The 138,231-nt window shown below is 44.7% G+C and overlaps 2 protein-coding genes across 4 annotated transcripts; one reads left to right on the top strand and one right to left on the bottom strand.

The window, feature by feature from the left end:
* Positions 1 to 26,780: 26,780 nt before the first annotated feature.
* LOC144263834 (UDP-glucuronosyltransferase 2A2-like) lies at positions 26,781 to 64,850 on the top strand. Of its 2 annotated transcripts, none has more exons than XM_077814841.1 (6): positions 26,781 to 27,516; positions 55,427 to 55,575; positions 61,052 to 61,183; positions 61,871 to 61,958; positions 63,311 to 63,530; positions 64,571 to 64,850. In XM_077814841.1, exons 1-6 carry the CDS (start codon positions 26,781 to 26,783, stop codon positions 64,848 to 64,850), a joined length of 1,605 nt encoding a protein of 534 aa, XP_077670967.1. The 2 variants fall into 2 exon arrangements, with proteins under 2 accessions (XP_077670967.1, XP_077670968.1); XM_077814842.1 differs by lacking the exon at positions 26,781 to 27,516 and adding an exon at positions 42,900 to 43,626.
* A 5,009-nt stretch (positions 64,851 to 69,859) lies between these two features.
* On the bottom strand, positions 69,860 to 103,547 carry YTHDC1 (YTH N6-methyladenosine RNA binding protein C1). Of its 2 annotated transcripts, XM_077814839.1 has the most exons (17): positions 103,303 to 103,547; positions 95,464 to 95,565; positions 94,502 to 94,830; positions 94,010 to 94,367; positions 92,165 to 92,254; positions 91,648 to 91,701; positions 90,956 to 91,050; positions 81,359 to 81,467; positions 81,146 to 81,263; positions 79,943 to 80,027; positions 78,244 to 78,410; positions 75,497 to 75,579; positions 73,692 to 73,728; positions 73,560 to 73,599; positions 73,412 to 73,474; positions 71,446 to 71,580; positions 69,860 to 70,842 (listed from the first exon to the last, which is right to left on the bottom strand). In XM_077814839.1, the coding sequence occupies exons 1-17, from the start codon at positions 103,328 to 103,330 to the stop codon at positions 70,624 to 70,626; spliced, it is 2,112 nt and encodes a 703-aa protein (XP_077670965.1). In that variant the 5' UTR covers positions 103,331 to 103,547; the 3' UTR covers positions 69,860 to 70,623. The 2 variants fall into 2 exon arrangements, with proteins under 2 accessions (XP_077670965.1, XP_077670966.1); XM_077814840.1 differs by lacking the exon at positions 91,648 to 91,701.
* Positions 103,548 to 138,231: the final 34,684 nt, after the last annotated feature.

Here is a 138,231-nt window from a genome sequence, read left to right as displayed (position 1 = left end):
CAAGTCAGAGCTGAGATACCTAAAACTTATTTCACTAAGTACCACTTCATTATTATACTATAGTGTTACATCACATATGAGAAATGTTGGGGTCCTTCTATTGTGCTTCCAAATCACCTAATTGTCACAAGGATTCTTGCATGACATTTTTGAGGAATAACTGGTACACTATACAACTTAATTTTGTATATCTTTCATTCAAATTGTATCCCAAATTGCTTTGCTGAGTTAAAGAATACAATAACAACAGAGAGAAAGAAAAACTAAGCAGAGAGAAAAGTTATGTTTCCACCACCTGTTTGAAATGAGATGGATAATTGAAGAGGCAGAGAGATACAATCAGGCTGTTTCAGATGGCAATAACGGCAAAGGAGACGCCTCCTTCACCGCCAGCACCCAGTTGCACAGAGGGAAGGAGAGAAGGGCAAATTAAAAGTAGGGGCATACTTGTATAAGTAGGGGCATAGCGAGCAGATCGAGGGACGTGATCGTTCCCCTCTATTCGACATTGGTGAGGCCTCATCTGGAGTACTGTGTCCAGTTTTGGGCCCCACACTACAAGAAGGATGTGAAAAAAATTGGAAAACATCCAACGGAGGGCAACAAAAATGATTAGGGGTCTAGAACACATGACTTATGAGGAGAGGCTGAGGGAGCTGGGATTGTTTAGCCTGCAGAAGAGAAGAATGAGGGGGGATTTGATAGCTGCTTTCAACTACCTGAAAGGGGGTTCCAAAGAGGATGGCTCTAGACTGTTCTCAATGGTAGCAGATGACAGAACGAGGAGTAATGGTCTCAAGTTGCAGTGGGGGAGGTTTAGATTGGATATTAGGAAAAACTTTTTCACTAAGAGGGTGGTGAAACACTGGAATGCGTTACCTAGGGAGGTGGTAGAATCTCCTTCCTTAGAGGTTTTTAAGGTCAGGCTTGACAAAGCCCTGGCTGGGATGATTTAACTGGGAATTGGTCCTGCTTCGAGCAAGGGGTTGGACTAGATGACCTTCTGGGGTCCCTTCCAACCCTGATATTCTATGATTCTATGATTCTATGAAAACAAGAGCTGTGAAAAATGAAAGGAGAGGTGATAGACAAAATCTGTGAGATTGGCATCCCAGGGGCGTGAGTGAAAGTGGTCAGTTTAGAACTGGATCTTGCAATGCATGGGGAGGCAGTAGAGTTGTTTGATGATGGAACTAATTTGGTCATGTCTTCCCACCCCCAAAAATGCTTACTTAACCGAAACAGGAGTCTCCAATGACTTCAAGATTTTTCTTTTCTGAATGGCCTTGTCTAGAAGAGTTTTCACTGTTGCTAATATTACTGCATTAGCCATGTGAGGAAGTGTAAGTGTAGTCTGACTCTGCCAGCCATTTTCAGCACTATGTCAACTGGGCTTGCTTAAATAAGCTGATGCTGAAAATGGCTGCTAGAGCCAGAAAGCTCTCTACACTAGGGCTCCTAACATTGCAATGGTGGCAATCTTTTGTAAACATTCCCTACTATAGACCTAGCCTATGCATGTAATCAGCACCAGTTGCTCAGTTTGTGTTTAATTTTTCAGAGTTCAGCCAGAGTCAGGGTTCATCTTAATAAGGTATCAATTTTTACTGGTGAGTGTAATCAATCATTGAAACAATTTACCAAGGGTCATGGTGAACTCTCCATCACTGGCCATTTTTAAATCAAGATTGGATGTTTGTCTAAAATATATGCTCTAGGAATTATTTTGGGGACATTCTATGGCCTGTATTATACAGGAGATCAAACTAGATGTCCCTTCTGACCTTGGGAATCTATAAATCAATCGCTTTCCAAGTTTAGGGTACATTGGAATCCCTGCGATGAATAAACTGGAAGGCAAAAGCCCTATTGTCCTTCTGTCTTTTGCTGTTCTGCTTACAGGGAGCTGGAAACAATGTTTTTGCTGTGCTGGCCCTCCGCAAACAAAATCTTCAATAAGGTAAGCCACATTTCTGTTTCTAAGGAATTGACTAAGGCCTGTCTACACTTAAAAGTTTTGTTGGCTTACCTATGTTGGTAGGTAGTGTGGAAAAATTGCCCACTACTTGATATAGCAGCTGCACCAGCAAAAACCCTCATGTAGATGCAGGTTTCAGAGTAACAGCCATGTTAGTCTGTATTCGCAAAAAGAAAAGGAGTACTTGTGGCACCTTAGAGATGAACCAATTTATTTGAGCATAAGCTTTCGTGAGCTACAGCTCACTTCATTGGATGCATACTAACCAAAACATCCTTTTGCTGGTATAGCTTATTTTGTTTGGGGAACTGGTATAAGCAGTAAGAAGTCTTTTGCCAGTATAAACTGTATCTCCCCAAGAGTGTTTATCTAATATAGCTATATAGGCACCCCATCTAGTGTAGACAAGGCCTTAGTTGTAAGTTTGGCATGAGACATCTACAAATATGTGTGGCCCTGGGGAAGGTAGGGGAGAGATGAGGCTCTTTAATAGGGAGATGTTGGCAACTCCAGAACAGTTCTGCTTTCCACATCTTTGTTCTGCCCTTTGATGGAGGGCTGAGTGGTGTTGGACAGTTTAACAATACACTGCATATATAATCTTATAAAGCACTTTGGGAAACCTTAGAATGAAAGGTGCTAAACAAAGGTGCTGCAGGTGTTAACGTTTGTAAAAGCAAACCAGTTTGAGCTTGTCGGAAGGTACTAAATGTGTGACTGGTTATGGGCACAGTTATGCATAACAGCACGTAGGGGTCACTTCATCCTTCACTGAACTGCAGCCACCTCTGTGGTAGAACACGGCAGCTGTTTAATTGCTCACGAGAATACTACACAATGCTTTAAGAAAGGAAGTGAGGAAGATGCTGTGATTATGGCACGTTGTTTATTAACTTTTCCTCATAGCTCTGCTGTAGTCCCTTACCTTTTGCATTTGTTATTGCTCCCTTTTAATCCTTACATAAGAAAATGTACTATCAGCAATTTACTTTTGTCTTTAACAAAAAGTTGGTAACCGAAATACAATACAGTAATACTGGATATTCATCTTTATCAAATGGTTTTCCAGTTCTCCCATGTCATGTACAATGCCATCAATTATATGCAAAAGTTCAAACTGACTCAGTTCAACCATAATGATTCTTCCCAATCCATAAAATCCAGAGCCTTTCCCTTCAGCCCCGCTCTCCCATTCACCCATCTTCTTGGAAATAGCATGGGAAATAATAGTTCCTTGCAACACACTGTGAAGGTCAGCAAATGCTGGCTGAGCTGGACCAGCGGGTCCCGAACTCTTTGCCATCTGACCCTGATCAAAGCAGATAAAGCTTGGGCCCGACCTTCCTGCATGCTAGAGACAGTGTTCACAGTCATCAGCTACTAATGCAGTACTAGGATACTAAGGTATGTATGGTTATTCCAGCCCTGGCTGTGGCATGTTTCAGAGACGAGTTGTGTTTAGAGAGCTGGTAGAATATTTTGGACCAACACTCCAATACCTTCCCTGGGAGCAGCTGCGGTACACATTTGTACTCAGTGCAGCTTCGGCATGGGACACTGACACAGGAAGTATGAATGACGCTTCCTGCTTCCTTATCTCCTCGAAGGCCGACGGGAAGGTTGGAAATCATGCCGGAGTGCTGATAAGCGTGGTGCACCAATCAGCACCCAACAACTGACTGGAATGTCTGGCAAACATATTCCCGGGATGATGCTGGGAGCTGGAGGAAATGGGGAAGGAGATAATGAAAGGTTTCTGCTTCCCGGCTTGCTTACCCCGAGTGGACCTTAGAAACATGGAAAGTTCTAAGGTTTGAGTGCACAGAGCTTATCCAGATGGGACAGAGTGACCCAAACTTATCCAGATGGGACTGACCTGCCAATCTCCCCCTTGGGACAGGGGCTTCATGGAAGGGCAGAATGGAGGTAGAAGGGCTCAAGGGGAACCCGCAGTCTGCTCCTTCTTTGAGCCGCCATCCCGCCACGTTGTTCCCCCTTAAATCCTATTCCCTCCCCCCAGCCAGGCCCCCAAGCACTCTGCCCCTCATTGTGTCCTTCTTACCTGGCAGCTGGCAAGGTCCTACGGCATCCAGCTGTGCCCTCTCCATGGCTCCACCCGGCAGGGTGCCCACGGGGAACAGAGGCCATCTTGCTGCCCTCGGTGCTAGCACCCTGGCTGTCGCCGGTGGCCAAGAGGGCTGGGTGCAGGGCCAGGCCTGTACAGGCTCCCCTGGGCTGGGTGCGTGGGAGCGAGGGTGCGGTCCGAGCTGAGAGGAGTCACCAGGGGTCTCTCAGGGCATCCAGCCAGCCCTAGGCATGGCCTTGTGGGGAGCGTGAGTGAGACCAGTGCGGGGCGGCCTGCCCCCAGCAGACACAGCCAGGGGCCGTCAGCTCAAGCTGAGGTAAAATCATAAGGCGAGAGCCCAGCGCCAGCCTGAGCTCTCTGCCCTACGCCCAGCTCAAGGAGGGTGGAGGGGCTCGAGGCCAGCTTTGTTCTCCCTGTTCCCTGACCCCCCAGCGGTTCTCCAACCTCACTGCACTGCGACCCCCTTCTGACAACAACATTTCTACGTGACCCCGGGGTGGGGGTGGGGGGGAGACAGAGCCGGGGCCTCTCGCCACCCCAGGTGGGGGAAGAGGGGGCCGGAGCCCGGGCCTCTTGCCATCCCAGGTGGAAGTGGAGCTCGGATTTCAGCTTCAGCCCTGGGTCGCTGGCCCTGGCAACCCCCCAAAAATGGCGTCACAACCCACTTTGGGGTCCTGACCCACAGTTTGAGAACCGCTGCCAGCCCACACGCCATTTCCCATACCCCTCAAGGGTCCTGACAAGCAGAGAACAGCTGGAGCGCATTATGCTCTGGCTCCAGCCCCTTCGTGCCCCCTGCCCCGACATGAACCTGCACCCGGGGCTGGGGCACTGTCTTAGTACTCCTCCAGCAGCTCCCCACCAGTGGGAGATGGCATGGCTAGACGAAGAGGGGTGTGGGACCAGTGGTGAGCTGGAGCCGGTTCTCACCAGTTCGCTAGAACTGGTTGTTAAATTTAGAAGCCCTTTTAGAACCGGTTGTTCCGCGAGGGCTTCGAAATTTAACCGGCCAAAAGTGGCACCTTAGGTGCCGACTCCATGGGTGCTCCGGGGCTGGAGCACCCACGGGGAAAATTTGATGGGTGCAGAGCACCCACCGGCAGCTCCCCGCCCCACCCCACCCGCGACCCCAGCTTACCTCTGCTCCACCTCTGCCTCCTCCCCTGAACGCGCCGCCCCGCTCTGCTTCTCCGCCCCGCTCCCAGGCTTCCCGTGAATCAGCTGTTCGTGTGGGAAGCCGGGAAGGGCTGAGAAGCAGGCGGTGGCTTCGCACTCAGGCCCAGGGAGGCGGAGGTGAGCTGGGGCGGGGGGGCGCGAGGAGGGCCGCCCGCGCCGCAGCAGGTAACCCGGGGGGGGGGGGGCGCACAGGGGAACCGCTCCCCCCTCCCAGCTCACCTCCGCCACCCTCGGCCTCAGTGTGAAGCCGCCGCCTGCTTCTCAGCCCTCCCAGGCTTCCCGCCAAACAGCTGATTCGCGGGAAGCCGGGGGGTGGTGGGGTGGAGAAGCAGAGCGGGGCGGTGCTTTCAGCGGCAGAGGCAGAGCGGAGGTGAGGTGAGCTGGGGCCCGGCGCGGGGTGGGGAGCTGCCGGTGGGTGCTCTGCACCCAAAAAATTTTCCCCGTGGGTGCTCCAGCCCCGGAGCACCCATGGAGTCAGTGCCTAAGGTGCCACTTTTGATATGATCAGTGGGAGAGAGCGGCCGCTCCCCCGCTCCCCCCCAGCTATGCTACTACGCCCCTAGGAGCCAGAGGGACCTGCCGGATGCTTCCTGGGAGCTGCCCCAGGTAGGCACTGCTGGGACTCCCCACCTCGCCCCCCGGCAGGTCCCTCTGGCTCTTGGAGGTGGGGTGGGCATCCACTACAGTGGCCCACGAGACCCTCCTGCCCAGTTCTGGGGGCAGTCAGGAGGGGGATGGATGGGGCAGGGGTCCTGGGGGGGAGTGTCGAGGTTGTTAAGAATTTGGCAGCTCATCACTGTGTGGGACCGAAGGCTGCCAAGTGTGAAGTAGAACAGCCTTGAGGTTGCTCTACTTTATGCTGGGGACAGACTGACAGCCAGCTGGCCCCATGATTGAAGCTTTCACTGCAAAGAGACCTTAAAACCACCTTTGCCCTCACCTCTGGCCCTCCATCCAGAAAGCATGTTCAGCACTGGATTATTAAAGATGGAAATTCAGAAAGGACAGTTTTGTGTTTTGCTGTTTGTAGGTATAGGGATGTAGCAAATTCTCCAGTCCCTAGCCTAGAGAGTGTGCAATCTAGGGGTGAAATCTTGGCCCCATTGAAGTTAATGGCAAAACTCTCATTGACATCACTGGAACCTGGATTTCACATATGACAGGATGTGCTAGGTGGACAAAACAAATGTGGTTTTTAGAGCGGGTGTTGGGTTGAAGTTTGGAAGATGAAGTAACAATAAAATGAAGAGAATTTAGCAGGAAAGCTTAAGTCTCAGCTTGCCGGTTGCTTGCGAAAACGCCAGACAGGAGGGATTTATAGGTGTTATGGCAGAGGTAGGTTTTAAGGAGGGACTGAAAGAATATAGGGTGGCAACTTCATGAATTTGTATGAGGAGGTTTTCCTACACATAAGGGGTGGCAAGGGAGAAAGCACAACTTCTACAAGTATCATCCCTTCCTGTGCCAAACTGTGAGGGAAAGACATTTTGCTTTGTCACCCCAAAATTGTTAGAATCATGTCCTTACTATTTTACGGATTTTCTGTGTTGTGTATTATGATAGCTACATATTATTTTATTGTATTAATTAAATGCACCATTGCTGAGAGATTAACAGGCTCTGAATCTCTCTGTCCCATCCTGTGTTGCAGTATAAATGTAAACAACGTTGAGCCAGAGGTCTCTGCTGAGGAGGCAGAAGAAATAAAACAGGTAAATATTTGCATGAGCTGAAGGACCTGTGGTGAGTGGTAGCTTTAATTACATATGCTCTTTTAAGTAAATAATACACCACACAGCACGTGTTATTATATAGAGTCACATGGGTTGAATGCACTTTGAGCAGCATCTCTCCTACAGCCCATCTGCTAAATTCACTATGATAAACATAGACATAATCTGGAGTGCCTTTGGGTTATAATATCATAGAAATCATAGACATATAGGCCTGGAGGGGACCTCGAGAGGTCATTGAGTCCAGCCCTTTATGCTGAGGCAGAACCAAGTAATCCTAGCACATCCCTGAGAGGTGTTTGTCCAGCCTGTTCTTAAAAACCTTCAGTGTTGGGATTCCACAACCTCCCTTGGAAGACTATTCCAGAGCGTAACTATCCTTGTAGTTAGAAAGTTTTTTCTAATATCCAACCTAAATCTCCCTTGCTTCAGATTAAGCTCATTACTTTTAGTCCTACCTTCAGTGAACATGGAGAACAATTGATCACCATCCTCTTACATAGCAGCTCTTAGCTTATTTGAAGATTATCAGGTCTCCCCTCAGTCGTCTTCTCTCAAGACTAAACATGCCCAATTTTTTTAACCTTTCCTCATAGGTCAGCTTTTCTAAAGCTCATTTTTGTTGCTCTGCTCTGGACTCTTTCCAGTTTGTCTGCATCTTTCCTAAAGTGTGGCACCCAGAACTGGAAAAGTACTCCAGCTGAGGCCTCACCAGTGCCAAGGGACAATTACTTTCTGGGTCTTTCATATAACACTCCTGTTAGTACATCCCAGAAAGATATTAGCCTTTTCAATATGTCCTACCCTATTTGTGTTTGTGTGTGCGTGGATTTTAATGGGATTTGGGCATCTAACTGATAAAGAAAAGAACCAGAAAAAACCCTATAATCATGTACAGCTAGGCTTCTGTCTTTTTTCTATGCTTATCTGTCCTTTCCCTATGTTTATGGGTAGAAAGAATTTGAACTATGTGTAACCTGTACTCCCTGTTTGGGGAAAGAATTCCTTATACAGATGGGCCTCCATGTTCATACCTCAGGACTCAGACCAACAGGGGTTGACCGGTTTGAACTGGAAGAGATATCACAAAGTATGTTGAACCAAGCTATAAAAGCTCTACCTTGTTCTTTGTTCTGGACTTTGCCATATTCCTCTGTGTACGAATTGGTGAGCCCTTCAGCTGTCGTACTTGCTAGCATTAAAGTACCTCATTTTATCTAAGAGTCCTGACTCTGTGTTTGTCTGGCTAATACAGAAGTCCAGGGAAGGCTACCCTCCCAACCCTAGATGGGAGGGAAACCCTTTTTCCCTAACATACCTCTCTTAGGCTCTTTTGAAAATCACAATATATATCATGTAAGGCTAGAGCCTGATACCCTTACTGCACGCTGAATGCTAGTTTATTCTGTAAGTCGTCCCCTTTATTCATACAGGTGCTACTTGTGGAGAAAGGTCCTATTCATTGGGAGTAACTGTATCAGAATTTAGCACTTAATAGTTTGCAGTTTATTATTATACTACAGGGAATGAGTCCTTTTAAAATTTAAAGAAACACTGTCAAGGGGTATGTAAAAATAATTTTATTCTTCCATTGATTTCAAGAATAAAATGTCTTTCTGTTTTTGTCTTTTTCCACTGTGAACATAATGAAATCCTACAGCTCCTCCAACCCTTCTGTTTCTAATAGGATTTAGAATTTTTGTCCTTTGATTTGTTTCATGTGTTTCCCTCACCATCCAATAATCTTTGATGATAGGTTTCACCCCAAGGAGCTGTTACTATCTCTTTGTTCTGTGTTGTGCAATGCCAATCACAATGGGGTCTTGATCCATGACTGGGATTTCTCAGGACTACTGCAATACAAATAATAACATTACTCTTCATTGCTCTGGAAATAGGGTTTGTTGGTCAGCTGAACAGCTGCAACACAGCCAGCAAGGGGAATACAAAATATTGTTTTTGTATAGGTAATACATATATATGGGCTATATACTTTTAAATCTCAGAGACAGAATGGTAGATTTCCCTAATAATAATAAACCCAGAGAAGATCTATTAAATGTGAAGGGTATGTTCAAAACCAGATTCTAAAAAGTTTTAAATAATTGGTCTTAAGCTATTTGTAAATAAACTTTTAAGGCTAGATTTTTCAAAAGGAACTCAGATCCCATTTAGGCACCTAAACAAAATGGTCAAATTTTCACAGGGGCTCACCCCCCAGCAGCTGCCATTGGGAAGGATTTTGAAAAGCTCTCAGCATTTGCTGTCACTGATGTCAGTGGTAAAACTGTCATGTAATGGAGATCTCCCATGTTCTTAATAGGTACTGATGAACAATTTTGGAAACCGTGTCACCTTATTTAGGTACTTAAATGGGAGCTGTTGGGTACTGAGCTTGTTTGAAAAAACTGTCCCTTAACATTTTTATTTGTTGATAAAACCAAGTTAAGTATTGCAGGTTTTCCTGAACCCCCAACTGACAGAAATTAAATGTTGCAGCCCTGACTTTTTCATTCTTTCTTTGAGGGATGCTCTTGGATAACATATCAAATTGTAAAACTGGCAAGCCATGCATTTTTTCTCCCCATTTAAAAACTGCACAGTACTCATGCAAGTACTGTAATAATCACGTGGCCATGACTTGCCATCACTCATTTCCCAGTGCCCTTCTAGGACATCTCTTGCTGAAATGCAAGCATGCAGGCTGAGTGGTTGCAAATGGGACACATGCACAAAGCCTACTGCCTGCTTCTGTTTCCTTTACTGCCATCACAGTTCTTCATTGTCCACAAGATGAGCAGCTTGGATGCTGATGTCTGTCTTTTGCACAGATAATGACCACAGCCTCCACCTCATTGCTCAGTCAACAGACAGGGGCACTACTTTGTGCCATGCTGCTGCCCACTAAAAGCAGCAGCAGTAAGTAAGCTACCGGTCTGAGAACAATGTCCTGTAGATCTCTTTGGCTGTTCTTTATTTTGTTGGCTTGTGTGGGTTGCTATGCCAAGGGGTGGAGGACTTTCTAGCTATGGAGCTGTGACGGGTTCGGTCACTGAGTCCCCCTTGGGACTGTCACCTGACGTGCTGGAATTACCTCTGAGCCTGCTTTCCCTGCCAGCTTGGAACTCCGGAACCCTGCCTTGTTGAGCCAGACATGCTAGCCTGCTGCAGCACAGACCCAGGTCTGGTCCACGCCCCCAGACTTTAACCAAAAACTGCTCAGCAAGTCACCTATCTCCAGCACCCAGACACCCAGTTCCCAATGGGATCCAAACCCCCAAATAAATCCATTTTACTCTGTATAAAGCTTATACAGGGTAAACTCATAAATTGTCTGCCCTCTAAAACACTGATAGAGAGATATGCACAGCTGTTTGCTCCCCCAGGTATTAATCACTTACTCTGGGTTTACTAATAATCACTTACTCTGGGTTTACTAATAACAGTGATTTTATTAAGTATCAAAAGTAGGATTTAAGTGGTTTCAAGTAATAACAGACAGAACAAAGTAAGTCACCAAGCAAAATAAAGCAAAAACACACAAGTCTAAGCATAATACATTAAGAAACTGTTTACAGGTAAAATCTCACCCTCTGAGATGTTCCAATAAGCTGCTTTAATAGACTACACTCCTTCCTAGTCTGGGCCCAATCCTTTCCCCTGGTACAGTCCTTGTTAGTTCCAGTTCAGGTGGTAACTAGGGGATTTCTCATGACTGGCAGCCCCCTTTGTTCTGTTCCACCCCCTTTTATAGCTTTGGCCCAAGGCAGGAATCTTTTGTCTCTCTGGGTCCCCGCCCCTCCTCCTAAATGGAAAAGTACCAGATGTAAGATGGATTTCAGCATGATGTGACATGGTCACATGTCCTGTGAGACCCCCAGCCTCCATTTTTCCTGGGCTGGCTAACACAAACACAGGAAGGCTTGCAAGTAAACAGAACCAATTACAACCAATTGTCCTAGTCAGTGGGAGCTATCAAGATTCTAAACCACCATCAATGGCCCACACTTTGCATAATTACAGTAGGACCCTAGAGTTATACTTTATATTATTTTAGCTTCAGATACAAGAATGATACAGGTTTCAGAGTAGCAGCCGTGTTAGTCTGTATCCTCAAAAAGAAAAGGAGTACTTGTGGCACCTTAGAGACTAACAAATTTATTTGAGCATCATATGTACATGATACATACATACAAATAGGAGGAATATATTCAGTAGGTTATAACCTTTGTTATGATACCTTACAAGAGACCTTTTGCATAAAGCATATTCCAATTACATCATATTTACACTCATAAGCATATAAAACTCTATAAAACATATGGAGGGCAACATCACAGGAGCTTCACTTTTGCTTTGAGAAGTAGATGGCCATGTTTATGGGGGGGTTGTTTTTTGTTGTTTACAGCAAATTGCAGAAGATCTATTCTGCGCTGACGTCCAGGTGCAAACTTCCTATGTCGAAATACCACCAGGAGATAAGTGGCGTTGGTCGCGATTACAAACAGAAGCCCAGGTGCAAACCTCAAATCTTGAACTACCAGGCGAAGAGACTTTCCTCCCGTTTGAAAGTGAGGCCAAGGTACAAACCTCAGATCTTGAAATATCAGAGGAGGAGACTTCATTCCCATCACAAATGGAGGCCCAGGTGCAAACATCATATATTGAAGTACTAGATACGGAGACTTTATTCCCCATAGAAAGTGAGCCCCTGGAGCAGACCCCAGATCTTGACTTTCAAGACATGCAGGTGAAGAATTTATTCCCATTATTTGTTGAAGTTGAAGTGCAAACCTCATATGTAGACATACCAGCAGGGAATAAGTGGCGTTCGACACGACTACAAGCCGAGGCCCAAGTGCAAACCTCAAGTCATGAATTATTAAAGACACTTTCTTCCCTCTCACAAAAGGAAGCCCAGGTGCAAACCTCCAAAATTTCAATAACAGGAACAGAGGAAGTGCCTCTTTCCCCATCACAAATCGAGGCCCAGGTGCAAACCTCCAAACTTTCAGTAACAGAAACAGAGGAAGTGCCTCTTTCCCCATCACAAATTGAGGCCCAGGTGCAAGCCTCCAAACTTTCAATAACAGGAATAGAGGAAGTGCCTCTTTTCCCATCACAAACCGAGGTCCAGGTGCAAACTTCAAAACTTGCATTAACAGAAGTGGAAGAGGAGACGGCCCCATTCCTGGTAGAAGAAAAGCCTGTCCCCACAACCCAAAGTGAAGCTGCTGTGCAAACCTCATATATGGACATACCAGCAGGGAATAAGTGGCGTTCGTCACGGCTACAAACTGAGGCCCAGGTGCAAACCTCAAGCATTGAGTTACTGAAGAAGCTTTCTTCCCCCTCACTAACTGAGGCCCAGGTGCAAACATCAAAACTTGCAGTAACAGAAGCAGAGGACGTGCCTCTTTCCCCCTCACTAACCGAGGCCCAGGTGCAAACCTCCAAACTTGCAGTAACAGAAGCAGAGGAGGAGGAGGAGGCCCCATTCCCAATAGAAGAAAAGTCTCTCACCAAACCTGTAGCTGATGCTGCTGTGCAAACCTCATATGTAGACATACCAGTAGGGAATAAATGGCGTTCGTCACGGTTACAAGCTGAGGCCCAGGTGCAAACCTCAAGCATTGAGTTATTGAAGAAGTTTTCTTCCCTCTTACTAACCGAGGCCCAGGTGCAAACGTCAAGTATTGAGTTATTGAAGAAGCTTTCTTCCCCATCATTAACCGAGGCCCAGGTGCAAACCTCCAAACTTGCAGTAACAGAAGCAGAGGAAGTGCCTCTTTCCCCATCACAAATTGAGGCCCAGGTGCAAACTTCAAAACTTGCATTAACAGAAGCGGAAGAGGAGACGGCCCCATTCCTGGTAGAAGAAAAGCCTGTCCCCACAACCCAAAGTGAAGTTGCTGTGCAAACCTCATATGTAGATATACCAGTAGGGAATAAATGGCGTTCGTCACGGTTACAAGCTGAGGTCCAGGTGCAAACCTCAAGCATTGAGTTACTGAAGAAGTTTTCTTCCCTCTTACTGACCGAGGCCCAGGTGCAAACGTCAAGTATTGAGTTATTGAAGAAGCTTTCTTCCCCATCATTAACCGAGGCCCAGGTGCAAACCTCCAAACTTGCAGTAACAGAAGCAGAGGACGTGCCTCTTTCCCCCTCACTGACTGAGGCCCAGGTGCAAACCTCCAAACTTGCAGTAACAGAAGCAGAGGAGGAGGAGGAGGCCCCATTCCCAATAGAAGAAAAGTCTCTCACCAAACCTGTAGCTGATGCTGCTGTGCAAACCTCATATGAAGACATACCCGTAGGGAATAAATGGCGTTCGTCACGGTTACAAGCTGAGGCCCAGGTGCAAACCTCAAGCATTGAGTTACTGAAGAAGTTTTCTTCCCTCTTACTAACCGAGGCCCAGGTGCAAATGTCAAGTATTGAGTTATTGAAGAAGCTTTCTTCCCCATCATTAACCGAGGCCCAGGTGCAAACTTCCAAACTTGCAGTAACAGAAGCAGAGGACGTGCCTCTTTCCCCCTCACTGACTGAGGCCCAGGTGCAAACCTCCAAACTTGCAGTAACAGAAGCAGAGGAGGAGGAGGAGGCCCCATTCCCAATAGAAGAAAAGTCTCTCACCAAACCTGTAGCTGATGCTGCTGTGCAAACCTCATATGTAGACATACCAGTAGGGAATAAATGGCGTTCGTTACGGTTACAAGCTGAGGCCCAGGTGCAAACCTCAAGCATTGAGTTACTGAAGAAGTTTTCTTCCCTCTTACTGACCAAGGCCCAGGTGCAAACGTCAAGTATTGAGTTATTGAAGAAGCTTTCTTCCCCATCATTAACCGAGGCCCAGGTGCAAACCTCCAAACTTGCAGTAACAGAAGCAGAGACGGCCTTTCCTTCCCCATCACAAACTGAGGTTCACATCCAGTCTTCATATTTTGAAGTACCAGAGTTGGAGGATGAGATGCCCGCTACCCCAATCAAAGAGAAGCCCCTCCCATTAACACTGACGGAGGCCCAGGTGCAAACTTCATATGTAGACATACCAGCAGGGAACAAGTGGCATTCGTCACGACTACAAGTTGAGGCCCAGGTGCAAACCTCCAGGCTTGAATTGCCAGAGGCAAAAGAGAAGGCTCCTTCCCTGTCCCAAACACAGGCTGAGATGCAAACCACGAGGGTTGAAATAACAGAAGAGAAAGCAGTGCCTCCGACTCCCCCAGATGTTAAAATATTAGCAGAGGAGACGTTGAAGGAGAAGGTAGAGCTGAAGCTTCCACACCCTGAATATGCCGAGGCCCAGGTGCAGACCTCGCGTGTTGAAATACCTGTGGGGAAGAAGTGGCGTTCGTCCCGTTTATGTACCGAGGTCCAGGTACAAACTTCATATCAAGAACTCCCAGTTGTGAAGAGCAAGACTTTGCCCCCACAAGGAACTGGGATGGCAAAGAAGGTCACTGAGCGTGCAGCATCAAAGAAGTAAGTAGAAAAAGCTAGTTCTGCCATACTTTCCCTGCTACAGGGCTGAGCAGTCGACCTTTTCTTCTAGATCAGCATTGTAGAAAGCTAATACAGTGTCCGGTTTTGTGAAGATTTGAAAGGACTGGGTTGAAAGTTAGCTGTGAAGTCATTTACCATTTACCGACCTATTCAGAAAAACCTGTAGCTCTTGTACCACCAGTACATTCTTTGTATCCGTTGACTCAGAGGATTTGAGGCCAGAAGGGGCCATTCGATCATCTAATCTGACCTTCTGTATAGCACAGGCCATTACATTTCACCCAGTTACTCCTGTACTGAGCCCAGTAACTTGTGTTTGGCTAAAGTATCTTTTCCAGAAAATAGGGCTGTCAAGTGATTAAAAAAATTAATGGCTATTAATTGTGTGATTAAAAAAATTAATCGCGATTAATCGCATTGTTAAACAGTAATGGAATACCATTTATTTAAATATTTTTGGATGCTTTCTACATTTTCAAATATATTGATTTCAGTTACAACACAAAAAGAAAAGGAGTACTTGTGGCACCTTAGAGACTGACCAATTTATTTGAGCATGAGCTTTCGTGAGCTACAGCTCACTTCATCGGATGCATACCGTGGAAACTGCAGCAGACTTTATATATACACAGAGAATATGAAACAATACCTCCTCCCACCCCACTGTCCTGCTGGTAATAGCTTATCTAAAGTGATCATCAGGTTAGGCCATTTCCAGCACAAATCCAGGTTTTCTCACCCTCCACGGTATGCATCCGATGAAGTGAGCTGTAGCTCACGAAAGCTCATGCTCAAATAAATTGGTTAGTCTCTAAGGTGCCACAAGTACTCCTTTTCTTTTTGCGAATACAGACTAACACGGCTGTTACTCTGAATCAAGTTACAACACAGAATACAAAGTGTACAGTGCTCACTTTATATTTATTTTTGATTACAAATATTTGCACTGTAAAAGACAAAAGAAGTCGTATTTTTCAATTCATGTCATGCAAGTACTGTAGTGCAATCTCTTTATCATGAAAGTTGAACTTACAAATATAGAATTACGTACAAAAAATAACTGCATTGTTTTATTTTTAAGTGTAAAACTTTAGAGCCTACAGGTCCACTCAGTCCTACTTCAGCCAATTGCTCAGACAAACAAACTTGGTTACAATTTGCAGGAGATCATGCTGCCCGCTTCTTGTTTACAATGTCACCTGAAAGCGAGAACAGGCATTTGCATGGCACTGTTGTAGCTGGCGTCGCAATATGTTTACATGCCAGATGCGCTAAAGATTCATATGTCCTTCATCTTCAACCACCCTTCCATAGGACATACGTCCATGCTGATGATGGTTTCTGCTCAATAACGATCCAAAGCAAACTGGACCAATGCATGTTCATTTTCATCATCTGAGTCAGATGCCACCACCAGAAGGTTGATTTTCTTTTTTGATGGTTCGGGTTCTATAGTTTCCACATCAGAGTGTTGCTCTTTTAAGACTTCTGAAAGCATGCTCCACACCTCGTCCCTCTCAGATTTTGGAAGGCACTTCAGATTCTTAAACCTTGGGTCGAGTGCTATAGCTATTTTTAGAAGTCTCACATTGGTTTTGTCAAATCTGCAGTGAAAGTATTTTTAAAACAAATGTGCTGGGTCATCATCCAAGACTGCTATAACATGAAATGTATGGCAGATTGTGGGTAAAACATAGCCGAAGACATACAGTTCTCCCCCAAGGAGTTCAGTCACAAATTTAATTAACACATTATTTTTTAATGAGCACCATCAGTATAGAAGCATGTCCCCTGGAATAGTGGCTGAAAAATGGAGGGGCATACGAATGTTTAGCATATGTGGCACATAAATACCTTGCAACGTTGACTACAAAAGTGCCATGTGAACGCCTGTTCTCACTTTCAGGTGACGTTGTAAATAAGAAGCAGGCAGCAGCATCTCCTGTAAATGTAAACAAACTTGTTTCTCTTAGCAATTGGCTGAACAAGAAGTAGGACAGAGTGGACTTGTAGACTCTAAAGTTTTACGTTGTTTTGTTTTTGAGAGCAGTTATGTAACAAAAAAAATCTACATTAAGTTGCACTTTCATGATAAAGAAATTGCACTACAGCAGTGGTTCTCAAACACTTTTTTCCCGCAGACCACTTGAAAATTGCTGAGGGTCTTGGCGGACCACTTAATGATCTTTCCAAATGTTGTTTGTACCATTAGCTAACTATTGTGAAGCACGTTGGATAAAAGCGCTATATTAAAAAAAAGTAATAATAATTAATGTTTTTTTGTTCTACAAATAAAAGCACACAACTCATATTTTAATATCAGTAGTGTTACCTTTCTAATGGATGTGCCCTCTCTCCCCCACCGCAGCAGCCCCCAAGCTGGGGCTGGGAAGGAGGGGGTCTCTCCCCTGCCACAACAGCCACAGAGCTGAGGCTGGGAAGGAGGGGGGTCTCTCCCCAGCAGCCACAGCCTTGGAGTTGGGGAAAGTCACCTCCTTCTCTGGCCGCCGCAGCCCTGCATGTCCCAAATTCCCTGCACCCCCTCTTCTCAACCCATTGCCCCCTCCCACCTACCCCCTATTCCTCCCAAGGCCACCAACTCACCTTACATGTGCATCTTCTCCAGGGTCCAGGCACCTAATTAGTGGAGCCACGCCTGTTTGGCTCCACTAATTAGGTGAGTGGCTCTTCATTCTCTCCTGTGCAGCCACCCAGGTGCGCACCTTAGAGGAAACTGTCCACGGACCACCTGAATGGAGCTCGCGGACCACGGGTGGTCCATGGACCACAGTTGGAGAACCTCTGCACTACAGTCTTTTGTCATTTTACAGAGCAAATATTTGTAATAAAATAATATAAAGTGAGCACTGTACACTTTGTACTCTGTGTTGTAATAAAAATCAATATATTTGAAAATGTAGAAAAAATCCGAAAATATTTAATACATTTCAATTGGTATTCTATTGTTTAACAGTGCGATTAATTGCAATAATATTTTTTAATCATGATTCATTTTTTTGAGTTAATCGCTTGAGTTAACTGCAATTAATTGACAACCCTACCAGAAAGGCATCCCGTGTTGATCTGAAGACATCAAGAGATGGCGAATCCACCACTTCCCTTGATAGTTTGTTCTAATGATTAATCACCTTCCTTATTAAAAAATGTCCCAAATGTGCCTTTTTTCTAATTTGAATTTGTTTGGCTTCAGCTTCCAGCCATTGGTTCTTGTACTGTCTTTCTCTGCTGATTAAAAAGACCTTTAGTACCTGTTATTTTCTCCTTGTGAAGGTACTTAGATGCATCTGAAGAAGTGGGGGTTTTTTATCCACGAAAGCTTATGCCCAAATAAATCTGTTAGTCTTTAAGGTGCCACCGGACTCCTGGTTGTTTTTACTTAGATACTGTAATCAACTCTATCTTCCTTTTGATAAGCTAAGCAGCTCTTTTAAGTCTCTTACTGCAAGGCATTTTCACCAGCCCTCAAATCATTTTTCTGGCTCTTTTCTGCACCCTCTTCAATTTTTTGACATCCTTTTTAAAATATGGACATCAGTGTGGATGCAGTATTCTGGTATCGGTCTCACCAATGCTGTATTCAGAGGTAAAATCACTTCCCCAATTCCTATTTACTACTCCCCTGTTTACATACTCAAGGGTCTGGATGTCTGGAGACTGGTAATGAGGTAGCTTTTTGGGATTTCTCAGTTGTCTGAAAGAGTTCTTTATAACGTTCAGTGCATAGCTCTTTTGTATGTTCAGAAAGACTGAATTTTTAACTGAAGAGTAGGTTGAGTTCCCTTAAATGCAGCCAAAATGTTGATTAATTGTATTTGGATTATTATTCATGTGCTCATCCTCTTTAGGCAATGGGTATATTTTAATTTTTTACGATAAAAATAAAATAAATACACATATCTGATTGGTTCACATTACGTGCTTTCAAGATGAAAAGCACTATATATATCTACTAAAGCATTCTTATTCTTATTATGATTTATTTATATTTGGAGAGTAATTTCTTTTATCCTTTGGAATGACTCCAGTTGCTCCAAATAACCAGCATTTCCTGCCAGAGAATGGACCTACCAATGCCTTATCTCGCCCTCATCCCTAAACAAATTATTCGGTTTGAACCCTGATTGGCCGTTTGAGATGTTTGTCAGCTAGAGAGGGGTCAGAGCCAGAAGCATTTATATATTATGCCCCGAAACTGTGGGGATGTGGATGTAAGGGTCCCATATCCAAATCACCCCAGATTTGGATTTTGTTTTCCTAGAGCAAAATCCTGAGGAGCAAGGTTTTGCAGAAGCAAAAATAATAATAGAAAAAACATTAGAATTTGCCCAATGCTATTGTCAACATTTGCAGATGTGTTGATCTGTACCAAGTGAGGTTTTCAAAGCAACCTAGGGGATTTGGATGCTCAAAACCCATTAATTTTGGCAAGAACTGGTTGTCCTGATGTTTTAAGCAGCTCTGAAAAATCTCAGTTACCATATTTTATAGTAATCCCGGCCAAAAAACAAGGTGGCACCACTTAAGGATTGAAAATGAGTATATATCACGAGGCACAGATAGTTAAACCCCTTTCCTTTATTGTTTGTCTTTTTGTTGCAGACTAACAAAAACCTCGACACGAGCAACACCGATATCTGTGCACTTACATGTAAAGATGACTCCACGACGCCGGAATGGGAATAAAAAGAACTAGTAAAAACTTGAATTTAAACAAATAAAACCTTGTAAAATAACAAACTTAACCTGTGAGATTTTTCTGGAGATGGTATCTCACAGTTTGAAGGCACAGGGCCATGTCCCCATCTAGTGTATATTGGCATAGCTTCACTGAAGTAATTGGAGTTATGGAGATATACACCAGCTGCAGATCGGACCTGTAATTTCTTACTTCCTCATTTCATAATCTTCGTTATAGTTAGTTGTTTGGCATGGTAAACTCCAGTTTTGGTCCTGTCCCCATCCTTGCTAATTTGCATTTTGGTAGATTGCACACTGTGTAATTCACACACAAAACTGTGTTGCTACACAACATTCTAGTAAAATTTGGGATTTAGTGCTCAAGTGAGGTCTCATGCTGTAAACCAGGCAAAACTCCGTCAGTACAAATCACAGCTTTCCTTGTCTACACTACGAGTTTGGACCAGTTCAGCTACATCATTGGCTGGGCATCAATTGTTGCAGTTGGGACAAATTTCCAATGGATACTACTTCTGCCATAATGAAAGCGTAAGCATGTGCTTTACTGAACAGTTACACATGTGCCACTAGAGATATTTCAATTTTATGTCAAGTCTGTATGATTGCACTGTAACTAGCATCTCTAGTTAGGAATGAAGTGGAATTTAAATTATAGACCTCTACTTTTAGCAGTCTGATAATTTTCCCAAATAAAATGAGCTTTTGGGCTTAGATTCCTAATGGTAGCCTTCAGTTCAGAAGTTGCTTTTTTCAGAATAATTAACGGAAAACTGCAGAGTTGTTTGGAGTGATCCCAGCATGAAGAAACATTGTTTTCCTGTTCAGAATCTTCTTGGCTTTGGTTGGCTCCAAAATGTTTTGGAAATAACATAGAAATGTCATATACACTGTGATAGACCCAGGCCAGTTGGGTACAGCAGAGTAGCAGAAGGCAGATATAGTGGTCACTGGATGAACAGTTTTCTGTTCCCTGACTGACCAGAGCAGGGGCTGCTCCAGGCTAATGAGAACACCTGACTCCAATTAAGCTGCAAAGAGTCAGGTGAGGCCATTAAGCTAATGTGACCACCTGACTCCTATTAAGGCCCTCTGATACTATAAAAGGGCTCACTCCAGTCAGGCAGAGGAGAGCCAGGGGGGCAGAAGAGAGGAAGTATGGCTGAAGGGCTGGTTAATGAAGACACCCTCAAGCCATTGGTAAGGGTGAAGAAGAGAGAAGCGGGAGAGCTGTGGGGAAGTGGCCCAGGAAAATGTAGCAACTCTAGCAGTGAAAGGTCGGCTGCTACTATTAGGGTCCCTGGGCCGGAACCCGGGGTAGAGGGCGGGCCTGGGTTCCCCCCAACCTGCCACTACAGAAACACCTCCTGGGAGGGGAAGACAGGCCCCTGTCGGGACAGGAGGCTAAACTGTTTGGTAAAAAGCCTGTAGGGACAACAGAGACTGTGGGAGTTCTCTCACCAACCTCCTTGCTTGGTTATGATGAAAAGGGCTCAGTAGACTGTATCCCTGGCCCCAGAGAGAGAAGGGCTACGTGGAGGGTCACAGTGAGCATCTGAGGCTAGCATAAACTGCCTAGAAGCATGGGGCCCCATGGGGACAATGATGGAGCTCTGCCACACCTAGAGCACGATTCATCAGAGTACTTAATTTGTACATGTACTTAAATGTTAGCATGTGCTTAAGTCCCATAGGTCACCCGTGGGAACCATAACTCTGAATTTCATAACTGTTATGTGACTAAATCTCAACCTTGAAGAACCAGTGGCCACCAAAGCAGGTTAGAGATGTGTCAATTACTATGGTATTTGGGATTTGTAATACTAGAACTATGAAACAGGTCTGAAACATGATACCTGCAATTTTCAAACCTACTTTTCTCATTTGTTTGCCACATAAACCTTTAAAAAATTTTTTTGTCAGTTAATCCTCTCAAAAAGCTTTTCTTCTGCTTTTTGCATTATGGATAATTTGATTATCAGCTTTGAAAAGTAAAACTGGAACTTGAAACCTTTTTGCCTCCATTAGAAGTGGCTCTAATTTCCCATGGAGCTGTTTATTAAGAGGGAGATTTTCAAAAGCACCTATAAGATTTAGAGGTACTGCTTTCATTGACTTTCACAAGGACTTTTGCTTCTAAGGGTTTGTCTACACCACAAATAAAAGTATAATTGCAACACGAGCCAGCCACTAGCTTTAATCTACCTCCCTTCAGGTAAAAACAACAGTGAAGATATGGCAGCAAGGACCCCGGCGCAGGTCAGCAACTCAAGTATATACCCAGAGTCCCTGGAGGGCTTGTACCACCACATTTTCACTGCTACTGTTACCTGCACTAAAGAGATTAAAGCTAGCACTGGTATGCCTACCTGTGTTACAATCACACCTTAATTTGTGGTGTATACGTACCCTTAATCTCTTGTCTACATAGGAAAGTTTTACCAGTTCTGTCAATAGAGTTATACAGATATAATCCCCTGTGTAGACACTTCTTATGGTATAGGAATGCCTTATCTTGATTTAACATAAATCCCTTCCAATGCAACATAAATTAAACCAAAAAAAGACATTGTTATATCAGAATAAGTGTCTACCTGGGGTTATAGTGGTATGACAATGTTGATTTAAATTCACACCATAGGTTATACTTTCCCATATAGACAAGGCCATAGCTACTGTTGAAAATCTTGCCCCACGTTCACCTTTCTGGCCTGATTTTAGTGGTAGAATGTGCCCAACATTCTGAAGGTTTTTTATAAAAGGTTGAAATTGAAATGTGATACATTAAGGTCAAAATTTTCTAAAATGGGGGGCTCCTAAGTCTGTATGAAGTACATAAGTAAGTGTCCTGATTTTCAAAAGTGCTGCAGACGTAGCAGCTCCCACTGAAGTCAATGGGACCTGCGAGCCACTGAGCATTTCTAAAAATCATAAATACGAACAATAAGCCATAGTTTCTCTCTGGACTTCAGTGGGGAACTACTGAGTGCTCAGCACCTTTGAAAATTAGGCTTTTATTTAAGGGCCAAATTTTCAGAAAAACACAGCTCCTGTTTAGGCACTTAAATGAAATGGCCAGATTTGTAAAAAGATTCAGCCCTCAGAAGTTCCCATGGTTTTCAGTGGAGCTACTGGGTGCTGAGCATTTTTGAGAATCTGGCCCTGATTTAGGTGCCTAAACTGAATTGAGCTCTTCTGAAAATCTGGCCCCAGAAGTAGATACTTAGCACTTGAAAATCTGGCCCTATTTGGCTAGTGGAGATTGCCAGTTACGATGTTCCCACCCATACTAGAGCTGTGGAGATAATCTTTATTATTTAGTAACTGGAGCATAACAAAGTCCTAAATGATTCCACAAAATATTTCCTGGTGCAGACTGGCTCCTTATCATATTACTTTCTTCCTGTTTAAGAGCTCTATTTGGGGTAAACGTATTTAAGCTCCTTTTACTTTTGCCTGATGCACAGGTGCTGCCAGAGCTTCTAAGGGAAAGATCAGGTGAGTAGCAATGGGACAGTGTGTGCAGTTGGTAATACAGTAGGTTGACATAAACTGTACTTAATTATGAAGAAAAAGAAGTAATTAGTTAAAAAATATATCAGGATGTTCCGTTAGGTAAGAGATTTTTGCATGATTTTTTTCTGCAATTTTCTGTGTGGAAGTTCCATATTTTGTTTGATTGGTGATATAATTTTATATCGACTTCTTACAGGATCATCTCGTTGATATATTGATAGGCAAACCAAAGCGCGGACCTTGCAACTGCATCTGTGCTTGCAGGCTCCAAAGCAGGAATCTGCTTAAGAGGAACCAGTTGCTGGATTAGGACCGAAGAAATCTGCCTTCTGGTATATGTGTATGTATCATCTCTTAGGGCTTGTTTACATGGGGAAATTGACCAGAATAGCTCCCAGTTTGGGCAGTCTATTCCAAACTAAAAGTCACTTTATTCTGGAATTATTAGTGGACTTTGTGAGTGCACTGATTATTCTAGAATATAGTGATTTTTATTCTGGAATAGAGTGTCCACAGTGGAGGCTATTCCAGAATAGCCACTGCATAATGGTAAAATTAGTTAGTGGAAAACCAGGCGCTGGCAGAATAGTTAATGTTACAAGGTTTGTGGTGAACTGCGTTGGGTATACAAGTGAACCCCACTTGTCTACTTAATTAGTAGCAATTGAAAAACTACCTGTCGTTTATAAGAACTAGGTATGAATTCTGATGATGATGGTAAATGATTTTGATTTGGGATACACTGTACTGTTCCAGGACACTACCTTAATTTGCTTTAGACTCATGGATTTGGGAAACTTTGTTAATTTAAAAAGTCTGAATATGAAAAAGGCCAACATTTTCCAAATTGGGGATGTAAAGTTAGACTCCTACATCCACATATAGGCATCTAAATAACTGGCCTGATTTTCAGATGGTTCAAGCACCCACCACTTCTATTAGAGTCTGAGAAAGCTTCATAAGATAATTATTTAGATACATAAGTAGGAACTATGGGGTTGAACTTGCGGTGCCTGTGTTTTAAATGCTATGTGTGAATTACTAGTTATGCTGCATGGTATTGGGAGTAACCAATATTCATGGGTGTTTACTGGGGCTCAGAAGGGTATGGCAGTCAGAAAACATTGTTAAATCAGCCTCTGTACTAGATGACTGGAGGAGAGCTAATGTAATGCCTATTTTTTAAAAAGACTGCAGAGGTGATGTTGGCAATTCCAGGCCAGTAAGTCTAACTTCAGTACTGGGCAATCCGGTCAAAATAGTAGTAAGGAACAGAATTATTAGACACACAGATGAACACAATATGTTGGGGAAGAGTCAAGATGGCTTTTGTAAAGGGAAATCATGCCTCACCAATCTATGTCTTTGGGGATGTCAACACACATGTGGACAAGGGTGATCCAGTTGATGTAGTATACTTGGACTTTCAGAAAGCCTTTGACAAGATCCCACACAAAAGGCTTTTAAACAAAATAAGGAGTCGTGATAAGAGGGAAGGTCCTCTCATGGATCAGTAACTCGTTAATAGATAGGAAACAAAGGGTAGGAATAAATGTTCAGATTTCCGAATGGAGAAGGATAAATAGCAGGTCCCCTAAGGATCTGTACTGGGTCATGTGCTGTTCAACATATTCATAAATGATCTGAAAACAGGAGCAAACAATGAAGTGGCAAAATTTACAGACGTTACAAAATTCAGTGTTGATAAGTGCAAAGTAATGCACATTGGAAAACATAATCTCAACTATACATACAAAATGATGAGGTCTAAATTAGCTGTTGTCACTCAAAAAAGATCTTGGAGTCATCTTGAATAGTTCTCTAAAAACATCTGCTTAGTGTGCAGTGGCCATCAAATGTGCAGCGGCAGTCAAAAAAGCTATTGTTATATAAGGAACCATGAGGAAAGGGATAGATAATAAGACAGAAAATATCATAGTGCCACTATATAAACCCACGGTACGCCACTATCTTGAACACTGGAACTGGAAAAGGTATAGAGAAGCAGAGCTGATTCATGGGAAGCCTGGGGGGGTGGAGAAGCAGAACGGGGCGGTGCTTTCAGCGGCAGAGGCAGAGTGGATGTGAGGTGAGCTGGGGCTGGGCACAGGGTGTGGAGCTGCTGGTGGGTGCTCTGCCAAATTTTCCTCATGGGTGCTCCAGCCCTGGAGCACCCAGGGAGCTGGCACCTAAGGTGCCACTTTTGATGTGATCAGTGGGGGGAGTGGCTGCTTCCCCCGCTCCTCCCCTAGCTACACTCCCCCGCCCCTAGGAGCCAGAGGGACCTGCCGGATGCTTCCTGGGAGCTGCCCTAGGTAAGCACCGCTGGGACTCCCCACCTTGCCCCCCGGCAGGTGCCTCTGGCTCTTAGGGGTGGGGTGGGCACTCACTATGGTGGCCCATGAGACCCTCCTGCCTGGTTCTGGGGGCAGTCAGGGGAGGGGGGTGGATGGGGCAGGGGTCCTGGGGGGTGTCAAGGAACGCAGGGGAGTTGGATGGGGCAGGAGTCCCGGGGGGCGGGGGTGGGCAACAACCCCCTCGTGGGGTGAGGAGGGAACCCGTTGTTAAGATTTTGGCAGCTCATCACTGGCTATACCTCTGAGTGCCAGAAGGTGGGACTGGATAACCAGAGGTGGATCACTTGATAATTGCCCCGTTCTGTTCATTCCCTCCAAAGCACCTGGCATTGGCCACTGTCAGAGACAGGATACTGGGCTAGATGGACCATAGGTTTGACCAGTGTGGCCATTCTTATGTCCTTACGTAAACAGTGATGTGTGTTGGTAGATAGCCAAGCTATCAGTGAGTAAGGTTAAGATGGATCTTAGTGTGTTTCTGCTCTTCAGGCAGCTAATAGGGATGAAGGGTGGGGGCCCAGGTTACTGTGGGAGCTGCTGCTGGCTCTCCTTAGGGAGGAGGAAGCCCTCCAGCCGCCACCACTGGTCTTTCAGTGAGCAGGCAAGGCTCACTCCTCCCTAACCCACCATAGCTGGTGCTGCCACTCATGAGACTTTGAGGGGAGGGGGCTACCCTGGCCCAGTATTCCTCTTCTATGGGTCACTCATCCTCAGGGCAGAGGGCCAGGAAAGTGGTGCTCTCCCCACCAGCCTTGGAGCACATGGCAATGGGAGGCACCAGCCCCTCCTCATTGCAAAGAGCCCTTTGGGGGATTCACCAACTCTGACCCCTGCTACAGAGGCCTCTCTCCACACAAGGCTCTGTGCTGTGGTGGCAGGTTGCCTCACCATTGCCAATAAGCATTTCTTGAACAGACCTTATCACACCGTTTGTAACAGCGCCACCTTCTGGCTACCACTAGTGTCACCACATCTTTTTTTTAAAAGCAGGGGGGCGGGGAGGGAGAAAAGAAAATATTTAGACCAAAAGAAAAACCTGTGTTAAGCTAAAGGTAAAGTTGCTATGGTAAGTAACACAAACGTTAGAACAAATAAATACCAATCATGTTACAGGTAAAAAAGCAAACCTTCACAGTCCTGACATCATGATATGCTTTCCAGTGGCCCTGCATGGGAAAATTAACAGGAGGCCAATCATCATACTTCCCTAACAAATTGACAAGTGCAGAGCGTCATGAGACATTCCGTACTTACCCTCATTTCCATGATTAATATTTTTGTCTGGAAACGCCTCAGTACTGCCACTGATAAAGCCAAAGTGTTAAATTCACCCTTATGCAGAGGGATCAACACAAGGCTCATGCACTCCTTAAGTTTCATTTGAAGCCCCATTTTTGAAGACTTAACTAATGGCTAGGATTTCTACTGGCCCTCTTTCTCCTCAGCCGAAACTAACGATTAAAAAACAAGTGGAAAGAGAAGAGTTAAACAAGAAAGAAATACCATAACCCTTTGTCTTTTTAATCCAGACACCTAAACTGTTCTTGTGTTTCAGGTGTATCCGTCACCATACAGGTTTGGAAAACCCACTCTTCTGGAGCATGTCTGTTCGTCATTAGGGGTACTGGTCAAGTGGCTATTCCACATCACTGAGAGACTGAGAAAGTGATTGAGAGGGAAAATTTTATTCCTATCCAGTCACCAAACCCACCATGGCTTTCGCCACCAGTGTGTCAAAGAAGCACATCCAATTTATAGCCTTTCAGGTCACTCTGATAGGAACGGTCTTCTGTGGGAATGTGCTTATTTGGCCTGCGGAAGCCAGTCACTGGCTAAATGTTAAGACCATTATACAGGAACTGATACGCCGAGAGCACAATGTCACCATCCTAGTATCAAATGCTTCCCTCTTTATCACACCACATGCTGAGACGTCTGAGAGGTTTGAGGTGTACCCTGTGCCCTTCGGAAAGAACTACATTGACTCCTTGATCAAGGAGATTGTGAGCTTGTGGCTGTATAACAGACCAACCACACTGACCTTCTGGCAGTTCTACAAGGAGCTCGGAAAGCTGATCAGCAAAGCGAATAAGATGAATAGACAGCTGTGTGATGGTGTGCTAGCCAGCCAGGACTTAATGGCACGGCTGCAGAGGGACAAGTACGATGTGCTTCTGTCCGATCCGGTGACTGTCGGTGGTGACCTAGTTGCTCTCAAACTCGGAATTCCATTTGTGTACTCTCTGCGGTTCACACCAGCCTCAACAGTGGAGAGGCATTGTGGGAAGATGCCCTCTCCGCCTTCGTATGCACCCGCAGCCTTGTCTGAGCTCACAGACCAGTTGTCATTCAGTGAAAGAATAAAAAACATAGTGTCTTACCACCTACAAGACTATGTGTTTCAGAGCTACTGGGGAGAATGGGATTCGTATTACAGTGAAATTCTAGGTAAGCATTTCACTCTTTCATTCGTATTCTCACTGTTATTTAAAGTCTTAAATGATATTACATCCAAAAATCTATGTCAGAAGAATGTTCATGTGGCAAAGACAAGCACTTAAAAGTTAGGAGGTGCCAGAATTAAAGTTGCCCCATACAACATCCGTCCAGCCCCTCTGTGCATCTGCATGGTCATAACTGAGCCTTGCCCCCCACCACACTGTGGCAGAGCTAGGAATAAAATTCAGCTCTCTTAGGTTCCAGTCCAGTGCCTTAACCATGGGAGAACAGCCTTTATTATTATTTATTATTATTTATTATTTTATTATTTTATTTTATTAATTGTTATTTGTATTACTGTAGTGCCTGGGAGGGAGCCCAACTCATGGACCAGGACCCCATAGGGTGACCAGATGTCCTGATTTTATAGGGACAGTCCTGATATTTGGGGCTTTGTCTTATATAGGCTTCTATTACTCCCTACCCACTGTCCCGGTTTCTCACACTTGCTCTCTGGTCACCCTGGGACCCTATTGTGCTAGGCACTTTAAGGACCTTACAATCTAACCTTTCCAACTGTCTGTCTCATTTACTGTCCCGCTGATGCACTCAATGAGGTAGAGGTCCTATAGAACAAATTGCATGTGATTATGTAATTAAAGTGTGTTATAATGTATACTTACAAGAGGATAGATGAGAAACCAGGGTTCTATTCCCAGCAGTGCCAGAAGTGAACTTGTGTCTCCTGTGGACTACAGTTATCCCATCTCTAAAAGAGGGCTAATGATGCTTGTTTCTCTTCCAGCACATGGACACAATGACTAGCTCAGTAATAAGGGGTGTGAGGTAACTACTAGTGCCAGGTGTTGGAAGAGGTGACACCAGAAGAACTAGTCCCTAGCCCAGTGCTGCTCCGAGACCAAAGGATGTTTGATGGGAGTATATAAGTGTAATCCACTGGTTCAGTGCTGTTATGTGTCCCCTTCAAGTGGCTGGTCCACATAAGATAATAAAACCTACAAGTGCTGCTAGCTAATTGAGGTAGTTACTGTTTTAGCTCATGTGGTAAAGGTCTGTACTGTGGAATTGGAGGTCCTGGGTTCAAATCCAGCTGAGAAGCAAGCAAGCACATCATTTTCCCCATTCCCTCTGTGCTTTTTGTTAGGTTCAGAGGAGACCTAGTGATGAACTCAGTCAGGAACCTTCACACAATGCTTGTGAGCCATATATCCATAGATTTTTAAGGCCAGACAGATCCCTTAGTCTGACCTTTGTCTATGGATCACCAGCAGTCCCTATGGCCTTTCCATAGCTCCTAAAAAAAAAAAAGCCTAATACCTTTCTGTATTTTATGTACCAAATTTTCTTTGTGGCCGCAGGCACAAGATGTCAGCCACAAAAGCACAGGGGTAGACATTTCACCCCTCACGAAGGGTGAGCAGAAAATGTTACAATCTTTTTTTTATTTTGAAAAGAGTCAATTTTTAAGTGTGCTGTTTCTTTGGAATCCCTAGTTCAACTGACTTGAGATTCTCCCTATGAAGCCAACCCTGGCCCACGGCACAACCTGCCAACATTCAGAATGAACTGACATTGCTGGGGCATTTTTAGAATCTTAGTTACAGCCTAAATTATAGAGAGACTACTGCCACGATGTTCTAAACAACCACCATGGATACTCTCCTTCACGAACCGCTTCCGTATTGGGTAGCACTAACATGACCCAGAACCCAAGCCGTATTTTCCCCTAATGGCAAGATATGTTAACTTTGGAGGCTCTTCTGTGATATAAGGCTCAATACAGGGGTAACTGGGTGAAATTCTCTGGCTTGTGTTACATAGGAGATCAGATTAGATGCTCTAATGATCCCTTCTGGCCTTAAAATCTATGAATATAGTGAAGATGACTTTCAAGTTTTCTCTGTGTCAGTGCTACAGATCAGTTGTGGATAAACGGCTGAAGATAAAATATACTCTGCCATTCTTTTCCAGCATGGGCAAGTTGGCTGGGTGAGTGAGAGGAAAATTCAGAGGTTCTCAGTGGGTATACTGAAATCAGGCATGGCTTTGTAACCAAAGCCCATACGTACATCACAGGTTAGTTAAAACCAAGCCTCTCTTTTCAAAACAAATTATGCTTACATACACTGCATCCGGTAATAAGCAATGAGGGCACTGCAATTTCTGTCATTTCACATAGAGCCCTTGTTCTGAATTGTTGTCAGTGGAGCTAATCTGTGTTGTAACACTGATAGTTTACTTAAATACTAATTACATATGATCAGTGGATGACCTTTTAATAGGTTTGAACTGCACCTTCAACTCCCACTGACTCCAGTACCTGACTGAGCCTCAGTGCACCTTGCAAGATTGAGCCCTTAATGCTTCAAGAAAATGAACCTCTATTGTCATATTGCAATCTTGGCAGATCACTTGACTCACCGTGGTTTCCCATAGCTATTCCATTACAATATCTGTCTGCTTGTGTAGGGGAAGAACGGACAGAGAATGAAAAAGGAAAGAATGATCCAAACAGTACACATAAGCTGCAATGAAAGACATTAGGACAACAACAATGCGACTTGGCAAGCAATGAGAAATATTGCCATGCAGAAGATTAGAAGCTATTTTTCTCTCACAGTGAAAGGGACTTTAAGTGATTTCTTAAGTGCAGAGAAAATAGGTTACCAGGAAAAAAGCTATAAAATCCAGTCTACGGTACGTTACTGTCACCTAGGGGCATAAAGAAGAGCATACAGCTCTTATACCAAACATCTCATTGCATAGTCTAGTTCCATTTCAGGTACTTATTTGTATTGTGTTACTGTAGTATCTGAGCATCTCACCATCTTTAATGTATTTATCCTCCCGACACCCCTGTGAGGTAAGGAAGTGCTATTATCTCCACTGTACAGTGTCTGGGTCACCTCAGATCCCAGGGGGTCAGGGAAAGGAGCTCAACTCCCCTTCCCCCAAAGGAGCAGGGGCCCTCAGATCCTGGCTCACGTATGGGGGGCAGGGAGAGGAGCTCAGACCCAGTGTCAGAGGGGCAGAGTCCCCCAGGTCCCAGCTTGCACGGCGGCTGAAGGAGAGGGGGCCCCCAGAAAAGATAGAGCAGCTTCTAAATTAGCTGTACTACTCAGGGGAATGTTTCCTAAAAAGAGGGAACCCATTTATCAGAGGCAGATAGTAGCAACAGGCCTGTCGCTCATTCTCCAATTTCTGCCAAGGACACTGAACTTGGAGTGCAGTTCAGGTTCAATGGCCACAGCATGCCTCCTTCAGCCACCCAATTGCTGAGAGAACAGGCTACCTGCAAACCCTTTCTTTTCAACAGAGCCCTGGTCTTGCAGCACATATGTATTTCATTCTCTTCAGCAGGTGGAAGTGGGTGGGCATTGTTTGCTGCCAGGGTTATTTGGCCAGCCAATAACACAGAGGAGTCCAGAAGGACCCCAAGCTGCAGACCAATTTAACCATCTGAAAGACATCCTTGATCACTGGGGATGCTGTAGAGGAGGCAAGTTCTTCAAACCATTTCCCTATTTGGGTGTGTGGTCAAACAGTGTTGCTTTAGAGCTGTTTCATTCTAAGCAGGTTAGGTGCCTAACACCCTTTGAAGCTAAGGGGAGTTAGGCATTTGTCTAAATACCACTAGGCACCTAAGCAGTTTACGCACCTATCTGCCTCATTAGGCACCTAAATACCTTTGTAAATCTGGCCCTTATCTCTGATTAAAAGTCAGTGGGTGCCTAACTCCCTGTTGTGCCGTTAGTTTTAAAATCACATGGAACAGCAAGTTCAGTGTTCACTGCTTGTACCGTCTGATAGGGGGATCTGCGAAGTTATTCCATGCTGAATAGAATTTCCATCCAGGTTTTCCAGAAAGAGATGGGTGTTTCATAAATCATGGGATGTTTCTTACTGACAACATGAATTTTGTATGACTCACCCTTTTAAGGCGGATCCCTGTCTGAACATAGCCTTTGTCTGCTGATTCACAGCTGCTGCAGCGATGCTACATTTGCAGTGCATCTGCAAGATATTTCTTTGCCTCTCCCTGCTGACAGAGAATGTGCTTTCTGGGAAGGTGCTGGTGTGGCCTGCAGATTACAGCCACTGGATGAATCTGAAACTGGTGACTGAAGAATTGGCAAGCATGGGCCATAACATTACAGTGCTGGTCCATTCAGCATCCCTTTCTGTCAACACTACTTCAGCTTCCGCTCTTCATTTCGAACTCATTGAGGTTGGATTTACATCTGACGGGCTGCGATCACTGTGGGAAAAATTCCTGCGTTTCTGGGTCTATGAGAAAGCTCAGGTTTCCTTCTGGGAAATGCATAGCACAATGAGGAGCCTCTCGCGTAGCGTTTCTCACATCCAGAGGCAGATATGTGATGGGGCAGTAAAAAGCAGGAAGCTGCTGGAAAAGCTGCGGTTGTCCCGGTATGATGTCCTTCTCTCAGACCCAGTGCTTCCCTGTGGGGAGCTGCTGGCGGAACTGCTGAGGGTGCCATTTATCTTCACCCTGAGGTTTTCCCCAGGCTTTGCATTTGAGAGACTATGTGGTCACATATTGACTCCTCCTTCTTATGTGCCAGCTGCCACTTCTGAACTACAAGAAAAGATGTCCTTCTTGGAGAGGACTGAAAACCTATTGCTCTACTTCATTCATGACCTTCTGCAGCTCCTGGTTTGGAAGGAATGGGACTCCTATTATAGCAGTGTATTGGGTGAGTTTCCGTAAGTACTCACCCCTATTTTTGATGGGTAACATAAGGTGACAAAAAATGATTGAATGCAGGGCCAGATCCTCAGCTGGTGTAAATGGACTTCAGTGGAGTGACACTGGTTTATATGAGCTGAGTATGTGGCCTTGTCAATGTAGAGGTTTCACTGGAGGGTAAACATCTGTATATCAGAAGTAGGGAAACCTAATCAATGGTCTCTTTTCTCTGAGACAGAGGAAGATATTTGATGAGTCAGTGGGGCTGCCTCTCCTCTGACACTGTTGTAACTCAGGAGTGACTCTGCTGAAGTCAACAGAGAGACATTGGCCTAAAACAGGGATAAATGAGTTCCAGGACCCTCTGATTACAGCAGCTTCATTGAATCCATTCCGACCTCTCTCCTCCTTCCCCTTCTCAGCCAGTGACACTGTCCATTCTGATGACGGAAGTGTGTGGCTGGAATCTCCTCTGAAGCACTTGTTGTGAAGACCTTGCAGGAATGAAGACTCCTTTTGTTATATATGTACAGTGGTGGCACACATGGCTGCTACCAGTATGTTTCACCAAACCACAACTGGCCTGGAATGCCATTGAAAGAGAATAACAAGAGGATCCATGAGTAGTTCACTTCTAATTATTTTCTTTGTCATGGTGCAGCATTTCTTTAGAGCAGGAGGAAGCCATCATGCACATGGGTTGAACATTTGCTTCCTCAGTCAGACATTTCTTGTTTCTCATGTCAAATGCAGCACGGTCCGCCTCAATTATCCAAACTAGGGTCATGTCCATCTTTGGTTAAACCAAGTTTGCACTTAGACAAGCCCTTACACCAGAAACTCTTCAGCTATCTGAAATCTCACTTATCTCAGTTTATTCTTGCCTTCATTACATTCAGATAATGGAGGTTGTACCTAATTTTGAGACTGCGAGATACATCTGAGAGTATATAATGCCTATGAAGGAGCTGGAGCTGATGACTGCTATTGTTCTGTTGCTCTTCTGCATGGCTTCTTCGAATTGCCTCATGAAACTGCATTTATTTTCTTTTGGTGACTACTTACAATTTTAGGTCTGATTGACAGCCTGTTGGAAAGACTCCCATTGACTTAAGGCATAAGAGGGAAACTCTTGCATGAAGAGGATTAAAGGCTGTATACTCCCTGCATAAGGGGAATTCCCAGGTGGCCAGGTCAGCTGGCTTTGGGGCCCTTTTATGCCATAGAATGATGGAAGGAGGGCATCACAGAGTGAGAAGAGGCCCAGGGTATTTAACCCAGCCTAATAGCCTAGAGAGAAGCAGCCAACATAGGAAACAAGACAAAGCAGACGGAAGAAAAAAACCTGGTGAAAACAGAGGCCAAAAAAACACAGGTGAACTATCCCAAATAGAAAGGGCCTGTCCTTGTCTTCACTAGACTTTTGTAGCTGGAGATAATTGATTGACAATTAACTTGAGGTAGTTGATTGCCAGTTAACTTGTTAACAGGTAATTAACGTTTCTAAAGGCTTAGTGTGGACGCTCCCCACTGCAGAAAGGCTATGCTGATCCCTAGAGAAAAGAACAAGGCCTGTGTAACATGATGAAATGTGTGCCCTGTGTCCACATCAGCCTTTACAAATCTGTTAATTACCTCAAGTTAACTCCAGGATAAAATTTGGCCTGGTCTATACTAGCGGGGGGGACTCAATCTAAGATACGCAACTTCAGCTATGAGAATAGTGTAGCTGAAGTCGATGTATCTTAGATCGAATTAGAATCACTTTCTTCGTGTCCTCGCGGGGCGGGATCGACGGCCGCCGCTCCCCCGTCGACTCCGCTTCCGCCTCTCGCCCTTGTGGCGTTCTGGAGTCGACAGCAGAGCGAGCGGAGATCAATTTATCGTGTCTACACTAGTTGCGATAAATCGATCCCCAATAGATGGATCACTACCCACCTATCCGGCAGGTAGTGTAGACATGGCCATGTGAAAGCAAGCCCCTAACTGTACAGACTGGCTGTAGAAGACATGCTGTCACTTTCCTGGCTTCCCTGTCACAGCTCCTATAGGATCTAGCACTGGAAAACAGTTACAGAAACCCACATGCTGCAATCCAGTTGGCAATGCATTTCTTTCTTTCTCCTTAATGCTCTTTTTCCTACAGTAAGTCAATATTGTTTTTCTCAAGTCCCTACTCTATCTGGTGGCTAGTTCTTTCTCTGCAGTAGGGGCAGTAGCAGTTTGTAAGAAGAGCAGTAATTCATCCAGAGCAAGAATTAATGTTAGTGATTGCTCAGCAGAGGGAGTGATTTGACTCGAATCTTGTTTCCTGCTGTGGAGTGAAGCAGGCGATTCATACTGTCTTATCCAGGACAGGATTTTGTGCTAGCACAGGTTGATTTTTATTGCCAAGGTATTCCCTGTACTCTGAGATAACCAAGGTTAATCGATGTAGGAAGTTTTAGAACATAACCTCCTCCATGGGCTGTCCTCTTTCGTACTGGCACCTGAATCAAAAGAAGCAGGCAAGCAAGCAGGCAGAGTGGAACAGCTTACAAGGAAACGCAGCCACATGATGTGTGGGAAGTGTATTACAGCACTCTTTTTGGTTCTGGGCTCTGGCTTGGTCTCAGGGTCCTGTGGGAAGGTGCTGGCCTGGCCAGCTGATCACAGTCACTGGCTCAATGTAAAGTCCATTTTAGAAGAGCTCACAGACAGAGGCCATGAGGTGACTGTGCTGTTGCCTTCATTCTTTCTGGGCACAGATCGCACCAGACCTTCCCCTTTCAATTTTGAGGTGATCCCTGTGCCATTCACAAAGGAGAATATGGTGTCCCTGAAGGAAGACTTTCTCCACATGTGGCTTTATGAACTGCCCAATTTTTCATACTGGGAGACCACTTCCAGGATGTGTAACTTAATATCACGGGTGGTGTCTATAAACAAAGCAACTTGTGATTTGGTGGTGTGGAATGAGGAGCTGAAGATGCTGTGGGAGGCTGCCTTCAACATTCTCCTCGCAGATCCATTAGTGCTGGGTGGGGAGCTAGTAGCAGAGAAGCTTAGAGTCCCATTTGTCTATACTTTCCAGTTCTCTATAGGGAACACAGTGGAGCGACTATGTGGGGGGGCTTCCAGCCCCTCCTTTGTATGTGCCTGCCAGCATGGGCAGCCTGACGGACAGGATGCCTTAATGGAGAGGATGAAAAACATGCTCTTTTACGCTCTTCAGGATGTTCTGTTTCACCAGGTTTTCTGGAGAGAACTGAGTCAGTACTACAGCGATGTTTTAGATAAGGCTGCTCTTGTTTGCCATGATTGTGTCTTTACTGTGGGCCGCATTGTGTGAAAGGAAGCCTAGTCCAGTGGGTGAGGATTCCAGGCACCTGGCTTCAATTTCCTGGGCCAAGTGTACCCGGCAAACTTTTGTTGGCGATAGTGATGTCCACCAGGGCTGCGAAGAGGTGCGATCTCTGCCGACAACTAGCCCCTAGCATAAACAAAGTTGTATCGGCGAAACTGCCCTTTTACTTGTATAGCTTGTTTTGCTTAGAGGGGCTGGAATAAGCTACCCCGGAAAAGCCCAGTTTTGCTGGTATAAGCTGCGGTCGTCTAAGGAGCACTTGCCAAGCTAGCATACTGGCAAGACACTCCTAGTGTAGGCCTGGCCTAAGGCACCTTTTATATCAGTCTAACTGTGTCCGCACAAGGGGTTGTACCAGTATAGGTATTTTGGTAAAAAATCACATCCCTAACTGAAAGTACATCAATACCAAAACTGCATGGAGCCTACACCTTAATCTCTCTGTGCTTAGTTCCACAGCTGAACATTCTTGTGACATTTCCAGCCTTGCCATGTCCCTTCACAGCTAGAAAGGGGAGTGAGAAGAAAAAGCCTTGGTCTCGGTGCCAGCTGTGCCAACTTCCTGCTCTACATGGAGCAGCTGAGCAGGTGGGAGGCAGAGGAGAAAGGGAAAGACCCTAGGAAACTCTGCTGGTTGAAAAACACAGCTGTTTCTCTCCCCTCCATAGATTATTCCCCAGGAGAGGAAATTGGGGCCTAAAATCATTCCATCTGTTTCTTTTGGCATGATCCTATAAGGCAGCCCAACAAGTAACCACTAGGCCTTATGGTGAAAGCAGTGGACTGGGGAGGCAAGAGATCTGGAGTCTAGTCCCAGCTCTGCCACAGACTACCTATGTGACCTTGGGCAAGTCACTTCACTTCTTCATGGCTCCATTTACTATGGGTAAAATAATCCTGCCTCTCTCCCATCCATTCATCATCTCACCTGTTTAGAGGGGAAGCTTTCCTGCTGTATGTTTATACAGCTCCTAGCACAATGGGGCCTGATTCTCAGTTGGGACCTCTAGGTTTTTTTGTGACACTGGTAATAATAAGGTGGCTCACAATAGAATCATAGAATATCAGGGTTGGAAGGGACCTCAGGAGGTCATCTAGTCCAACCCCCTGCTCAAAGCAGGACCAATCCCCAACTAAATCATCCCAGCCAGGGCTTTGTCAAGCCTGATCTTAAAAATATCTCAGGAAGGAGATTCCACCACCGCCCTAGGTAGCGCATTCCAGTGTTTCACCACCCTCCTAGTGAAAAGCTTTTTCCTAATATCCAACCTAAATCTCCCCCACTGCAACTTGAGACCATTACCCCTTGTTCTGTCATCAGCTACCACTGAGAACAATCTAGATCCATCCTCTTTGGAACCCCCTTTCAGGTAGTTGAAAGCAGCTATCAAATCCCCCCTCATTCTTCCCTTCCGCAGACTAAACAATCCCAGTTCCCTCAGCCTCTCCTCATAAGTCATGAGTTCCAGTCCCCTAATCATTTTTGTTGCCCTCTGCTGGACTCTTTCCAATTTTTCCACATCCTTCTGGTAGTGTGGGGCCCAAAACTGGACACAGTACTCCAGATGAGGCCTCACCAATGTCGAATAGAGGGGAACGATCACATCCCTCGATCTGCTGGCAATGCCCCTACATATACATCCCAAAATGCCATTGGCCTTGGCAACAAGGGCGCACTGTTGAATCATATCCAGCTTCTTGTCCACTGTAACCCCTAGGTCCTTTTGTGCAGAACTGCTGCTGAGCCATTCGGTCTCTAGTCTGTATCGGTGCATGGGATTCTTCCATCCTAAGTGCAGGACTCTGCACTTGTCCTTGTTGAACCTCATCAGATTTCTTTTGGCTCAATCCTCCAATTTGTCTAGGGCCCTCTGTATCCTATCCCTTCCCTCCAGCGTACCTACCTCTCCTCCCAGTTTAGTGTCATCTGCAAACTTGCTGAGGGTGCAATCCATGCCATCCTCCAGATCATTTATGAAGATACTGAACAAAACCGGCCCCAGGACCGACCCTTGGGGCACTCCACTTGATACCGGCTACCAACTAGACATGGAGCCATCGATCACTACCCATTGAGCCCGACAATCTAGCCAGCTTTCTATCCACCTTATAGTCCATTCATCCAGCCCATACTTCTTTAACTTGCTGGCAAGAATACTGTGGGAGACCGTGTCAAAAGCTTTGCTAAAGTCAAGGAACAACACGTCCACCGCTTTCCCCTCATCCACAGAGCCAGTTATCTTGTCATAGAAGGCAATTAGATTAGTCAGGCATGACTTGCCCTTTGTGAATCCATGCTGACTGTTTCTGATCACTTTCCTCTCCTCTAAGTGCTTCAGAATTGATTCCTTGAGGACCTGCTCCATGCTTTTTCCAGGGACTGAGATGAGGCTGACTGGCCTGTAGTTCCCTGGATCCTCCTCCTTCCCTTTTTTAAAGATGGGCACTACATTAGCCTTTTTCCAGTCATCCAGGACCTCCCCCAATTGCCACCAGTTTTCAAAGATAATGGCCAATGGCTCTGCAAGCACATCCGCCAATTCTTTTAGCACTCTTGGATTCAGTGCATCCGGCCTCATGGACTTGTGCTCGTCCAGCTTTTCTAAATAGTCCCAAACCACTTCTTTCTCCACAGAGGGCTGGTCACCTCCTCCCCAGGCTGTGCTGCCCAGTGCAGTAGTCTGGGAGCTGACCTTGTTTGTGAAGACAGAGGCAAAAAAAGCATTGAGTACATTAGCTTTTTCCACATCCTCTGTCACTAGGTTGCCTCCCTCATTCAGTAAGGGGCCCACACTTTCCTTGACTTTCTTCTTGTTGCTAACATACCTGAAGAAACCCTTCTTGTTACTCTTAACATCTCCTGCTAGCTGCAACTCCAAGTGTGATTTGGCCTTCCTGATTTCACTCCTGCATGCCCGAGCAATATGTTTATACTCCTCCCTGGTCATTTGTCAGTCTTCCACTTGTAAGCTTCTTTTTTGTGTTTAAGATCAGCAAGGATTTCACTGTTAAGCCAAGCTGGTCGCCTGCCATGTTTACTATTCTTTCTACACATCAGGATGGTTTGTCCCTGTAACCTCAGTAAGGATTCTTTAAAATACAGCCAGCTCTCCTGGACTCCTTTCCCCCTCATGTTATTCTCCCAGGGGATCCTGCCCATCAGTTCCCTGAGGGAGTCAAAGTCTGCTTTTCTGAAGTCCAGGGTCTGTATTCAGCTGCTCTCCTTTCTTCCTTGTGTCAGGATCCTGAACTCGACCATCTCATGGTCACTGCCTCCCACGTTCCCGTCCACTTTAGCTTTCCCTACTAATTCTTCTCGGTTTGTGAGCAGCAGGTCAAGAAGAGCTCTGCCCCTAGTTGGTTCCTTCAGCACTTGCACAAGGAAATTGTCCCCTACACTTTCCAAAAGCTTCCTGGATTGTCTGTGCATCGCTGTATTGCTCTCCCAGCAGATATCAGGGTGATTGAAGTCTCCCATCAGAACTAGGGCCTGTGATCTAGTAACTTCTGTGAGTTGCCGGAAGAAAGCCTCGTCCACCTCATCCCCTGGTGCGGTGGTCTATAGCAGACTACCACCACGAAATCACCCTTGTTGCTCACACTTCTAAACTTAATCCAGAGACACTCAGGTTTTTCTGCAGTTTCATACCGCAGCTCTGACCAGTCATACCACTCTCTTACATACAATGCAACTCCCCCACTTTTTCTGCCCTGCCTGTCCTTCCTGAACAGTTTATATCCATCCATGACAGTACTCCAGTCATGTGAGTTATCCCACCAAGTCTGTTATTCCACTCACATCGTAATTCCTTGACTGTGCCAGGACTTCCAGTTCTCCCTGCTTGTTTCCCAGGCTTCTTGCATTTGTGTATAGGCACTTGAGATAACTCGCGGATTGTCCCTCTTTCTCAGTATGAGGCAGGAGTCCTGCCCTCTAGCGCTCTCCTGCTCGTGCTTCCTCCCAGTCTCCCACGTCCCCACTTACCTCAGGGCTTTGGTCTCCTTCCCCTGGTGAACCTAGTTTAAAGCCCTCCTCTCTAGGTTAGCCAGCCTGCTTGTGAAGATGCTTTTCCCTCTCTTCGTTAGGAGGAGCCCATCTCTGCCTAGCACTCCTCCTTCTTGGAACACCATCCCATGGTCAAAGAATCCGAAGCCGTCTCTCCGACACCGGGAACCATTTTGAAAGCTGATGGCTGTTTGCAGTGAATTGATCAAATGTAACACTCTGGGCTCTAGTTTCTATTTTGAACCTTTTTATAAGAATGACAAAATGAGGCCTGATTTCGAAAGGGGCTAAGCATACGCAGGTCCACTTGACGTAAACGAAGCTGCCAGGGCTTATCAATCAGGTCCTGACTACTCTACGTTTTCGAAGAATGTGTTTCAAAAGGCCCAGATTAAGGTGTGATCAGGGCAAATACTGCAATGAACAATAAGTAGCTAGTTATAAGTGACTAGTGCTGTTGAAATGGAGACTTTTGGGACATCACCCAGTGAAGGTTCAACATACTGAGTTTTCCAGATGAGAAGGGGTAGCAGTGGAGTTGTTGAAACATTCATCTGGTTTTGTCTTTTAAGACTGTAATCTCTTTGGGGCCCAGCCTGCTGTCCTATGTGTTTGTACAGAACCTAGCATACATCAGGAGCTGCTGCACTGCAAATAATGCTGATATGCAAAGGGGGAGAAGATAAATCATTTCCCATGTGAACTCAGATATAAAATGGATTCATGCTGGTTTGCTTTCCCTGGTTCGATAGGCTGACATTGCTCACCAAAAAAAAAAAAGAAAAAATAATTTAAACCTACTGTTATAAAGTCACTAGTTGTTTGGCTCTTTGTCTTTATGTACAAAGAGTTTAAACTGTCTTTACAAAATAAAAAATCTAGACCAAAAGAGGTTTTCAAGAGTGTGTAAGGGATGTAGGAGCACAAGCACCATTGAGGGACTTGAGCTTCTAAATCCTTCGGGTGTTTTTGAACTGCTTCCTCCCCCCCCCCCCCCCCCCCGTTCTTTATTCAAATCACCTAATTACTTTTCTAGATACCAATCTAATTTATTATGCTCATGGTAATTGGTTGTTTATTCTATGGTAGCTCCTTTGAACCACAGTCAAGGCCCCTGTGGTAGGCCTTGTACAGATAAGTAACAGAAAAGATAAGCCCTGACACAGAGATCTTGCAATCTGGGTGTCAGACCTGATGTGAGAGGTGGACAAAACGGATGCATGCTATTGGAAGGATGAGGTAACAATACATTGACGTGAGTTCAGCAGAGAAGCGAAAGTGTCAGCTTGCCATATGCCTAAGAAGTGCCAGAGAGGAGTGATTTGTTGGCATCATGGCAGAAGTAATTAAAACTTGTTGGAGTTTGATTTTTATCAGAGTTTTGTGAAATAAACTACAGGCAATATTATGAGGAAGCCGTGCATTGACAAGGTACCTGTGTAACCCACACACCTCCTGGGTGTGGTGTTCTGTCCCATGTGGTGGCACTGAGACCACTTAGCGAGATTGAGTCTGCTCTCCAGCCTTAGCTAACAGCCACGTGGCTTTTAGCTCATGCGGTAGAGGCTCATGCATCTCCAGAGGTCCCAGGTTTGATCCTGCCTGACAACGATGGGGGGTGGGGAGGTCTGTCGGTGTTACACCTGCTCTGAGAATGGACACTTCCATGAAACTCTCTCCTCCCAATGGCTTAACTGGTTGATCCAGGGCATTCCTCGAACGGCAGAAGAGAACATTAAGCTGAGAGACCTGGCTCCTCACCAATTTCCCTCTTAATGATAAAAGCAGGCTCTCATGTGCAAGGTGGAGTATGTCATGGCTGCTTTATTATCTAGAAGCACTAGCAGTATCACACTTCGCAGTGTATGCAAAAAACTTTGGCCCTGAGGGTGCCCTGGTGATGGAGTGGGGCGGGGCAGGGGTAGAAGTGATGCAGTATCCCATGGAAAGATAATACAGTGATCCATGCCCTATCCTTCAGTTGCCTTCACAGCCACCTCTTCCCAGAGCCGGCAAAGGGCTCTCTGTGGGTCCAGGGATCTCCACGCACACACAGCTGGGGTAGGGTGATTAGGATTGTCCCACCATCAGCCCTGCAGTTTCCCAGAGAAAGATAATACAGTCCCCAGCTCTGTTATCCTGCCACCCCTCCCCCACTGCGTGAGACTCCCCTTACAGGAAGGATCCTGGGGACAGCTGTGTTTGGTGGGGTCCCTGTAATCCTGGCTCCACTGCACCATGACCCTGAGTCCCTCTGTGGAAGTGCGGAGGCACAGGGCTTCCGTGCAGATTGCCCAGGCCTCTTGCTGATTTGGTGAGATCCATGTGGCTCCTGGGGGATCGTGGGGTTAGTGGGCTGCCCCATTCTGTGTGGGGCCACCCTCCACAGAGCATCTCAGGAGAACCCGTTCCCCCTTTGCTTTGCCCTGGAGGTTTTCCCATAGGGGGAGGAGCAATCTGGCCCTATGCTTTGTGTGTAATAGGTGCTGGCCCGTGTGACATGGAGGCTCTGCAGCCCTGCCCGCACCACCATGGAGAAATGGGAAGCCAGCAAGAGCACTTCATTTGGAAAGCAGGAGAAGCCACAGCAGCAGCCAAGTGGGCAAGAATTGCGACACTGTGATGTCCTAAAGCTTCCTCTGCCTGCCCGTCTCCGGGAGTGCCTCCCACCTTTGCTGACTCTCCCCAGGGACCTCCTCAGGAACTACTCCTATCACCCAGCGCGGAGACAGAAACCAGGTGACCAGTCACACACTCACATTCAGGACAAGTGTTCCCAAATGCCGCAGACCCAAGTGGGTCTGTAAAACTATTCATCAGCCAATCACAAATCATGAATAAGTTGGTGACAGTGAGTCATGATTGGTGAAAGAAAAACCAGTGATTACAGGGTCAAGTCCTGGTAACAAGGGTCTGATCCAAAGCCCACTGAAATCAGTGAAAAGACTCATTGATTTAGTGAGCTTAAGACTGGGGTTGTAGTTTGCAATTCAAAGACTGTAATTTTCCTGCAGATCTGGAAATGCACATTGTGTAACAATAGCTGTCCAGCAGAGGGAGCAGGTTGTTTTCAATTCTGCAGGAGAATCCATCAGTTTCATTCCGGAAGGAAAATCCTAGGTGATTCAGAACAGGATTTGGTACTGGCTGAGTCTTTCACCACATATGGTAATTTTGCATTGAAATGACCTTATTCTTCTATCAAGATTGGAGTGTTCAGGATCCAGTCTTTGTGGGCCGTGCTTAGAAGTGTTTACACCGTGGACTTTGGAACTGAACTGAGTTCCAGTGAGAGTCGCAGACGTGCAGCCATGATTTTGAAGAAGTGGCTTTTGCTGGTGCTGTGGGTTCACATGAGCTGCTGGGGCTCAGGATCATGTGGGAAGGTGCTGGTCTGGCCCACTGATGGCAGTCACTGGCTCAACATAAAACTGGTGCTGGAAGAACTCTCCCTTCGGGGCCACGATGTGACTGTGCTGGTGCCTTCAGCAAGTTTGCTCGTCGATTACAATGAGTCCTCTTCCCCATTTGACTTTGAGGTCCTGTCGGTGCCCTTTACTAAGCAGACCGCGGAAGCCCTGTTGGAGGACTTCCTGCATCTGTGGATGTACCAGCTTCCCCATCTGTCCTACTGGGAGGGCCTGGTGAAATTGACGGAAAGCATGGCAGTCTTTATCAAGATGTTCAAGCAGACCTGTGACAGTGTCGTGCTGAACCCCGGGCTGATAGCAAAGCTCCAGCAAGCGGGGTTTGATGTCCTAATCTCAGACCCTTTTTCTCCGGGCGGTGAGCTGATAGCAGAGTTGCTTGAAATCCCTTTTGTCTATACTTTCCGGTTCTCTGAAGGGAACACAGTGGAGCGGCTGTGTGGGGGGCTTCCAGCCCCACCTTCGTACGTACCTGCCAGCACGGGGAGACTGACGGACAGGATGTCCTTCATGGAGAGATTGGAAAATATGCTCTTTTATGCTCTTCAGGATGTTCTGTTTCACCAGGTTTTGTGGAGAGAATGGAGTCAGTACTACAGCGATGTTTTAGGTAAGACTGCTCTTGTTTGCCATGATTGTGTCTATACCATAACATCAAAAATGTAGGGCTGCATTTTCTAAAAGGAAGGCTAATCCAGTGGGTAGGGTGCTACCCTGGGGCTCCAGACACCTTGCTTCAACTTCATGGTCTGTCACACATTTCCTGGGTGACCTTGGGCAAGTTACATAGGGCTTGTCTGTAGATAAGTTGTACTGCGTGAGCGATACCATTGTAGCTAAAATGGTACCACCCTTGCAGTGAGGAGGGATGTGTTAAGGTGTTTATAGCAGCATCGCCTTTTCCCATGTGGAAAGGGGAATAAGTTATGTGAGTACAAGGCACATTTCAGTCAACATCACTGAGTCCACATTAGAGATTATACTGGTATAGCTATTTTGTTTTGTTTTTAAAAATAAAAAAGCACCCAAAACATACCTTCATGGAAATCGATGTACTGGTTAAAAACAAACAAACACAAAATACCTGTTTAGACAAGGCCTCGGTCTCTTTCTGCCTCAGTTCCCTATCTGTATATGGGGATACTAGCACTGCATTACCTCACAGGGTGTTGTCAGGACAAATACATTTAACATTGTGAGGTGCTGGTCAGATAAATACTCTCATAGGTTGGGTTAAACCTTGTTGAAACTGGTGGGTGTATCAGTGCCCGTCATTCTGGATAAATGTAAAAATAAAAATATATAATAATTCAACTTCTTCATGGAGCCAGATAGCTGAAACAGTTAGGGGCCTCTGCCCAAAACAAAGTCACATGCAAGGCTGGAGTAGGAGTTGTCATGAGACCCACAGTGTTCCTCTGTGATCTGATAACAGTCTTGGGGGCAGGGGATTCATTGGATTGGATTGTGTCAGAGAAGCAGATGAACATACCAGAGAAGCTAGGAGAAAAGCAACAGAAAGCCAAGGAGACAGCTGAACAAGCCCTGGGACTGGGAGAATGGCCCCTAGGCGGGGAAAAGCTTCTATAGCGAGCTTTTTGAGCAGAGTGCTGGCTGGAAGACACTGCCTCCTGCTGTCTGATTCCTCCTGTGTTGAAGGAAACAGGGCTTTGTGTACTCTTTACAAGTAAACAGGATTGCTTCACAGATACCTGTCTCCGTTCTCAATTTCTCTTGCTAACGGAAACAACCCACAGGACCCTGAACTTTGGTTAACCGTTCAGGACAAAACATGGGATCCAGTTTTCAGGGAGAAAGCTTGTGAGCTGGTCTTTCCATTGAACCAAGATGGAACAAATAATGGAAGTGCTCAGAGAAATCAAAGTTGGACAAAAAGTATAACAAGGCCTAAAACAATAGACTTTGCAAAAGGAATTAAAGCAGCATCTAGAGTCTTTCCAGAATAGCCTGAGGGATGAATTGCAGGCAGAAGTGAAATCTCGACTGGAGTGGCAGCTACAAAGAGTCTGGACAGTCTGGAGTTGCAACACTATAATAGTTTGCAATAGTAAGACAATAGTAAGACAGATCAGTGAGGTGATCAGCAACCTGACTGCCATAGACCAGAAGGTTTTCCATGAATTAGTGGAGACCAAACGAACTCTGGCCAATTTGGAACTTGCTAACAGAGATGAGCTGCAGTAAGGATTTCAGGATCTGAGAAATCACCTTGAAAAGAAAATCAAAGGGTTACAGACTACAGTGAAAGGTGGCCGCCTGGATGAGCTTGAGGAGTTGGGTAAGACCAGACATTAATGATATATGCCAAGAAAAGGTGTCTTACAAATTCATTAGGTGGAAATTTCCTTTAACAATGTGGCTCAGGTAAAGCAAATATTCACTGCAAACAAGTAGCTGAAGTAAAGTAAGTAAAGTAAGTAAGGTGCCTATGCAGAGAAGTAGCTGTTTCAGTTTGTCATATGCCTAAACCGTGCCAGAGACGAGTTATTTGTTGGCATCATGATAGAGGCAGTTTAAACTGTTCGAGTTTGTGAGATGGGTGGAGTTCTGAGAACACCCCACAGAGACAGCATTTGCCCTCAAGCAAGATAACGAGGAAGCTGGGTGTTTGCCAGCTACCTGCTCTGAGAATGGAAACTTCAACTCCCAAAGGTTAATTGGTTGATCCAAAAATGGCATTCCCTGAGTTGCTGAAGAGAACACTAAGCAGAGAGGCCTGGTTCCTCACCACCTTCCCTCTTAAAGATAAAAACAGGCGCTCATGTTCAAGGCTGTGAGTGTGTGATGGCTGCTCTGTGACCTAGATGCACTAGCAGTATCACGCTGGGCATTGACTGCAAAAAGCTCTGGCCCTGATTGTACCCCAGTGATCGGTGAGTAGGGCAGGCAAGGTGGTAAGGGTGATGCAGAGTTTCCCGTGAAAAGATAATATAGTGATCCATGCCCTATCATCCAAGGATGGATCGTTCTCTTCTCCTTGGAAAGGGGCCTCAGCTATATCCACAGCCACCTTCTCCACACAGTGCATTACAACAGTTGTCCTGCAGAGGAAACAGTGCCCTCTCCTGTAGGAGAATCCTAGGCGATCCACGACAGAGTTTGGCACTTCCTGAGCCTGTCCCCACCCACATATGGTAGTTTTGCATTGAAATGACCTTATATGAAGATTGGAGTGTTCAGGATCCAGTCTTTGTGGGCCGTGCTTAGAAGTGTTTACACCGTGGACTTTGGAACTGAACTGAGTTCCAGTGAGAGTCGCAGACGTGCAGCCATGATTTTGAAGAAGTGGCTTTTGCTGGTGCTGTGGGTTCACATGAGCTGCTGGGGCTCAGGATCATGTGGGAAGGTGCTGGTCTGGCCCGCTGATGGCAGTCACTGGCTCAACATAAAACTGGTGCTGGAGGAACTCTCCCTTCAGGGCCACGATGTGACTGTGCTGGTGCCTTCAGCAAGTTTGCTCGTCGATTACAATGAGTCCTCTTCCCCATTTGACTTTGAGGTCCTGTCGGTGCCCTTTACTAAGCAGACCGCGGAAGCCCTGTTGGAGGACTTCCTGTATCTGTGGATGTACCAGCTTCCCCATCTGTCCTACTGGGAGATCATGTTGAAAATGAAAGAATCCATTGAAGTCTTTATCAAGATGTCAAAGCAGACCTGTGACAGTGTCGTGCTGAACCCCGGGCTGATAGCAAAGCTCCGGCAAGCGGGGTTTGATGTCCTAATCTCAGACCCTCTTTCTCTGGGCGGTGAGCTGATAGCAGAGTTGCTTGAAATCCCTTTTGTCTATACTTTCCGGTTCTCTGAAGGGAACACAGTGGAGCGGCTGTGTGGGGGGCTTCCAGCCCCACCTTCGTACGTACCTGCCAGCATGGGGAAACTGACGGACAGGATGTCCTTCATGGAGAGATTGGAAAATATGCTCTTTTATGCTCTTCAGGATGTTCTGTTTCACCAGGTTTTGTGGAGAGAATGGAGTCAGTACTACAGCGATGTTTTAGGTAAGACTGCTCTTGTTTGCCATGATTGTGTCTATACCATAACATCAAAAATGTAGGGCTGCATTTTCTAAAAGGAAGGCTAATCCAGTGTGTAGGGTGCTACCCTGGGGCTCCAGACACCTTGCTTCAACTTCATGGTCTGTCACACATTTCCTGGGTGACCTTGGGCAAGTTACATAGGGCTTGTCTGTAGATAAGTTGTACTGCGTGAGCGATACCATTGTAGCTAAAATGGTACCACCCTTGCAGTGAGGAGGGATGTGTTAAGGTGTTTATAGCAGCATCGCCTTTTCCCATGTGGAAAGGGGAATAAGTTATATGAGTACAAGGCACATTTCAGTCAACATCACTGAGTCCACATTAGAGATTATACTGGTATAGCTATTTTGTTTTGTTTTTAAAAATAAAAAAGCACCCAAAACATACCTTCATGGAAATCGATGTACTGGTTAAAAACAAACAAACACAAAATACCTGTTTAGACAAGGCCTCGGTCTCTTTCTGCCTCAGTTCCCTATCTGTATATGGGGATACTAGCACTGCATTACCTCACAGGGTGTTGTCAGGACAAATACATTTAACATTGTGAGGTGCTGGTCAGATAAATACTCTCACAGGTTGGGTTAAACCTTGTTGAAACTGGTGGGTGTATCAGTGCCCGTCATTCTGGATAAATGTAAAAATAAAAATATATAATAATTCAACTTCTTCATGGAGCCAGACAGCTGAAACAGTTAGGGGCCTCTGCCCAAAACAAAGTCACATGCAAGGCTGGAGTAGGAGTTGTCATGAGACCCACAGTGTTCCTCTGTGATCTGATAACAGTCTTGGGGGCAGGGGATTCATTGGATTGGATTGTGTCAGAGAAGCAGATGAACATACCAGAGAAGCTAGGAGAAAAGCAACAGAAAGCCAAGGAGACAGCTGAACAAGCCCTGGGACTGGGAGAATGGCCCTTAGGGGGGAAAAAGCTTCTATAGCGAGCTTTTTGAGCAGAGTGCTGGCTGGAAGACACTGCCTCCTGCTGTCTGATTCCTCCTGTGTTGAAGGAAACAGGGCTTTGTGTACTCTTTACAAGTAAACAGGATTGCTTCACAGATACCTGTCTCCGTTCTCAATTTCTCTTGCTAACGGAAACAACCCACAGGACCCTGAACTTTGGTTAACCGTTCAGGACAAAACATGGGATCCAGTTTTCAGGGAGAGAGCTTGTGAGCTGGCCTTTCTGTTGAACCAAGATGGAACAAATAATGGAAGTGCTCAGAGAAATCGAAGTTGGACAAAAGAAAGTATAACAAGGCCTAAAACAATAGGAGACTTTGCAAAAGGAATTAAAGCAACATCTAGAGTCTTTCCAGAATAGCCTGAGGGATGAATTGCAGGTAGAGGTGAAATCTCGACTGGAGTGGCAACTACAAAGATTCTGGACAGTCTGGAGTTGCAACACTCCCAGTTTGCAAAGCGGGGTTTGATGTCCTAATCTCAGGCCCTCTTTTGCCAGGCGGTGAGCTGATAGCAGAGTTGCTTGAAATCCCTTTTGTCTATACTTTCTGGTTCTCTGAAGGGAACACAGTGGAGCGCTGTGTGCGGGGCTTCCAGCCCCACCTTCGTACGTACCTGCCAGCACGGGGGGACTGACGGACAGGATGTCCTTCATAGAGAAGATGACAAACTTGCTGCTTTATGTTTACCATGATGTGTTTTTCTTGCATTTCTGGGTGGATGAGTGGAATCCGTATTACAGTGATGTCTGAGGTGAGACAGTGACTGGACAGACATAGCTTTTTTGCCCAGGCCAAGACTTTAAAAATTGGAGCCCTCAAGTTAGGAACTGAATTTAGGTGCCTAAGTGGCCTGCTTTTTCAAGAGAACTGAGCACCTTCACCTCCAAAGCCAGATGCAAATATTGAAAGAAATTTTAGATGTAAATTTCTTTTCACTGTTTGATCAATTTTTGCATTTCTCTGAGCTGGGACAATTAGTTTTATAAAAGTTTCTAATACATTTCACTTCCTGGTTTTCCCATGTGAGCACAGTCCTGCAGGGACCACAGAGGATTCCTTAAGGATAAGTTGTTTACATTTTAAATGAAATTTAACATCATAGAAACATTTTTACTGATCCTAGGTTTTGTAGAAACTTGTGTTCACAAAGCCTAAAGTGTCAGCCAAACATGTCCTGGAACGTGGGCACAGTCCTGCTCCCTTTTTAATAAACAGGAGCTAAGCTTTACCACTGATCTCCAATTAACCGACTGTGCATTCTTAGTCCCATTTCCCTGGGAAGTATCTAAATGAGGCCCGGGTCAAAGTTAAGCCCCCAATTCAGTGAAGTATCCCTACTCAAGAAGGGTGCTTAAGCATGTAATTTAACTTGAAGACAGTGGGACCTAAGCACATGCTTACATGCTTTCCTGAATTGGGGCCAGATTGTGATGATATCTTAATTACCTTGTATATTATAAGAATAATGTTTGTTTATTATATGGGTGATGTAAGAGGTGTGATCTTAAATACTCATTTCCTTGCTCGTAAGTGCTTGAGTTTCGTAATTGACATGAGAGGTAAGACCACTGCTTTCAGATAGCAACCTGAAGACTTGATCCTGCAAAGACGAGGACCATGTGCTAGTTCCAGGGCAGTCAACAAGTAAAATTTTCAAGCACATTGAAGTCCCATTTTTGAAAGTGACTAAGGAACCGATTGGCAAAGGCAATTTAGGCTCCTAGCAGGATTTACAGAAGTGCCTCCATGAGTTTGTCCCTTTTGAGTTTCAATGGGAATTAAACACCTAACCTGCCTAGGCACATCTATAAATTCCACACTGCCACCTAGCTGCATCTTTAGGCACTTAAATACCTTTGAAAATCTAACCCTAAGACACTTAGGATATGTCTACACTGCAGTTAAAAACCCATGGCTGTTCCATGCTAGCTGATTTGGGCTCACAGGGGCTGTGAGGCTGTTTAAATGCAGTGTAGGTCTTTGGGCTCGGGCTGGAGCCTGGGCTGTAGAGTCCTGTGAGGTGGGAGCTTTTGAAATTTTTGCGAATTGAGACAACTTCCTTGGGTAAATTTGTATGTGCAGGCTTGAGGCCTACACTGGCGAGGCATGCATGAGCAGCACATCCTGCATTTCCTCTCAACATCTGTAAAAAGTGATCAATGATCAGAGCAAATTAAGGATCAGACAGAAGGCAGCCAATCATAGAATATCAGGGTTGGAAGGGACCTCAGGTCATTTACTCCAAGCACCTGCTCAAAGCAGGAGCAATCCCCAACTAAATCATCCCAGCCAGGGCTTTGTCAAGTCTGACCTTAAAAACTTCAAAGGAAGTAGATTCCACCACCTTCCTAGGTAACGCATTCCAGTGTTTCACCACCCTCCTAGTGGAAAAACTTTTTCCTAATAGCCAACCTAAACCTCCCCTACTGCAACTTGAGACCATTACTCCTCGTTCTGTCATCTGCTACCACTGAGAACAGGCTAGACCCATCCTCTTTGGAACCCCCTTTCAGGTAGTTGAAAGCAGCTATCAAATCTCTCCTCATTCTTCTCTTCTGCAGACTAAACAATCCCAGTTCCCTCAGCCTCTCCTCATAAGTCATGTGTTCCAGTCCCCTAATCATTTTTGTTGCCCTCCGTTGGATGTTTTCCAATTTTTTTCACATCCTTCTTGTAGTGTGGGGCCCAAAACTGGACACAGTACTCCAGATGAGGCCTCACCAATGTCGAATAGAGGGGAATGATCACGTCCCTCGATCTGCTGGCAGTGCCCCTACTTATACATCCAAAAATGCCACTGGCCTTCTTGGCAACAAGGGCACACTGTTGACTCATATCCAGCTTCTCGTCAACTGTCACCCCTAGGTCCTTTTGTGCAGAACTGCTGCTTAGCCATTCGGTCCCTAGTCTGTAGCGGTGCATGGGATTCTTCCAGCCTAAGTGCAGGACTCTGGACTTGTCCTTGTTGAACTTCATCAGATTTCTTTTGGCCTAATCCTCCAATTTGTCTAGGTCACTCTGGACCCTATCCCTACCCTCCAGCGTATCTACCTCTCCTCCCAGTTTAGTGTCATCTGCAAACTTGCTGAGGGTGCAATCCATGCCATCCTCCAGATCATTTATGAAGATACTGAACAAAACCGGCCCCAGGACCGACCCTTGGGGCACTCCACTTGATACAAGCTGCCAACTAGACATGGAGCCATTGATCACTACCCCTTGAGCCTGACAATCTAGCCAGCTTTCTATCCACCTTATAGTCCATTCATCCAGCCCATACTTCTTTAACTTGCTGGCAAGAATACTGTGGGAGACCGTGTCAAAAGCTTTGCTAAAGTCAAGGAACAACACATCCACCGCTTTCCCCTCATCCACAGAGCCAGTTATCTTGTCATAGAAGGCAATTAGATTAGTCAGGCATGACTTGCCCTTTGTGAATCCATGCTGACTGTTTCTGATCACTTTCCTCTCCTCTAAGTGCTTCAGAATTGATTCCTTGAGGACCTGCTCCATGCTTTTTCCAGGGACTGAGATGAGGCTGACTGGCCTGTAGTTCCCTGGATCCTCCTCCTTCCCTTTTTTAAAGATGGGCACTACATTAGCCTTTTTCCAGTCATCCAGGACCTCCCCCAATTGCCACCAGTTTTCAAAGATAATGGCCAATGGCTCTGCAATCACATCCGCCAATTCTTTTAGCACTCTTGGATTCAGTGCATCCGGCCTCATGGACTTGTGCTCGTCCAGCTTTTCTAAATAGTCCCAAACCACTTCTTTCTCCACAGAGGACTGGTCACCTCCTTCCCATGCTGTGCTGCCCAGTGCAGTAGTCTGGGAGCTAACCTTGTTTGTGAAGACAGAGGCAAAAAAAGCATAGAGTACATTAGCTTTTTCCACATCCTCTGTCACTAGGTTGCCTCCCTCATTCAGTAAGGGGCCCACACTTTCCTTGGCTTTCTTCTTGTTGCTAACATACCGAAGAAACCCTTCTTGTTACTCTTAACATCTCTTGCTAGCTGCAACTCCAGGTGCGATTTGGCCCTCCTGATTTCACTCCTGTGTGCCTGAGCAATATTTTTATACTTTTCCCTTGTCATTTGTCCAGTCTTCCACTTCTTGTAAGCTTCTTATTTGTGTTTAAGATCAGCAAGAATTTCACTGTTAAGCCAAGCTGGTCGCCTGCCATATTTACTATTCTTTCTACACATCGGGATGGTTTGTCCCTGTAACCTCAATAAGGATTCTTTAAAATACAGCCAGCTCTCCTTGGCTCCTTTCCCCCTCATGTTTGACTCCCTCAGGGAACTGATAGGCAGGATCCCCTGGGAGAATGAGTCTGCTTTTCTGAAGTCCAGGGTCTGTATTCAGCTGCTCTCCTTTCTTCCTTGTGTCAGGATCCTGAACTCGACCATCTCATGGCCACTGCCTCCCAGTTTCCCATCCACTTTTGCTTCCCCTACTAATTCTTTTTGGTTTGTGAGCAGCAGGTCAAGAAGAGCTCTGCCCCTAGTTGGTTCCTTCAGCACTTGCACCAGGAAATTGTCCCCTACACTTTCCAAAAACTTCCTGGATTGTCTGTGCATCGCTGTATTGCTCTCCCAGCAGATATCAGGGTGATTGAAGTCTCCCATCAGAAGCAGGGCCTGCGATCTAGTAAGTTCCATGAGTTGCCGGAAGAAAGCCTCGTCCCCCACCTCATCCCCCAGGTCCGGTGATCTATAGCAGACTCCCACCATGACATCACCCTTGTTGCTCACACTTCTAAACTTAATCCAGAGACACTCAGGTTTTTCTGTAGTTTTCATACCAGAGCTCTGACCAGTCATACCACTCTCTTACATACAATGCAACTCCCCCACCTTTTCTGCCCTGCCTGTCCTTCCTGAACAGTTTATATCCATCCATGATAGTACTCCAGTCATGTGAGTTAACCCGCCAAGTCTCTGTTATTCCAATCACATCATAATTCCTTGACTGTGCCAGGACTTCCAGTTCTCCCTGCTTGTTTCCCAGGTTTCTTGCATTTGTGTATAGGCACTTGAGATAACTTGCTGATTGTCTCTCTCTTTCTCAGTATGAGGCAGGAGCCCTGCCCTCTCGCGCTCTCCTGCTCGTGCTTCCTCCCGGTCTCCCACGTCCCCACTTACCTCAGGGCTTTGGTCTCCTTGCCCTGGTGAACCTAGTTTAAAGCCCTCCTCTCTAGGTTAGCCAGCCTGCTTGCGAAGATGCTCTTCCCTCTCTTCGTTAGGTGGAGCCTGTCTCTGCCTAGCACTCCTCCTTCTTGGAACACCATCCCATGGTCAAAGAATCCAAAGCCTTCTTTCCGACACCACCTGCGTAGCCATTCGTTGACTTCCATGATTTGACGGTCTCTACCCAGGCCTTTTCCTTTCACGAGAAGGAAGGAACACCACTTGAGAACACCACTTGCGCCTCAAACTCCTTTATCCTTCTTCCCAGAGCCACGTAATCTGCAGTGATCCACTCAAGGTCATTCTTGGCAGTATCATTGGTGTCCACGTGGAGAAGCAGGAAGGGGTAGCGATCCGAGGGCTTGATGAGTCTCAGCAGTCTCTCCGTCACATCGTGAATCCTAGCTCCTGGCAAGCAGCAGACTTCTCGGTTTTCCCGGTCGGGGTGGCACATAGATGACTCAGTCCCCCTGAGGAGAGAGTCCCCGACCACCACCACCAGCCTCCTTTTCTTGGGAGCGGTGGTCTTGGAACCCCTATCCCTAGGACAGTGCATCTCATGCCTTCCAATCGGCGGAGTCTCCTTCTGTTCCCTTCCCTCAGATGTATCATCTAGTCCACTCTCCGCATTAGCACCTGTGGAGAGAACATGAAAATGGTTGCTTGCTTGTATCTGCGTTGCTGGTACCCTAACCCCTAGGCCAGTGGCCCTCCCAACCAAGTCCCTGACCCTTGCCGGGCCTTAGTTAACCCATCTGAAAAAGATAAGGTTACTCACAATGTTTTATATATCTGTAGTGCTTTATCTGTAGATCTCAACACACTTTAAAGATGTGGGTAAGCCCAATAGAATGCTTGGCCCAGCAAAGTACAGATGTACAGATGATTTGAGAGGTCTTTATAGTGTTGTCAGCTGTGGGCTGTTTTCCAGACTGTGTCTATGCAGAAATGAGAGCAAACGCCTCTATGATTATCAGCTGCCCAGCAGGTGAGCAGTTTGCTGGGACTGCTGTTGAATTTATTGGCTCCTTTAGCAGAACAATCAGTCACCCGGGACAGGATTTGGTTCTTGCAGAGTCTTCCCTGCCTTCCCACCACTCCCTGTCTCCAGTTAGGTGAGTTTTGTGTTCTGCAGTGAGATCAGTTGTTCAGGGCGGGGATGCCCCACGGGCTGTCTGTGGGGATGGTATTACTAACTCGGCGTAGAGAGGCATTTAGATCAGCTGAGCCAAATTTAAATGAAGACACTTCCACACTTAGGTTGATGCAAGGCAGCTTAAATTGACCTAACCGTGTAGTGTAGACCAGGCCTGAGTACCTTTCCCAGACCTGAAGGAAAGATCTGTGTAGCTTAAAAGCTTGTCTCTCTCCCCCATAGAAGTTGGTCCAATAAAAGATATGACCTCACCCACCTTGTCTCTCTAATATCCTGGGACCAACATGGTTACAACAACACTGCATACTAACTAACCTGTGTCATGATCAAAGTTGACTGTATCAAGGTGTCATGTGGGTGTGAAAATCCTATTAGTCAGCACTGCAGCTCTGAACAGGGCAGGACATGGGGCTGCATCATTGACAATCTTCATTCCTAGCTGTGATCAACGTGATTGAGACTCATTCCTATTATTTATCAGAGAGTAGCAGCTAGAATGTCCCCTGTGCTAAGCCCTGGACAAACGCATAATCCCTGCCCTGAAGAGTTTGCAATCTAAGGCCTGGTCTAAACACACAGCTGTCGTGATTCAGCTAAAGGTGTAACTTTATACCAATTTAGTTAAACCTCTGTAACTTTGTGGAGCCACTTAGATATGTAAAGTGAATCAATTGAAGTGTACAGGCACCAGTTCAACTGAGAGATCTGACTAAAACAAGTTATAAGAAAGTCCCAGACACACAGTTGCACCATTTGAACAAACCCAGTTTAAGGTAAATCAGTGAAGCTGCAGTGTGTCAGACTGAAGGATGGGAGGGGAAAGAGAGTTGAGGTCACGTGCCCAAGGTCCTGCAATAGGTCAGTGGCAGAGGTGTGATAAAACCCAGGTTTCCTGAGTCCCAGTTCTGTTCACTAGGCCATGCTGCACTGAACAGTGTCCAGGAGTGCCAGGTCTCAGATGTAGGGCTGGTATGTTTCAACAGACAATGAGCAAGACTGCTCCCTCCTGGGCTAATTTTAACTCCCGATCTTTTGCTTGCAGGAAGGCCCACGACGCTGTGTGAAACGATGGGCAAAGCAGAGATGTGGCTGATCCGAACGTACTGGGATTTTGAATTCCCTCGCCCTTTCCTGCCTAACTTTGAGTTTGTTGGGGGACTCCACTGCAAGCCTGCAAAGCCTTTACCTGAGGTACCTTAATACGCTCCCTTGGTCTAGTCATCTGCCCATCAGATCAACAGCTGTTTGTTTCTCTGATTTCCACATGCAGAGTATGCCATATCCTGAGACGCTTGCTGAGAACAATGTCAGCTTTGGGCAAGAGAAATCTTATGCATCACTGCAATGTTGGATGATGCTCCATTGCGGATAGAAAATACAAGTCCAGTTCCAGAGCTGTGCTGATTTACACCAGCTCAGGAGCTGGCCTGTAGTCAATTACCTGTCTGCCTGCTGGTGGGACAAGGTGGGTGAGGTAATATATTTTATTGGACCAACTTCTGTTGGCGAGAGAGACAAACTTTCCAGCCACACATGGCTCTTCTTCAGGTCTGGGAAACAGAAAGTGTCACAGCTAAATGCAAGGTGGAACAGATTGTTTAGCATAAGTAACTACCACATTTCAAGTGACCATTTGAGGTGAAGTGGCCTGTTAACATCTCTCCAGTGATAGGGAGGAAAGGAAGGGGGAGAGGGGGTCATTTAGGGGGTTACAGATTGTTGCAATAAGCCATAAATCCAGTGTCTCTGTTCAGTCCATGGTTTTTAGTGTCTAGCAGAGTAATGAATTTTAGTCCCAGGCTCGTCTTTTGAAAGTACTGGGCAGGTTTCCTTTGAGGATGAGGACTGAGAGCACAGATATGGAGTGACTGTTCTGTGAAAAATGTTCACCCACAGGTGACAGGGTGTTTTTGTCTTTTATCATTTTCCTGTGTGAGTTCATTTGAGAGTGTAGCGATTATCTGGTTTCACCCCCATAGCTGCTGTTGAGGTATTTAGTGCACTGGATGAGGTACACCACGTGTTGTGATAGGCGTGTGTAGGACCCACCTGTGGATCCTTACGGGGGGCGGGGGTAGTTAAGGCATAGCAGTAGTGAATGTAGTGCTCAGCTTAAAAAATAAAAACCTCAGGACCATGTCAGATCATATTATTAGTTGACCATAAGTTTTAATTAATTCTAAGGAGCAAGTATCAGTTTAAAGGCTGAAATATGCTATGGAAAACAGCAATGGGATAGGCCAAAATAATCAGAAAAGCAACAGCACTGTAAAAGTCTCGGCCATGACTCGCCAAAATGACTAACGATCTTGGGTGTCGAGATTTTTATTTTTATTTTGGTTCTCAATTGAGACTCTTTGAAGGAGCCTGATCTTTCTGAATGTGCTGAGCATCTGCCTTTTAAGATGTCTCGAGCTAGGCTCCCAAACGCTGAGGCAGCCAAAATCACGAGTTGCTTTTGAAAATCTTGGCTGTAGTTCTTGGACGTGTGCCTATCTTTTCAATGACTTGGCCACTTCTTGGGGTTCAGACCTGATGTCCGTTCCAGGAGCACTTCCAATTCAAGAGGACAAATGTCTCCGTTGGTGGTGGAGACTGGGAAAAATGGAGCTATGGGTATTTATATTGCTCTCCTGTGACTTCAAGGCTTTTGTGCATATCTGTCAAAGCTTCCTTAACTGGCATTCTTCCATCAGCTGTCTCTGAGTAACTAGTGAAATGACAGCTGTTGTTCTGAGTCTCAGAATAATGATACTGTGGTGGTATCACGACATCTCTTCTCCTTCATGCGTGTGCTTTACCATGAAGTCAAGGGAAATGTATCATTTAGATCTGAAGACAATCTTCCTCTGGGGCAATGGGATCTGATGGACAGGGTGCAATTATCTGGCCTTGGAAACTCATGGACCCTCCAGTATTTCAGGGGTGTCCTTCGGTGGGATACTGCTGCTGTGCCCCTGGGCCACGACCCTGATGGCCTGTGGGGATCCTATAGTTTACTGAACATGTTTCTGATCTGTGGTCCATACCTGCTGCTGGCTACTGAGCTAGCTAGTTGTGTTGGGTTGAAATTCCAAGGTTCAGATGACTAGGCCCTGGTTGTTCTAAAAACCCTCTCTCTCCATGATCCACCTTGGCCTGAACATGAGAGGAGCTCACGGGAGCTGCAGGCAAGGCATTCTCAATGTAGGCCACCATCCCTAGAACCAGCTGCAGCCACGAATCTGTCTGACTCTGGCTAATTACAAACGGCAGGTATTAAACTATCCATGGGGAACTAGTCTTCTGGACAGATGTAGTAGCCACCAGAGTCATGGCATGTGCTCCCTAGTTTGAGGGCAACAGATCCGTTGGTCTGCACTCTGAGAAGTGCACCCAGAAACCAGGGAGGGGTGCCTCATTGCAGGTAATACAGAAATAAGTGAATCATTAATAACAATAATGATAACGCAGCAGCTCCTAGGAAATCTGCTGAGTCAGGCAGGAGACCACAAGTCTCACTTTCCGCTGTGATGGTGTCATTTGCCCCCGAACTGCGTAGTGCAGGGAATGGGTTTGTCCTGTTGAAGTCAGTGGAATCACACTAATACGTTACAGCTGAGGAACCATCCCTCTGTCTCTAATCTTTGGAGTCTTGCTCCTGCCTCACCATGTTTTGACGTGTTAGTTGTCTTGACCCGACTGGGGGGAAACAGTTTTCCTGTCCTGGGAATCTTTGAGATTTCAAAGCTTTTCTTGTTGTGCATGAGGAGGAGACAGAGCTTTGCAACAGTGTCTTGTGAAAAACTAGAAAGACTCACTAGCCCACTCCTGGTACGTGAGAGGCCCAGGGTCAAGTCCCTGCTCTGCCTGATTTCAGATTTGAACCTGACTCTCCCATATCAGCCCTATATCCACCAGGCCATTCTAGGGTTGATGTGTTGTGTCGTGTGTCCTCTTCCCCCCCCCCCCCCCCCCCCCAGTCATTGGAAAATTCCCTCGCAGCTCGCGTCTGGAACAGAGGTCTCTCCCTGAAACCTGCTTGGGCTGCGTTTTAAAGAGAAACAGTTTCTAGGATCCAATAAAATAAAAACCAGCAGGATCTTATTAAAGGGGAGAAGGCAAAATGCCACATTTATTGTGAATACAGAAAGAATCATAGTAAGCAGTTAGTTATAGCTATAACATTCCATTCAATTTTATATTTATTCTCACACACACACACAGAGGTTCTGCAAGGTTGCTATCATAGTTACCAGCCTTAGAGTTGCTCATGCCAAGCCACTGGCCAGGTGGCCTGGACATGAGGAGGGAGCAGGGCCTTGTCAGATGCTCATCTGATGCTCCTGGAAGTTGGTTTGCAGAATCAGACCCCAAAGCTCTCATTTTCTAGAGTCCATTTTTATAGGCATTTATTCCTATGCCAGTCTATGAGAATTGCTTCATCATGCTGTTGCTGAATCAATCAGCAGATGGCACATTTCTGAGGGCTCCGTGCTGCCAGATGTTATCTTGTTCTTTGGTTCTCCCATCCTTGAGGCTGTTGGGTGGATTCCAGTCTGCCCTCCGGGGGTCCTCTGGTTATTTCCACTTGATGCCTTCTTCAGCAGATGGACACTGGATTCTTAGGAAGGCACCTCCCTGATCATTCAGTTATTTTCCACACCAGGCATCCATCCACATACATCCTCTATCTCTATTTTAATCACAATTGTTAACAAAGAGGGATGAATACAACAAAAGGGCGGGGAGTCTCTGGGTGCTGTTTCTGTTGTTACAGAGTATTGCTTTGAGTCTCTCTCTGTGTGTGAGTAGTTGTTGTTGTTACAAAGAATTGCTTTGAGAACAGACTCTGTCTTAGAATGTACTACTAACACAATTAGCAGCTTGCAAGTTTCACACAGAGAGGGAGAGAAACAGTACCAAAAACCAAGAGACCTCTTAATTAGTAATACCCTGGAATTTAAACTATGGGAAATCAAACTCATTTGTGATTTTAATACAGAACTTCTTTAATATGATCCAACATAATCCCCCTTTTGACACTAAGATTTATAATCGTCAGTGTCACTTTCTATGTAGCCTATTCAAGAGAAGGTACTGTGAGGCAATTTTGAGTTTGTGATTCCAATTCATCCCACATACATGATCCTAGTGATGTATCTTTACTACAAGGTTCTGGGGCAACAGGCAAGGTGAGGCACACCCACTTTTGAGGAGTCCATTCGGTACAACCTCTAGTGTCCAATAGCTTCCCTCCCTCCCCAGCCCACTGGCTCGAGGTCCAGGGTTGCCAGAAGGATCCCATGTGTAGTATGGGGAGTGGGCTAACCTTTGTGATTTTAATACAGAACTTCTTTAATATGATCCAACACTGGTATGCGAGAGGCCCAGGGTCAGGTCCCTGCTCTTCCTGATTTCAGACTTGAATCTGAGTCTCCCGTATCAGCCCTATATCCACCAGGCCATTCTAGGGTTGATGTGTTATGTCGTCTCCCACATCTGTATTGCTGTTTTTAGCAGCATAACATCTGGCCGCTGGAGCCTTTGGCGGGGGGAAGCAACAGGGAAAGGTGCCAGCTGCTCCCTGCTGCACAGCTCTCCCCTCCACAGGGAAAGGCTCTGCCCATTCCCCGCGGCAGGGAAAGGCTCTGGCAGGGGCAAAGCAGCAGGGACAGACTGAGCCTTTCCTTGCTGCTTCCCCTCTGCCAGAGCCCTTTCCCTGACACCGGCAGCTGTGCACTGCAGCATGGATGTGGTGCACTTTTCCCTGCAGCGTGTAGCTGCATGTACGCTACGCGCTGACGAAAGTGGTGTGTAGTGTAGACGTCGCCTGGGTCGGATAGAAATGATGGCCAGATGGAACTGCTCGGCACCAACAGCTAGCAAACGCTGACGAGAAAAGTTTTGTTAAACCAAGAAAAGGAGTACTTGTGGCACCTTAGAGACTAACAAATTTATTTGAGCAGAAGCTTTTGTGAGCTACATGAATCCGATGAAGTGAGCTGTAGCTCACAAAAGCTTCTGCTCAAATAAATTTGTCAGTCTCTAAGGTGCCACAAGTCCTCCTTTTCTTTTGCGAATACAGACTAACTTGGCTGCTACTCTGAAACTTGTTAAACCAGTTACCCACGCAATCCCTTTTTTTAAAGCTAGCCAGTGGATCATTATACCTGTGTCAGGTAGATTAAAGAACCCTCTGCTATAAGAAATTTCCCCATGTAGGTGCTTAGAGACCATGATCAAATAACATTTTAGCCTTCTCTTTGATAAGCTTTGTATTTACATAAACATATGTCTCTTGCCATGTGTATTTCTATTGACTACCTTTCACCTATTTCAATCTGAAGTGCATTGAAAAGTGGGTTAGAATTTAAAGTGATAGCTTGTCATTTTAAGGGGGTTTCTGCTCCTGCTTGCAGACTACTCTGTAGGGAAGCTGCGGTCAGTCTGCAAAAGAGCCAGCCTAGGGCATGGTGGATTGAGTTGTGCCTCTCTCCCTGAGGTGCCTCTGTATTTGGTTGTTGTGTGTGAGATTTCTGGAGTCTAAGGAAAAAACAGTGTTACGCTTAGACCTTTCAGGTTAGAGTATTTTGGTTTTATTTCGTAGGTGGGCCATGAACAGAACACAACCGCACTGGATGGTGTGGCTGCTTTCCAAAATTAAAAGGCTCTTGTCTCTCTTCAGGAAATGGAAGAGTTTGTCCAGAGTTCAGGGGAACATGGTATCGTGGTGTTTTCTTTTGGCTCAATGATTTACAACTTAACCGAGGAGAAAAGTAAAATGGTTGCCTTGGCCCTCAGCCAGGTTCCACAAAAGGTCAGTTTCTGTAAATGATCTACATTCCTGCCAACAAGATCAGCAGCACTGCTGTAAAATCCCTGCTTCCCTCAGGCTACAGCTTTCAAACTGCATTGCCTAAAGGTAGGCTCTTTACTTCCACTCAGTGTAAGTGCTCTGATTTTTTTTTTCTCCCCCCCCAGCAGCTCCAGTTGAAGTCACTGGGTTTGGGGCTTGCAAAGAAGCAGGGTTGAGTCCTGAGTGGTCACAGAAATTTAATTTATAGTATTTTTCTTGTATATGACTCACTTGAACGAAACCACGTGGGGTGAGTTCCCATACCAAAATGAGGCAGTGTGGACTAGTGGATAGAGAGCAGGACTGGGTTCCATTCCTGGTTTGGCCACTGGCCTGCTGGGTGACCTTGGGCAAGTCACTTCACCACCTGTGCCTCAGTTTCCCCATCTGTACAATGGGGATAATACTGCTCTCAAAGCGCTTTGAGAGATCTAATAAATAGTATAATACCGTATTACAAAAGTGTGTAAATAACTCAAGTGCTCAAAAGAAGCCTTGCTAAACCAGGGCCTGATCTAAAGCTCATTGAAAGCAATGGAAAGACTCCAGTAGACATCAGTGGTCTTTGGATCAGGCTCCAGATTGCATTGCAGTGCGATAGTGCAGCTTGAACCACAGCTCGTGTATCTTCAAACATTTTCATTCAAGGTTCTTTGGAGGTACAAAGGGAAGAAACCAGAAACTTTAGGACCCAACACTAGGATTTATGACTGGATACCCCAGAATGACCTGCTTGGTAAGACTCTGTGCTGGAAATGTTCCTAGCTGAGCTTTTCTCAGTATTGACAAGCGTGTTCCCTCCCCACTTTACTCACTTCATTTATGACAAAAAGAGACTAGATTGCCCATTATACACACAAGCTAATCCTGTAACCAAATACAGTACCTCAGAGGTCACTTGGAGGCCAGGGTATTTAGTGTGTGTTATCTAGAGAGAGGTGCTTACTCAGCCTTAATTATACCCATGATGGTAGCAGAGCAAGGATAGGCTTCTCAAAGGTACTTGGCGGTTCTCAGCTGTAGGGACCGAAATAGCATTGCCCATAAAACCAGAAAGATAACATTGCTTTGTCCTGGGGCAACTACCCTTGGAATCAGTGTGTGTGGCTCCCCTGACAAAAACTAGAGTAAATACAAAGAAGGGCAGCAGAAGTGATGCAAAAACTGGAGTTACACTGGGATAAACTGGAGTACTGGGAGTGAATCAGGCCCGGTAACTGGTGTGTAGCATTTAAACATAAGCACCTAGAAGGCAGCCACTGCCTTTCCCTTCTTATTTGTATTCTATTGAATCTTTTTTTTACAAAAATAAGGGGATAACGGGGGCATAAAAAGAGCAAAGAGTGAAGGGAGGGGAAGGAAAGAAAGAGGGGAACGGAGGGGAAAGGAGAGTGACATCTCAGTTTCCATCTGCTAGGGATTAGTCAAAGGTTTCAAAAAGTTTAACCAATTTGAAAATACTTGGTCTGAGGTCCCTCTTCTCTGAAACGGGACCCGCCCTTTAACTGCCAGGTCAGCAGAGCCACTGAGCCAGGAATCTAGCCGAGCAATCGGAATCGTCTGGCTAGAAGCACGGCTCTAGAAAGCCGAGCTTTCTGTGAGTTGGAGAGTTGCCCAGCTGATGGGATAGATCCCAAAGCACACATCGGGGAAGTAGTTTTTAGGGAGGTTCTGTATCTATCATCATCGTAACCCTCCTGCCTACTTCTAGCCAAAAGGATTGTGTCCCAGGGCAGCCCCAGAACATGTGAGCCAGCGTGGCTCCAGCAGACCCACTTCTCCAGCTGCATCCAGGCACTGTAACCTGTGCGGGGATCGGTGTGAATGAAATACAACTTTCTGCTGGGTCAGCCTTAATCGTAGATCAATAGCAGAGTCTGTAATGTTTTGCAAGGTATTTCCCCATTGGCTAGGGTTGAAGCATGTACATACCATTATCTGTCCCTAATGCTAGTCTGGAGTAATCAGGACTAGCCCTTTGTCAAACTAATTATTTACCTAGTTTGTACAAAATTGTTGCCTTCTTCCCTGGAATCTGAGCATTTATGTACCTCATCGTTCCTAAACGCTTCTCTCCTCCTATTCCAGGCCACCCCAAGGCCAAAGCCTTTATTACTCATGGTGGAACCAATGGGATCTATGAAGCTATCTACCATGGGATTCCCATGGTTGGGATTCCCTTGTTCGCTGACCAGCCGGATAACATTGCTCACATGAAGGCGAAAGGAATGGCAGTCGAGCTGGATTTTAACACAATGCAAGCCCAGGATTTAATTGATGCATTGAATGTGGTCATTAACAACTCCAGGTGAGTTCAGACTCTGCCTAATGGGACAGGGTTGTAGTAGCTGTGTTGGTCCAAGGATACTATCTGAGCCTGCAGCAGCTCCTGGAAGGTGTGGTCCGGAAATCAATTTCCCTCATATTGTATTTTGTGATCTCTTTGGGAAAGATCACTCTGAAAAGGCCTTGGAGCAGCCCCTGAGATTGTGTAGTCTTCTGCTCCCTTCTTGGAGCAAGTTTGAATGAAGTCACCCAGCCAATTTCCAATTCACACATACGACGGGCAAACTTCTTCTTGGCTAGTTTGTGACACTGAGTCTTGGCTTCCCAACTTGCTACCACTGTCCGTAGGGACCAAAACCTTTAGCACTGGGGGAATTCCACCCGTCTCAAGCTGTGAAACATGAGCTCTGCAGGGAAAACCCTGCAAATTATCTTCCCAGAAGTATTTTTTGCAAGGGAAAATGACAACAGAAAAAGCTGGACGCTAGGAATGTCTTGTGGCGAACCCTCTGAAGAAGTCTCATTATGTAATAGCAAACTGGGGCTAGCTTATCTTTTCGGCCCACTTTAAATCTTGACTCAGGCCATGAGACTTAACTTATGTCAGCCCTCACTGCAGTTATTAAATCGCTTGTGTGTGCGCACACTTGGCTCCTTGAGTCGGCAGTGCGCGTCCTCACCAGGAGCACTAGTATTGATTGCATTGTCAGTGCGGGGCATTGTGGGACGGCTCCTGAAAGCCAGCAACCGTCACCGTAAGCAATGCATCGTCTGCACTGACACTGCATCGCCCTGATGACATCGACCATGACTCTACACCGCTCGGGGAGAGGCTGTCACTAAATCAGCGTAGAGAGGCACTTACGTCAGCGGAGCCAAATTTAAGTGAAGATGCTTCCACAGCTAGGTCAACACAAGGCAGCTTACATTGACTTGACCCTGTAGTGTGGAGCAGGGAGCCTGGTCAGCGATCCCTTTGCTTGCTAGTTGCCCCATACAGTAGGGAAAGCGCTGTTTCAGAATAACCACCATGTCATTTTTGTTCCCCCCTGATTCCTTCAGCTATAAAGAAAATGCAGTGAGATTATCCCAGATTCACCACGACCAGCCCATAAAGCCTCTGGACCGAGCTGTCTTCTGGATCGAATTTGTCATGCGCCATAAAGGGGCAAAGCACTTGAGACCAGCAGCTCACGAGCTCACCTGGTACCAGTATCACTGCCTGGACGTCCTGGCGTTCTTGCTCACCTGTGCAGCAGCTGCTGTTTTCATTGCTGTCAAATGCTGCTTGTTTTGCTGTAAGAAATGCGGTAGGATTGTAAAGAAGAAGAAAACGGAGTAGGTTTGCTGTTCCCCTGGGCCTGGTTCAGCTTGTTCGTGGTCCTGTTGATCTAGGCACATGCTTGAAGTGAGGTGCATGCTGAAATACCATGCGTAGCCAGGGCCGTGTTCTGGTGAAGTAGTATCAGGAAAGTTGCGCATTTAGCGAATGTGATGTTTACAGTAACTTTCTTTTGGCTTGAATAAGAATGAATACTTAGCTGGATCCACCAATCTGACTTCTTCAGTGATTACACAGGGACTTGTCAGATGCTAACTGTGGCAATGATTTTCAAAATGTAACTTTCTGGAGACTTTATTTAAAAGGACAAAGCCCAACTGTTTTAGGTTCTTTGCTGTGTCTTCCACCTGCAGGTATTAAAGTTGATTTGCCCACCCTGCGATCTGTGAGAGTGTGTCCTCACTAGATCATCCCGAACCAAAGTGTCCATGTGTCTGTTGGTATGGCTCCTGGAGGAGCAGACACTGACTAGTTCGGAGCTCAGATAAGCAATCTGATGCTCCTAGAAGATGCCCACCAGAAAGGCCAAGACTTCTGAAAATAGCCATCTGTCTGTAGGTTCCTATGTCTATATTTAAGTGTCTTAATAGATACCCTGATGTTCGAATGTTCTGGGCATGCAGCAGCTGCTTCCAACTTCAGTGGGACATGCTGGGTGCTCAACATGTTTGAAAAATCAGGCTTTTTAGCAACCATGGTGAGGATTGAGGAATTGGATTTGCAAAGTTAGGTGCGCTACTCCCATTGAATTTCACCAGACGCCCTTGGCCTCCTTCCAAAATCTCAGCCAAAGAGAAGAACTTCACGTCCCATGTCTGAAAGCCTTGTCCAGAGTATAAAATCGGAATGGTTGGTGTCGTGATATGGAGGCTCCAATCATATCCCTTCTGCATTGTCTCATGTGAAAAATCTTTCCAAAGTTTAATGAAACTTTGCCCTGAGTTTAATTTCTGTGGGTGAAGACACAATTTGATGGTTGAGAATTATAGTGCTGGGAATTCAGTAGGCATGTGCTAGAGTGTGGGCCCAAGAAAGGGGGTGGCTGTTAGAACGGCAGGGAACTCTCTACGCAGGGAATATCACAATCTCAACAGTGTAGAAATCCCAGGGGTCAAACCAGTACACAAGGGGATCCAGGAAATGGCAGAATAACTCTAGAGGGGTTTTATGGGAATCTAGGTCTGCCCTCTTTGCTCCATAGTATCCAGCGCTCAGCCTCCAACCCCTGGCCCAGAGCAACCCAGTAAGCTGAAGAAAGAGCTGCTCTGTCCAACCATGGTGGGGAAACTGACTGGATGTGGTGGAAGGTATTCCACTGTGTTCCATCCCCTCCATACACCATGCATGCATTCTTCTGGCCTGCTGTATTGGGCTGCCCCATGCTGCAGGACTCCCTCTTCCCAGTGGTCCCTCTTCTGTGGGGTGTGGAAAGTTAGCCTTAGGGCACACGGGCTCAGTTCATCCTGCTAGCTGGCCTCCACAGCAGAAATGGCAACTTGCACATCCTGACAGCTGCCAGAGCTCCCTGAAGACTCGCATTAACTTCAGTGGGCTTTGGCTCAGGCCTTAGCTCATCATGCCACTAGTAATTCCCAAGCATCTGCTGCCATACGCAGGAGTGGGTCACCTGTGCTACAGCATTCCAGAGCTGGTGGAGAGGACACCTGCCTAATACCGGGCCTTGTGGCTTCATTGGGCTGTAAGAGGTTGACTTAAAATGCTCCACTCCTGGAAACGCCAAGTGGAACTGCTAATTTCCCTCAGTAACTGGCAAACTTATTATCTATATAGCGGGCTAACTCCCCAGCAGCTATAAATCCGTATAAATTGTTCTGCTGAGCGCCATGAAGCTGTGCCAATTTTATAACGGTCGAGGATCTGTCCCATTTATGATCCTGTGGTTTGCAGTATTGTGTGGTTGCTACAATAAGCTAGCCACCAGATCATGTTTAAGAATGCTTTTAAAATTGCCTTTGTCAGACTTGGGTTGCATTTGTAAATGAGCCAGTGCCTAATGAAAGGCAACTTACATTTGCCTGCAGACAAAGCTGCTAGAGAAAACAGTAAGGTTCTTCCTTTACTGCATATATTTTGTTGCCCCACACAAGCTTATTTTATTAGCACTAATTTTTGGAGCTGGTTGTGACAAATCTTAAGCCTTCGGTTAGTTCAAAGCTATGTAAACCCTTAAATATAGACGATGGAAAAATGGCTCTGTTCCTAAAAGCTAAAGCTTCGATGCTAAACTGAAAATGGGACACTTCAATGTTGGTGGCGATTTAGGAGACTCTAGAATCCAGGGCCTACCCTAGCAGATATGCTGAGTATAAGACACACTAATTTGAATGGTCACGTTTCTGAGCATACTTACACTGAGTATACAGAAAAATATCTAAAATTGGTCATCAGCTATTGACACTAGAGTTATGTGATCTATCAAGATTCCCCTTGGAGCTGCAGTGCACAGCTGGTGTAAACTGCCCTATTGTAATCACTTGGGTGGAGCTAGGCCAGTTCACACCAGAGAATTAGGTCAATTAGCTATTACAAAATGTCTACAGAGAGCTACAGATTGCATAGGTCTGTGCTGGAACTCTGCAAAAATCTGTGCCCCTGATCCTACAGTGAGATGCATGCAGGCTGAATGAAGTCAGTGGGAGCTGCATGTGCCCTAGGGTGTGCCCATAGAGGCAGCTGGCATGAGCACAGCCTTGATTGCTGACATATAAAAAACATTCAGAGATTTGATACTGGGAAACATGAAGCCAAAGTAAGTCAGCTAGACCTGCTTGGAGGAAGGGGGGGGGGGGGGGGAGAGTTTGTGTTTCACTGAGTTTTGACCAGCTGTAGTCTTAAGGCAAAACTGTGAGCCTACTCCATTAAACCCCATTATCATGACCCTATCCCTCCAGGAAGATCTCTGCATGAGTGAGGGCATGCAGTTTATTTGAATGTAAAAGGTCATACAGATTCAGGCTCTTGTGTAATTCAATGCTTGTTGCACTGGTTGAATGAGCTAGCTCCTTTCTGTGTGCTGCTTTAATACCTCTCCATCCCCACTGCTGCTAACCAAAATATTTGCTGCCTAGTGGATAGAGCTTTCAACAACGTGGGTTGATTTGTTAATAAAAGCAATTCCTATTATTGAGTGTCAAACTGATTCAGTCTATGTAAGATTTCTACTAAAATATGCAAAGCTTAGGTTAATGCACATCAGTTCAAGTCAAGGAATTCAGCTGTAGAAGAGCCCACAGTAACCTGCCTTGCAATTTGTGCAGATGGACTGCTACCCGCAGAAATTACCATGCACAGTTGCAAGCCTTACTTGACCAGGTTATTGAAAAGTTTGCTGAAGCAGGAGACAAACAAACAGAGAGGAAGTAGGACAGACCGAAGATGGACGAGAATAAGTATGTGGAGACAAAAGGGCTGCCTTCTTCAGAAAAACGTAGCAAGTTGAGTGCTAGACTCTTGCACAAGCCTGGCCCCAAGTGAAGGAGCTGAACATGTGAAATCTGGCGATAAACCTGCTTGGCTTTTATACTCCAGCAAGTCGCTGCCTCATTGCTACTGCCATAATTTATTCTTCTTAGGATGAGATACACACACTAACTATAATTTGCCAGTTACTGAAGTAGCTCTGCAAGCCATGGTCCAGGTGATAAATTAAGGTGAAGGCAAATTACAGATAGCTTATGCATGGTTCAGCACTGTATGACAGCTGTAAGAGTCTAAACTTGCTAGGATGCAGAAGGTTCCTGCCACCTGTTATGTAACTGGAGCCAATGTAGCTTAGGTTGACTTACCGTGGTGTCTACACGGCACTGCGTCAACGAGCGATGCTCTCCCGTCAACTTCCTTATTCTTCTCGGGGAGGTGGAGTATCAGGGTCGACCAAAGCGCATTGATTTTGTAGGTCTTCACTAGACCCACTAAACTGACACCTGCTGCATCGATTGCAGCAGTGCTGATCTACCTGTAACTGTAGACATGGCCTAAGAATAATACATTTCAACCCAAAAGTTAACTCAGTAAAGTGAGAACAGGGAAATGCCTCTAACTGCATGCAGACAAGAGTGTTTTTTTCCAGTTAACTCTCAAGTTGTAGGTTAGCTCTCTGGTTTTTACTATTCCAAGTTTAAATTCAAATCTGTCCTGTTCAAGAGCATTTACAATACAGAAGTCAATGAAATATCCCATGGCATTTGCTATGGCATGTTAAGTATGTTGGCTCTGCACAGTGGGTGTGCGCCCTGTAATTTTGTTTGGATTGGGCACTTGATTGACATGGGGATGGTTTGGATCTCTCTTTCACTGGAGTGGTGTTGAGACTGGCACAGGGCTAGGACATTAAAACCAGACTGCTTCAACTCCGTGAGAGTAATTCTCCATAAGTAAGTTATTGAGGGCATAGTAGTTACACAGCTGCCCCACGAAAAAGAAAAGTTAACATTTTAACCAATTGAGTATTTTGTTCTGGTTTAATCCCAAAATCCATGAAACTCCTGCAGTGATTCAGGAAGATAGGACTATGAACCTACCTATTCCAATAAATGTTAGGTCGTGTCTACCCTACTGGCTAAACTGACACTGCAGCGATCGATGCAGCGGTGTTCATTTAGCGGGTCTGGTGAAGACACACTAAAGCGATTTGTACTCCGCCACCCCAGGAGGTGGAAGCTATGTCAACAAGAGAGCATCTCCCGTTGACCCAGCGCAGCGTAGACACCGCTGGAAGTCAACCTAAGTCACGTCGACTTCAGTTACATCATTTACGTAACTGAAACAGCACAACTTAAGAGTGCCAGTGTTCGTGTAGGCCAGCTGTTAGTTTCGGTGATGCTGAGCCCCAGCTTGTATCTGTTAAGGACAGCTGTCTGGGTTGAATTTCACCCATTGGAAATATCTTTACTGAGGAGGGAAAATAGGTAACTTCTGAATACACAGGCCAGCCTTCCTAGAACTGTTAGCAAACCTGGAAGCCTTTAAAATAACAAGCCAAACTAAAATTTCAATTGTTACCAATTTATTATTATTATTTTTTTTTTATAAAAAACAGTAGCAATGTAGAATACAGCCACATTTTCTGCTTCCACACACGCAAACTGTGACCATTCCAAGCAATGTGTACGTTTTAGAGAGAGGCTAGACAACAGCATGGACCAGAAGGTTACTGAACACAGGAAGATTTTTAAAAAGATTAAAAATTAGCTATCAATAGTGTCTTCTTAATATTGCTTTCATTATCGAAGACTGACAAAACACTCTACAGCGAAGGGGTTAGAAACCAGGAAAGCAAAAGGCTGCTACAGCACTGCCCCACGGGCAAAGCATCACACTTCCATCGGTGCGTTACCTGATAGCAGCTTTTTTTCCACTGAACCATGTGAAACGACATGTAAGAAAATAAAGCAAAAAAAAAAAAAAAAAAAATTATGGCAGTTATCCATCAATATTTAAAAAACCCTAGGATGAAGTCACTAGAAGTAGATGAACACTTATTGAAAAGGAACCAATATCTACATTCTTAACTGTTTCCCATTCTCCAATAAAAAGGTCAACTCAAATATCAACTTTGTGCATTTTTTCTTTTGGCTGATTGAGTTTTTCCAGTTCATAGTTTACTGCATGCTTGGAACAAAGAGGGTCATTGTAAAACCTTCTACACAACAAACTTTAAGTAGACAGCTGAAAATAAAGTGTACTACTTGTAAACACACAAAAAATACAAGCTTTGTTGTTCTGTTTCAAATGACCACTGGTTCCAGATGGATTATCTTCTATATCTGCCTCTTTCACCCCTGTCTCTGTCCCGCTCACAAATTCTCTCTCTCTCCCTTTCCCGATCTCGTCCCCGTTCTCGGTCTCTCCTGTTGTCTCTGGGACGATCGCGCTCCCTCTCCCGCTCTCTCTCACGAGGTCTGCTTCTCCGACCACTGACCACTGCTTGTGTGCGACGCAGAAAGTCATCTACCCTCATATCATAGTCGTGCTGTGAAAGAGAAGGACAATGCTATTTATTTAATTGCCCAGTCTGAAAGTCCCAGCACTTCACCCATCCACTACTAGGGCCTTTTGAAAACCCAGGATCAAAAGCAGCGGATAAGAAGAAACTTTAGCATAAACTTTTTCATAGCAGTGGCACAAGTTTCCTCCCCTCTCCAGACAAACAGATTCCAAAAAATCCTTACTGATTTGGACTTCATTTCAACAGGGAAGTGTACGCATTGACAGTTGGAAGCCTTCCACACACCTGGGCCAAGAAATGGTGGGACTTGTGCTCCTAAGTCCCTCGGGGGGTCTCAAAAGCACCCAAAGCCTTGATCTAGGCACCTCTGTGACCTGATTTCAAAAGTACATTTAGGAGCCCAGCTGTAAGGCCAAGATTTTCAGAAATAAGAAACCTCCTATATGTTTAGGTTCCTAACCACCCGCAAATTCCTCCCATTCCGAATTCTGCCGGTCCACTGAGTTTTATTAGGATATTCACATTTTGAATATGTTTAGGTTCCTAACCACCCCCAAATTCCTCCCATTCCGAATTCTGCCGATCTGTATGATTTGCCCCTTCTCCTTTGCGGTCATGTACACTTACTACTCGTTTGTCTCGGTATCTTGCATCGTGTGGCACAGGGTGGTGTCCTGAGTATGGAGGGTGAGCTTGAGGTGGAGGAGCATGGTGCTGATAATAAGGGTGATGGGGAGGCTGTTCCATAGCTGGATAGGGTGGCTACAATGAAATTAAAGGCTGTTTGTTGAACACTCCGAGATACAGTGCGTATCACCCGTAAAGTTAGGGTTACAAGTACAATTTACCTGCCACTCTGAAGGGAAACAAATACAACATTTAAATATATTCTCCTCTGCAGGTGGACTGTGGTTTAAAACATTATCTTGCATACAGAGTGTATGGCAGGACACTGCAGAGATTCCAACCAGATCTTCTCACTGAACTTCAGCTACCAGCATTTATTTAAAACTATATCCCAAAAGCACTTAAAGATACTCATCCGCATGCCTGACAAAGAGAAATACTGTGAACACTTCAGCTTTCGTGAGTTCACTAGGTGTTGTACTGGCTACCTCATACAGGATGGAGTCATGCAGACAAGCATATCCTGGGCTGAGTGAGTTTTCAAGGCCAAAGCACCTGTTATTCCACTGAGTTTTATTAGGATATTCACATTTTGAAAGCAAGGCCTATTCCACAAGATAAAAATACGCAGCCAAAAAGCCAGAAGCTAAACTGATTATATATATAAAAAGAGCAGCATTTTGGCCATTCTCTTCCATGTCCCCCCATCCTCAAACAAGTTGCTTCCCCTCAACTTGTCGTACTTCCACTCCCTGCATTAGCCAGGCCATTCTCCCATCAATAGTCACCACAGTGTTTTGCTTGCATAGTGATTCCAAATTGAACTGCTTGGGAGGACTGGATTCGAGTGTAAATGCGTATTTAGCCAGCCTGTAGAGACGCGATGGGTAGACGGACATGGGTCACAGAACTGAGTTTTCTCTGAAGAGCTATTCCCTTCCTGCAGTCTGATAAACAAATGGTACTAAGTATTTTTGTACACATTGGCTTTTTTTTGTTCAGCTAGGAGTGAGAAGCCATGGGGGCATCTTTGCTGCTGGCAAACCATTTGACAATTCCCAAGTACAAGAGTCACAGCAGAGATCATGCTATAAATACACAAGTGTTATTGAGAAATAACCGCACAGTGACTATCCAACTCCAGACACAGCCAGAACGCAGGGAATTGGATAACTGAGAATAACTAGTTATTCCTCAGTAACTGCAGATCATTCCTGCCCTCCAACTGGCAGAGAACCCCATCTCAGTATAACAAAGATAGCAACTGGTACATTATCGTGCACTCAGCGTATGTCTATTTGTTTGCTGGTATGTATATTCAACTGAATACACAAAGGAACAAAAAAGCCAGTGCCACAGAGCAGCATGCCTAACCAGGACCAAGCTAAATACACTCCAGTGCTTCCTAGATGCTTTACTGCCCATGCCAGACAACTCTTGCACTGTACCAGAGTATATCTTCTACCATGCAGGTTCCCTGTGCCACAGACCCATCAGTGGCCAGTTTCCCTCCTGCTGTATTTTGTATTCCTATCCAACCTTCTTCAAATATTGATGGATTACTGGTCTGATCACATCCATTATAGTGCATTGGAAGGAGAGTTCTGTTGTGGTTTTTTGTTTATGAGAACAAATTTCCTCACTTTTTTTTTTATGCATTCAAACTAAGCTGGATTCCTATGTCCTAGTACGTATTAGATTGTCAAGACAGCTTCAAGATACAAATATGTTGTTTGATCACTGTTAGTGAGAGTGATTACAATATCTTGACATTACCTACTGTAATTCGCCCCATTCAATTTTGTTTCCCTGCAACACTTCATAATTTATTGTACACAGGAGAAGTACCTGGCACTTTACTAAACAGAGTACGAAGGCTGAGAGCAGCTCAGGAAGAGCAGGCACATCCACATGGTAATGTGGGGGTTATTTTCAATTAGAAAATGAAGCTGAACAAGACACAAACCATTCCTTGCCATGGTGGCGGTGGTCCCATGCTGTGGAATTCCCTCACGTAATCATTGTAGGACTACAATGAAAGAGAACAACATGAACATCTGATAACAACTTTGGAAGTGCAAGAAGTTATGTTAAAAACAAATGCATCAACCTACCCCATTTAAAAACACATCTCGGCGAACTCCTGAAAATCGTCTGTTGGGAATAAGATTTGTAAAACTCAATCCAGGTGATTGATATCAACAAGTTACCAGGACACAAAAATGAATAATATGAACACATCTTACCTGTCTACTTCTTGATACCTGGGATCCTTTATATACCCTGTTCAAACATCAAGCAGCGTTATCAATCCAATTTACCATTCACCATAACAATCCTAAATTACAGTCGTTAACATCCACCCTTCCACTGCAACAACCTCCTCTTACAGGTATGTTCTTGTATGCACTGCTGTTCTTATCTCACTTCAGAAGCGCTTGCAAAACAGTTTCTACAGACTTACAGCGGGTCTTTGATGGTAAATGAATGGCATACACAAAAGGGCATTCCAGCGTTAAAGAATGGATAAATACACTCCTATGAGCTTGCATGCAGTACCAAAAAAGAATTGGGAAGGGGATATTTCTGCAGACAAGGACTAGACTGAATTGCTTGGCAATGCTCATGCACTTGATTATTGGCATGTATTAACTGGTCAAGATTTCTACCTATTAACTGCGTGTCCAACAGACAGGGTTAATCTGGACAGCTCGATGCAACTATTGATGGAAGTTTCTTGAGAGATTAAAAATTAGGTCAAAATTTACAATGGATTATGATGGCACTAGTATAGCCTTAAAAAATGAGCAATTGGCACCTCTCGCTTTAAGCGGTTCCACAAAAAGCATTTGTAAAAGGTGGAAGGAATCAGGACATAGTAAAGCATTTTTGTAGTGCTACAGAAGTGATTTTTTAACTTGAATTCTCAGCTGTAAATAATGCTCTTGGAAGTTTGACTAATGATGACTGCACTCTATTGAAGTAACTCTTCTTTGAAGAAATCAGCCTCTGAAGTCTATTCAAACTGGACACTGAAATATAAGCAGGCTTTTTAACGTTTAGAAATCTACTACGGAAATAATGCATTATACGCAGAAGTGCACATTCCATTAAGACTTCCTGGACTGAAGTCTGTCCTGTCCCAACACTGCCTTTTTCAGCAGCAAAGGTACCCTGGTAATACTGCAATCTGTGGCTGTTGTATTTACACTGCTGAAAAAGCTATTTTATTTCTGAAGACCCTAACTTTTCCAGCTGAACCTCCTCTCCGCCCTGCCAGTGGACCACTCTTGAAAAAAAAAAAAAAAAAGAAAAAAAAAAAGAAAAAAAAAAAAAGAAGCATGAGGACTCTGACCCGCTTTATACCAAGTTTTTAAAAGTTTCTCTGAAAACAAAATGGGAACTTCTAGTACCATCCCACACATGACTTATGGGTCATGGGGCCCCAGTTGTGAATCCCAGTTAAAAGTCTACAAAAAATGGTACAAAAAGTTCTCAATTCATTGCAAATAAATGCTTGTCAATCACCAATTTAAATTTGAAACCAATATAAAGATTATGGAAAAAAGTTAACATATGTCTATCATGGCCTATTTTTTCAGCTTTTCATTGAAAGTGGTACTTTGATAGTTCACCTTCACGATTAAGTTTCAGGTTACTGTTTACGGGCAAGAAAGGCACTCATCATAGAAATGAAACTCTCCCACCATTTAGGAAGCAATGGAGTTTGAAATGGTTATTTTAACTGTCTGAGTTACCACCTAATATAAGCAGGGTGGCCCAATTACTTTATGACTACTGAAGAATTTACACTAAACTTAAGGTGGGATTTTCAAGAGGGCTCAACACTGGCCTAACTCAGCTCCCAGTGAAATAAGTGGGAGATTTACCATCAACTTCAATGAGAGGAGAGGTAAGCAAAGCTGAGCGCTTTTGAAAAATCCCACTCTAAATCCTAGTCACATATTAAAAGCTCATTAGACCTGTATGAATTCAAAATTCCATAATAAAAATACAAATACTTTTACATTTGTGCACATGAGATATTAACCTGGTCTTTGGTGAAACTCAGGGGGATAGTCAATCCTTGGTTTCTTTCTGCTGTTATGAATATCATAATCCTCTGGTCGACGCCTACACAAATTAGACATTAGAGATTAAACAAGGTTGTTTGGCGCATTCCTCACAGCAGCATCCCCTCACAGAAAAAACAGCACCATGAGCTGGCCAGGATCTCTGTTTAGAGTCATTCAGAACTCAGTCAGCTTTACATATGCTTCACAGTGTCAAGAGTTTACAAATTTAAGCATTAGATTTAACTTCAAATCACCAAAAACCATACTCTATGCTAGATAAATACACTTGACTATCGCTTTTTAGGTATAAACAGACTGACAGTAAGAGAGGAACTTGATCCAACCATAGCTTAATATCCAAAGAGAATATTTAACAAGCTGGTCTAAAACAATCTCTTAATTTACGCTTTAACACTATACTTTCCACTTTACCTCTTAATTTAACCTAAAAGGATTAGACAAAAAAAAGAGACTCAGTAAATCTGATTAATCAGTCAAACTGACCAATCTAAATATAGTTACCTCATTCGCAAAGTGTTTTATCCATTTTACATGGACACCTTTTTGCTAAAATTTGTTAGCCACAGGGCAGACAAAACTTTTGTAAAATGAAAGCCTCTTTCCAGGTACATTTAAAAATAAATTTGTGCATCATTTGCACACATGCCTCTTTCACCATTAGCTAGCTAACTTGATTGGACTAGAAGTCTTTTTGGATTGTCACTGACTAATCACTAAATTACTAGTTTAAACTCAGTTCCTTCTAAGGAAGGATTAATTCTAAAAACCCAAGCATCCTAACTGAAATAATTAGAGCTCTTGTCTAAAGACTGTTCTGTTGCTGATGTGAAGCATTAAAAAATCTGCAAGAACTTCACTCATGCTGGGGGAACCCATTTTAAAAGCAGCTCCATTCCAGTTATTGGCTTGAGTTAGTTCTTCAATAGACTTATGCTGGTCATTAGTGCCCCTCCACCAAGAAAATACAGAGCATTACAGTGGCCAATCACTTTTTAGTATTAGATTGTTTAAAACATTCTGAATTTTCCAGCAACAGGTATAGTTCCTTGATAAAGGATTCAAATTAAAGTTCCTTCAAATCAGTTAACCATTTTGCAAACTATACCAGCTGTTAATAGCTCTACTAATTGACCTGTTTCCATAACAATCATTTCTCCTCCCCCTTCCCACTTTCTAGTTTTTAAAAGCCCACTTTACCCAGTATCAAGTTTTTTGTTTTTTTAATGAAAGCAGATTCTTCACCCTCTGAGCAAAAAACCCAAAAACCAAAGCAGTTGCATCTACAGCAAAATCAGTTTAAGAAAAATAAAAGCTGGTGTAAAGAATGAACATACCGCTTTCTTGTAGTTTTGAGAGTGCATTTACGACCGGTATAAAACATGATAGTAACAGTTCATATAGTAGTCCAACTACTGACTTTAAGCTGTAAGCCACATACATAAATGGAGGCCCTGGCAGGCTTGAGAAGGTGTGGTGGTGTTATATGTATAGTTTGCAGTCCATTGCAAAACCTTCACTTGTAAATACTTTATTGCACTGGAAACCTCTTAGCTTAACTTCAAAAGCCATCTTGGTGCTCAGTCCTTTAAAGCCAAAAATATGGGGGCGCTGCCAGGTTTCCTCCTACCTACTCGTTACAGTGTCCTTTTTAAGCTCAAGGAAATGGGGACTCTTGTTGGGTATCTGTACCTACCACAGGATGTTTCCGCAAAGAGGAAACTTAACCAAAGGTTTCAGCCCAAACCATACAGTCTTTAGCAGGAAAAAAAAACTTTAGATTTATCTGTAAGCAAAGTGGCTACACACAGGGAAAAGGTGTTTGGTAGAAGGGCTTATATCAGTTCTTTGCAAAGACTTCTCCAATTCTGTAACAAGTTATACCCCCTTTTCCTGGTAAATGCTGTTAAGTTCATAAAGCAGTGATCAATAACCATGTCGATCCTCTAAAAACACTTTAAAGTCCACAGGTACTGCCAACATCTGGAAAGGTTGTATATACAGACACAGCAACAGCCATTCTTTTTGGTTTGTTGCCGGGTCTCCAAGGGCCACTCGATCCCCTTTGGAAAGAACCTACTGTTTTCAGAAGCTCAGCAAGATGTGTGAATTCAGTGGTTACATGTTAGAGAATATTTGGCAATGGGGTTAACACATCACGGTGATACAATTTGAAATAGTCCCAATAATGCTCCTCTTGAATATCAAAATTATTTAAATATTTTATCCTCAAAATGAGGCGGCATCTTCTGCAAAATTATAAGTGATCCTTATAAAAGTCCCATATTTGATAAGGCTTATCCAGAGACACACCTGAAAGAAAAGGCTTTTACAAGATATTAACATATTTTGGCATATAAAGACTTCCTCTTCCTCCATCTAGCCTGCTCATAATAAATCCAAGCTTACCTATGGCTGACATTACATGTTGTATTATCTGTATAAAAGATCTAGTCTAAACTAGACAGCTTTATTTATATAAGAACTATTTTTCTGCAAAAGCAAAGATCCCCATTTTCCTCTTGAAATATGACAGATCGGGGGACAATGTGAAATCCTCAATGAAGCCACAAACTCGTCCATGCAGCTTGATTTGAGGATTTTCTCTCTTCTTTATCGCAGGGAAAGCTTTTGATGAATCACATTCCTCCATCACGTTATTCTGATACATGTGCCTATTATCAGTCCAAAGAACGTTTCTAACCTTCCCACATCCCGGACTGGTTCTCGACGGGATGGACGTCCTCTTGATCGGGGCTGTGAATGCATTCGTCGCTTGTGCCGCATTTTATGAATGACTTGATACAAGTCAATGCTTTCATCAGGAGGGAATAGGAGACAAAGCTGGGTTCCACATTCAAGCTCAATTTCCTAGAATTAGTTAGAAGTTAAACAGTGATTTACAAGCTGAAAACAAAGAACCTCTCTCATTAATTACTTTCTCCAGGTACAGAAACACTTTGAAAAGAAGACCTCAATCCCACAAAATAATCAGCACAGTACAGTTTTATTAGCTTCAATGCTTTGGGGATATTTAGCATCATCATAAAATAGCCCTCTGCTGAGGACACAATACCTTCCTAATAGACATCCAGGTCAGCTTCATTTCATTATTGTTTAAAATTGAAAGAGTTTTTTGTAATCACATAAAATTAAGGAAAATAATCACCACGTACCTTAATCAGTTTACACTGTAGTCTGGAATATATGGATGATAATCCCACAAGCATGGTGAAGCAGATTTATTTTCAAGAATTAAATGTTATCCAAACTCAGTGAAAGAACCATAAGCAGTTTGTGAAACTGAGGTTTAATTTGTGTAATTACTGTATATTATGTTTCTAGCATATAAGGCAATTTGTTACAGCTAACTGAAAGCATACATTTTACCGTTCATACGTTACCTGAATATACTGGAATATGCTCTCCAATGGTTCATTAATTTCATATAATCATTTTAAAAATGGGATTGACTGCAATTCTTCCGACAGTTAGGGGGACAGAAAGTATTTTCGTTTTAAAACATTTGTTTAGCCATTTAAAGGGCAACTGTCAAAGAATCAGATAAAATTCCTTTAAACAATATTAATAAAAATTTTAAAAAGCATACTCTGATTTGCACTGTCCATTTGCTTTTTGTAAATTATTAATTTTGAACAGTAAAATCGGATAGATAGTTCTACTGCCTCTAGAGTCACTTTTACTTTGTTCCTATGTACAAGATGAATCGTGTTTGGATCTACCACACTGCAGGGGAATATTTAACCCGCAACACCCCCGCTCAAAAAAAAAAAAATTGTTTTTTTTAAAATAAAAACCATTCATGTTGATTTTGAAGAGCGTTTTTAAATAAAACGTAAGTTACTGGAGTTGACAGTGTCCATTTCAGTGTATTCTCGAATATTTGGTAGAACTAAGAGGTACCAGCTTGCATTTTAAAGGTGTGCCTATTACAATGGTAGAATGTGTCAGAAGAAACTTAATACGTAAGGCAAACCCAGTGCAAAAGACAGAATTGAAAGCACCAGAACTTGTTCTAAAAAGCACAATACTCTACTACAAAGTGAAAAAGTTATAGCACCACAAACTTAACATAAAATTCGTTACACTGCAACTTTGAAAGTTTGTTAGCACCAACTGCTGCTCATCACATTATATCCAGACCAAAATTGCTGATAATTTGCTTAACCTAACTGATAAACTTACTTTTGCAATTCTGCTCTCTCTCCAGTACTATGAGCAATCAACCTTGCCCCACATATGCCCTTGTCAACGAAAGCTGTACTGCAAGAGCTGAATAGTTATAAGAGTTTAAAAGTTATCACACCTTGAGTAAGTTTATCTAAATCAAGTCTTTTGTTTCACTTTATTACTAAAGGCATTGATTAAAAAAATTGACAAACCTGTCCGTCACGTCCAATCTTTACTGGTTTATGTTCATTCCAAGGATTGGTCAGGTGAGCAGATTTAGTGAAGGGTAATTCACGCCTAAATATGCAAGTGGTATCATTTATAGTTATTTTGTCTATTTAGTTTAAAAAATGCATACAATAGGACATTATGTACTGTATAACCTCATTAATTTGCCCTATGACATGATCCTTTGAGAATTACTGACTTAAAAATCCATGCATTTAGATATCTGTATTTCAATATTATGGAGTTCAGAATATACTAGTCTATTTTACAAAAAAAACCACCCAAACAATGTTAGCACGGAGACCTCTCACTACAGCACTCTATTTAACTTCTGAGGTGATAAGAGCATGTACTAATTTATAAATGCTGGTTAGCAAGGTTCTCTTGTATAGATAAGACTATTATTGTTCAGTGTGCTACTAAATAACAGAAGTTCCAACTCTGACATACTGCCGCCTAAAATGCTAACACATATAAATCTGGTAACGTTCGAGTTCTGGTGGGTACAATTCTCTAGATTTTGTCTGAGCCAAGTGGAAGTAGCATTACATCTTTGAGGATGCATTAGATTATTGGATAATCACTGGAGGAAATTTCCTACAAGTGCTCCCAGAACTTGATCGTCTTGCTTATGTTTGTTTTATGACCTTTTAGTAGGCATGTCCCATCACTTTACCTACTGTTTTACATCAGATATGCATAATTTATTCCATCCAAAAAGGAGCATCTATTCCCCCCGACCTGGCCTTCATTTTAACAAGTTTTGAGGCAGTAGCATCTTTCATGCTTAGCCAGACCCCGTGGTAGAAAACACTTCCCCTCTGAGTTTTTATTCTGCTCTCCAGGGCTGCGAGTCCAGAACATTTCAAAGGAACACTGTTTTATAAAAGGAAGATTTTAAGGTAACTGCAAACAAATGCTTGTAATTTATTAGGCTACTAAAAAAAAGGAAGCGCTCAGTTAAAACAAAATCCCTGTGTAAAATGTTTAGGACTATGCAAACAAAAAGCAATTGCTATAGCAATCTCACTTATAGGAAGAAGTCCCAAACCCAGCTATAGTAATAATGGGGCAGATTTTTCCTCACTGAAGTGAATTTCAGTGAGATGGAAATTTTCAAAAGGGGTACAGCCAAACAACAGATAGAATGTATAAATGCTACTATTTAAATGAACAGAAATATTTACCTGCAAATCCAGTCAATTTTAAAGACACCTCCCAACATTTTAGCATTCATTCCTGCAGGCAGAACCCAGTGTATTGGGGATCCTCCATGATGGGATTCAGACGAGAGCCTTGCAAATCCTAGAGGAGTTGAGATACCAGAGGGTAACAGAATAGCTTCTTTAAAAAACAAAACCAACACCACGCCACACATATCAAATGTTACTTTCATTTACCTTGGAATTTTCCACTTTCTCTCACAGAAAATATTAAAATAACACTTCTTGCTGCTCTAAATGCAGCATTAAGCTTCTTCTCGTTCACTGGAAGAGTTGACCAAACACCCTACAAAAAAACCCAAGGGAAATGTACACAAGTCAGTCACTGCAAGAAACTATTCATTAACTCAATATTTTAAAAGAGATTTAAATGGGTGGGGGCGGGGGGAAGAGGCCAGGCTAATGGTCTGGAAGAAAATACTGCGGGGCAGCTGTATTGGAGACCTACTGGTATTGCCAACCCCAATGTTAAAAAGTCATGAGATTTAATAATAATAATTAAAAAAGAAAAAAGGCTCATGTTTAAGCCAATGTGTTGGTTATGGTTTCTGAGTTTTTAGGGTGTACCCAGGTCATCTTTTCAAGTTTTTCCTCTGCAAAAATGACAGTGAGAAACTTAGTTTATATTTTAAAGAAGATTCTCACATAAAGCCCCACCTCCTGGAGTCAGGTTAAGTTTAACACAAAATATCATGGAGTCTTATGATAATTTAAAAAAAAAAATCAAGTCACAAGATTGGGCAACACTGGGACGGCAGAGCTGAAGAATACTGTAGAAAAGCCATAGTTAATGTCAAGGGGAGAGCTCTGCCTGCAGAGTGTTTCAGGCTCTATGCTTCAATTACTGGCACTGAATGCGTTACAGACTAGCCCATGCCAAAGGCACAGAAGAAGAGTTACTTTACATATAAAGACTGCAAGTAAAGTAATACTCTCAAGAATTTGAGCAGTGAATGTGCTGTTGCCAGCTCAGACAGGAAGTCAACATGCTATTGTGGCTTTATTCTCCCAGCAGAAAAGCAAAGGTGCCAAGCACCCACAGCTATGACTTTCCACAGTCCAAGCCCAAAGTTAAAACCCTACTGCAAAGGATTTAATTTTAAGCTTCATTTGATGGTTTTACTTTTTCAATATTAGCACAGTTTAATTAAAAAAAAAAAAAAAGGGGGGGTGGGGGAGAGATAGGCCTCCTGCCCCACCTAAACTGGGTAACATATTGTACTGACTTTTCCCTGTATTTCCTTTCCACATTATTGCCAGCGTGTAACATGCAAATACAAACTGCCCTATCATCCTCTCTGTACGTGGAAAGACAGCTGAGCTGCCCCTGTGGCAGCACCTCCTTCAGCCTAGAAGGGTGATCTGGAGGGCAGGCAATAGAGTGGCCAGAGAGATGCACCATACCCACCTCTTCCCAGACGTTACTCAGAGTAGACACATAATAATACAGCCAGAGACTACAGTTCTGTGTCCCCCCCACAATCCGGCCTATCACATGGGTGTAGTTGAACTCCCATTTTAAAAAGGGAGGTGGAAGTCTCAAGGGAGCTGATGGCTTCAGAAGCCATAGCAGTAAAAGACCCTATTACCAAGAATTAGTGATCCAGCCCAGTGCCCTATTCTACAATGGGGCACACTCTGCCCCTCAATGAAATGGTGAAAACCCTTCACATGGAACTCCACACAAACTTCTCTCTGACAGGAAGCAGTGAGGAGGCCCAAACTTATTTCCTTTCTGAACTGTCTTGCTCCCCGCTCCACCCTCATTGAGTGAGGTTACAATCCAGGATGTATTTTAACCATTTACTCAGTGAGGGGTAAGTTGCCCTGCAAGAAAAGCAGACTAAACAAACAGGAAAGATCAAACTTGGAAGCCTAAAACTAGGAACCTAAATAACATGTGGTCTGATTTCACAGATTCCGAGCACCCCAGCTTGCATTAATTTAACTTCAGGTACTAAAGTTTTTAAACGGATGAAGTGTCCACATATACACAAGTCAGCACCCCTTGACAGCTGTTGAAACTAACTGCATTAAAATGAAATATCCTCCAAAACAGAAGTCATGATACACCACACATATCTAGCAATGCAGGAACTATGCCCTGAATAAATTTAGTAACCGAAGAGAGACCGTGTGCCACATTTTTCAAGAAGTTCTGACAGATTAAGCTCTTTCAGGAAAGGACTTCGTTCTGTGTTTATTTAGCACCTAGCACAATGCCTGGTCCATGACTGGGGCTCCCAGGAGCCACAATAATAATGATAATATTAATATTAAATACCCCATTTTTCCCCTAGATTCAGAAATGTTTTTAAAAAAGTTATAATTGAAATAAATTTCTTGTAGCAAGTCAAATATTGCTCCAAAATGAAGTTACTTACCTGTAACTAGAGGTTCTTTGAGATGCGTGGTCCCTATCTGTATTCCACTGGGGGTTATACACATGCACCCCACGTGCCCGGAGCTTTTGAAAGTACTAGCGTCTGCCCGTCTGCGCATGTGCCCTTGCTTCGCCTCATGGTTTCAACTGAGGCAATAAGGAGTGGGGTAGACTGACTGTGCCTTCAGTTCTTTCTTCAAAGCAAAACAAACAGATCTGTGGCAGAGGGGAAGAACGGTGGGACTGGAATACAGATAGGGACCACACATCTCGGAAGAACCTCCAGTTACAGGTAAGTAACTTCCTCTTCTTCTTTGAATGATAGTCCCTACTGTATTTCCCCGAGGGTGACTGACAAGCAGTACCTAGTCAGGAGGAGGATGCAAGGAAGATGACAGAACCGTGGAACGGAGAACAGCCGCACCAAACGAGGCATCTGCAGCAGAGTCTTGCACCAGGGCAAAATGGGGAAAAAAAGGTAAAGGTATGCACTCAACTCCATGTGGCCGCGCTACGTATGTCCATGAGTGGCATGTCGTGAAGTGCAGCCATTGTTGATGCCTGTGCTCTCACAGAGTGGACTCATACCTCAAGGGGTGAAGACAGCCCCAATAATTGATAGAGCATGAAATCCAATTAGAAATCCTCCGAGTGGAGATGGCCTGCCCCTTAATCCTTTCCGCCATCGCGTCCAAGAGTCCCCAGGGGGCTTCCCGAACGGCTGAGTCCTCTGCAGGTAAAAGACCAGGGCCCTACAGACATCAAGGGAGTGAAGGCATGTGGCTTCGGAAGAAAGGCCATACATGTATGGGTTGGTTGAGGTGAAAGCAGGAAACCACTTTAGGCAGAAACTTGGAATGCAAGCGCCGGGAAACTTTGTCCTTATGGAACGTGGTGAAGAGAGCGGGGAGTTCGGCCATCATGGCCCCTGGTTCGCCTACCCTTCTTGCAGAGGTAACAGCTGCCAGGAAGACAACCTTCACGGAGAGAAGAAAAAGGAAACAGGAGGCCAGAGGTTCGAAGGGTGAGTTCATCAGTGCTGTGAGGACAAAGTTGAGGTTCAGGGTAGGGCTGTCGATTAATCGCAGTTAACTAAAAAAAATTAATCGCAATTAATCTCACTGTTAAACAACAGAATACCAACAGAAATTTAAATATTTTTGATGTTTTTCTACATTTTCAAATATATCGATTTCAATTGCAACACAGACTACAAAGTGTCCAGTGCTCACTTTATTTTTGATTATAAATATTTGCACTGTAAAAATAGGAATTTTTTCAATTTACCTCATAACAAGTACAGTAGTGCAATCTCTTTATCATGAAAGCGCAACTTAAAAATGTAGTTTGTTACAGAACTGCATTCAAAAATAAAAAAAAATGTAAAACTTGAGAGCTTAAGTCTATTCAGTCCTACTTCTTGTTCAGCCAATCGCTAAGAGAAACAAGTTTGTTTGCATTTACAGGAGATAATGCTGCCTACTTCTTAATTACAATGTCACCTGAAAGTGAGAACAGGCGTTTGCATGGCCCTGTTGTAGCTGGCATCACAAGATATTTACATCTCAGATGTGCTAAAGATTCATATGTCCCTTGATGCTTCAACCACCATTCCAGAGGACATGCATCTATGCTGATGACCAGTTCTGCTCGATAATAATCCAAAAGTACAGTGGACCGACTCATGCTCATTTTCATCATCAGAGTCAGATGTAGGCCAGCAGAAGGTTGATTTTCTTTTTTGGTGGCTTGGGTTCTGTAGTTTCTGCATCAGAATGTTGCACTTTTAAAGACTTCTGAGAGCATGCTCCACACCTCATCACTCTCAGATTTTGGAAAGCACTTCAGATTCTTAAACCTTGGGTTGAGTGCTGTAGCTATCTTTAGAAATTCCACATTGGTATCTTCTTTGTATTTTGTCAAATTTGTAGTGAAAGTGTTCTTAAAACGAACAACATGTGCTGAGTCATCATCTGAGACTGCTATAACATGAAATATATGGCAGAATGCGAATAAAACAGAGCAGGAGACATAATTCTCCCCCAAGGAGTTAAGTCACAAATTTAATTAATGCTCTTTTTTTTTTTTAAATTAAATGAGCATCACCACCATGGAAGCATACCCTCTGGAACAATGGCCTAATCACGAAGAGGCACATGAATCTTTAGCGATCCGGGATGTAAATATCTTACGACGCCAGCTACAACAGGGCCATGCAAATGCCTGTTCTCACTTTCAGGTGACATTGTAATTAAGAAGTGGGCAGCATTATCTCCTGTAAATGCAAACAAACTTGTTTCTCTTAGCGATTGGCTGAACAAGAAGTAGGACTGAACAGACTTTTAGGCTCTCAAGTTTTACATTGTTTTATTTTTGAATGCAGTTCTGTAACAAACTACATTTTTAAGTTGCACTTTCATGATAGAGAGATTGCACTACTGTACTTGTTTGAGAGAAATATTTTTCAATTTACATCATTTTTACAGTGCAAATACTTGTAATAAAAATAAAGTGAGCACTGGACACTTTGTATTGTGTTGTAATTGAAACCAACATATTTGAAAATGTAGAAAACATCCACAAATATTTTAATAAATGGTATTCTATTATTGTTTAATCGTACGATTAATCAAGATTAATTTTTTTAAAAATCACTGACAGCCTTAGTTCCGTGGAATGAATGGGAGGATACGAGGCCCTTCCAGAACCTTGCAGTTAATATGTGAGTGAAAACCAAGTGCCCTTCCACAGGACTGTGGAAAGCACTAATGACTGCTATGTGTATCTTGATAAGAGCTGAGAGTGAGTTCAGATACTTTCAGGGACAGGCGATAGTCCAAGAGAAGAGGAATGCCCATGGCCTCAGGGGCAAGCCCTTTCTGCATGGCCCAGGAGGCAATGTTTCCACTTGGCTTGGTAGGATCGCCAAGTGGATTCTTTCCTGTTACTTGTGAGGATGCCTCGTACTACCGATGAGCACTCCCGTTCGAGTCAAGATGCCCATCCAAAAACCAGGGTCTCAAGTGAAGCGTCTGTAGATCAGGATGTCTGATCCTGCTGTTGTGTGATAAGAGCAGCTCTGGGAATGTTGGTATCAGAAATGAAGTATGGTTTGACAGGCGGAGAATAAGTGGAAACCAGAAATAGAGAGGCCAGGACAGGGCGATCAGGATGACAGTCGCGCTCTCCCCCCGCGGAATCTTTGGGAGGACCGAGGGCAGGAGAGGTAGGGGAGGGAAGGCATAATTGAACTGGTCTGACCAGCAGATGACGGTGTTCTTGGAACAGGCTCCGAGCCTGCCCTGGAAGGAGTGCCGTCCGCATTTGGTGCTGGCATGGGAGGCAAAGAGATCCTTGGTCAGAGTCACCCAACAGCCGAAAACGTCTATGACCACGGAATTGTTTAGCTCCCATTTGTGGTCAGCCATGAAATTCCTACTGAGAGCATCCAATCATGTTCTGAGTCCCTGGGAGATAAGCCACTGAAAACAGGATACTGTGTGTGATGCTTCCACACACAGCGCTGGTGATCTTGTACCCCCTTGCTTGTTTATGTAGTAAACAGTGGCAATGTTGTCTGACATGATGAGAACATGACAGGAAGACCTGAGGAGCAGTGGTGAGCCTGAACGGTAGAACTCTGTATTGTAAGTGCCAAGGGCCCATTGTAAAGCTCAAGAACCATCTGTGGTTTGCGTGGATATCTATATTGAAGTAAGCATCTTGTTGTATACGACATGCCTCTTTCTAGCAAGATACGATGGCTGTGAGAATGACCACATAAAACTTCGGCTTGCATTTGAAGTGGTTGAGACCACAGAGATTTAGGGTTTGTTTCGTTCCCCGCTTTTTCTTGGGTACCAGGAAATAGGTGGGGTAGAACCCTGCACCCTGAAAGGTCATGCAAACAGGCTCTATCACCTCTCTCTGCAGGAGTCAGTCCACCTCTAAGGTGAGGATACTATTGTGAGAGTGGTCTAAGAGGTGGGACTGGGACGGGGGGATGTGGATGAGGTAGCACTGTGAACTTGATCATACAGCTATGTTGAACATCATACAGGACCCACTTGTCTATTGTTATCGCACTCCAGGCTGGCAGAAAGTGTGCTAGACAGCCCTGAAAGGAGTGGGTTGTATGAACTGTGGGGTGCAAGGTGGTTCATGGCTCTCTAACTGCACTCAGAATTATTGCTTACGTGAAGTTTGAGTGTGTGATGTCAAAGACTGTGCTGACGGACCAAGCAGACAGGGCCATTGGGTCTTTTGACACTTATGGGGAGGCTCATAGGGTTGTTGATGGAAGAATTGAGGAGCTCTGTGCCATTGTGCAGGAGTTGGATGACAGAATTTGCACAGGGGCGTATAAATACCCAGTGATCACAGGGTGGCTCTACAGTCTTTGAGGGAGTACAGAGAATCATCAATCTTCTAGCTGAAGAGGTGATATTCATCAAAAGGGAGATCCTCAATTGTGTTCTGCACCTCCCTTGGGAAACCACATGAATGCAGCCAGGATTCCCTCCCCAAGACGATCCCTGTGACCATAGTGTGTGAAGATGGGTCCACCGAATCCACCATGGCCTGAAGCGTTGTCTGGGTGACCAGTTTACCTTCTTTTAAAATACCCTGGAAGTGGGCATGATCCTGCTGGGGAAGCTTGACTGCAAAGTCCAAAATTGGTCATAATTCAAAAAGTCATATTTTGTCAGTAATGCCAAGCAATTAGAGATGCGAAACTGAAGGCTGGCTGAAGAAAAGACGATCTAGGAGGTCCAATCTCTTTCTTACCCTCCTTGTCGGAGCGGAAAGTGGGTGTTGCTGCCTGGCCCGTTTAGTAGCAGCCTGAATAACCAGGGAATTGGATGGAAGGGGGATGCAGGAGGGGTGAGAAAGCAGAAACTCAGACCCTTCGTTGGTACATAGTATGTTTTTTGTCTCTCTTTTGGGGTAGGTGCTCAAATGGCCTAGTTGATCAGGAATGCCACTCTGGATGGTACCAATACATGCAGAACATCAAGTAACTGATGTTGGCTGTCCTGCACCTCCTCCAGTGGAATGTGGAGGGCAGCAGTCACCCTATGTAACAGTTCCTGGAATTGGTGCTAGTCGTTCGGAGGCGGAGGAAATAGTCCACAACACTGCCACATCTGGAGATGAGGGAAACTACTCTGGATCCAGCGGAGTCGGGCTAACCAGTGCATCTTCCAACCCCAGGTCCAAACATCTACTTGATGAAGGACAGAGTTGAGAGATGAGGGACTCCTCTTGGGCAGATCAGGAAGATTCAACAGGTAGATATTTGGGCCAAGACCCCCAGTATGGGCAACCAGGAGGATCTTGTGGTTGCTGCAGGGGTCCCCACGGAGTGGGGTACCAGTAGCTCCTGTGCTGAGGAAAGGGAGGATATTGCCACCTAGCTCATGGAACTTTTGGGCACTCATGACGACAGAATGGGAGAAGCAGATCATGTGCTCCATCCGAGTCCTCAGACACTGAGAAGTCAGATCCTTGTTCGAATGGTGGTGCCGTCAGAACGAGCGGATCCGAGTGAGTCACAGGGATGTGCTCAGGAACATGACCCGAAGGCAGCAAGTGCAATGCAGAAGAACGGGGTCTCTTATGAGGCAAATGAACCGGGAGACATGGCGACGTCACCTCACGCAGGACCAACAGTTCATGAGATCCAGGAGCTGACTTGAGCCTCCTCAGTGTCAGTGGCATGCATTCCACAGATGGAACTGGGGATGGAATGGAGGACTGCCTTGGAACCAACGATTCCTGTGACTTTGGCAGTACCGATCCAGAAAAGATACGTGGCTCTGTAACCGGGTAAGGTGGATCCTGTGTTCTATGCAACTTCTTGTTGTGCTTGTGAGCCTTGGAATGTGCCACTTCTCCATGCCTGGAACTCATGGAGAATGCAACGATATTCTTGGGCTTTGAGGAAGAATTACTGCCATGCTTATGCACACGCTTCCTTGCCTCACGGTTAGGTCCCCTTAACGGGATCTGTAATGCTAGTACCAGCAGAACTGGACTGGAGCTCCACTTTAGGAGACATGCTCCTCAACCGCTCAGGCTGATGTACCGGGGTGGTGGTGCTGTCTTCCCCAGCCTGGATCTGAGTGCGGCCTCATGGCTACCTCCATGAGGTGCTTCTTGAGGTGGAGAATCTGGCCTTCCCAGGTATGGGCTGGAAGCAGAGGCAGATACTGCACCTCAATGCGACGTGCAGATCTTTGGTGGAATGCAATACCCAGGCATGGGGAGGGAAGAGGAGAGGAAAGGTGGGTAGCTGGTAAAACAGCATCCCAAAGTCCTTAAAATCCTAAAAACTACTTCTAACACTAAAACTGCTACAACAGTAACAAAATACTAACTATAGACAAGAATAAAACAGTCTTTTTTCTGTATTTAGGAAAATGCATCACAAAAGATGAGAGGACAGAAAAGGCTCCAACTCAGACAATGCGGCGGTGAGAAGGAACTGAGGGTGCAACTGGTATGCCCCGCCCTTTTATCACCTTGGTTGAAACCATGAGGCGGAGGCAAGGGTGCACGTGGACCAGCAGACACTACTACTTTCAAAAGCTCCAGCTCAGAGCGCTTGGTGAATGCATATAACCCTTAGTGCAATACAGATAGGGACCATCATTTGAAAAAGAACTTTTCCTGACTGACTTCCTACATGACCATACTCCAAAACACAGAATTATAGGACCGGAAGGGACCTCAACAGGTGATCTAGTCCAGTATCCTGCACTCAAGACAGGACTAAGTATTATCTAGACATCTGAATACACTGATTCTTTAATACAACAGCCTAAATTTTTCTTTTGCCAAAATTTAATATTAAGAGAATCTTGACCCAGAAATAACAGACATCAATTCAGGCAGTTTTTCATTTGTTTTACTTGGAATTACATGCAGATCAAACTCTCACCATGTACTGAAAGAGGTACATTTAGGGGCCAGAATCGGAGATGCCCCTGGCAAGGGAAGAGAATAACTCAGGTGGCATAAAGTTGGCTGAGCCTGCTGCCATGTCATCCATCACCAACTGCGCTCTCAATATCGGAGGCGTCTCAGTGGTGGATAAAAAACTACCACTCCAATTCTCATCTGGTATACAGTCCTTAGTAATTACAGCCAGCCGGCATAAGTTAAGAGCAGTCAAGGAGCTGCTCTAAGTTGTGCTGGAGCCAGAGCAACTACAATTTGAGAATTAGGAAGCTAAAAATGGGTTTGCAATTTTGGCACAGGAGATAACATCGGCTTGAGGATTCAGAATCAGAATCACTGGCTTCACTTCGTGTGTCATAGTCATTTCTCCCTCTTTCTGTACTAAGTTTCGTGATAAAAAAATCAGTTTCAAGAAAAGTTTGACGTACCTTAGCTTTGGCAAGTGAAACATTTTCATGGTTGTTACTCTTGATGAGAAAAAATCTTGCATCTTGGAGAATATATTTAAGTTTACTGGTTTGGTCTGAAAAACAAAATTTTAAATAAGCTCAAGTTTAAACTTTTAAAAATTATTTCCACAAGGTAGCGGGTGTTTATTTTTAGCCCTCCCAACCCCTACCTAAATCAAGAGTTAAAACCTTCCACCCCCAGCTTCAACCTCGAAGTCTATGCCAAAGAGCACGCAATGCCAAGCTTTTATTTAGAACAAATAAAATAAAATAAAAATTAAAACAAAGTAAAAACTTCAGATAAAAATCAAACAAAGCCTAGTGATGTTCCGATATACTTGTATCCCAGCTTACAGCGCCAGAATAGGTGATGTGAACCATTTATGTCAGGCACTGTTGAATAGAGTATTGTTAAATACATTCTCCTTTTCAAGTAAAAGCATCTCATTGCTACTTTGCTGCTCCTGCAAGAAGCAAATAATTGACACTTTTTTGCACCTCTGATGACATGCAAAAATAAATCAGGATGGAGATGCATCACTGTTTACACTCACAAATCAAGTATTCAGATTGTTATATCGGAACATTACCACTTCGACATAACATAATGAATGGACAGAGACAATGGCTCGTGATGGGGCATGCATTAAAAATTCAAATTTAAATGATACCTTTTTGGACAGCACGAACGGAAGATGATAATTTCTCATGCTTCTTTTCTGAACCTGTGTTTAGCCAAAGTACATTTGTTCAGATTGAGCCTTGATAGAGATAAGATACAATTTCTACAGCCTTGTCACATACAATTTTCATTCATGACAAATTATTCTTCCTGGCGCGCACCCACACACACAAAAATACTGCTCAATGTGCACGAGTGTTTTGTTTTAGTTTTTTGGGTTGTTTTGGTTGTTGTTTTTTGTTTGAACAGTTTCCTACTCAGAAAACTAGTCACTGAATCATCATCTTCCAAGTTTTTTAAAAAAGTGAAAATTCCACTTAAGCAACAGAATAGCATTAAAGTAACAAGAAAGCCTACTTCCCCAAAATTATCCACACAGAACATGCCAAAAGTCAATACAAAATTAACAATTAAAAATTAAGCTGCATACCCCACAAATTTCTACAGCGTTCACATTTCAAGATTTGATATAAGTCAGCATGACAGGCAATAAAAAGAAAAAATACCTGCATATGATTCTGATGCAGAACTTCCACTTCTATCAAAAACAATTGGAGAGATACCTCTAGCTCTCTTCCTTTCCTTCTTTTTCTCATCTAAAAATCCCAAAACAAAGATAAGGAGTACTGTAAATATCACACATGGAAGACAAGAATGGGATGAAAGTACTGGCAATAGATAAATGTGATTTGTGATAACTACAAGATCTAGGTTTCTGTCCTAAGGCCCCTCCTCAAACATCATGTACAACGAGTATTTACCCTAATTTTCAGACTTGTAGTTCATGAGGGAAAGGTAAACAGCAAGAAATTTGAAAGTTCCATACAAAGTTTAAGATACAGAAGTGATTCACTAGGTTTGGGGCTGCTTTAGTTCTTCTCTCCAATGCTTTAGAAATTTACGGTGACACCAAGTAGAAAAATTGTGTTGTGACCAGTGACACTGCTCCTTCATGCTACTCTGTATCCGAAAGCTCAGAAAAGTGATAACAGTAATAATAATAATAAAAAACCACTGGGGCACATTGTCAACAGGTCTCTTTTCCACTAAAAGTTAAATTATACCTCAACTTTTTTCCTGGGAATAAATTACAGCTTCTTTTATTTTTTAGGCTGTTCTCATTCTCTAACTCCAAATACCAAGGCTGGCCCACTTAACCTGTGTCTAAATTAATCAGGAGGACCAGCTATGAAGCTCTCAAAACAAGGAAGCTACATGACAGGAACCCTTTTTAGCAAGATAGTAAGCATGCTTCTCATCAAAACCGAACAATAAAGAAATGCCATGAAGTGATCTCTCTACTGAGCCAAATTATATGATCTTTTTCAAGACTTCATCCAACCTTCCAAGTTAATCTATACCAAAAGAACCAAGTAATCAATAAATTTAGCAACACCCCATAAAAAGGGCTTCACTGAGTCTTAAATTCCAAGAGGAATTTAATATTAATGAAAATGAAACACTAGCAGAAAAAGCGAGAACCAGACATGGTGTGCAGGCAGTTGCCATGCTATTTCCCTGAGTCCCTATTTCCCGTTAGGCCTGGTCTACGCTGGGGCAGGGTGGATCCACCTAAGATACGCAACTTCAGCTACGAGAATAGCGTAGCTGAAGTCGACGTATCTTAGATTGACTTAGAATCACTTACTTTGCGTCCTTGTGGCGCGGGATCGATGGCCGCCGCTACCCCGTCGACTCCGCTTCCGCCTCTTGCCCTGGTGGAGTTCCGGAGTCGACAGCAGAGCAATTGGGGATCGATTTATCACGTCTACACTAGACAATAGATCGATCACTACCCACCGATCCGGCAGGTAGTGTAGACGTGGCCTTATTCTGGGTCCTGGACTCCTCATCATTCCAAGTTGTGCGGTGTTCTCTCAAATAAATGAGAACACTACATGCATTTTTACTAAGACCCAGCCATCTTATGTAGCTCTCACCTTTGGAGAAATTGCTAAGGCTATAGCCTCACTATTCCACACATCTAGATTTATATTGAACTTCTTGCCATTAACTTTAAATGATAAATCATAAGCGAATCTATAAAAGAAGTAGTGTCAAGTAATACTGACTGCAGTAGCTTTAAGCCAAAGCCAATTCATCTACAGCAATCTGATCCTAGTCTAGTGGAAAGTCATTATTTCCAGGCAAGCCTCAGTGCTAATGTTCCATTACATTGTTTTACCTACATTCACTAAAAAAAAACAAAAAAAACCACCACCTGATGACCAAAGTCAAAGCTAATCCTCACTAGTGCAAGCCAAAAATAAGAAGTCAAGTTTTAAATCTACTGATATTTCAAGAAAGTGAGAAAAACCAGATATCAAGTAGTATAATAAGAAGCAATCTACCTGAAGCATCCGAGCCGGAACCAGATCTGACTGACCCATCTGTGAAGGATGCGGATTCAGAATCAGAATCACTGGCTTCACTTCGTGTGTCATAGTCATTTCCTTCCTTCTGATCTCTCTCATCTTGTTCATATTCTTCTTCTTCCTCCTCCCCTTCTTCTTCTTCTACCTCTTCATCCTCCTCCCCTTCATCATCTTCCTCTTCTTCCATTCCTTCCTCCTCATTTTCTGTGTTCCCTTGCTCAGAGGAACCGCTGCTGCCAGTCTCATGTTCTGAGCCATATTCCTCAGAGTTCACCTCTTCTTTAGAAGAATGGCTGGATCTGCTCAGTCTTCGATCTACGTCGTGCCTAATTCTCTGATGTTCAAAGAGAAAATCAATCAGCAGTCATAGAACACATTGTCTGGATGCACAAAGTGCCTTAAGAGAATGCGCCTTATAAAAGCCTCAAACAATTGTTTTATTTCTAAGGCTGCAATAACTTTTACTACCTCAGAACCATCTGGTGTGGAAGACTTTGCCCTTCTGTCAACATCTCTTTTCCTCATGCAAGTCTTTTCAAGTTGTCCTTTATATGGTTCCCTTGAACTGCCGCTTGACATACGGGTCTTTCGATCATCTGGGCGCTTGTTTCTATCAGACCTCTGATATTCCTCATTCTTGTACTCCGACAGTGGCTTTCCTTTTGTACTCACCATTCTTTTATTATTGCTAACTGATGAGCTAGGCGGCTTTGGCATCATTTGCCTTGATGAATGCATAGAAGGCTTCTGTCTTTTGCTTTCAGCACTTTCCATCCGGTCACTTTTTCTTTTTGATCCTTAAATAAAGACCAATAGAGACCAAGTTCAAAGTTATTTTACACATCAGATTACAAGACTTCTTTTTACGTTTGATAATATTTCTCCTTAAAATCAGCTTTGTCTTAAAGTTGAGCACTCTTAAAAAAATTAACTCTTAAAATTAACTAACCTTTCAAAGCACTCTTAAAAATAATTAACCTTTCAATATTATAGCATTTTACAAATATTAAGTCCTTAACCTCCCAGTCACATTCATGTTTTCCATATTGAGAGACAGAGAAACTGATGCCGAAAGGCTAAGTGACAAGCGCAAGGCCAAACAAGTTACTAGCGAAGCTGGGACTGGAAAAAGAGGACTTCCTTCTTCCTACTCTTGTATTCAGTTTACTAGACCAAAAAATAATTGGTAAGATATCTGCTATATCTGCAGAAAACCCAGATTCACGGTGATCTTCAGATAAAGAGAAGCCCTACTTTATTATGTTTGTCCATAAAGTCAGAGATTACATTATAACGCAGTTGCACAAAAGCCGTTTGGGATTCCATTACCTGGGTTATGAATATTGTCACTTGCTGATTTTAATCATCCTGCACTGTAAAATTTTGCTGTCTACTTTTTAGCAAGATATCTGAGTAGTAAAGCCACATACCCTTTTTCTCATTTTTATCTTGCTCACTATCAGGATTATACAGCTCATCATCTTGGTCTGGAGCATCAGTCAAAATGTCATCCAGAACATTCAGTTCACCATCTGAAAATAATATACATAAATTACAAATACTATTGACAATAATCCATTTTGAAGAAATTCTCTGAAACACTGTTTGTAACCAGCATTAGTTTTTATGTCATTAAATTTATGAATGCATTAACACAGCAATGAAACTTAACAGCTTTTCAATTTCCTCCTTGACTTTAGCTTCAAGTGTCAACAAAATTCAACATGAGAGTACTGTAAGGTGAGAGCATCAACCTTTATGAGGGTAAAAGTTCAGATCACTTCTGTGATATGGCTTCTGCCAAAAAGAGAAGGATTATGGGACTTGCAGTCCAAATGTCATGGGAACTGCATGCTAAACAACAAAAATTCCAGACCAAGGAAAGCAGCAAAGGGAGAACACAGAGATGATAGAACTTAATGACTCTGTCAAGGAGACTGGGGAAAGGCAGGAGGGTTTATCCTGTTAAAGGGAAAGTGCTTAAGGAAAACACATGCAAAAGAAGCCTGGAGAGGAGCCAAAGACCTGTTTGAGAGCCCTACATGAAGAGGAGTAAAACCCTGCAAAAGAGGAAGTGTCTACTGAGACCCTGATGACGCTCTGGTCGCAATTTTGAACTCCATTAGCCAGGGGTCACAGACACCGGAGGCTTCCCTACCAGGGATACAGCCTTTTGCATCTGAAAGTTCTATAGGAACTAAGCAAGAAGGGAGGCTGTCTGAACAGAGTGAAACTAACAAAGCATCAAGGGGTCACTGGAAGCTGGGGTCAAGTTCCCAGCATGCAGCTTTCTCTATCCCATAACATCCATACCCCATAATTCACACTTTTATTTTAAAGAGAGATCCCACAAACCCACATGGCACTGTCCACCCTCTGACTGAAGGTGGAAGTCTGCACAACTCTGTATAGTCTCATAAACACTGCAAATACAGGATGCATGATTCTCCAGTATCAGAGATGCAGGAAGAACGACAACAATGGAGGACATGATGATTTTTTCGAGGACAGATTGCTAATGGACATAGTGAAAAACAATTCAAGGCTGTTGGTGGCATTCATGAAGCAGCTGCAGATGGCAGAGCACCAATTCTGGGCCCAAGAAATTAGCACTGACTGGTGGGATCACATCACAATGAAGGTTTGGGATGACTAGCAGTAGCTGCAGAACTCTAGGATGCAAAAGGCCACATTCCTGGATCTGTATGCAGAGCTCACCTCTCCAGTGGATGGAGAGCAAATGAGGCAGTTCGGAAGCGAACGATGATTGCGCTATGAAAGCTTGCAATGCCTGATTTTTACCGGTCAGTGGGAAATTACAGAGTTGGAAAATCCTCAGTGGGGGCGGTTTTCATGCAAGTGTGTAGGGCCATTAATCACGTCCTGCTAAGCAGGTCTGTGAGTCTCCGCAACGTGCAGGTCGTCACGGTTGAATTTGCAGCAATGGGGCTGCTGCACTGTGGTGGGACAAACAAACAGCATGCCTAGCCCTATTTTGGCACCACCACGTTGCCACAGCGTACATCAACAGAAAGGGCTTCTTTTCTGTAGTTTTGCAAGTCTTGGTGGATCACCTGGGATGTTTCACTGATATCAGTGTGGACTGGTCAGGGAAGGTGCATTATGCTCGCAACTTTAAGAATACAAGACTGTTCAGAGAGCAGCAAGCAGGGACATTCTTTCCTGACTGATGGATTACCACAGGCGATGCTGATATACCAGCAGTAATCCTGGAGGACCCAGTATACCACATGCTCCTCTGGCTCCTGAAGCCATATACCAGCCACCTTGACAACACCAAGGAAAGATTCAACTACCAGCTCAGCAGGTGCTGAATGACAGTTGTGCTTTTGAAGGCATATTGGCATTATTTATTCACTGCGATCCAATCTTGTGAGAGAAATACCCCAATAGTGATAGCTGCCTATTGTGTCCTGCATAATATTTGTGAGGCAAACGGGGAAAAGCTGCTGTCGGGGTAGAGAGAGGAGATGGAGCAACTGTCTGGGGAGTCTGAACTGCCAGACACAATGGCTATTAGAGGACCTCAATGTGGAGCTATGAAGTTGAGGGAGGCTTTGAAAGAGCACTTTAACAGTGTGATGTGACAGATTGTGCTCTAAGTGGCCCTGAAATTCTGGGGCCTGTTTAGAATTGTGTAGTGCTTGGTGTACATTTACACCCCTGTCATACAATGAACCAATGAATTATTCTGGTCTCCTCTACCTTTATACACTATTTCAGTTTCAGTGAAAGTGTATTATGCGGTGCTGGCTGTAGATTTATACATGACTAGGGTGTTTTCATGAACCTAAGAGATCTGTGGTGCTGTACACTTAAAAGTATTGAGTGCTCTGAGTTCTGCTATACATTCTGCAGAGCATGTGGTGAACGAATAAAGATGAGTTTATCTTCAAAAATAGAAATTTATTGACTAACAAAAGGAGTGAAAAAGTGCTAAAAAGGACAATACAACACAAATTTCCTACATAAATTAACCAAATGCAACTTTATATTTAGAATGACGAACAGTTTTGTCCATTTCAGTGCAGAAATGCAGTCAATTTTAGCAACACATATACCTGCCAGTCCCTTGAATGCAACAGTAAGTGACTGAGACATCCCTGACGCCTGCACTGCATCCGAAAGTATCTGGAAATATCTTGCCTCTTTCCCTTTGCAATATAAAGCTTGATAGACATCTCTGCCAGAAAGGACTCGATTTGCTGTACTCACTCATCCTCAGGAAGATACTGAGTGCATTCTTGAAGGAAATGGTCTGGGGAAGGTTTTGGGGAAAGACTGTACAGTCCTACCAAATAATGTTGAGGACTCCAGTGTTTGAGGCAATCAGGAACCAAGCAGAATCAGAAGGGTCCTATTCTCCAAAACTAGCCTGTGTGTCTATTTCAGAAGATTCTGAACTGCACAATAAACAGAGGTTTTGCTCCTTGGGGTTAAGAGGCTTGCAACTCTTCCATTTCTGAGGAAAAAGAAGCAACACATTCTGATTCTGTCCTTACCGGACACGTTTGAATCCAAACACATTAGTATAAGCCCTTGCCCTCTAGGGTAGGAGGGGTGGAAAATGAAAATATAGCCTAGCTTTGCTCTAGTATTTGAGACACCCTTTTGCCAAAGAAACTCCCTATGTCCTCAAGCTCTAGTTACTATGTATTAAAAGTCTGACAGAAGCACACACTTGTATCTATAGGCACCTATGCCCAAGACTGATGTTCTTGCTGCTGTTACCAACAAATGACATGAGAACCACATACCTAGTTGTGTAAATGCTAATAAAATCTGCCAGAATTCTTTGTGCTTTTCCACAAAGCTATAAGCCCTCTTCCATAGCTTGAGCTGCACTTTGTCCAGAAAGGACAGGTAGCTTACATCAAAATCTGTTGCCACTGTAGCCCAAGAAAACATTTTTCCAGGGACATCTTAGTACCTTAATTCTCAGTCCAGGGAAGTCAAGCAGCAAGTCTCAAATCTTAGCCCTGGCCATAGCTCACTGCCATCAGGCTTATGGTGAAGCAGCAGCATCCCCAAACAAGTATTTCTGCTTAAGTCGCTTTAGCTATATCCACAGTCGAGTAAAGGTGCTATCACAACTCCTTTACCAACTGGCTCAGAACTGGGTGCAGGGGTATTGCAAACTTAAAGGATGATTGTTGCAAGGTTAGATCTTTCAGGAAACCCACAGGGCTGGACAGGAACCAAATGATAATTGGTGACTTTAGTCATCTATTCTAAAATGTGTGGAAAAGGTGATCTTCCAGGGGAGTTCCTTGTCTTTTTCCTCTGTGGATGTACATTTGGTTCTGAATCTCCAGTTTCCCGAGTAGCCAAAGAGCACTTCTTCTGTTCAACAGGGCTACCTCAATATGTATGTGAATGAGGGATAGCCAGCACTGCCAAAGCAAGTGGTGACACCAGCTGTCCCAGTAAACTACAAGTAGTACCACTGATAAGAATCACCACTAGCTCAGGTTGCATCAAGACATATTTCAGATACTCCTATGGCACCAAGCTTTCAACCAGCCCTAGTATAGGACGCTGCTTTGAAGCCCTGAGAACAGTTAAAAAGCCCATAATGTAATCAAAGCAATCTACATAAATCACATAATCAGCCTGTCTCCTAGGATATGCAAGCTCCCCCACCCCCATGCAACCCTGCTATTCAGACAGTGATTGCTGCAGGCCTTGTGTGTAGTAACTGGTAGGCAGAGAATGAGCAATAATGGTTGTAAGTTGGGGTATATCCCTAGTCAAGCACCAAAAGGGTCATGTCTACACTAAAAAATTATGTTGACTTAAGTTACACTGACATACAGCCACCAGAGTTATGAAATCGCTTTTGCAGGTCCACACTACGCTCTGTCTGTCGGTGTTGCACGTCCTAACCAGGAGCATTTGCACCAATTTAACTGTCCGTGTGGGCCATCGTGGGATGGCTTCTGAAAGCCAGCAACACTCAATGTAAGCAACGCAGTGACTACACTGACACTGAGTCTACTTAAGCCAGGGGTGGGCAGACTTTTTGGCCCGAGGGCTACATCTGGTTATGGAAATCGTATGGCAGGCCATGAATGCTCATGGTTCCCAGCCAATGGGAGCTGCAGGAGTCTAGGGCAGGGGCAGCGTGTGGAGCCCCTGGCTGCCCCTACACATAAGAGCCAGCGGGGGACATGCTGCTGCTTCCAGGATCCGTGCATAGCCACAGCATCTGCGGAACAAGTCAAGCCCCAGACCCCGCTCCCCGTCGGGAGTTCAAGGGCTGGATGCGGCCCTGGGGCCATAGTTTGCCCAGCTTTGACCTAAGTGCTATGAAATATTTTCTGTTATGAAAATATTTCTTAATGCAGTTTTTTGTGGAGATATATTTTCAGAGCATCAGACTTACAACCACAGCGTTATTACAGTATACCCATGCATGACCGGCAGCTTAAAGGCCTGATTAAACTAATACTTTTTTTAAAAAAAATAATTCTTACATATGTTACCAATTGTGTATCAGAGCATTAAACCTAGAAAAAAAATCAACACATTTGCTTTCTGCTCAGCACTGAACAGTAAAAAAATGAAATTAATCAATTTTTCTTTGCACTCATCATATAGTTGCTGTAACATTTGGTTTGCAAATGCTATGGGGAATATATAAAAGCTTGCATTTACAATTCCTAAACTGAGGGAATATATTAAACTGGCAATGTACCTTTTTACATACCATATCAGCAAGTACACATGCACACGGCAGTAAGCATCATCAGAGCACTAGGTACTATCATATTGCAGTATTGGTTCCAAAAGGCAGAAAGCAGATAGACAGACACCAGAGGAGATAGCACAACTGGAGACAAAGCTCACAATTCCCTTCTGATGTTTGAATGTGATGTATTAAGTAATACTAATATGCACACATAGCTATGCTCTCATTGTCATTACCATCACTATGTATACCCATGCTCATCCTTTGAACGACACTAAAGAAGTCAGAAAGAGAAAAGGCCTGTTACAGCATGCAGCTAGTTCTGCCAACCATGGGACTGTTCCCTGTGGTATACTGCTTATAAGAAAACCCCAAGAATTACAAACATCAGAATTCTGAACTGATCAGTCAACCACACACGTCATTTAGAACCAGAAGTAGGCAATCAGGCAGCAGCAAAGACAAAACAAACAAAAAACAAATATAGTACAGTACTGTGTTAAGCACCCAGGGAAAATAAAGGGAAAATTTAAAAGTAAAGATTTGATGAAGTAAGGAAACTGTTTCTGTGCTTGCTTCATTTAAATTAAGATGGTTCAAAGCAGCATTTTTCTTCCGCATAGTAAAGTTTCAAAGCTGTATTAAGTCACTGTTTAGTTGTAAATTTTTGACATAACCAAATTGTTTTGTTCAGCGTTATGAACAACCTCCATTCCCAAACTGTTCATAACTCTGAGGTTCTACTGTACTACTTTGGCTGAGTACAGTTTGAGATGTCCAACCTAAGTAATGTAATACTTTGGCCTACCTTTGGTGGTTGGGTTTAAGTATGAGGGTACTGTTGGTGGCCTGTGATATATAGGACATGAGACTAGACCAGGAATTCTCAAACGGAGGTCACCGGTTATTACCTGGCGGTGTCACAAAACGGCAGCCCACATTAAATTAAAAAACTCTGTTTTAATTTATAAGGGGGGGGGGGTGTCACACTCAGAGTCTTGCTGTTTGAAAAGGGCTGTTGCCTCTACAAGAAGTTTGAGAACCACTGGAGTAGATGATCTGGTGGTCTCAAACTCTATAGACTCTACTGAGGTTTCTACCATTTCCCTGATATTTAGTACATTTCCCCCTCTTTCAGTAATTCCAGTATATTTCTCTGTGGTGCTGCAAGTCACTTTAAGGAGAGCTACAAAACCTATAAATATAAGAAGTCATCTCTAAGTTGTTACATGAAGGGGCCTCACAGCAGCTGTAGCTCCTATGTTGGAATCTCTGCACACAAGAAACCACACCAGAGAAAAAGAGAGCCCTGAACAAGGGCATGCAGACCAGCTGCCACTCCCCACCTCTAAAGCATCACAGCACGATGGGGTAATCCGACAGGCATACAAAGCCAATAAGTGGTACGAAGCTTAAAAGTAGTGGCTATTCCCCCCTCACAGCAGTAACATGTTATATAAGTCTAACAGAACAAATTATGTATACAGCCCGCCCAAAGGTTTAACAGATGGATCTACATCCAGTTCCTTCATCCCGATCATACAGTTGACGCTTCAGAAGAAAATTAGGAAAGATTTTTGTAATTAGTTTCATTTATTCTGGTAAAACCAAAAAGAGATTTTCCACATCCCTCCCCTCCACCCCGGTAGGGCAGCTGACCCCTCTCCCAGCCATTCCCCCCCACATCCCTTCTGCCCCTGCAGGGCAGCTGAGCGCCCTCCGCCCCCCCCCCACATCTCCCATCCCCCACAGGGCAGCTGAGCCCCCTCCAGCCATTCACCCCCACATCCCCTCCACCCGCGCAGCACAGCTAACCCCCCCCAACCCCCACATCCGCTCCACCCCCGCAGGGCAGCTAATCCCTCCCAGTCCCCCCACATTCCCTCTGTCCCGCAGGGCAGCTGACCCCCCCAGCCCCCCCACATCCCCTCCACCCCCACAGGGCAGCTGACCCCCCCAGCCCCCCCACATCCCCTCCACCCCCACAGGGCAGCTGACCCCCCCACCACCCAGCCCCCCCACATCCCCTCCACCCCCACAGGGCAGCTGACCCCCCCACCACCCAGCCCCCCCACATCCCCTCCACCCCCACAGGGCAGCTGACCCCCCCACCACCCCGCCCCCCCACATCCCCTCCACCCCCACAGGGCAGCTGACCCCCCCAGCCCCCCACATCCCCTCCACCCCCACAGGGCAGCTGACCCCCCCAGCCCCCCCACATCCCCTCCACCCCCACAGGGCAGCTGACCCCCCCACCACCCAGCCCCCCCACATCCCCTCCACCCCCACAGGGCAGCTGACCCCCCCCCCACATCCCCTCCGTCCCGCAGGGCAGCTGATCCAGTCCCCCCCAGCCCCCCCACATCCCCTCCGTCCCGCAAGGCAGTTGATCCCCCCGCCACCCAGCCCCCCCACATCCGCTCCACCCCCGCAAGGCAGCTGATCCAGTCCCCCCCAGCCAGTCCCCCAAACCGCCCACCCCCTTGCCGTGAGGGGCCCCCTCCCCGACACAGGGCAGTGCGGAGCACGGATGTCCCGCCCCAGCGAGGCCCGCTACCTTTCTCCTCCCGGCTGTCCGCCGCCATCCCGCCGCCGCCGCCGCCTCCCCTCAGGGGCCGGCCGCCTCGCGCTCTGCTCACAGCGCCGGCGAGGCGGGACGCTGGGGGGCGGGGCGGGGCGCGCGGCCGCGCGGAAGAGGCGGGCGCGGAAAGGAGCAGGGCTGCGGGGTCTCGTTGCGGGCCGGGCCGCCGAGCGTCTGGCTGGAGAGCCCCTAAGATGGAGGCTGCTTCCTGCGTGCAACAATCCCCCTCCCACAATGCACCGCTTTGTTTACGCTTCTGGCGTCATAATGCAGACTGCGTCTGACCTCATCGCGCAGAGTCCGCCCGGAAGGGCTCCAAGTAGATCAGGTGGGGCAGGCCGTGTCACGTGACTCCGCAGGCCGCCCTTGGCCGCCGCCATCTTGCGCCTGGGCGGGGTCAGCGGCCCGCCTTGCCCGACGCTCCCCCCCCCGCCTTCCCTCAGGCGCTCCCGGCCATAGAGGACCCGGAGCTGCTCCTCGAGGAGCTGCTGGGCCGGGGGCAGGAGCATTGGGGCGAGCGCGGCGGCGGCGCTGGTTGTCTGGGCCGGACGTGCCGCGCGGGGGGAGCGCAGAGGGCGTTAGTGTGCCGGAGCCAGCCCGCGCCAGTCCCCGGGGGTGGCCGCCCCTGGCTGCGCAGCCCCCACATCCCCCAGAAATGGGCTTTAGCCCCCTCCCGTCCAAGACCCAGCGGGCTCCCCGGCCTTGGTAGAGCTGCTCCCGGGTGGGGGGGACCAGGCGGCAAGGGTGAGAAGCCAGGACGGGGGTGGGGGGTATTAGGTGCCTATATAAGAAAAAGTCCCCCCCCAAGTTGGGACTGTCCCTATAAAAGGGGGACATCTCGTCACCCTACTCCCCGCGCCACGGTGCGAGGCGGGATTTTGCAGACGTTAAGGGTGCGCGCAGAATTCCCGCCCCCCAGTAATGGGCTGCAGAGAGGTTGGCCGCCATGGGGCTGCTGGGCCGGGCAGAGGCCAGCTCACAGATAGAGGGTAAGGCCAGGGGGAGGGAATTGGAGGGTTCCCTGAAACTGCCATTCCCAGCACATCCTGGAGGAAGGAGGTGGTGGGGCGCAGGAAACTGTGCAAGCTTGGGACCCAGTATCAGGCTGTTTTTCCTTCTGGATCCCTGGGCTCTAGCAGGGTAGAGGCTGGGGCTGGGGGTTCCCACAGCTGGCGTCTGGCAGGAGAGGCGGTCTGGGCTGGGGGTGTGTGGCTGGGCTTTGGGGAAAAGGGGGGGTGTAAGTGTCTGATGAGCGCACACACACACCCCCCCAGCTGAGATCTGGGGGGTTGAGGAGGCAGAAAAGCAGGAACTAAGTTGCCTTAGGGGTTTCTTTAATTCTCTATTCCTGGGGGAATTTTTGTTCGTGTCTGTTGTTACAGACATACTTGCTGACAGGTATTTTGAAATAAATTACCAAAATAATTGAAACTGGTGTGATTATATAGTGTTATTTTGACAAAATTTGCAGAATTTTAAAATATTGTGCGCAGAATTTTTAATTTTTTGGTGCAGAATTCCCCCGGGAGTATAGAGCACAGGGTACCGCTCTATCATAAGGTGGGGCTGAGTAGGTTGCATGGACAGGCCTAGGCAGGCTGCTCCCCTCTCTGCGTCCTCGAGGGAAAGGTGAGAGAAGGAAACTGTAAGCTAAATAGCATAACAGCTGGTTAGAAATAAAACTCTAAGTGGTTTTCAACTTGTGGGCCCTGGACACTTAGGGAATCCACAGACTAAGATTTCTAAAGGCGTCTGTACTGCCATTCAAAATTATTTAGGGTTCTGCAAATAAAAAAAACGTGTTAAACCCCTGCTGTAAGTATTATTCAGAATGTTATAAAAAAGATTATACAACCTGCCCCTACACACACACTCCTTCCCTTAGTGAGCACCACCACCTTCAGGTGATTGTCTTCACCAACAGCTCTGTAATTTGATATGTCTAAACTGCAGTTAGACACCTGCGGCTGGCCCGTGCCAGCTGACTTGGGCTAAAGGGCTATTTAATTGCGGTGTAGATATTTGGGCTGGGGCTGGAGCCTGGCTCTAGGGTCTTTTTTTTGAGGTGGGAGGGTCCCAGAGCTCGGGCTGCCTCCTGAGCCTGAACATCTATGCTAAAATTAAGCAGCCCCACAGCCTGAGTCAGCTGGTATGAGCCAGCCACAGGTGTGTAATTGCGGTGTCGACATACCCTGAGTCACACCGTCATAGCTATACTGGCAGAGTCCCCTGGTGTAGATGCAATGTATGCAGACAGGAGGATGTCGTCTTTTGGCATGGCTACATCACCTCCCTGAACGGTATTATCTAAGGTGACAGAAGGCAGCTTCTGTTGGCATATTTGTGTCTACACTGGAGGTTTTGTTGGCATAGCTATGTTGTCTAGTGGGTTTGATTTCCCCTCCCCCTCCACACCTCTGACAGACATAGTTATGCCAACAAAATGAGTCGGCTAATGTACGCTACTTCTGGAAAGTTTAGTAAGACCCATTAGTCCTCTACAAAGTTTCAGTGACATTTAAATAGCTTATCTCATTTAATCTTCTGCCAGGGATAGTAATGTCACAAATGCTGGGTTAATATGAATGAGGTTTATTACAGTAGTAATCCACCAAATCTAACTGCATTTCCAGAATCAGCAGCATTAGGCACTCACAGTCCCTAATGACAGCCTTATCTTTCAGCGGGAATTTAATTAATTAATGCGTTATTTTCCTCTCTCTTCCGTACTAAGGGAAGTAATAATACGTTAATTCAGTCCAAATGCCAGTTGTGTTGCTTATAATTATTTTCTATACCTGATGACGAGATGTATCAGCACTTACACATTTAGGGAAGAAGTTGCTGAAAGATTTAGTCTCATTGACTTCAGTGGAGCTATGCTGATTTACATCATCTGAGAATCTGGCTCATCAGCTTACATGGTGCTAAGCCTGTTTACTCCAGCTAAGGATTTGGCCCATCATGTTTCTACTTATGTTAATAGCAATAATGACAGTAGAAAAGGAAGACTAAATAACCAAAATTATTCTTCTTACACCCTTACACCATAGGGTTTTTTTTATTATTTATTTATTACAGTAGTGCCTATGAGCCCCATTCACGGACCAGAACCCTATTGTGGTAGGCACTGCACAAACATGCCACAGAAAGATGGTCCCTGCCCCAAGGAGTTGATGTAAGTACTATCTGCTTCCTCCTTGCACAGAAAATCAAAAATGTACAGTACATTTGTTGCTATTAAACGCTTGACAACACAGTGGGCCAAATTTTCTGCTGAGAATGGGCAAAACTCCATTTAAGTCAATGGAGCGCTGTCCATTTACAGCAGCAGAGAATTTATCCATATTTTGCAATATTCCAAATTCTGGATCCTTGATGTAAATTGGTGTAGCTCCATTGTAGTCATTGGGGTCAGATTCTCAGTTGGTGTAAATCAGCATAGCTCTACTGAAGTCAGTTTACACCAGCTGAGACTCTGGCCCTGTAAGTGCATTGTAGGAGAGGAAATGTCACAAACAGCAGTGTTATGAAGTGGCTGAAACTGTGTTACGGTTGATTTAAAACCTCACTGAGATTGGTAGGTGTGAATACTCCCTTCAGTTAACATAACTGTGAGGATAAGTTGATCAAAATCCTCCATCTAAGACAAAATGGTTATGTGAGCCTGCCCAGGACTTTTGGACTCTGTGGGTGGAGGGTTTTTTGCTGAGTTATTGTTTCAGGTAAGGATGTCTGTATGTGGGGAAAGGAGAACACAGAACCACAGAGAGGTCAGCGTGAAGAAATCCAAGCAGAACCCTGTGAGCATGGCATGACCCTGATATAAACCTTGAGAGAAGTTCTGGGTCAGGGATGCTGGCTGAAAAGAAGTGTGGGCCTGTAAGTTTAAAAAAAATATTCCTTTTGTTTCTTGTTCCTTCCACCTTTGGAGAAGCAGGATTTTGTACATTCCTGGTAAATGAATAAGAATGAATAAAAGAAAATACCTAACTCCATAAACAATTTCGACTCCTATCTGAAATATCTCTAGGGCCCCAAACTTTGACAAGCTACTTGGATAAAAAAGGACAAAAAAAGCAACAATAATTTTATCTGAACACAGTAATTTTCATGGTTCCAATTCCCCAGCTAATGTAACTGGTGTAACCCCATTCAACGTAGCTACACTGATTTATGACAGTAAGCATCTGGCTTCATATTTTCAGTGGTGATCACTGCAGTTTTCATCATCGTTTTCTTTTGTCACATTTACAGTTGAATACCTAAATTTAAAAAGAAAGGCTGCTATGAATGCTGGCCCTTTGCTATCTATTTTGGGGGTCTCTGTGGGTATGTCTACACTACAATAAAAGACCCATGGAGAAGGCACAGCTGTGGCTGGCTGGAATTAGCTGATTCGGACTCATGCTGCGGGGCTAGAAATTGCAGTGTCAGCGTTCGGGCTCAGGCTGGAAGGGATGGGTCTCAGAGATGGCGTCCAGCCTGAGCCCAAACATCTACACTGCAATTTTTAGCCCTGTAGCATGAGCCACTCAAGCCTGAGTCAATTGACCCAGACTCTGAGACTTGCCATGTTTTTAATTGAAGTGGAGATGAACCCTGATATGCATTTGGGACCCTCTGCAGTTATGCCACGGGGTTGGGGAGATAGTGTCTCCTCCCTGGCACCTCTGTCAGGTATTTGCCTTACACTCCTCTGTGCACAAAGACCCGTGCTTGCAACAGTGCTAACTTTTCCACAGGTATTTACTAGGAAACCCACTTTGTCCCAAAATTTTGTGTCTGGCGCACTGTGTAAAATACGTCTTTGAAGCTCATAACACTTCCCAGAGATTACACTGATCATGTCTCCCACCTAGAGAAGTTACAAACAATCCCACAATGGCACATACATTTTGCATTTTTAATATAATGGACTCCAAAGCTACTTAAACTTAATTTAGTAAGGTTTTGCAAACATAGTGCAGGAAATATGCCGTATCTGTCACAAATGCATTATATCCAGTTAATGGATACAATGGGTTGTCAAGCAATTAAAAAAATTAATTGTGATTAATTGCGCAATTAATCGCACTGTTAAACAATAATAGAATACCATTTATTTAAATATTTTTGGATGTTTTCTATATTTTCAAATATATTGATTTCAATTACAACACAGAATACAAAGTGTACAGTGCTCATTTTACATTTATTTTTGATAACAAATATTTGCACTGTAAAAAACAAAAGAAATAGTATTTTTCAATTCACCTAATAAAAGTACTGTAGTGCAATCTCTTTAGCATGAAAGTTTGAACTTACAAATATAGAATTATGTACAAAAGATAACTGCATTCAAAAATAAAACAATGTAAAACTTTAGAACCTACAAGTCCACTCAGTCCTACTTCAGCCAGTCGCTCAGACAAACAAGTTTGGCTACAGTTTGCATGAGATAATGCTGCCCACGTCTTGTTTACAATGTCACCTGAAAGTGAGAACAGGTGTTCACACGGCACTGTTGTCGGCGGCATCGCAAGATATTTACATGCCAGATGTGCTAAAGATTCATATGTCCCCTTCATACTTCAGCCACCACACCAGAGGACATGTGTCCATGCTGATGACGGGTTCTGCTCGATAACAATCCAAAGCAGAGCGGAGCGATGCATGTTCATTTTCATCATCTGAGTCAGATGCCACCAGCAGAAGGTTGATTTTCTTTTTTGGTGGTTCGGGTTCTGTAGTTCCCGCATCGGAGTGTTGCTCTTTTAAGACATCTGAAAGCATGCTCCACACCTCATCCCTCTCAGATTTTTGACGGCACTTCAGATCCTTAAACCTTGTGTGGAGTGCTGTAGCTAGCCTTAGAAATTTCACATTGGTACCTTCTTTGAGTTTTGTGAAATATGCAGTGAAAGTGTTCTTAAAATGAACATGTGCTGGGTCATCATCCGAGACTGCTATAGCATGAAATATATGGCAGAAGGTGGGTAAAACAGAGCCGAAGACATACAATTCTCCCCCCAAGGAGTTCAGTCACTAATTTAATTAACGCTTTTTTTTTTAATGAGCATCATCAACATGGAAGCATGTCCTCTGGAATGGTGGCCGAAGCATGAAGAGGCATATGAATGTTTAGCATATCTGGCATGTAAATACCTTGCAATGCTGGCTAGAAAAGTGCCATGCGAATGCCAGTTATCACTTTCAGGTGACATTGTAAATAAGAAGCAGTCAGTAGTATCTCCCGTAAATGTCAACAAACTTGTTTGTCTTAGCAATTGGCTGAACAAGAAGTAGGACTGATTGGACTTGTAGGCTCTACAGTTTTACATTGTTTTGTTTTTGAGTGCAGTTATGTAACAAAAAATCTACATTTGTAAGTTACACTTTCACGATACAGAGATTGCACTTCAGTACTTGTATGAGGTGAATTGAAAAATACTATTTCTTTTGTTTATCATCTTTACAGTGCAAATATTTGTAATAAAAATAATATTTTTGTACACTTTGTATTCTGTGTTGTAATAGAAATCAATATATTTGAAAATGTAGAAAAACATCCAAAAATATTCAATACATTTCAGTTGGTATTCTACTGTTTAACAGTGCGATTAATTGCGATTAACTTTTTAATCACAGTTATTTTTTTTGAGTTAATTGCGTGAGTTAACTGTGATTAATCGACAGCCCTAATTTTTACATATGTCCAGTACAGATGATGTAATTTATTGAAGGCAGTATCAGTTTAGATTTGTTGCTTCTGAGGCCGATCTCCAGACTCTGGATGAGTTAAGTTCTATGTAGGTTGTCTCTAAGGGCTTATCTGTGCATAAAAGCTTGTACGACTTTCTCCATATATTTCTCTCCAGAATAGTTAAAGTGGCACAACTCCCTAGTGTGGCTGCAGTTATATCAAGATAAAAGTGTGGTTTATTTCTATACAGGAAATGGAACAACTATACCAATATAAAGCACCTTGATTCTGGTATAACTGCCTCCACACTAGGGCTTTTACTGGTATAATTATTTTGTTTAAAAAAAACCCACACACACCCCAAGCAAAATAGTTATACTGGTAGCAGGCCTATGTCTCTCTTCCAAATAAACTAAAAGTGTGTTGGGATTTTCTATATTTTACTAATAAGGTGACTTGGATTTTAGAAGTTCAAGGAAAGCTTAGAGAAATACAAACTCTCTAAAGACAAGACCTATAATTTATGAGGAGATGTACGGAACAATCTAAAGGATTTGAACTCTCCATTTCTCTTTACAATTTTTCTCTGACATAGGTTGAATACCTCAGTCTTGAAAAGTAGAATAGGATCCCATCATTATATAAAAGTTTGTATTTGTTATGGTTTCAGAGTAGCAGCCATGTTAGTCTGTATCAGGCCCAACAAAGAAAATAACAGAACGCCACTAGCCATCATCTTCAGCTCCCAACTAAAACCTCTCCAACGCATCATTGAGGATCTACAACCTATCCTGAAGGACGACCCATCACTCTCACAAATCTTGGGAGACAGGCCAGTCCTTGCCTACAGACAGCCCCCCAACCTGAAGCAAATACTCACCAGCAACCACACACCACACAACAGAACCACTAACCCAGGAACCTATCCTTGCAACAAAGCCCGTTGCCAACTGTGTCCACATATCTATTCAGGGGACACCATCACAGAGCCTAATCACATCAGCCACGCTATCAGAGGCTCGTTCACCTGCACATCTACCAATGTGATATATGCCATCACGTGCCAGCAATGCCCCTCTGCCATGTACATTGGTCAAACTGGACAGTCTCTACGTAAAAGAATAAATGGACACAAATCAGATGTCAAGAATTATAACATTCATAAACCAGTCAGAGAACACTTCAATCTCTCTGGTCACTCGATTACAGACCTAAAGGTTGCAATATTACAACAAAAAGACTTAAAAAACAGACTCCAACGAGAGACTGCTGAATTGGAATTAATTTGCAAACTGGATACAATTAACTTAGGCTTGAATAGAGACTGGGAGTGGATGTGTCATTACACAAAGTAAAACTATTTCCCTATGTTTATTTCCCCACCCCCCACTGCTCCTCAGACGTTCCTGTTAACTGCTGGAAATGGCCCACCTTGATTATCACTACAAAAGGTTTTCTCTCCCCCCCTGCCCCCCCTGCTCTCCTGGTGGTAATAGCTCATCTTAAGCGATCACTCTCCTTACAGTGTGTATGAGAACACCCATTTTTTCGTGTTCTGTGTGTAAATAAATCTCCTCACTGTATTTTCCACTGAATGCATCCAATGAAGTGAGCTGTAGCTCACGAAAGCTTATGCTCAAATAAATTGTTTAGTCTCTAAGGGGCCACTAGTACTCCTTTTCTTTTTGTATTTGTTATGTCAGTCCCATACCAAACCAAAAGATGGCAGCATTTCATGTTTGATGTACAATTTAGATCACAAATCAGGGTGAAGCATCAGATTTTCCGAGCTGTAACATTTAAAAAAACTCCAATATGTTGCAATCTCTATGTTTAAAAAAAGAAAAGAAAGTTAGTACCCATTTCCTAATTTTTATTGCCATGTGGGCACAGGTGGTTTTTGGTAGGTAGGAAGTCCCTGAGATAGATAGATAGATATTGATATTTTTTGAAGTTCAAGTTGTCTTGTCTCTCCCAGAAGTGGGGAGGGATGTCATATCCTTCTGTCAACGGCATCCACATGCTGATCTCTCCAAAACCAGTACACAGCAGGGCTGTGGAAGTTATTCCACACCCTTTTTCTGGTGCAGGATTGTTTTTCTGAAGTATGTCTGCATATGAGTCCCAATTCAGCAAAACACCTAGCACCTGCTTAACTTTAAGCACCCGCTTAAATTCCATTGAAGTCACTAGGTCTTAATCTAATTTAAGCATAGGATTAAGTGCTTTTCTGAATCAGGCCATGGTTAGTATTTGATTGCTAACTAGCCCTGTGTCTAGAGCTAGATTTATGCAGCATTGGACTTGGCGGGGAGGGGGGAAGATGCCCACCAGAAGTGAGGGTGATTTCCAAGTGTCAGCTTTGTTTCCTTTCTTCTGCTGGTGACAGTGAAAGTGGGGTTACAGTTGAACCACCTAAATTATCCCCTGCCTCCTTCCCACTGGATTGATGCGAATGTTGCCGATAAAAGGTGCCACATATCTGCTGGAAGACACAGATCTCCTTCTCAGCTATTACCTCACTTGAATGTACACAAACGATTGTCCTATGGGACACAAGCAGACTGTCTTGCACAATTACGGTTGGGGTTAAAGAATAGGATCAGGAAGAGTGGTTAGTTGAATGGTACCACGGTGGATGCTTTCATTAAACAGAAGGCCCAACCTCAACTTATCCTAAAATAGACAAATATCACCTAACGGTAGCCAAGGAGGGTGTTCGTTTGCAATGAAAACTTGTGTCCAGAACTAGAAACCACTTTTCCCCTCTGCGTATTGTAAATTGATGGAAATATGTACAATGAAAAGGAGCTGATGAATACAGATGACTTTAGCCCCTCAAAACTGGAAGCCCCATACAGAACAAGATTGCCTCATGTAATTTTGGGAAATTAAGCCTAGGTGACATATGATGGAAATGTGAAATTTAAAATGTTCGGAGAGGGGTTTCTGGGAAAAAAGATGGGGTTCCTCCCTTTCCAGGAACACAAAGCTCCAGAGCCAGATTCCCAAAAGAACTCAGTACCCAAGAAGTCACATTTAAGGCAAGTGGCTGAGCACTAGCTGTCCCCAGTGAGAACAATGAAAGCTTCTGAGTGCTGAGTCCTACTGAAGATCTGAAGTAAAGGTTTGTTGGATATCAGATCTGAAATCTGTCACTGGTACAGGACTGAACGTTGTAACTTGGGCCAGTGTAATTTGGAAGGGGGAAATTCCTCATTTGGGGAAAGAAAGCAGCATTTTTCTGGCAGATTTATTTGTAAAAACCATTGACAGTTGCCCAGCGGTCTGCAGTGTTAGAAGCAGTCCCAGTTGAGATGAATTAGTGAGCGGACTTCAGGATAGATGGCCAAACTTGCAAGATAAACACAATTTATTACATGGCTCTGCAGCATGTGTATGGAGCGTGCATGTATGTATGCATTCGTATATATCGCAACAAGTCTTGATGTTGCAACAAAAATGGGAATCACAGCAGCATGGCACAATATGCCAGGCATCTCCATATCAAAGCAACATGGCATATATACATAATAACTTAAGTGTGACAGCCTGTACCCCTGGCTCACCCTTTTATAAGATTATGATAAATTTTGTACGAAGTATGCCTTGTGAGGTATTATTTGAAAAGTCATAATCTGCTAATATCATTGTTCTGTTGAACTATGTGTAGCAACACTACATGTGAAGTTATAAGATCCTACTGTACGATTGTAACTGAAATATGCTGTAATTCTGGGTAACACCCACAACCTAGTTTTTCAGAGACAGACATACTCCAGCCAAGTGGTAAAGGGCCATTGCCTGTTTAATTGGCCATTCCCAGCAGGGGGAAAGTGTAAACAAGAAATCTGCATTTCATCACAGGGACGGGTGAAACCTCATGTCCACAAGAGACTGCTTGTCGCCTGCACCTCTGCTTTGGGTAATCCTCAAAGGAGGGAGAGGGGTATAAGAATGAGAAGCGCCTCCAACTCACCTCTCCTCCTCCCTTCTTTCTATTCGTGACAGCAATGAATACCTGAAGGATACTGAAGCAAGGGGACAGGGGTCACGGGCTGAAAGGAATTCCAGCCTGTGAACTGTTACATTTTATGGTGAGAGAGAGATATTTTGCTTTTAAGTTCACTTAGCTTGTTAAATTAGGTGTTGGCTTGTGTGTTTATCTTTTTATTTTTTTTGTAACCAGTTCTGACTTTTATGCCTTATTACTGTAATCACTTAAAATCCATCTTTCTGTAGTTAAGACACTTAGTGTTTTATCTAAACCAGTGTGTGTTTGGATTGAAGTGTTTGGGAGCCTTCACTTGAGATAACAAGGCTGGTTCATAGTCATTTTTCTTTGATGCAATGATGGACTTTCTATGAGCTTGTGCTGTCCAGGAGGGAACTGAGCAGTACAAGACGTGCATTTCTGGGGAACAAGGCTGGGACTAAGAATTTGTGGGTGTTGCCCTGCATATGATTAATGAGTAGCTAGGTAGTAGCACTCAATACTGTGTAGCTGGGAGCAAGTTACATGTTGGAGGCTGTGTGAGCAGAACCAGGAGTGGTGGCTGTTCACCAGCAAAGCACCGTAAAAGGCGCCCCAGACTAGAGAATTAAGGGAGCACAGCTGTTCAACAGTTCAGATTGTATCCTGGGGAATGTCACACTCAGTCATTGCGTGCGTGATAACCTCTGGTTCCATCCACATAAGAGATGTCTATCAGAGGACATTTCACTGACATGCATGTCACATGTCACAGAATGTGTCAGGAAACTGTCCTATTGCATGCTGTTTTTCAATGCCTGGTTCCCTCACATATGTGGCCAGAGCCTCAGGTGATGTAAATCCATGTAAGTCAATGGAGCTATGCTGATTTGCACCAGATGGGGACAGAGTCATCGAATCAGAATTTAAGACCAGAAGGGACGACCAGATCATCTACCCTGTCCTCCTGTACATCAGAGGCCATCAGCACCACCCAGCACCTGCACACTAAACCCAACAATCAAAATTAGACCAAAGTGTTACCGCCCATAGGAGACAAGGCTATTATGTGCCACAGACAGAAAGTAGGAGGGACCAAGGTGCATCAGTCCCCAAGGCCCCTGCAATGGCAGGGAACATAAGAACGGCCATACTGGGTCAGAACAATGGTCCATCTAGCCTAGTATCCTGTCTTTCAGAAGTAGCCAATGCCTGGTGCTTCAGAGGGAATGAACAGAACAGGGCAGTCATTGAGTGATCCATCCCCTGTCATCCACACACAGCTTCTGGCAATCAGAGGTCAGGGACACACAGCGCATGGGCTTCCATCCCTGACCATCTGGGCTAATAGCCATTGATGAACCTATCCTCCATGAATTTATGTAATTCTTTTTTGAACCCACTTATCGTTTTGGCCTTCACAACTTCCCCAGCAATGAATTCCAGAGGTTGACTTGCATTGTGTGAAGAAGTACTTCCTTTTGTTTGTTTTAAATCTGCTGGATATTAATTTCATTGGTGGATCCCTGGTTCTTGTGTCATGTGCAAGAGTAAATAATGCTTCCTGATTCACTTTCTCCTAGCCATTCAATTGTATAGACCTCTTTCATATCCCCCCTAGTTATTTCTTTTCCAAGCTGAAAAGTCCCAGTCTTTTTAATCTCTCCTCATACGGAAGCTGTTCCATACCCTTAATCATTTTTGTTGTCTTTCTCTGTACCTTTTCCAATTCTAATATATCTTTTTTGAGCTATATTAGAATGAAGTGAGATACATCTAGATACTCCTGGCAAGTGACCCTCACCTGCACACTGCAGAAGAAGGTTAAAACCCCCAAGGTCCTTTGCAATCTGACCTGGGGGAAAATTCCTGACCCCACATACACAATCAGTTAGATCCTGAGCACATGAGCAAGAACCAGCCAGCCAAGCACCTGAGAGACAGAATGCTTGGTGCCACATCAGAGCCTTGGCCCTCCCTGCCCAATGTCCCATCTCCAGCTGTGGCCGTCCCTGATGGTTCAGAGACAGGAGATTAAAAAATCCTCCCAGAATACACTGGAAGGGGCAGGGGATGAATTTCTTCCTGACCCCTTATGGTCTCTGGCTGAAATCCTAAAGCGTGAGCTTTAGGAACATAACACATAAACCAGAAGTGAGCCCAGGGCCGTTGACAAGCAACCCTGTTCTACAATCGCATTCATAAATTTGTCCAGCCTTCTCTTAAAACTAATTAAGTTCTTTGCCCCCACAACTCCTGTTGGGAGGCTGTTGTAGAACCTCGCCCCTCTGATGGTTAGAAACCTTTTTCTAATTGCCAGCCTGAGTTTGTTCATGGCCAGTTGATATCCATTTGTTCTTGTGCCAACAGTGTCCTTTAGCTTAAATAACTCTATGGGATCTGGCCCACTGACTTCAATGGACTCTGATTCACACAAGCTATGGATCTGGTGCCGAATGTTCAACAAAGATGTAATGATTTACTGTGTCCATTTGCCTCTGGTTGTGGTGTGAATAAATATAAATAAGTAAATCAGCAATAAGTAATTTCCATCTGTCTCTGAGCACCTTCGTGGTAAGAGCTTACTTTCTGGGTATCTCTGGGGAACATAGTTTGCTTTTCCGGTGGCTTCTACCCTGCAGGAGCTGGATAGCACCTTTCATAAATTGCCATCCCAGTGTCATGGAGTCTGTGAAGGGAATGGCCATGATCCTGTCAATAAACTTGGTTTCTGAGCACGACACTGAAAATACGCCTTATGACTATTCTGTCTCTTAACTTCATGTCTGTGGAGGTTGTTGTACATCAGACAAGGGGAGAAGGATCTGTTGTGCAAGGCATGACCCTGATTTTGTAAGTAGAAACTCCAAGGCAGTAGCATCTGTTACAGCAGGGATCAGCAACTTTTGGCACACGGCCCATCAGGGAAATCCGCTGGCGGGCCGGGACAGTTTGTTTACCTGCAGCATCTGCAGGTTCAGCCAATTGCAGGTCCCACTGGCCGTGGTTTGCCGTTCCAGGCCGATGGGGGCTGCGGGAAGCAGTGTGGGCTGAGGGATGTGCTGGCTGCCGCTTCCCACAGCCCCCATTGGCCTGGAACGGCGAACCGCGGCTAATGGGAGCTGCAATCAGCCGAACCTGCAGACGCTGCAGGTAAACAAACCATCCTGGCCCACCAGCGGATTTCCCTGATGGGCTGTGTGCCAAAGGTTGCTGATCCCTGTGTTAGAGTGATGCAAAAAATGCACCTTTTGGCCAAATCACACGCCACACTGTAAAAAAAAAACACCTAAAATTCTCAGGAATAAAATAACACCAGCAGCTGCGGGTGGAAGGAAAACACCAACACCAGTTATCAGGGCATCATGCTTTCCTGAATTTAGCTCTCCGGTGCTTTCCTGGGGAACATGGGCAAATTCTTAAAGCTATGTCTCCTTCCATGTTGCACTGAGACAAATCCACCAAGGAGACAATAGATAGATGGGTGTATATTAATGGGGGGAGGAATGGATGGATAGATAATTTATAATCTTTGCGGATTTTCTGAAATCACATTGATAACCACCAGAAGGTTGCAAAACCCATCTGTTTGCACAGTGCCTGGCACAATGGCATCCTGGGGCTGCTAGACACGACCATAGTAAATAATGAAAATAAACAAACATAGAATTTGGTGTTCCCTGAATAGGGAGATCATAGCCAATGGCAAATGCAATTACTGAATCCAGCATGGGCAGCAGAAAAAAAGCCAGTGTGTCAGTGAGATATATCTGGCGCTGATCCGAATGCCAGCTAAAAGACTCTGTGCAGGCAGGCCTGGGAGTTTCCTGGAAGTTGGAGCAGCCATCACCTGATGTGTCTCTTGCTTAGGCCTGTCATGGGATAAGTGTCTGGAGAGACAACAGAGGGAAAAGGACAATTACTGCATGGGTTAGGAAAGAGTTCCAAGATAGCAACCGGTGGCAGAGATGGATACAGGAAAATCCTGGCCCTATTGAAATAAATGGGTGTTTTTCATTTGTACTTCAGTGCAGTCAGAATTTCAGCTATAGAGTTTGCCCCATTCTTCCAAAGACTGCTTGCTTCTTTCTGATGGGGTTATGAGCTGTGGTCCAAAGATAGACCCTGCCTGGGCAAAAAGGTGGTCTGGGAGTTATCCCCCAATATGTGAACTAGGAATATCCCCAAATTAGTGATACAAATGCCTGCTGTCTTCAAGGACAATAGCAGGACAGCAACCTACTCTTAGGCACAAATTGTTACTTTGATTTTGCAGTGTGGCCCTTGGCCTTCAGCTTCAGGGGCATGATCTTTGTCTCTCTACAAAGCACCTAGCCTAGTACACTCTGCAAATTATAAATCACTATAATAGTTATGATTGAGCTGCAGTATAGCCCAGTGGGTAGGATACTGGATTGGGACTCAGGAGATCTTTGGTTCTATGCCTGGCTCTGTCATTGACCCACTATGTGACCTCAGGGAAATCACTTCCCATCTCTGCTCCCCCCTCACTTTGTGTGTCTCTTTCTATTTAGATTGTAAGTGTCAAGTTGTCCCACAGTGACTCAGGAGCATGGATAGCAACCTCTGGGCAGACTGTTAAGAACCGTGGCACAAAGCTCAACTTGAATATGAGTCCTGTACTTAGATGTCACAAGCCAATTATCAACTGTAAACTCCTCAGGCACTATAACAGCCTTAACTTGTTTCAGAGGAGCAGCCGTGTTCGTCTGTATCCGTGAAAAGAACAGGAGGACTTGCGGCACCTTAGAGACTAACACATTTATTTGAGCATAAGCTTTCGTGAGCTTCAGCTCACTTCATCGGATACACACAGTGGAAAATATAGTGGGGAGATTTTATACACACAGAGAACATGAAACAATGGGTGTTACCATACACACTGTAACCAGAGTGATCACTTAAGGTGAGCTATTACCAGCAGGAGAGCGGGGGTGGGGGGAGACCTTTTGTAGTGATAATCAAGGTGGGCCATTTCCAGCACTTTACAAGACCAGTAGGAGGGGAAATAAACATAGGGAAATAGTTTTACTTTGTGTAATGACACATCCACTCCCAGTCTTTATTCAAGCCTAAGTTAATTGTATTCAGTTTGCAAATTAATTCCAATTCAGCAGTCTCTCGTTGGAGTCTGTTTTTGAAGTTTTTTTGTTGAAGAATTGCCACTTTTAGGTCTGTAATCAAGTGACCAAAGAGATTGAAGTGTTCTCCGACTGGTTTTTGATTGTTATAATTCTTGACATCGGATTTGTGTCCATTTATTCTTTTACATAGAGACTGTCCAGTTTGGCCAATGTACATGGCAGAGGGGCATTGCTGGCACGTGATGGCATATATCACATTGGTAGATGTGCAGGTGAGCGAGCCTCTGATAGTGTGGCTGATGTGATTAGGCCCTATGATGGTGTCCCCTGAATAGATATGTGGCCAGAGATGGCAACGGGCTTTGTTGCAAGGATAGATTTCTGGGTTAGTGTTTTTGTTGTGTGGTGTGTGGTTGCTGGAGAGTATTTGCTTCAGGTTGGGGGGCTGTCTGTAAGCAAGGACTGGCCTGTCTCCCAAGATGTGTGAGAGTGATGGGTCGTCCTTCAGGATAGGTTGTAGATCCTTGATGATGCGCTGGAGAGGTTTTAGTTGGGAGCTGAAGATGATGGCTAGTGGCGTTCTGTTATTTTCTTTGTTGGGCCTGTCCTGTAGTAGGCAACTTTTGGGTACTCTTCTGGCTCTGTTAATCTGTTTCTTCACTTCAGCAGGTGGGTATTGTAGTTGTAAGAACGCTTGATAGAGATCTTGTAGGTGTTTGTCTCTGTCTGAGGGGTTGGAGCAAATGCGGTTGTATTGTAGAGCTTGGCTGTAGACAATGGATCGTGTGGTGTGGTCTGGATGAAAGCTGGAGGCATGTAGGTAAGTATAGCGGTCAGTAGGTTTCCGGTATAGGGTGGTGGTTATGTGCCCATCGTTTATTAGCACCGTAGTGTCCAGGAAGTGGATCTCTTGTGTGGACTGGTCCAGGCTGAGGTTGATGGTGGGATGGAAATTGTTGAAATCATGGAGGAATTCCTCAAGCACTTCTTTTCCATGGGTCCAGATGATGAAGATGTCATCAATGTAGTTAACTTGGAGTCACAGATAGTTTCCTTAGATACTCTGATCCGTCTCACCACCCAGATGAGCCTGCCTTTGTGATAGATGGTCCCTGACAACACAGTTTCCAGCAATATTCGGGTTACTGCCAGTCCCAAAGGTCCGGTCACTTATCCCAGGTCAGTTGCTCCTTAGCTGTCCACTGAAGACAACGCTTGTAGCCGATCCTATAGTAAACTATCTTAAGATTTATTAATAGGAAAAGGAAATGAGAGTTATTTACAACGTTAAAGCACATAAACATACATACACAAATGAGTTACAGTCTAAAGTTTCAAAGGGTAACAGAAGCTTCTATAATAAGCACACGCTATATGTCCTTCAGGGCTAACCCAGCCTGATCGGCTAGGGATCTCTTGCTTACGGTTAGAAAACCCTGCCCTCCAGAGTCCAAGGAGTACAGAAGTACAGTTCCTTTTTGTGAGGGGTTTTTGATTCCCTTCTCCCCTTGTGCTCTGAGCTGCAACTTCAGCTGATGGGAGGAATCAGCTTGTATGACTCATCTCATGATGGGAGAGAGCAATCAGCAAAGTCTTTTGTCCTCTCTGATGTTCCACAATAGTTCATCTGGTGCTGATGGATCTTCCCTGTGGGGCAGGACATAACACCTTCTGTGGGAGACCAGCATCTCACACTAGTAAATGTCTCTCTCCTATCTGGTGATTTACACGGTGACAGAGGCTTACAATGCAAACACTCAAATATTATCTTATAATATGGGATACAGCTGTTATAAGTGAGATTAATGCTGGCAGCAACTTAGAACCATACCATAAAGTCTAAACACTAAATGCATTCTGATAATTCAAATACCCGTATTAACAATACTAAACACACAGGTGAGCCAGACTGAGTCCAGCTATGTATTTGTCAGTATTCAGCTGAGACCTGGGGACCTTGGCATGAGCTGGCACCTGCTCTGCCAGCAGGTAAGATCTATGGCACAGGGATTGTCTCAAACCACGTTTGTACAGTGCTTAGTACAATGGGGTTCTGATCTCAGTTGGGGCCTCTAGGAGGTATCATGATATAAAGATGATGGATATACTTCAATGCACAACCCTTCTTCATAAATACCAACATCAGTACATTCCAACAGATCGATATATACGTAAAACCACATTCACTTACATGCTTTCTTTAAAAGCAAGGGAAATAGGGTCTGTTCCCTGCCTGTACATGACACATTCCTGCTTATTTCGTTCTTCATTCTACTATAAGAATATGAATGTGACCTGAGATGTCAAAAGGACTGAGGACTGAGCACAGAGACAAGGCTGCAGACATGTCCAAGGGCACAGAGACAGGCCCTGTTAGATCTTTTACCCTAGAAGGGGTTTGTTTGTTCATGTGTTTGACTCTGTGACTTAGCTGGAAGGCTGAGCCCCCGAAGACCTGCCTGACGAGGGAACCAGCTGACGGAGCACCAAGAGCAAACAGAGTGCGGGGTGCACCTGGCTGACAGGAGGCGCTCACGAGAGGTGAGTGGCCCCCGTCACAGGGCCTAAATATGGATGTAAGAGCCTGATGTGTGAGATTTCACTGGAGATACTACATGGATGAGCTTGGCCCTTACAAAAACAAATGGCTATGTCCCCCATTGCATACAGACTGCTTGGGGAGAGTCAGGAGCCTGGAAGTGTTAAGTGAAGGAACGCAAGTACCTGGGAACAGTCTCACTCCAGCACACCCTTGGCCTATCTAGAGTGCTGGCCTACCTCTTACTGTGCCCAATGCCAGCCGCTTAAGAGGAGTGTATAAAACCATTCTGAAGTACTGCGCCACAGAAGAAACTTTTCCTGATTTCACCTCATGGCCTGAAACAGGCTTACTGAGACCATCTCTAATATTATCACTCTATCAAATTATCCTTTGATGTCAGTGGAGTGATGCCAGCTGGGAACTGGCCTGATGTTCTTAGCCAGTGATACAAGTGTCTAACTCTTGGTAAATATTACAGAGCTATTTGTCCCACAGTGGGGTGCTATTTTTATGCTATAGAAAAATCCATTTTAAACCTACTAACTTCTTAATTTCATCAAGTGCCCTCACCATATTTAGGGCATGCTTCATTTTTAGTGTGCTTGCCAAGGTTAACAAATTAACCCTAGTGGGCAGGTGAGTAAGTTCTCATCGCCATTTTACAGGTGGGGAGACAAGACACAGGAAATTTATTATAGCTGGAGGTCTATTGACAGCTATAGTTAAAGCAGTTTAAGCACTTAGCGTATAAACCTGTGTCCTTAGTAACTTCTACCTGTGGAGCCAAATCTTTCCAGAACTGGCCTCTGTCCATGTGTGACTTTGGAAAATGTTGATCTAAAATGGTTCAATCACTCAGATATGTAGGCCTCCTTTTCACTTACCCTCAAGCCCCTCTGGCTCTGGATATTATTAGCTTTTAACTATACACACAGCAGGTGAAACTGACAGTGTGGAAGTGGCCCACTGCTGCCAGAGCCTTGCCTACACCAGGGCAGTTGGTGGTATGGTGACCCTAGGGGGGATTTTACATAAGTGCCACTCTGACAGCACAGCCCCTCCTGTAGAGGAGTCTTGCTGCCTATTATATCTTGCTTCTCCTTGTCTCCTCTCTCAGGAGGTGAGATCCAGCCAGACCAGGTTAGAATTGGTCAAAGTTTTCAATGGAAAATGCCAGCTTGTCAGAACCCAAATCTTCCCCAGGAGTGTGTCTTGGACAAACTTGCCTGGCTTCCTTCCAGCACACCTAGCTGGCTGCTGGGATTTTGAGGCAGAAACTGAGCTTTGGCCAGGTCTAGTTCTGACACTGCCATGTAGTTATGCAAGTAGGAGCAAGGAGTGCAGAGTCCCCTGTGGTTACACCAGAGGCCAGTGATTTCTGTCTAGAGGCGCCAGTTCCCAGGCACACCTGTAGCTTATCTTGGTAGTCAGCCAGAGTTAGTTTAATCTAATAGCTTTCCCTCCTGGCTCTTACTAGAGCAGGGGTGGGCAAACTTTTTGGCCCGAGTGCCACATCTGGGTGGGGAACTTGCATGCTGGCCCATGAATGTAGGGCTGGGGTTGGGGTGCGGGAGGGGGTGCGGTGAGCAGGAAGGGGCTCAGGGCAAGGGGTTGGGGCAGAGGAGGGCTGTGGGGTGTACGAGGGGGCTCAGGGGAGGGGGTTGGGGTGCAAGAGGGGATGTGAAGGGCGGGAGGGGGCTCAGGGCTGGGGTGCAGGGAGGAGTGTGGGAGGAGCTCAGGGCAGGGGGTTGGGGTGCAGGCAGGGGCCTCAGGGCAGGGAGTTGGGGTGCGGGGTATAGGAGGGATTTGGGGTGCAGGCTCTGGCCTGGTGCTGCTTACCTTGAGCGGCTTCGGGGTGGCAGCGGCATGCAGCAGGGCTCAGGCAGGCTGCCTGCCTGCCCTGGCCCGCACTGCTCCCGGAAGGCCGGCACCATGTCCCTGTGGCCCCTGGAGGAGGGGGCACAGAGGGTTCTGCTTGCTGCCCTCATCTGCGGGTACCTTTCCTGAAGCTTCCATTGGCTGCAGTTCCCTGTTCCTGGCCAATGGGAGCTGTGGGGGCGGTGCCTGTACAGGAGGGCAGCACGCAGAGCCCTCTGCTCCTCCAGCCCCAGGGGCCGCAGGGATGTGATGCCGGCCGCTTCTGGGAGTGGCATGGGGCCCGCAGCGCCACGTGGATGGCAATCTTGCATGCCGGATCCAAAGCCCTGAGAGGCTGGATCTGGCCTGTGGGCTGTAGTTTGCCCACCCCTGTACTACAGGACTCTGCATTTCCTGGCAGGAAGTTGAGACTCCGGCTCTCTTCCCTGGCCCAGCTCTTCTGCATAGTGTGTGCATACCAGTGATAGCTGGCTCGTGAAAGGAGGATGGGGACCAATGGTTAGCGTGCTAGTCTGTGACCTCAGAGACCCTGCTCTGCTGACCACTTCTGTGACCTTGGGCAGATCACTTAGTCTCTCTCGGACAAAGATCACTTCCTTACCTTACAGGGGTGTGGTGATATATATAAGCACCTACAATAGATGGATGGAACCGGCCACAAAATGGGGAGGTAGACGGGATTCTTGTGGAAAAGTTGCAAGTTGGTTTCTATTTTGAATCCATCTTTTGTCAAAATGGTGGGTTTTTTGTTGTTTTTTTTTTTCTTCCAAAAAACCTAAAATCTCAAATAGTTGTTGTTCTGCCACTGAATGCAACAAAGTGAACAATGCCCAGCCCCAAAGGTTTTGTTTTTCCACTTTGACTTTGCTATCCTGACTCTTCCAAATGTACCTAAGAATTAAACTAACTTTGCCAACATTCTTTGTCTTTTTCAAAAGCTGAACAATCTTGGAAATATTCGAGTAGCAAGAAGGTGGGGGGAGAAAAACGACGGAAAAAAATTTATTTCTTTCAGTGGCCAAAAAAAAAAAGTGGGGGGAGGAGGGACGATAACCAACACTCAAAACACAGGTTTTATTTCAGTGAAAAACTAGAATCTGTTTGAAAGATTTTTGTGAAAAAGCCATGTTACGTGATTCAAATTAAAAACGTTAACCAGATCTTCTAGGCAGGGACAGATTTGGGGGCAGAAATGGGGCACAGAGAGCTGGGAGGCAGAGACACAAAGGGAGGGAGTTTGGAGGGGTTTCAGATCTTAAGAAAGGAGGAACAGGCTGAAGCTACAGTGGGGTCAAAGGGGGAACCGCCCAGGGGTGGGTGAGAAGCTACTTCATAGCTGCCACATGGGGGAACAGCCAATCAGCCTCTAAAGACATAAACACAAGAAGCTGATTTTCCAATTCCTGGTGTCTGCAAATATATGCACATTTAGCTATCTAGGTAAATTTATGCTGATTTGATCAAGGCTATTTAAAAGCCTTGTATAGGCAGGTCTGTATATGCGTTAGCAGTAATAACCCAAAGTGACATGTTCAGTCAGCAACAAGCTTTGCTTCCAAATGTAGCAAGACCAGTGGAGCTGGCTGGACATTTTTTGACAATGTTTTTCACTGTCAAAACCTCTTGCCATTGAATACAAGTAATTTTACCAGGTGTCCCATATTCCGCAAAGGGAAATACGGTCACCCTAGTTTTGACAAACTTCAGTGGGAAGATTTCTCAGGTCCAGGATGGAGTGTTGAGGGGGGAGGGAGAGAGACTTACTGGCCCACCTATCCAACCCAGAACAGCCAATAATGCAATGGTTGGGACATTCATGTGGGATTTGGGAGACCCAGGTTTAAATCCCTAGCGACCAGCAGTACTAGCTTATTCGAAGGGGAAACTTTCAAAAGCGCCCAGGTGTTGACTAAAGGTAGTCCATTGGTTGGCTATATACTTGTGTTTTGATATTAAGAATGTTCAGGACCAAATAACCAAGTTCAGGCAAACTTATTGTCTAAAGACCAAGCAATATGGGACAGGAAAGAAAGTTTAATAATCACTAGTCCTTCCCAGAAGCGCATTCTCAGTGTGTTCCCCTTATACAGAAGGTGTGCTTCCCAAACGCCCCTGTAAACGAGCCATCTTTTACAGTATGGCTTGTGACGCTGGCAGGCCAGCCAACCTGTGTATGAGCCATAACAACTTAAGAGGCATTGCAACTCTAATCAAGACGATCCACCTGTGATGTTGCACTCCATAATGTTTTATGGAAATATGCTTATGAGTGTAAATATGCTGTAACAAGAATATGCTTTATGCAAAAGGTCTCTTGTAAGGTCTCATTACAAAGCTTATGATCTACTGAGTGTATGCATGTACTATTTCTATGTCTGGAGTTAGGAGAATCGGATATAAATTTGTGTTACTAGTGTAAACATATTAAGTGGAAGGCATTAAGGGTGCTTCAGAATCAATGACCTGTCAATGGCTCCATAGGTGCCAACTGCGTGGGTGCTCCGGGGCTGGAGCACCCAAGGGGGAAAATTAGCAGGTGCTCTGCACCCACCGGCAGCCAAGCTCCCCGCCGCCTCCTCCCTTGAGCGTGCCGCAATCCTGCTCCTCCTCTTCCCTTCTAGAACTTCCGCCCGCCGGGGAGGGAGGGGCAGGAGCGGGGACGCAGCGTGCTCAAGAGAGGAGGTGGGGAAGAGGCAGGGCGGGGACTTGGGGAGGGGGGTGAAATGGGGAAGGGGCTGGGAGTAGAGGGGGGTCGAGCACCCACTGGCGGGAGCAGAAGTCGGCTCCTATGAAGGGCTCTGTTTGCTTGCAAACCTTCCGGGGTACGTATGGGCCAGCCCTAGAAGAATGGAGACTAGGGGTCTCACAGGGCATGTAAACATGTCACCTGATACTGGAATCTACCTTAAAACTGGTGATTTTCCATTTAGAAGGAGGGGTGGGGACCCAGAGAGACAAAGGATTCCCGCCTTGTGCCAAAGCTATAAAATGGGGTGGAACAGAACAGAGGAGGTTCCAGTCATGAGAGAACCCCTAGTTTCCACCTAAGATGTCTGCTGGAACTAACAAGGACTGTACCAGGGGAAAGGATTGGACCCAGACTAGGAAGGAGTCTAGTCTGTGAAAGAAGCTTATTGGAACATCTGAGGGTGAGATTTACCTGTAATGAGTTTCTTAATGTATTAGCCTTAGACTTGAGTGTTTTGTTTTATTTTGTTTGGTAACTTACTTTGTTCTGTCTGTTATTACTTGGAACCACTTAAATCCTACTTTTTATACTTATCAATAAACAAAAGTGGAAAAAAAACCCAGAGTAAGTGATTAATACCTCTGTGTTTAGCATATCTCTCTGTGTTTCAGAGGACGGACAATTTATGAGTTTACCCTGTATAAAGCTTTATACAGAGTAAAATTGTTTTATTTGGGGTTTGGATCCCATTGGGAACTGGCTGTCTGGGTGCTGGAGATAAAAGCTGCCCAGCAGGTTGCCTGGTTAAAGTCTGCAGCTTTGAGGGCGTGGACCAGACCTGGGTCTGTCTTGCAACAGGCTAGCGTGTCTGGCTCAACAAGGCAGGGTTCTGGAGTCCCAAGCTGGCAGGGAAAGCGGGCTCAGAGGTAATCTCAGCTCATCAGGTAACAGTCCCAAGGGGGTCTCTGTGACTGAACCCTTCATACCACTTATTTATAGGTATCAAAGAAATGTTAATTAGGCTAGCAATCCCCAGCTCGTTCACTTTGTATTGTTAGAGAATCAAAGAGTAAGTGATTAATGTGTCTGTTTACCTGCATCGTATTAGAAATCTAACGTGATCTAATTAGCTTATAGATGCTAAATCCAGTTCCTGTTTTATAATACTTCATTACTGCAGTCTGTTGACTAGGAGATCAAAAGGGGATGTTATTTCAATGGGACTTGTGGTGCAATAATATTATGGTTCTCATCTCTCCTCCAGATCTGTAATGCCATGTAGTAAACCACCTGTGAACTGTCTTGATAGTTTGAATGGCTATTGCTAAAGATATTGTCTGAGAGAGGACCCATTTTATAGAGATCACAAACTGTTGGCTCCACGTTGTGGAGTTGCCTGTCAGTGCCCAGCCTGCTTCAACTATAAAGGAAGCCTTGGGCTTGATCCTTGCATGTCAGGTCTGCATAAACTTCAACAGGGAAGGTCTAAGCCATAGGACTGAGGTCTCCAAGTAGTTACTTGGATTACCCTAGAATTCTCATGCAAGAACTCTAACAGATTCTACAGCTGAATGGCCTGTTGGACTATAACCCATTGAACTGATTCCAGAGAGACTTTTGCAAGCCAGCAGATACAGCATCAATGCTATGATCCTGATCTCTGAACATTGAAAGTCACTTGTATGTAGATGATTCCTTAACCATTTATAATCTCTTCCTTTTTTCCTTTTAATAATACATCTTAGATATTTGAGTAAGATCTGAGATTCAAATTGACCTGAAGGTAAATGTCCGATCCTTTGGGATTTGGTGAATAGGGTTTTCAGTAAACTCTCACTATATTAGATTTGGTTGTCTAGATGGGAGCCAAGGGCTGGAATGCCTAAAGGGGCCTGTGTTTGGCTTCTTGGTAACCAGTAAGGTACTGCAGAACTCTCTTGTTACTGGTTTGGTGAATCTAATTATAGAATAAACCACCAGTTTTGCGGATTGTCTGTCCTATTTCTTGCAGTCTGCCCTGAGTGTGGCATCAGAGTGGTCCATCCAGGCACTTGTTCACAGTCACACTACTTAAAGCTTAAGTTTCACCAGCCAACTTGTCCCAGCTTTGTCTGGTGCCTTCCTGTAACTTCCCACCTCTCATTAGAAGATTAAATTCCAAACAGTGAGGGGCATGAAAATACTCCCTAATACAAAGCATTTTTGCATCTTGCACTATTTCCTGGTACTACATTGTAGCTTTGTTTCATAAGACTAGTCCGTCTAGCTTTGGACAGTTTCTGTATTTGACTAAGCCACATACTGAGCTATACTTGTCTTGGGGCATTGTGGGATATATAAGTGAGCAAGAATAAGCATAATCCAAGTTAGCATGGTGTGATAAATGAAGGGGACGGGGGTAGCTTTCTTTTATGGACACCCAGCCAGCCAGTAGCTATAAAATCCCTCTTAGTAGCTGTTCTCTAATCGCTCTACCTGTAAAGGTTAAAAAGTCTCACTGCTATGCATAGCTAAAAGGAAGTGAGTGGGCACCTAGCCAAAAGAGCCAATGGGAAGGCTAGAACTTTTTAAAATTGGAAAATGACTCCCCTTTTGTCAGTCGGTGGTTGTTCCCCTGGAGAAAGGGCAGAGCTATGCTGAAATAAACTTGGACCAGGTATGAAAAATAATCCGTATCATACCTAGAAACTACTCATTTAAAACCCCAGATATGTAAGTAGATCAGGAAATGTCTAGGAAGATGCGATTAGGTTTATTCCTTTTATTTCTTTATGGCTTGTGGATTCCTCTGGGCTAACCCCAGGTGCTTTTGTTTTTCTTGTAACCTTTAAGCTGGACCTCAAAAAAGCTATTCTTGGTGCTTAATCCTTGTAGTGTTTTTAAATCTAGCAATAGCCTGAGTTCCCAGATGTATTTTTCTTTTTTTATTAATTTACCTTTTTTAAGAACAGAATTGGACTTTTTGTGTCTAAGAGGTTTGTGCACATATTTAAATTGGCTGGTGGCAATAGGAAAAACAAAGAAAATCAGCTTTCTCCGGAGGGGGTGAAAGGGCTTGGGAATTCCTTCCTGTGGGGTACCCTCAACTGCACCTTCCTGGGCTCTCAAAGGGGTTCTGCACTTGGGTGGTGGCAGCATTTACCAGTCTAAGGTCAGAGAGAAGCTGTAACCTTGGGAGTTTAATACAAGCCTGGAGGGGCCAGTAATAACTTTTACAAAAAGAAAAGGAGTACTTGTGGCACCTTAGAGACTAACCAATTTATCTGAGCATAAGCTTTCATGAGCTACAGCTCACTTCATCGGATGCAACTTTTAGAATCCTTGTGGGCCACCCACCTTCTGCACTCAAAGTGCCAGAATGGGGAATCGGCCTTAACACATGGTAACTGAACACGTAGTACCTATTAATAGCTACAGAGCTCCTAGGTGTGAAAGTCTATGTTGACCTGAACTGTAAGTATAGACATTTGCTGAGTCTGGAAGTGTGCTCATTAGAAGTTGAGCATAAGCTTTCGTGAGCTACAGCTCACTTCATCGGATGCATACTGTGGAAAGCATCCGATGAAGTGAGCTGTAGCTCACGAAAGCTTATGCTCAAATAAATTGGTTAGTCTCTAAGGTGCCACAAGTCCTCCTTTTCTTTTTGCGAATACAGACTAACACGGCTGTTACTCTGAAACCTGTCATTAGAAAATCTCCTCAACTTCTACTAGCACAACCAGCATGGGTCTGTTCCAGGTACTTGTCTGTGTCCTCCCTGGGAAAGGATCAGACGGTTAGAGGAGGTCAGGTGCATCTGGAAAAAGCTTTCTGCGAGTTTCTCATTCACCCTGCTGAGGAAAGGGCAAGGAGAGGAGACACAGGCAGTTGTGGGTGAGGATAGCTGTCCAGCATCGGCATGGATGGAAGACTACATGGAAGGGAGTGCAAATGGCTGCCACCAGGTGAATCTTGGTTCCAAAGACAGACCTCATTAAAGCCAATGGGTGCCAAGCACTGTTTCAGACATAACAGAAGGAGCAATTAGCACCTTTCCAGTAGTAAGAGCAGCTGCAGGCAATGGGAGGACTAGCAAGCAACAGACTTAGGGTATGTCTACAGAGCAGCGAGAACACCCCACACTGCAAGGTCTTCTGGGCTCAGGCTGAAGCCTGGGTTCTATGTCTACACAACCTGAAACAGCCCCACGACCTGTGAGCCTGAGTTGGCTGGCATGGGCTAGCTGTGGGTATTTCTTTGCTCTGTAGATATGCCCTGAATGACCAGTCAGACCATGGTTTTGGCTAAAACAAGAATTTCAGAAATGCGAGAACCCCCTGATACCTTGACATAACTTTTTATTTTGGGGGGCTGGATTCACAAGGGGAGTGGGGGTTAGGCACTAGTCACACAATTGGTGATGGTGCAACCTCACAGCCTTTAGCTCAGTGGTTAAGGCCCTCACCCGGGAGCCCCACCTTTGAATCTCTGCTCTGGAGCAGGGATTGGCTCCCCAGTGTTCCCCTGCTTCTCCTATTAGCGCCTGAACCACTAGGCTAGATAATCGTTCTATGTTTCTGGCCCAATGATGATACGAAGTGGAACAGCTTCAAAAGAGACAGAGATCTGCCCCATAGTCTGGAAGTTAGGGAAACTCATCTGGGAGTTCCAGTCCCTGCTCCAGAGTGGGGAGCTGAACCAGGGGTCTCCCACATCTCAGGTGAGTGCCCTACCCACTGGACTAAGGGTGGCACCAACTCAAGCTTCTCCCTTTTTGTGAAGCCAGCTCTTCATTTCCTTTTGTTTCAATGAATACCCCAACCAAACTTTTCTGACTCTTCTGATTTGCAGAATAATTCAGTTTTGGTTCAACCTGAACCAATTTCTGCCCCCTCCTCCCTACCCAAACTGCCATTGAACTGAACCATCAGCATAGCTGTAGTTGTGGATGTGATTCCCAAGGAAGCATCATGACCGAGCTCCTTGGGCACAGAGCTTGTTAGACAGGAAGACTTGGGGATTTCTGAGCAAGGAAACAGACTACTGTGTTACAGGAAGCAGGATTGTGTGTCTCTTTTGTAAATAAAATTACACCAACAATATACCTGATTAGTCATTGATTGTTTCTGTTATGAACAATCCTGAAGACTTCCAATAATGGCTAACAGCTCAGGCCAACTTGATCCTTGCCTTGAAGTAGGTGCCAATGATTCCTTAAATGTCAACGTGGAGTGAGTTAGCAACCTCTGAGATGAATGGGGCAGGTTGCACCTCTTGGAACTGCTGTTTCTCTCTGCAAACTCAAGCAGATATCAGTGCACCAATTAAACCCTGTTCATGTTTTTACAACGGTAAGGGCTAGAGACTTATCTCCTTTTTAAATGGAGAGCCCAAGTGATAGAGAACAATGCCTATGCCTGTCAGAACCATCAGGCACTCCTGCAGTGTCCCACGTGTTGGGAAATGCTGGGAGATAGGAGGCATGTGCTTTTGTTGAATCAGGGTCACAGAGCCAGGCAAGTGCTCGGCTTCTCACCAGTAGAAGTTGGCGCCTATGCCACTCGGGTGCTTAAAGTTAAGCATGTGCTTAGTCGGGGCCAAAATGCTCAGCACCTTGCAGGACATGAAGGAGTCGGACTGGATGGGGTGGCAGGTTGGGAAGGTACTCAGAAGCTGAGACTGTTACCCAAAATTGGGCCAGCTAGGAAGCTTAGGGAAGACTAATGACCCACCAGAGTTTGGCAGAAAGCAGCACGTTTATTATACTGATAGCTAAGCTCAAAAGAAGGGGCGGGGGGGAGTGTCACGCTCACACGTGCATATTCAAGCTCCCAGGACAGGCCTGGCACTGGAGATGTCAGGATCCTTCAAGGTAAGTGTCCCACAGCGCAGCGATGGATGGTGCGATGAAGGTCAGTCTTCCTGAGGCACGATGGAATGTAATGCAGCAAACCACTGGCCAAGCGGTCCGGGCGAAGGGCCTTCACGGGAGGTAAAGCTTGTGAGTGCACTCCTGAGCACATGGCCCCTTCCCCTTTTAAGGACCTGCTCCTCATGGCCTGTGACTAGAGATGACTTGGCCATGTCTGGTTGGTCACACTCCACCTCAGACAGTGTCCATGCAGTGTCCATGCATTGGGGGTGTGAGCACTGCCTAATTAGAGTCCCAGACACCTTGTCTACCTGGGAGCTCTTCTGATCTTCCAGCTGTTCAACCAGCCCATTCATCCCACAAGCATTCCAGGAGGGAGGGGGAGGGGGAAAGCCACTTCACAGGTATTCAAAGAGGGAGAGGAGACAAAATGGAGGGGAAGGTGTAACAGACCTTTTGTGCATACAGATTATACAGAGCACAGTCATCCAGATCACTGCTGCTCCTACAGCAGAAACCACCATGTTTGGTGAGGGCATATGGAGAGTTCTGAGGGCAGCAGCCAAGTAGAGCACGTAGGTGGGAGGAAGGGGAACTGATACTGGCATAGCAATAGTTGAAGCATGCTCTGGCAACGGCTGTGTCATGGGGGACGTGAGTAGTAGCTGAATATACAATCCTAACATGAAAATATTCTGTCTGTAAAATTATCAGTGTTCAAAACCAGCACTGAAATATCCTGGGAAGAGACCCATGGACTTCTCTGCTACATGGCAGAGGCCCTGATTCGGGGAAGCATTTAAGCATGTGCTTAATGCCAATTGAAGCCAAGAATATCAAAGCTCGTGTTGAAACACTTCCCTGAATGGGAAGTGGCACAGAGGTGAATGTTTTCCTGGCAAATATACTCAGTGCTGGCTTGTTCAACAAAGAATGAGGAAATAGAGATAGGATGAAGTATGTGATAAAAATGAGGCAGATCGTTATTGCTTAAGAATCCAGCACTTTATAGACAGTAATCAGCAAGTTAACTTCCCTGCCTGCCCTACTCCCCCCCCCCCGCCCCCGGCAGGTTGCTATATAGATCATCCCACGCTGGGATGTGGTGTGAGAAGGGGTCCCCAGATAATTAACTTAAAAGTAGGAATGGTGCTGCCCTAGCTAATGGCTGGAAAGCAACATGCACATTTCCCAGATGCTTTGAAATTGTTATGGGAATACATGTCAATGTATTGCTTGCACAAAATGCACTTTCATTGCCTTACTATCAGCAGGGTCATCCTAGGTCTTGTCTAAACACAGTTGCATGGCTTTAGCTATACCATATAGTTAAAGCTGTACAGCTCTCCCTAGAGGGGATGTAGTTATACCCTGTCATAAATATAAAGGGAAGGGTAAACCCCTTTGAAATCCCTCCTGGCCAGGGGAAAGCTCCTCTCACCTGTAAAGGGTTAAGAAGCTAAAGGTAACCTCGCTGGCACCTGACCAAAATGACCAATGAGGAGACAAGATACTTTCAAAAGCTGGGAGGAGGGAGAGAAACAAAGGGTCTGTGTCTGTCTGTATGCTGGTCTTTGCCAGGGATAGACCAGGAATGGAGTCTTAGAACTTTTAGTAAGTAATCTAGCTAGGTATGTGTTAGATTATGATTTCTTTAAATGGCTGAGAAAAGAATTGTGCTGAATAGAATAACTATTTCTGTCTGTGTATCTTTTTTGTAACTTAAGGTTTTGCCTAGAGGGGTTCTCTATGTTTTTGAATCTAATTACCCTGTAAGATATCTACCATCCTGATTTTACAGGGGGGATTTCTTTATTTCTATTTACTTCTATTTTTATTAAAAGTCTTCTTGTAAGAAAACTGAATGCTTTTCCATTGTTCTCAGATCCAAGGGTTTGGGTCTGTGGTCACCTATGCAAATTGGTGAGGCTTTTTATCCAACATTTCCCAGGAAAGGGGGGGTGCAAGTGGTGGGAGGATTGTTCATTGTTCTTAAGATCCAAGGGTCTGGGTCTGTAGTCACCTAGGCAAATTGGTGAGGCTTTTTACCAAACCTTGTCCAGGAAGTGGGGTGCAAGGTTTTGGGAAGTATTTTGGGGGGAAGGACGCGTCCAAACAGCTCTTCCCCAGTAACCAGTATTAGTTTGGTGGTGGTAGCGGCCAGTCCAAGGACAACGGGGGGAATATTTTGTACCTTGGGGAAGTTTTGACCTAAGCTGGTAAAGATAAGCTTAGGAGGTTTTTCATGCAGGTCCCCACATCTGTACCCTAGAGTTCAGAGTGGGGGAGGAACCCTTGACATACCCCTATAAAAATGGCTTATCCCTGTATGAGTGAGAGGGGAAATAAACAATCCCACCATAATGCACCTTTATAGCCATATAATTATCCTGCTAAAACACACCGTAACCAAATCAGCTATACCAGTACAAAAGCTGTGCAGATGTGACCCTAAAACACCCTAAGAAAATACTGATGGAAAGTATATGACTACACGACCCGCTGGATGGACCCCCTGAGCGCTCTCCCATCGACTCCTGTACTCCACCGCTGCAAGAGGTGCAGGCGGAGTCGGTGGGGAGTGGCAGCAGTTGACTCACCGCAGTGAAGACACCGCGGTGAGTTGATCTAAGTACGTCGACTTCCGCTATGTTATTCACGTATCTGGAGAAACCACTCACTTTTCAAATGTTACTATTTCTGCTCTTGGAAACTGCCTGCTGGATGGAGGTGTTATCCACACTAATAATGAGTGTTTCTAGTGCACTAATTAGCACTGTAACTAATCACAGCCCAGGGGCTGAGAGCTAGCAGGGAGGTGGCTTGAGGGAAGTTAGTGAGATGGACCTCTTTGGAATTTTGAGAGATAATGCTGTTTCATTAGGGACATGCAGAAATGTTACACGCTTTGCAAGGCAGCCATATTAAGACCTTTGGGTTGGATGGGTTTTACAAAGGAGCCTAAGGGAGTTAGGTGTGAGCATGGAAATCGAGTACTACTCCTGTAGGTGTCTTTCAAAAGGCTAGTATTCCCCAAACCCCAATGCTCAGTCATGAAATCAGCCCCCTAAAACCAGGAGATTAGCTTAAAACTCTTGATTTAAAAAATAAACGTTGGGTTCCTTTTCAGTTGTATTCTGGTTATCTGAGTTTTTAGAAATCATGCTTGTGAGCTCTTCTCCGTAACCATGTGGGCTTGAACAAAAGTTCACTTTTTTATTTTAAATGAAGCTGAGGTTCTGATGTAATCACTCGATCCCACAAACTGGGGCCTTAAAAAGAAAACAAACACACAACGTTGTGAGACTTAAATCTCAGCGTCACAAAATACTTGTTTAATTGCATCCAAAGGGAATAGAAAAACTGTAGCATCAATGAGCTCTAGCCCTAAAAATCTGAAAGCATCAGGATGTTTCTCATTTTTCTTTGGGGTTTCAAGAATGGTCACAAGCTGACTTGTAATTGAACTGCAGCGTTGTAGTAGCCATGTTGGTCCTAGGATACTAAAGAAACAAGGTGAATGAGATAATATCTCCCTAAGAAGAGCGCTGTGTGAGCTCAAAGCTTCTCTTTCACCAACAGAAGTTGGTCCAATAAAAGATGTTACCTCGCCCACCTTGTCTCTTTCTAGTGGAATTGCGGTTGGCTAGGCTACTGTCTCTCCATCATAAACCTACAGAGTTAGAACTGGATCCATGTTCCTACAGGTCCCTCTGCCTGAGATAAAAGGTTTCTGTGATCACTTAACTGGAACCAGCTCCTGGGAAGTGTCATGCTCACAGAAATATGCTGGGCCTGATTCTCCGTCACCTTTTATGGTCACTTACACCCAAACAAAGTGGGTGTAAAACAGTACCTGGCAGAATGGCCCTGTTGTACAGCTGTAACTGACTAGATCAGGCAGTGGAGAACCACAAAAATAGTGCCCGGCACCACTCCCAGTGAAGTCAGGAGTGAGGCCCACATCCTCAAAAGTATGTAGGCACTTAACTCCCATTGATTTCATCCCTTCTGAGGATCTGGGTTGGAGCCCTCAACTGATCAACAGCAAATAACACTCATCTTTGTTTAATCGCAACCTTTGTCCTTCAAATGTAGCTGGTGAATGAGTTTAAAGACATGGCAAGACTGAAGCGTCAGTTAAAAATCACCCTAGATTTTGTATTTGACTCGCTCTAATTCATGAACCACTTAAGTTGGTAAATTGGAAACAACTTGATGAATTTTCTTTAAACACTGAAGATCAATTTTCCTTTCGGAATACTTCTGCTAATTCCCAGGCCAAACCAGCTTTCAGACACGTTCTAGAGGGGTTCGACTATGGCTTCGTAATGGAAGCTGGTTGTAACTATAGCTATGGAGTTGCTACTACCTCTTGCTTTAACATCCATTAGTAACAACAGCCACACCCTGTTGTTCCAGTCACCTGAAACAAGATGGTTTTTCACCAGCAAAGGAAGAGCTTTTGTCTGTTTTGGCACATGAGTAATACACTGGAAGAGACAACACCCAATATACATAATAAGCAAAGCAATCACATGAAACCCAAAACGAAAATGTTACATTAAGGGTGTTCCCAGGAACAATAGGATAGCAATAGCAATACATTCAAAGTAGGCCAATCAATGGCATGGCTCCTGTACGATAGTAAGGCACTGAAGTGAAGCTGGAATGACTTATTAGCAAAACCCAGTGGTGTGATTTCCTTGTATCACATTTCTTGTGACATTTTTCTTGTATTTCACAATAGAAATGAGTTAGTTCATTAAATTCATCTAGAAAACATCTCTACCCCACGGCATTTTAGCATATTTTCAGAGTACCTAGGGACGGTGTGAGCTTAAAAACTACATTTCTCTTTGGAGACTTATTTTATCTGATAATGTTACAAACAACTCATGAGATCACTGTACTGAAGCAGATTATAAAGAAAGATACACACTTCTCTCCTTTTTCTTTTCTTTTTCTTCCAGTTGTTACCTTTGTGATTTAACAGTACTCGGGTCTTGATCTTGCAAACACTTTTGAACATGCATCGCTTTATGCACCTGGATCCTCAGGTGGTGTTAATCCACATCATGTAGCTCCACTGACTACAATGAAGTTATTTCACATCAGCTGTGGAGCTGTTCCTCTCTATGAGTTTCTGATTCTGTGAGATATGTGGTTCCCTTAACACAGACAATTGACTTTGCTGTAGTTATGAATAGTAGTCTTACTCCCCAACAATGGCTTTGACAATAAAGAATCAGGCCATTGGAAACCCAAAAAATGTTACTATGTAACAGTACTATTTATTGTAGCCATTTACGTATTGCGATTCTGGTGGCTAAAATGTCTAGGGGTAGCAGAGACTTTTGAGTCACCAGGTCTCCTGAAGGTCACTAGCTGATATTATGATGACATACCAATATCGTAACAGATTGCTAATGTTTTAGCTTTCTTCACTAATCTTCAGCAGTTTGCAAGTCTGGGCAATTCCATGTAACCTTAATCTCTCATTTAGGGAAGGATGGCAGAGCATCAGAAGTTTCCAATCTGTACAATCTCACAGCAGCTCTACGGGATGGATCTTGTTTAGGATTATCCTCTGTGAGAGAAGCTGATCAGCAATGTCAGTGACTCAGCTACGCAGCTAACAAACCAAAACAATGTATTCTTGAAGGAGAGGAAACCAACACATGATCAGGGGTGCTGGAAATTTTTTTACACTGGAGATGCTGAGAGCTATTGAATCAAACTGTAAACCCTGTATATGGTGGAAACCACTTCAAGACAGGGGGTGTGGCAGTACCCCTCATTCCAGCACCTCTGCCCATGAATCAACAATCATCAACATGTCTTCTGCTGACAGCAGCATTCCTGCTCTAAGGCCTGTGTGTGTGTGAGATTTTTTTTTTTTAAACCAATTGAGATAACCAGAGCAAAGTCCCTGTGTGTACTCTTTAGTTCAATGTAAACATGGTTTATTTCAGTTCATGTCTGTATATGTACCGGCACAAGCCTAATTACTCTAATCAGCTGTAAACTGATTAGTATGTCCACAGCGGGGATTGCACCACTTTAATGACATTCCCATGCTTACTTAAACTGCTGCAATTTCTGTATGCAGACAAGGCCCAAGACAACACCCATGCCCTGATTCTCCCCATCCTGCACTGTGCAGAATCACATAACCCTTT

Source organism: Eretmochelys imbricata, chromosome 4 (genome assembly GCF_965152235.1).
Source record: "Eretmochelys imbricata isolate rEreImb1 chromosome 4, rEreImb1.hap1, whole genome shotgun sequence".
NCBI lineage: Eukaryota > Metazoa > Chordata > Testudines > Cheloniidae > Eretmochelys > Eretmochelys imbricata.
Note: the sequence above shows the minus strand (reverse complement) of the source record. Positions and strands in the feature narration are given on the sequence as shown.

What these genes read in the sequence shown, in the direction of transcription:
- LOC144263834 (XM_077814841.1), top strand. Translation starts at nt 26,781, where the DNA reads ATGGCTTTCGCCACCAGTGTGTCAAAGAAGCACATCCAATTTATAGCC. An exon ending in CTGCAAAGCCTTTACCTGAG is followed by an intron (nt 55,576 to 61,051) that starts GTACCTTAATAC and finishes GTCTCTCTTCAG; the next exon opens with GAAATGGAAGAGTTTGTCCA. An exon ending in TCAGCCAGGTTCCACAAAAG is followed by an intron (nt 61,184 to 61,870) that starts GTCAGTTTCTGT and finishes TTTTCATTCAAG; the next exon opens with GTTCTTTGGAGGTACAAAGG.
- YTHDC1 (XM_077814839.1), bottom strand. Translation starts at nt 103,330, where the DNA reads ATGGCGGCGGACAGCCGGGAGGAGAAAG. An exon ending in GGACAGCCGGGAGGAGAAAG is followed by an intron (nt 95,566 to 103,302) that starts GTAGCGGGCCTC and finishes TATTATTTTCAG; the next exon opens with ATGGTGAACTGAATGTTCTG. An exon ending in AGATTGGACGTGACGGACAG is followed by an intron (nt 78,411 to 79,942) that starts GTTTGTCAATTT and finishes AACTAATTCTAG; the next exon opens with GAAATTGAGCTTGAATGTGG.